Source organism: Acromyrmex echinatior, chromosome 5, assembly GCF_024713525.1.
Source record: "Acromyrmex echinatior isolate Ae372 chromosome 5, ASM2471352v2, whole genome shotgun sequence".
Taxonomy (NCBI): domain Eukaryota; kingdom Metazoa; phylum Arthropoda; class Insecta; order Hymenoptera; family Formicidae; genus Acromyrmex; species Acromyrmex echinatior.
This window is the reverse complement of record NC_141856.1, coordinates 12,093,304-12,237,482: the sequence shown is the minus strand read 5'-3', so window position 1 is coordinate 12,237,482 and position 144,179 is coordinate 12,093,304. Positions and strand designations below refer to the sequence as shown.

Below are 144,179 nucleotides of genomic sequence, written 5' to 3'. Positions count from 1 at the left end.
CATACGCACACACTCCGGATATCGCTTAGGAAACCCATAACAATTCCTTCCGCGAAGAGACCCTCGCGCGAGGAGACGTATGGAGATAATGACTAGCGATAATTACGGGAAAATAAAAATTAATTAATCTTGTGTAACCGAAACTGATGAATCAACGTCAGAGTATCCGCGCGTATAGCTGGATACAGATAATTAATATTGTCTAGACGTGACTCTGGAATGTTTTCTGATAGCATTCTAATTCTTGTTGAGAATTCATTATCAAAACGCGTCGATATAACATTCGTATTTCAAAAATATTTATTGTCTTTACTCAATATGTTCATTACTTATACATGCATATAGATAAAAATAGTTCGATTTCATTCAGATTTCGCTGTATTTTATGTATATATATATATATAAAATATAAAAATCCCAGTTGTATTAAATTAAGCTCTTGTTCTCTCTCTCTCTCTCTCTCTCTCTCTCTCTCTCTCTCTCTTTGTGCGGTTAATGTCAGCTCTCTTATACTGCTAATTTTTTATTATTGCCTTTTATTATTGTTCCTGACTGATATTTCGGATAAACTAAATTTGCAAAGAATACTCAATGCCTGCATTCGCTTTATCTTTATCAGGCCAAATGATGAGCATATTTTATCGTATTTCAATAAGTTCTATTGGCTGAAGATAAATATATTCTGGGCGGAATTATTTTATATACTGAAAAAAAAAATTGTTCAACGAACTAAACACATTTAGTCGTTTGCAGATTTGTTTAATACAACAAATTTTATTCAATTGAATTAATCGCAGTCTGCTCAACAAACTGTTTAATGTTGTTAACGGAAATGATTCAACTATTTTATTTGGTTAACGAGACTATTATTATTTAGTAGTAAAAATTATTTTTTTTGTTAAAGTATAATGATTTAATCAAATAAATTCGTTAATTTTCGACAAGACTTTTTATGTTACATTAACTATAATGACTTTCAAGTGAAACAAAGTTGTCAAACTAAGGCGTCTTCATACTCAGTATACTTGAACCAGCAAGAAAGATTTATTCAACTTAAATTGTTACGAGATAATTAAAATATTTTACTTTATCAAAAAAGTGTCATTTATTTGATGTGACACAATATTCTTTTTTTTTTATCAAAAAAAGAATATTGTGTCACATCAAATAAATACAAAGTTTGATCTACTATTTACTTTGTCACAAGGACTATTATGTTTAGTCAAATAAAACATACATGAATTTCACGATAATATTGTGTATACAAATTTCAAAGAAGTTGAACGTATAAACGATATGTGATTACTTTAAACATAAATTTGATTGTTTTATTAAATTTTTTTGTTTGACACACACATCCTTTTGTTGTCTCAATTAATGCTATTTAATGGATCATCAAAATGAATTCCTATTCAATTAAATATTGTATATTCTAAAATCAAATAAACATTTTGTCCGCAATAACGGTCAAGTCAATTTAGTTGACTCAAATTTAAAATCATCATAGTAATTGAACAAAATATTTTGCTCTTATTATATTGATATTTATTTGCACGTATTCGATCGAAGTATTTTGTTGAATCAAATAACTTTTTTTTCGTTGAACAAATTTTTTTTTTAGTGTAGATAATCTTACCTTTGTCTCGAGTTTTCCGCAATAAATTCGAGTTTAAATAATTTATACATTATAGAGAGTTCAAAAAGAATTCAATTGTTCATATCAATTAAAATTCATTTTCAGACACAAAAAGAATGTTTTTTTTCATCTGAAAATGGACTCAGAATTGATCACATACTATTGTATTCTTTTCATCCATAGAGACTTCTTACTCAGCGGGAGATTATTATAGAGTTGAGTGAGATTTCCTTTTTTATTTTTGTATTGTATAGAATTTTACAAACGATCTTTTAGGTAGTCATATGGTAAGTAGCTGTTGAAATTGCTTTTTTAATTTGCGAAATTCAAAATCGTCACGTATTTTTAAAGAAAGGTTGTATAATCCAATCGCTAACTGTTAGCTCCAAAATTATGTCGACTTTAATGTTAAATAGTGACTACATTTATATATTATTTATATATTATTATACGCATATGTTCAACTTGGACTTGTGCACGCGTTTGTCGTGCTGCTTATTACATTTCACAGCTTCAATATCAAGTTACAACTTTTTTTAATATCTTTAAAAATTTTTCTTTTTCTTTATATCATTTCAGCTTATAATTTTTTGTACATTTTTATAATTTGTATGTCTAGTTTTGGTACTTTAGAGGATTCAACCTTGAAGCGCGTAAATAGCGATTTCTCTTTCTTTCTCTCTCTCTCTTACACACACACACACACACACACACAAAACTATTATGATGTCACGAGTGAGAAAATACGCAACAAAAATTCTTGTGAATTATTGTATATTTAAAAATTGCAATTTTAAATAAAAATATTAAAAAATATTTGCATTCAATAGAATAGATTTGTAAAATACAAAATATAAAATATAAAATATTTAAAAACCTATATTTTTGAAAAGAGAAATAGCATATTCATTTCTACGTAGGTATCAATTTAAATATTTCTCACGTAGCTTATTTTTCTTTTATTTTTAATTATGTTATTATGTATAATTCATTTCCAGATATATGATTATTTACATAGATATAGAATAGAATAGAATAAAATAGTCACAGAATAGAAAAGACATTGAATATTCTATGATTATTTATTAACGAACAAAAAGAGATTTTTCGATATATTTTATAAGTTCTATTGATTATAAGGTTTTGTTTTTTGGAAACATATGCCCATATTAATACAGTTTACAAGACATTTTGTGTATTTTTTCGCTTCTGACATCACAATCTGAGATAGTAGTAGTGAGTGAACAGGAGCCTTAAATTGTGCCACGAGCGTTACGTCCAGGCGTTGCATTTTTATTACGCTCGTCGTGCATTCACGGGAGTGTATAAATATGGTGAACTTGATCAACGTAATGAAGAATCTCCGCGTCCTTGGAGAACGTGTCGATGCGTCATCATGCATTTACGCACCGCTTGAATTCTGCGTATGCCGAAACTGCATCTTGTTCTTGTGCACGTCAGACGATAGGGAGGCGTGACGGTACTTGCATCATCGTAGCAAAAAGAATCACATGAGAGTGCATTCTTCGTCTGCTCCAATCTCGTAAGTAGCGGACAAACACGTTAAAAAAATAAATTGACCTACGTCTTTCGTGTAACATCGTAGAAAATTTTATTCATAAATAATGCTATTATCAGAAAGTGCAGAAAATGCATCTTTTTTAAAAAGAAGAGGAGAATATAATAATCTTAAATTATAAAACATGTACCGTAAAATTCTAATGATTTTAATGAAGTTAACAAGATTATTTTTAATAAAAATAATGCTGTTAAAACAATATAATTTTTTTTCAGTGTATGCATTTACAATTTAAATAAATAGTTCAAATAAATGATTAAATTTTATATTTGATTAATTCCTTTATTTCTCTTCATTTCTTTTCTTTTAAATTATGCTTTTCAAAATAAAAGTAATTTTTATTTGAAAGGATATGAAAATATTATGTTCTCTATAAATATTTAGTAAAGAGTTTCAAGGATGCATATAGATAATAAAAGCTTTTCTTTATTTAATTAGAAGCATATTTTGCAAAAAAATTTGAAGATTAATTACATAATATTGATTAAGAAGCTTAATGAAGTTTCTGTTACAAAGCATTGACTAAAGAATCCTTCGTTTCTGAAAAAAAGTGACAGTAGTCGAGCATTACTATATGTTAATAGAAAATTATAAGTGTTTGCAAAAAAAAAAATTGATATAAATCGATACTCCGGTTTCTCGTTATGCTTTTTTTCAATCCTTGACATGTTCTGCATCATCAACCAGTCATCGTTGGAATCTTCCGACAATTCTTGCTCACGTAAACAAGCCGCAGTTTTGTTGCGTCATTTCTCGAGGAAGAGAGGGGAAACCAGTCTATTACAACTCCTAGTGTTCTCTAAAAATTCGCGACAATTTAGACACCGTCTGGAACTGAATGAAGGACCGTCGCGTCGGCGCCTGTGAAATACGCAAATGATTCGACCACGTGTCGTAAAGAAATTGCGTCTTTTGCCAAGGTGTCCTTCAGATCGTGATCGATTTGTCAGACATGAATATCATATGACCTTAACCCTTGTTACGTATCGTCAGTTCGTTGAATTCCCATACCTTCTCTCACTTTTCGTAAGCGCGTGTGTGGCATGTTGCACACTACTAATATGATGTAAAAAAATGTAATTAAGGGGGTATAACACCTTTGCGGCTTCAAAAAATAAAAAAAATTTTTTATTGGCTTAAATGATACTTTAAGATGTCTAGAATATGATCCCATTAATGCCTAAGCGATCTTGAATTTATTTCACGTCGAAAACAGCTATGCTTGTGTGTTACCTCTAGCTCGGGGAGAGGGCCTCGGGGCGCTCACCGAGCTCGCTGCCTTTCTCTTGTGTTTGTCAAGTATTTCAGGATGAAGTTTTCAAAGCAGTCAAGCCTATCTACGAAGAATTAAGTTCTGACGATTTATTATCACGCTGTCTTGACGGGTATATTCAAAATAACAACGAGAGCTTCAACTCTGTGCTGTGGTCTATAGCGCCGAAAGGGGTCCACAGCAGCAAGGCGATCGTTGATATTGCTGCAAATATTGCTGTTTGCAATTTCAACGATGGCCTAAAAAGTGTATTGGAAATTATGCAAGTTCTTAACTTAACGATCGGTACCACCTGCTACAACTTTTGCATAAAAACCGATGAACGGCGGATCCGCGCAGCCGAGCGCGCCATGACTGCGGAAGCTAAAGCAGCTCGGAGACTTGACATGTCCAATAAAAAGGCCAAAGATGATGAGGACCTTAATTTGGAAGGACAATTGTACGGGCCAGGCATTGCCGATTAAGGTAATAAGCTAATAATTGCAAGATTTCTCGTACCAAAACTTAAAAACGCGTTTTCTGAAAAACACTATTTTTCAAGCTGATGTACATCACAACGCCCAACAATTTTTATCCGATCGACAAAAATCAAATATCTTTATACTCAGCATGGGTGCCTTTATGGTACTACCTAGCCTTTTTTAAAAAGAATCACTAGATTTTTTTTGGCAATCGATTTTATGTCAGATTTTTAGGCGAAAATTCGATTTTTTTTTTCAAAGTCGCGCCATTTCTCAAAAATTGATATTTTTTAAAATCCACCGGTACTACCTTAGCCAAACTATCACAGATTAAGAACCAATTTGTATTTTTGCTTTAGGTCACTCCAGTCAGCCACAATCGTGTACACCAGCAAGACATACGCGACGCTAGCGGCCTCTTTTGACGGCGTTTATTTTATAAACCATGATGATTTTTCAAAAACAAAAAATATGTTCAGTGTCTTTAATATGTAAATAAAAAAGCCCAAAGACCCGATTTTGAATTGCGCATTTCTTTGTATGTAAAAAAAAAATCTTGAAAATGAGGTCGATTTTGGCCGTAAAAGGTATTATACCCCCTTAAGATGATGATCGTAAGGCGTCATACTTCTTTTTTATATTCTTATATTCTTAAGCGTTTAATAATAATATAGGTATAATATAATAATAGCTATTTAGTAATAAGTTGTAAAAGTTTTGATTTGTCGCTTCTAAATGAAAAATCAATTTCAGATTTATCAATTTTAGATTTATTAAAAAATTCATATAAAATGTATGCATTGATAAAAAAGACATTTGTCATAATCGATAAGTGCTAATAAAAACGAAAGTTTCATATAAAATGATTAAATTATTTATATAATGATTAAAATATGTTTCATTTTTTCTATAATCAAGTTGTTTCCTGTTATCGTCGTTTGTATCCATTGATTGCACAATCCGTTTATGAGTCGTTCATTATCTGGATTTTGTAATTTTTATTGGTTTATAAGGAAATGTCAATTGATACGGACAGTTGACAAAACAATTACATATCCGATAAGATTGTAAGCATACTGAAATTACAAATAAATCGAACACTTGAGTTTTCATAAATTATTTGTTTTAATGTTGATCGTAATAAAATTTTAATCAAATATTGAAATAGAACTAGTGTAAAATACGGTGTACGAATAAATTAAATTAAAGTAATTAAAGTAATTACAGATTAGTAAAATAATTTATTATTCGTATATTTTTGCAGAATTAATTAGTTCTGCACAATTTTAATTTTATTTCAAGTATATATGTTTCAAAGAAAAAACATTTAATATCTGCCATTTCTACAAACTTACATATTAGAGTATATAATCATTTATAGAAGAGAGTTAAACGCAGAAGAAAGTTAAACAAAATTATGAAATATTCAACATTCTAATTCTTATTTGCTTTCTTATTTACTCATTGACTTGTCTTGGTTTAACTTAGCAATCATTATAATTCCGACTTAAAAATTCTAAATTCTGTTTCCTGTCTCTTTCTCTTTCAATTTAAGGAAATAGATATACATACATTCCATTTACTATAAATTATTTTAAACCCAATACATATGAGAGCTGAAACATTCACTACGTCGCCCTCGTCAGCTCCGTGAATGCAACGTGAGTTTTGGCATTTCTAATTCTTGTTTTCTTTCCACACGATAGATCTGATCGCATTCAATCGTTTCTCACAATCAGCCGAATTGCTTATGGTAGCTCGCGGCTGCGGCTTAGGCGCGCGTTACTTACGTATTTCGCGCTACGTTTTCCGCGTTCACTGCCCTCGAAACACACGCGAGTTAACGTCCCGCAACAGAAAACGTGAGCGCTCGCGCGCGTAGAGATCAGATCAAAGATCGGCACGTAAAATATATTTTATTTGCGAACGCGGGATCGCGGTCCATTCCAATTGCCGCGGCCACCGCCGCCGCCCACGTGGCGCAAACGTGCCGACGCGATCGATTGCACGGGTAAGTCCTCGTGACTACCTGCATTCGAAAACATTACCTGATCAGCTGGCCTATTCTGTAACTCTTAACGACAGTGTCGATATTGTTACAGTGTCGTTGCGCAGATATTTTATGTGGTAAAAAAACGCAATGACCCGAAAGGTCGCATTTAAAACGTATATTCACTACCTGTATTTCTATTTATTTCAAACTTCTGATGCATTTGTAAGAAGAAGGACCATTGTAGGATTCGATCCGCTTATAGTATTTATTATCCGTGTCAAAAAATTTAGAATAGAATTCTGTTTAATAAATTTACTGAATTGTACAGGATAAAAACAATATATGTGACAAAATATAATTTAAATAATATATATATGTATATTATAAATTAATATAAACAATATATAATTAAAAAAATATATGTATAAAACATAAGGACGATAATCAGAAAGTTACTGAAATTATTGTAAATATTTTAGACTTGTCGTATTTTGTATAATGAAATGAATTTAATGTTATTCTGCAAAAGAAATTATTTTTTAGTACATAGTTTAGAAAATATTTATATGAATTTGTAAAAATATTATAAAAAAGGGCCAATAATTCGATTAGTTGGATGGCGCAGTGATGTATGCTCAGAAGATTTCGACACGAGCAATCATTTCCATGAAAGGAATCTACTTGAAATGCCTCGAAGGTATAGTTATATTTATTAATGTTAGAAAGTGTATTTAATAGTCTTTAAAGGCACCTTATTATGCAAGTTTAGATAGTCATCATTTCGAAAACTTATATCATTGAGTAATGCAATCAACCAAGTCGTTGACTTTTTATATAAAATTCATTATTCTTATTTAAAAATGCACATATATATGTATATAATATATTATTTGCATATACATGTATATATATATATATATATATATATATATATATATATATATATTACAGACGTACGAACTATTCGAATACGAATAGACTCAAATAAGATTTTATTCGGATTAAAATCTCTATAATCGATATGTACAAATTACATATATTGACAATTTAATATATTATATATACATGTATATATATATATATATACATGTATACATATTATATATATATATATATACACATATACACATATATACACATATACACATACGATAACTCATTCTAATCTTAAACAAATATTTCGAAAAATACAGAAAATACGGAAAAATTTCAGATAATAAAAGTGGAAGACATATTTTGATCTTGATCTTGATACTTTTTTTTTCTACGTGATGGCGTCAAAAAAATATGAAGATTACTTCTATTTTTTAAATGGAATTATATGATTTTTTTACATAATATAATTTCTTTAATTACTCTGCATAAAAGTATTAAGACAGAGATGTCAAAAAGTCAATAGTTTACGAGATTATTATATTTTATTCTGACACATATTGACATGTGCAATATTAAATATTTCGTAAACTATTAATTTTTTGATAATCATATCTTAACATTTTTATAAACAAAATAATGAGATAAATTAATTGATGTAAAGAAAACACGTAGTTGCTTTAAAAAAATACGTAGATAAAATTAATGGATAATTTTTGTATTAAATATTAAAGTTTCATGTTACATATTTAAATACATGTATTTAAATAATTTTACATTATAATCACTATTTTTCTTACATAGAAATCTTTTTTTATGATTTCTATATATCAAAATTTAACTTAACATTAATTATTTTATTAATTAAAAGTCATTTCGACGACTCGATTTGATTCGGATTCAATTACACTTTTCATGTTTATGATATTCATTACATTTTTTTCTTAATAATAATGAATTTATAGTTTTATAAAAATCACAATATATGTCATAAGCAAAATTCTAAATCTCAATTACATCAAGCGCATACTATTTAAAGTTTAAACGGAAAATTATCGAAAATTAATTTGATAAAGAACGTATTACAATATTATATCTCTAAAAAGTATATACTCGTTTTTTTCTAATCCATCATAATTCTGTTATTTAGAAAAAAACTAGTTAGATTTACTTAGAAAATAACATTTGTAAACATTATTTTGCAACTTAACCGCATTACTCCTAGTATTCATACTCTGTCAATTCCAATCTATTATGACATACGCAGCATTATCATCTACAAAAGAAATGGTAAGGCAAGTCAACGTGTCCCTGGGATTATACAACGCTACGGACAATTTTCCATTCTTTTCCATTCGTTTCATTGGCTTCATTCCGAGAGCCGTGCGTATAAACGTATGCGAAAATCAATCGCGCAACGATCGGAAAAAAATCGCGCATATAAATATGTAGTGTCCCAGCACTCTTGTACATTTCTGTATGTACGTAGAAACAAAAAAAAGAATTCTCCGCTCACTTTGCCGCTCTCGTCATATTAATGATCACTAATCTTCATGATCGCACTGTCCGCCGCGCATACTTTATCTATACAGAACGAAGTATTACATGTCCTTATTGTCGCGTTACATAGTTACGACGAATCATGCGGGCTCGCGAATATTTCATGCTGGATTTTTTGCCCGATCAATCGCTTTGCACACGAACGCGAATTTTTCGCTCTACGCAGAATTAATATCGCAACTGTAATTGTTATTGCTGATAGATTAAATCCAATAGTATCTAATTGTAGCAAAAATTACGCAGATTAATGCACATAAAATTGATATTGTAATTTTACGTTATATATTAAATCATACAATGCATAGCAAGGCAGCGTCTTTTATTATAAGTGAGCAGTCATAATCATAAAATCAGAACATAAGATAGAAATATGAATAAAATTAGTATAATTTATTTAAAGAAATATATAATTATTTATTTATTGAAAAATAGGAACATATTTATAACATATATTTTATTGTTGAATGTAGAATGAATTATATCATATTTGTATCACATCATGATATAAGTATGTACAATGTAAATATGAGAGACAAAAAAATTTTTTATATTTATCAATTCGTAGTAGTTATTTAAGCGGTTAAACAATGTCCATAATAACGATGACCGTAGCGATGAAGAAAGAGCGCTGATGCACGATGTCGATCTTATTTTAACCTTGCTTTCTCGAAAGATCAAATCAGAAAAATTAACTTCATTTTCTCACGGGAAAATAATCTGCGAATTAACGAGCGTGATTTTCGTACATTGTTTCTCGATAATACATCAGTTTCCTCAGTTTCATCAGTGCATATGAGTCGCAACTTTCGTTATTTTTACTTATATACGTTGCATTTTTTTCTGAAAATACTTACTCGTGCAAAAATTCATCAATGTCGTCTGTAATGTATGGCGCAGCAATAAATTTAGATTCATTCAAAAATCCTCGTATGTGACTTAATTGTTACGTGAGAATCGCTGCGGTTCCTGGAAGCTGATAAAATGCCGTAATGGACTTTGTTGTTCAGTTCCTGCCAATGAAAGTAATCTCGGACGGTGAGGCGAGAGAAACGGAGAGAGATGGAAGGAAAGAGTGGGAGAGGTGTTAAAAGAGAGGAAGAGGGCTACGACCTGTGTTTACTACCGTTTACACCGAGAGTGACAGTGATTCTATATCTGTTAACTGGTGACGCAACTAGAATCGCCTCATATTTCGTATAGACGGAACTTAATGACGAATTACGCAGAGCATCCGATGCTTCGTCAAGTTTCAACATGCGCAATTACATGCGTCAAAGGATGATATGATTAATAAATCATTAATGAATCATTGCAAAAGCTGCTGTTCTTTCACAAATTACGACGCAATCGTTTAGTCCGGGATTTTAATTTATGATGCTAATAAAAATATATCATTATAATGCATTAGATATTTCATAACTTTATTATACAGATTTGTAACATCAATTTTACGATATTTTATATTTCATCTAATAATCATATATTATACTTTAGTGTTATTAGCGTTTGAATCTTTGTTATGTGCATATAAATGCGCTCAATCTTTGAATTGTATTTCACATTTTCGAAAAATTTTTAAAGTTTTCTGATTCTTCTATACGATATTATTTTTTATAATAAATTAAAATATATGTAATTAATAAGTACAATAAATAACATATATATTTTTATATTGTAGCTTTTCAAGATGATGCAAATGTTTCTGATACAAAAAAAAATGAAAGTTAGAAGGTCACAAAACTTGTCTAATATTTAAAGATTATAATTAAAGTAATCATTAAAGTGACATTAATAAAGTAACATTTAAGTTAATTTTGGTAAAACTTCTTGTTGAATCCTTATCGGTCATTCATCGAGTTCACGGTCGAATTGTTTATAGTACGCAGGTAATTCGAAACAAAAAAAAAAACAGATAAAGAAACCCGATGAAAAGATAAAATTTTTAAAAATAAAGGCAAAAGAATGCGCGATAAGAAAAAAGCCTGAATCGGTCTTTTCAGATGCTTCGTATGACGACGAAACGTTAATTTTGTATTCGTACAGACGGCGCGCGTATTAAGGCGATAAAGATTAAGTGTAGTAGCTTTTTATTTCATTGAAAATCATGGGCCTGGAATCTCGGCAAAATCTGTTTCGCGCGCGCGCGTTAGATCGAGTTCTGACATTTAAAGCAGCTGACGCGCACGCGACGTCTCTTTTTCACATGGAAACGCGCGTCGATGCCGATTCCGAATTCAGCGAATCCGTGCGAATCGAAGCTCGTGTTAAGCTGAGCGCATGTAGAAACGCAACTGCCCAAATGTAATGCGTTTTGCTTTACTTCCTATTCGTCTCATGTTTCCGCGATAGTGATCCTTTTCGCGTATTAGCGCGCTGTCATACGATCGTCGGCGCAATCGAAAGGTGAGCGGAAGAATCGTGGCGGGCGAGGAACGAATCGTTTTATTATGCGAATGAGCAGACAGAAGACGATGACGGTGAAGTCAGCCGACGAGGGAGATGACCTGTGTTTTGCGCCAATACGCGAGAACTGCGTAAAATGATCGAGGTCGGAGACCTCATCGATGTTCTATAAGCGTCGTCCATTATTAACATATCATCTAATCGCGATCGCATTTCTCAAGTCAATCACCGTTGACACTGGGAACGAATTAACGACGCACATTGCAACGATAAATATTCAACAGGTGTAATTATATGACGAGTGTAAAAACGGCAATTCTCATTGAACCGTATCGAAGATCAAATGTAAATCGGTTTTTCTTTGAATCTTTTCAAGAAATACTTTTATTGCCTGAGAAAATATCTGCCGTACGTTTGTAATTATAGTCCGGTTCTCAGTCAATACATCGATGTTATAATTTCGCATTTTTTTCAATAATGTAAATATAATTTAACATATGGTACATATGGTTACATTAACAGTTACACATGATACGTTATTGAATGTGAAATTACAAAAATAATACCTTCAAATCCGTTATATTGTGTCCCTTTTACAAGTCCTGACGATTCTATATTTTATTTATTAATTTAGATTTAAACACGCTTATTTATCCTTCTTACAAGTTCATTATAATTTGTATTATATATACTTTTTATATTGTATTTTGCATTATATTCTGTCATAATTATTTTATTACTAATATAAGCTTTTAATTATTTCGTATCGTAGACTACGATAGTTTTATAATGATTTAATTTCAATTTTTTTCGACTCACAATTAAATTATTCTGCCAAATATTAAAGACGTTCAAGTTTTTACTTACAGACATTATATTCACGATATTCTTGTCTTAATAATGCATCAATTTTATCTTTTTCGACAGCTTTACCATGTTCATTAACACTCAACAGTTTTTATTACTGAAAAGGACTTAAATCAAAAGTCAAAACGTCTATTGTATTGCATCTAATTTTTATTAATATGTATTTTTTTACGCATGTTCATCTAGTATTAACTTATTTGAAGTTATGATTTATAATATTGAGGTTGTGTTACTTTTAATTGATGTTGACTGGATAATGTAATAATTAATAATAAGTGTCAAAAGAGAGAAAAGGAGATCAATTCTCGGTGGATCTTATAATCAGATAGCTAAATATTACGCTGGTAATTTGTAAGATAATTGCAACGTTATTAATTAGTTTGATACCTGTCTCTCTTCTGCGTCACCAGCTCACGCACAATGCATACGTGTGCATACAACACTTGGTACACAGTACCTGCGGGTCAATGTCCTTTCGAAGGTTCGGATCGTGCGATCGTAAGAGCCAGTGCGCAGTACGTCGCATACCGATCGATCGGTGTAACAACTGGTCACAGGAGCGGATCGATTCTCTAATCAAAGACCACCGATCTCTTTGATTTGGCCAGAAAAATTCCGCTTTTTCTACTGTCAACGTACCAAGAAATTTCGATTTTACTCAACGTAAAAAAAACTGTACTTACAGTTTTTCCTTTACGTTCGATGATTACTAAGTCGTTATAACAAAATTAATTGAGCTATTATTATAACGACTCTTTAAATATCCAGCAAACATCAACTAATAATAACATAACATATAATTTCACACTCAACACATAAATGTAATATTTCACATGTTCATAACGTACCTACATACATTGAGTGTGAAATTATACCATTGATGTTATGTAACTGCTGGTTGTTTACTGAGTAACATATAGAATGTAGAATTTATATCTGGCTATAAATTTTAGAATCAGGTTGTACACATAGGGTGCAAAATACATGGAGTGTTCTCTCAGAAGACGTATTTGAGACCAGACCGACTTCTCTTTTGCAGCTTGTCCACATTCTCTCGCTTTATAAAACGAAATACAAGTGAAGGACAGCAATTGAGAGCTATGAAAACTCGATTCGACTCGCGAGAGGGTGGATGCGCCCCTGACGAAAGAGACACGAGCATTTCCTCGTGAGATATGTACGAGGTTTCCTGTTCGCGAGACTCTCGTTGACATTTCGATCTCGTTGCAGCGCCAATCTCTGCCAATCACCCCGCCAATCATCAATTCTCAAGTCCGCTGTCCCCTTATAGTCGCACCGCGCTCGTCCTGTCGCTCTTACGACAATTTTCCACGTCGGGTTTTCCTGTTCTAGTTTTGCAACACGGCCTCGTCGTTATGGCGCGCGTTTCTTCTACTGGTTGAATATTTATTTTCTCAGAGAGACCATTCGTTGGATACAACTGCGGTTATATTTTCCAGTTTCTAGTTCTCGCGCAAAAATGCGAAATAACGTGACAGTTCGTGTATTAAGCGACAGAACGCGTATTACAGAAGCTTTCAAATTTGAGATAACTGATTTTTGCATATTCAGTATTTCCATATATTGTATTTTGCATATTTCATTATTTAGGGACAATTTTATTAAATGATTATTTTTGTTAACATTAATACCAATTTACTATATAATATATTATAAAATTTATTAATTAATAAAATCTGATATTTTTCTGACTATATAAACTGCCAAAAATTAAACCATCTGTTCTGTCCTTTAAAATAGACAATTAATAAAAGTTACGTAAAAAATGATTATAAGCATTGTAAAGTTTAAAAAGAAAAATTAAAGATAAAGATTCACTTTTTTTTTTCGAAAGCTTTAACTGCGTTTGTGTACGATTTTTAATTCACGTTACTTTTACAAAGTTCGTAAGAAATTTCAAGATTTGACGAATCTCCATTTGTATTCATGTATTAGCTTTGTAAAAAATCAGTTATATTGTCTAAATTATTGCTCTGAAAAGTAAAGACTTCATGCTTTAAAATACTTTTTAAATCATCCCATTATGATCATTTTTAAAGAAGTTACATTTTTTTAAAAATTGCCGTTTTTTGGAGAATGAAAATCAGATAATTTCTTATTTCTTTTTTAGTGTAAGTATTACCTATAGAACGCGATCCCCTTTTTTCTCTTTGGCCCACTTATTCTTCTATTGCCAAATCTTTAAGATTAATTGTTAATATAAATTGTTAATTATTGTTTGGATAAATTGATTCAGCAAGTGCACTAAAGTTGAGAAACAAAATGAATGAAAACTCGTAAAGCGGTGCATCGAGTGCCGTTCGGTGTGTAGACGAGAATAAGCGGAGAGAATGGAATCCAAGAATTGAGTTCTTGGCTGGCTTCGACGAACGGACCACGTTTGTCACTTTTACTGTTGTTGAGGTCAGTCGAGCATTGACCGCTCGTCGATTTAATTCGCCTTACTAAGGCGGAATATGCACAAGAGATCCTTTTTTTCTTCTCATTTATCACGCCTACATAAAAAAGAAATTTACGAGTGTGTTGAAGAGAAAATTAACAATAAAGCGAAATTTTAATTTGATATTTTCTGTCATTCATTGCTTTCATAATGTTTTATCGACTTATAATTTAAAAGTTGTAATGAACTTTTAAATGAATGAAATTTTAAATAAATTTTATTTATAAAAATTTTAGTAATATCGTAATGTAATTACGATGTAATTACGATATATAAATTATAAATAGTTTCATAGCAATAGCTAATATTTATCCCAAGTAAGTTAATAGTTGAAAGCAGATATAAATGCCGTATTTTATTGTGTAATTTTGTTAATATAAAATATCTATTGCTGAAATGCTTCTTTTTTTTTTCAATTATTTTACTTTGTTTATCGGTTTATGAATGGCACACTTTAAATTGAAGTTCAACACAATTGTGTGTTTACAAATGTTCTTCGCTTATGATTGGTTCCAAATTGTTCCCCCGGCGATTACGGGGAATGTCAAGAGTCGATGCATTGCTGTGTATAACGGATATTACGGTACTCTCGATCATTACATGTGGTAACGAGTACGTGCTGTCCATAGAAAGAAATATAATACGAGCGCGCTAACTTTAACATTCGCTAATAAAGCATAAACCGATGTTTATACCAGTCATTTACACCCGTTAACCTACTCCATATTAGATGCAGAGAGACTAGATTCACGATTATGTGATTAGCTAATTTGTTAATAATGAAAGATTGCCGCAAAGCGTAACTAAGAATACTAAAGAGAGAACAAAAGATTTCGCGTATCTGACAAAATTACAATGTAAGTCTCAATTACTCATTGTATTAGTTATAATTATTGACATTCCATAAGAAAAATTTCTTTCAATATAAAACAACGTTACATACGCATTATGTAATATTTAATAGGGTTGCAGCACAATGGATGACAAAAATAAGCAGTCACTTTGGAAGTGGCTTATCCCCTTCATTCCTTTTGCAACAGTGTGCGTCATTATTCGCGCGGCACAAAAATTAGGAATTTCCCAGATTAGGAATCCGGCGCGAAAGGCTCAGGAGGCTTTATGTTGGAGAAAAGAGGAAGGAAGGCGCGTAAGGATCGAACGATCACGGTCTGAATGGCATGAACGATCGTGGCGCGAGCGGTTTGTCACGCCCCCCTTATACTTGCCACGTTGTGTTGTTATTGTCGCAGGTGCATTGCCCTCTGTCTAGTTCAGCCGTACCGACGCCAGTCTTTCTCGGTGCTGGCCTTTCGCTGCCACCGCGCCGTATTTTACGTGTGAGCGCGACATTTTATGTGTGAGTACGCGCCCCTAAAGTCCTCGCACGCCTCTCGCGAGGGACACGTGACTCGTGCGCGTGCCCCGATCCTCGGGCCCTTCCACAATAGGAGCATTGTACTGAGTCCCTGTTTCCGGGCCCATATTTTTTCAACGTCCAACCTACCACCGTCAATTTACGATCTGTAAATTCTGAACTATTTACCTAATTAAGGCTATTCTATCGTTTCTTGTAATTTTTATCTGCTGCAATTTTACGAGACAATTTTACGGTACAAATATCCGCGGTTTCGGTTAGAGAAGAAACAGTTGCGTTTATTCAAATAAAAATTCATCAAAAATGAAATGCGTAATTGTTATAACGAAATGAAACTTAAGAGAGAATATTCAAAAAGATGTCTATTTTTATGAATTTTTTTTGCGAAAAACTATTAACTTTTTCTAGAAGAATAAGATTCTGATCAACCTTATCAATCTTATCTTGTGAGTGTTACATAAAATTTTTAATTGAAGATATTAATAAATAGTGCCGGCACAACTGTTAATAACAATAGTGACAATAGTAACAATGTTTTATGGTAACCAATTTATTATCTGAAAAAAGAAACTCAAAAATTCTTGAAAAATATGTCAATAAATCTGATGTTTCTCATAATAATTAATTTTTTAGAACTACAATTTTTCTTTATAATTAAAAAAATAATTAAAAGAAACGAATAGTTTTTCGATGAAAAATTGTGCATCTTTTAAATTCAAAAGTTTATGTTATTTCGTCAAAATTATGAATGTCTAAAATCGGATACAAATAGAGATTAGATTTAGTAAAATATCTTAAGAATTTGTTAAGTTTTTCTTTCAAATAAATTATGAGTGAAGTATGAAAATTAAGACAGTGCTATTTGTTTATTTTAACCAAATTTTAAATCAAATCATTAATTACAAATTTTATGTAACATTCGCTCTATGTACTTGTAGGATATTGATCCCAGTTTGAGTAAAATTTTAATTAATATAATTTTTACAAAAGTTCATAAAAATTGACAATTTTTTTATCCTTTAAGAGTATATCTTGAGATATATTGAAATTGAGGGGTGAATTACTCATTTATATTTTAATAAACCGTCCCCAAAATTATATATTCAACTAAAAGAATTATGCAATGTTTATATAAAGCTGTCGATATTCATTTCAAATAGATTTAATAATTAAATCGTGCCATACCGATTTTTTTTACGTAACAGCGCACAAACATATTGCTTCATCGAGTGCCACTGATCTCTTCAAACGAGTATGAACTGCGTAGTACAACAGAGATATATCGAGATCAAATTCCTTCGCTTTAGAAGAACTACGAAAGTAGAGGGAAGGATACAATTGTAAGGCGTTTTTCAGCAAGGACGCGCATTCAACACATTAATAGACATTAAGGATGTAATAAATCTTTCGGTCTGTTTTTCTGTCCATGCATTAGACTGCACTACTTTCTTTCTCGGTTTCGATAAATATCAAATATACTTATCTTATTTAAGTTTCAAAAGTATACTATTTCAGTCACAAAAAAAATCCTATAGGTAGTTACACTGGATCCTTGCTGGAACACACCTATTATGTGATGCGCCCTTTTGACTAATGTCTCTCTTGAATCATAGCCTGCAGAATCGTTTTTATCTTTTCAACTGATCATTGTTCTTTAAATCTTATATGAAAAAGAGAAAATATAAAAAATCGTGGAAAATGTCGAATACTAAAACATAAAATTATTCGCATATATTATTTTACTTAGCAGTTGTTCCTAAATCCTGTCAAATCGATATAAGTATTACTTAATCGATATAAGTATACAAATATTATATTATTCTAATTTTTGAATCTTTCCTTATGATTTACGTAAAAATTATTTATATATTCGCGTTTATTCGCAGAGCTTTCTAAATTAACATTCATATTTTTTATACATTTTTTATGCATTGTATGAACAAAATTCAAATATAATATTACAATTTTTTAAATGAGATAAAACATATTTTGGTCTCATGATAATATTACATGAAAATAACAACTATGCGTTTTGAGATATTTGTAAATAACTTGTTTTCAACAACAAGCAATAATAAAGCAATTACAATATAACGTTAATGAATTAATTTATGCATAAATTGAAAAATCTAGAAATATTGTTCTTAAAATAAGGCGAATCATTTTTATCCTGTTGAAATTGATTCAATCAATCATCACTATTGATTTTTCACTTTATTAACTTGTCGCTCATTGATATCTTCGTTTAAGGTAAGTTCACACTTGTGTCATATTATTGTATCGTACCGTATGATCGCGTATCGTGATCGGCCAAGTGGACGAGGCGCTACGGCACGTGTCTGTGTATCGTATTTATACATATAATTTTGATACACAAATACGATCATGATTCACTTGAAATTGATATTTCGCCGAAACATCAAAAAATGATACGTGATACGGATCACGTCAGGACGCGATCAGAACGGTGTGGACGCAGAAAACAAGAACCAATCTTATTGAAGAATTTTATAACAATTGCAGAGAAAGGTGCTTTGCAACAATTGCAACTGTTGTAAAATTCTTCAATACGATTAATTCTTGCTTTCGGATCTTTATAGTTCTCTAAACATATAAATCAATCATATTAAAGAATTTTACAACAGTTGCGAAGCTGCTTTTTCGCAACCATTGTCTTTATAGCAGGCAACGTCGAACTGATACAAACATATTAACATAAGTGAAAAATAAAAGAAAAGATACAACTATAGGATGTAGATATGAAAAACAAGGCCTTAGCGTATCATCATATAAAATCGCGTATCTATATCATGATATGTGAGCATGATACTCTATGGTGATACGACGCAAGTGTGGACATATTTTTATATATTTGAATTGGCAATTATCATTTCGTGAACGTCCTTTGAACTCAATTGACAATGTTAATCAATTAGTCGATATCACAGCTGTGATCCTCTCGATCTCTTTCTTTTCTCCTTTCTCTCTCTCTCTCTCTCTCTTTCTCACACTATTTCTTTCTCTCTCTCTTTAATTCATTTCACCCAATTCAGGTCGTTCACCTCGTCTGTAAACTTGCCGCTGCAAGAACAGGATGAAAGTAGTGTTGTAGAGATAAAAACTAGTCTAAATTATCCCCATCAAAATTCTATTTATATATAAGATAGATCGATAAGATGCCTGGATGCCGGTTGGTCGTGGATGACATCCTACAAATTCCGCATGTCAAACCTCCAAGAGGTTCTTGAACCCAAATTGCGAATTCGATTGATCATTGACATCGATAAACTGGACTTACTTCTGTACGCGCCGCCCGATGTAAATCTTCATTTCTCGTCTTTCATTCTTTATCAATTTCTTGACCAAGTAAACGGGTCTGCATTGATGATGGGTTGGAAATATTATCATGGTACCCCCCGAAGTAACGAATGTCAAGCCATATGTACTTTTCATCGTGCAGCTCGTTTTTTGACATTTCTCAAGCTTGATTTCCTCCGCTGTTGATTCCGGAGGCAGTCGGCCAGCGAACGATCTGTAGCCGTAGCGGGATTCGAATCGGGAGTAATACGGCGAGAGCGTGTTCTCCGGGGCGTTAAAGTGTACCGAAAAACGTTGTGCGATGCACCTCGAGACGGATCTGAAGCGGACGCCCTAAGGTGGCCTTTGCAAGAAGCGAGTTCGTCGACCTCGCTGAATTAAGTGCGCGAGGCGCATCTTCTCGTCGTTGTCGACAGCGACCGGCCAGCCGAATTCGGAGCTTTCGGTCAGTCGGCTACGAGACTTGTCGCTCATAAATGAAGGACGAAGCCCCGTCAGTGACTCCTAGCCGATCCGCGTGCGGCATTTATGCCACTTTGCCGGTCGTTCACCTCACGATAATCAACCATGCGTGTATGAAAGCACCGTCGTTATTCACCACGTATCATTTTGCGACTTCTCGCAAAACTCTTCGATATATCTTGTTCAGAATTATTGACAAAGTTTGCGAAAATGTGTCGAAATTGTTTGTTCTCAAACAGTAATACATCTCCGATGTGAGGAAGACAGGATAGCAGGTTCGGTAGCAAAATGAAATACGGATACTTATTGATGATTTGCGAATTATCAGCAATGATATATTATAGAATTATTTATTAATACATATTTACGTATAGGTCCTTGAGCAAACAAAGGAATTCAGACAATATAAAATTGTCTTAAAGATATCTTTCATTCTAATTAGTATTATCTGGATCTCTGCTGATTTTACTTATTCAAGACTCAACACGTGAACAAATACTGATAAATGATTCTATATAATCTATATTACTGAGAACAAAGAAACATTTTTGCGTGTCGATTTTCGGACTATGAGAGATTTGCCATTTCTCTACTGAAAGGATAGTTTTACTGAAGCATATCTAAAAATTTAGCTAGCTACAAAATTCAAGTAGATATAGATCTGAGAATAATTTTATTAGAACATCGAAATAATTATGTAGGACACTTAAATTGATTGTTAGAATGTCAAAACTTTTTGCAACATGCTTGGGATTTCTGTGTAATTATTTTGATGGTTTAACAAAATTATTTTCAGATCTATCTACTTGAATTTTTAGATATTTCAACAAAATTGTTCTCTTCGTGTTTTTATCGCTCGTAATTTATAATTCTGCACAATATCGACAATATCGGAAAAGGCCGAGAATAGTATATGCAAATATAGTATTCACAATAGCATAAATATATATATATATATATATATATATATATATATATATATATATATTATAAGAGTGCAAAGACATATATGATATATCACCGAGAAGTTCGTTTACGAGCCAGATCGTTGCGATGCCGTTATTTTACCTAAATATCGTGTTCAATGATTACTGGTTTTCGACATTACTTAGCGGATCAGTGAGTTTTTGATTCGGAATATCTCGGTTTCTCTATCCTATTATCTCACAATTTGTGCACAATTAAACGTGATCATTTTAGGATATTGGTAATCGATATTATCGCATAATGATGCAATCACTCATGTAATATTGAATTTCAGTGATTGTAAAAGTTTAAAATGAGAATGAAGAATCATTTGATATTTATATGTATAATTATCGAACATCTTAACTATCGAGTAAACGACTATTCCTTTGGAAACACAGAATATGTCTATTCAAAAGTTTTTTGAAAATCCGTCTATATTCCGTTCAAATCCGGTAAATTTTTAATGCATCATGATCGGCATTACAATCATTTCGCCATGTTTTGTTGCATGATTGTTGCAACAATTTGATCGTTGCGACAATTTCATGTTTCGTTGAGAGAGGATTATAGGAATGCAGTTAATGCGATTCGGGTATATATATTGCTGGTCGATGCGATTTTGATACGCAACGTCAGCGATCGACCGTAAGTTTGACAATTCGCAATAACCATCGATAATGCGAATCGAAACACATGTCTTACATAATTTGACCCATTATTGACAGGTGTAATGCGCTACGTGCGAAGAACAAAGAAATGATTGTCGACGTAAGCATATTTTCTTGCATAAATATAGCGCAACAGCTGTTTAACAATTTGAATTGAAACAAAAACATCTATGCATCTTTATTTTTTGAATTTTTGAGAATGCTAAATTTATTACCGCGAAACTTGTGCCTATTGAATATTATGGTATAGGCGCAGAAAGAGAGAAAGCTTACAATTAAGAATTTTATACAATGTTATTCCAAAAAAGAATATATCATCATAATGGAAATTTAAAAAGTATATCAGAAAGATTTATCTCAATATTATTAAAAAAACATTGCACAACCATACCGCAAAAGATTATATCTGCCGATAATCATAAAAAGGACTAGAAATATCTTGTGAAGATAAAAGGAATCAGTAGATAACAATTCTTACACAACCGACATTCTAAAAGAAATATGCGCTGAGAATTTCAAAAGATAAAAAACTTTCGTAATTTGTAGAAATACTATTAATATTAAACGTAAATTTTCTTTTATAACAAACATTTCCTCCAGGAATTCCTATCAGTTGATTAATTTTATCATAGAACGTTATTTGAACGGCTTTCAATTAATGAGAAAAATTTTATTATTGACTTTAAACATATAATAATATATAATATATTATAATAATTTCGAGTGACTTTATTATTCTACCTTGAATCCTATCTAAATATTTCGAAAGTTTTCATTCATTCATCGGCATCGCAAAGAATTCCATTCATCCCTGAATAACGAATCCCTGAATGAATCAAAGAGAAGAGAAAAAGAGCAGTCCCTAAACGTAGACCCGATGTGAGGGCCCACTGCGGCTCAATCATTTTGAACAGTTCACTGACCCGTTGGTAATGGTCAGTGACAGATGACCGACAAAGTAGTCTATCCAACGTCTTGTCCGGTTCTTCACCCGCCATTATCTCGACTGTTACGTATGCTCACGTAGTACACGTGCTCGTAATATATCATCTCCTTCATGAACTTTGTTTGAACGAGCCATAAAGAAAATATATCTCGTTTGCGAAAGAAAAATCGCTCGAAAGGCGCGATCGTATATATTATCACAGAAGCGTTCCTTTGGACCACATTGCGATTGACAGCCAAAAGAAAGAAATAAAGGGATCTTCATTTCTTTCTTTTGGCCGCTGTGAATGGTATGGTCAATCGCAACGTTTCACCCACACATACGAATTGCAACCATATTTCGTAGTGAAAAAAACGAAGCTCGTTCAACGAATTTGCATATTACCACGGGCAATATTCTTTTGCATTATTTGGTATCTTTAATTTTTAAATTTCCGTTTCGGCCAAATCTTCTTGTTTCATTTTTCTAAAATTTTATACTAAGAAAAAAATTTAATGCCAGTATTTAAATAAATATTCAGTGAAATAAATATTTACAGGGTGTCCTAGAATAATCCAGATATTTCGTATGCTGTAAAGCAAACTAAACTGAGTCGAAAAGTTCTCTATCATTTTGCAATTTTTGCAATAGTTAACCGAGATAAATAATTATTAAATATTGCCGAATATTGGTTTTCAATAATTTTTTATTTAAGTACTATCAATTTCACAGAAAAATAGCAAGAGATAAAAATTGTTAATTTTTTTTTTCATAGAACTGTAAAGGCCAGTATTCATAGTTAGTTCTATTCAATTTATATTATGACCTGTATCCCTTTTCCTTCTTTTTGTCATTAGATTTCTGGTCTCAAGAGACCTCCGTCTAAGTTTAGAAAATCTAATTGGAGGAAGAAGAAAGGTTTCATAACATAAAACGCCGCCGTACCTGAATTGGAAAATTCTGCTATACCTGCAATACAGAGCAGGGTTGCCAGATTAGATTAAGAATTTACAATAAAAAATGGCCGAGAGCAACATATCCGAAGGGAAAAAGAAAATCACCTAATTTGCGACATGTCGCTCTCGGCTATTTTTTTATCGCCTAAATTCTTATTCTAAGCCTAAAAGGCGACATGTCGCTTAATCTGACAACCCTGAATTACAGAGGCCAATTGTTGCCGTCATTCATATACAGGGTGATCCACTTAAATCAATCATCTGAAATATTTCTTATTTTTGATACTATAAAAAAATGATTTAAAAATAAATGGGTTTCGAAGAGAACGTATTTTGGTCATGTTGTTTTTTTTCTAGATTCAATGCAATTGAATACAAATCGTTGAATATAAATTTACATATTTTCAGTTAATAAATAATTTAATCCTTTTAATATTATGAAGTTATCATGAATAAAGAATATATAATTAAAAGAGTTAAGTTATTTATTTATTAATACTGAAAATATATAATATATAAATTGATTTACATTTAATTGTGTGCACTCGTATTGCAATAATTTTTCCAATGGAAACGCTATAAGAAACTCCTAGGTAGGTTATCAGAATTATGAATAAAATACTCTTCAATATATAATCGAACGCAGTCCTTCAAATTTTGAAACATGTTTTAATGATAAAAACTAGGATATTTTCTTCAAAAGAATTGATAATTTTTTTCAAAATCTTTATATAATTATTTTTAAAAAATTTTTAAGAGAACTATACATCTTAATTTTTAAACAAGATTTCTAAACAAAATTAAATTCAGAAAATAACTTAAAGAAAAACTCTTTCAATAAATTATTTAATTATTTAATTTGACAGTCTACATTTTGTATTTATCATTAAACAGCTAATTTTATTAATTTATCACCAATCAGAGTTATTCAAAAGTAATAAAATGTCTGAACGATTCGTAATTAATGTTGTAATTTTGAATCTGTAATTTTGATTTAATTAAATCCATGGACACGATTTTTTTTAGTTTATAAGTAGGTAGTACGGTAGTGATGTTAGAACGCATAAAACACAATACAGTGCTGTGAACGCGCTCGTGAATATGTGAATCATCTAATTTCGTATTTTTAATTAAATATTTTATAAGTGTCGATGATTTTGCGATCATAAGAAGTGGCCTGAAAATATAAAATGAATTTGGATTTTGTTAAAATTGTGCACTTTCGGGACAAAAAATTTCAATTACTGCATACGCGACCTGAGTTGTGATTCTATAACTCGTTCACTCTAAATTTTTGGAAATGAAATTTCACTCCAAAAAAAGTGATAGTTGCGCAAAGAATCTGGCAAAGAGTGAACTTCACTCCTTTAGAAGTGAATTTCTTAACTTAAAAAGTCAACTTTAATGATTAATATCTCACTTCGCGAAACAGAGCGACGTTTTTTCTGTCATATTCGTTCGTTTTGTGCAAAAACACGTCGAAAGAGCCTAATTTTTAGATTAGGGAGGCTAAACTTAACATTTATCAGAGTGAAATTTCAGTCTTTCTCTTCGAAAAATAAAATTATTTACTCTCCACATAGATTGAAAATTGACTCACATTTGAAATTTGGATTCTTCACTCTAAGAATGAAAATTTCATTTCCAAACTTTAGAGTGTTGATGACGGTAACGATATCATTATGTTGTCTCGCTCAACTTTGTTACTATGTACAAAGTACTTGTGCGAGACAATATAACAATGTCGTTAGTAAGTCTGTTCTTTTTATTAACGTTGCTTGCACTGTTGTTCATCTTTCTTTCTTTTATCTCCACTTTGGAGAAAAAAAGAGAAAAAAATGAACCGTTTAAAAAGTTCAGGTAAAAAGAACAGGCTTATTGTCATAATGATTTACAAAGTAAGGATCCGAATTTCGGAATTCTTCCGGAAATTTCGGACATCTGACAATCCTCTACTCGAGATAAGAATTTTGTAAATCTATGTATAACTCTAGTTTTATTGTTCAATTCACAGCTGCAATTTCTGTCTTTAGAACACGTGTCAAGCATCCGTAACTGTATGTTTTATCTGAACAATTTCATCTATCTTATCCTCTGCCTGATTTATAACATATGCTTGATGGTATGTGAGACGAAACACAACAAGAAAAAGGAAAAATAATTTTATTCATACTCTAGAAATCTTTTCCCGCACGCGATTATTATTTTTCAATATAATTTATACCTATTCTCTATTGTCGATTATAGAATCAATGCTTTCCGAATAATTGCTATATAAAGAAAAAAATAGATATTCTATCGCTACAGTGTTACAGAAACTATTATAAGAAACATCTTATTGTGTAAAAGACATTTTATAAATCTAAGTCATCTTTGGGAGTTGGACTGTTATTTCTTTTTCCTCTTTTTATCAATCACAGATTGTAGCAAAAATGGAAGGAGTATCGAGTTTCATCATTTGATTATTATAAAAAATATAACTGCAATTTTTTAAAACCAGCTTTTTCTTCTTTAGGTTTTATTTTGTACAAGCGTATTATAAATGAATATTAAATAGATTAGCAGACAGACGATAAGATAGACGAAATTGTTAGCTAGAACATGAGGTCATGGATGGTCAACACGTGTATTAAAACACGTAAAGACAGACGCTGTAATTGATGATGAGTCGATGATCGAGACATTTGCTAATTCATTTCGCTGAAAGATCATTGATCGCAATAGCCTTGATCACAACAGCTTTACGCGTGCGTCTGATTTATTTGAATACTTTTCCCACGAGCCGAAATCGATTAAATTTCACAACTTACTCGTATAATAGAATCTATTATTTTGCATGTGTTTACAACTTTGATAGAAAGTATAAGATGTTTTTTATTACTTGTTTTTTAGTTCTAATTTTTAAAACGCTTTAATAATTGATTAAAAATGAAAGTGATACAATAAATTATCTCTAACACTTTTTTGCTAATAGCAATTTTTTATCTGCATTATAATGAGTACTCTAGTTGTTAAAATTCATTCATCAGTATTTCAATGCCTTATTTTGCATGTAAGTATAAATCATTGAAATGTCATTGACAGATTAATAAGCAGCAACTTGTTTGTATGGTTTTAGATAATTCATATTTGATCAGTCAAATGTCAACACACTTCTAATTCGAGTGAACTTTATGTTTCTCAATCGTGACTGATGTATCGATTATACATGGAAAATTGTTTGAGTTTTTTTCTAAGAAATTGTATCAAAAAGTTCAATCATTTCTTCGAAATGAAATATCATTTAACTTGGTAAAATTTTGAGGCTAGTCGGGTTATCGTTCATTATTCTTCATGTCAAAAAGAACGTTGCACCGGGCCAATCTCACGCGGGCGCGACAATAATTGTTTTACCAAAATTTTAATGAACATCAGCTTGATAAAGTATATGCTAACGCCCCTTTGCACCTACACTTTGCACTTTGATTTGCCGGTAAAGTAACGTAGTATTTGTAAACGGCATTGTATTTCGATCCTACGCAATTCACCTCGTTCGATTGTAACAATCAGTCACGTTTATCGAGTTGTTTCAAGAGCATGACCTTTCAGTAACGAATTTTGAACATATCAATACCATTTTGATCGAATCTATTGCAATACTGTTTATTAACGGCGCAATTCACGTACTTGTTGTTTCGTTTATCAAATATTGCTTTTATGTATACGTAAGCTTTACCATCCAATTATCGTATTTAACAATTATCATGCAATCAACGTCTCTTTTCATGACAAATGCAATATATATATTATAACTTAAACATCTTTATAATAACTAAAATTTTAAATAGATTTCGTTATCCGTTTTGTAAGGAAAATAAAATAGTAGTAGTAGTAGCAATAATTGGGAGAGCGGACAGATCCTTTAAGGGTCTTTTCAAGAAGGGATCCGTTCGTCATCTATAGTGAGTGTAAAAAGTATTCGTATAAAGAAAATATTTTAAAAAAAAAACTTTATTTTTAAAAAGTAAATATTATTCATCATATTTAATTGACGATCATTTCTTGTTGATTAATAATTTATTCCTAAAGAATAAAATAGACACTGTATGTTTCTTATTAAAATTATCTCTATAAAATTATATATATCCAAAAGAAGTATTAATTATATACGATAATACGATACATGATAAAATATATCATTTGAAAAATAAGTGAAAATTAAAAATTGTATTGTTAAATGCTCAAAAAATATTCGTACAAATAAGAAGTTTTAGTTTCTAAAATCAGGAATACATGCGAAGTTTGTTTATTTATAGTTTATTGTTAGAACAGAATGTATTCATTGTATAAAATTGCTAATTAATGTTTATTTTCTACAAATAAGACTTTTTTTATAACAAATTTCCTTGTACGAATACTTGCTCTCACTGTAGATCAAAAGAGCCTCGCGATTCTACCCCAGATGTTAGAGTTGTGTTAGTAGTTCCAAGCTGAAACTTTCGGTATTATACTTTCGGTGTATTCGTCACTAAGGATCTTATTCTCGAAAAGTATCACATACAAGTACGAAATACTATAGTATGCGTTATATATACTATAGCATTTTCTTAGTTTTTCATATGCGATATTTTTTAAGACTAGGGAGTTTTAACAATTCACCCTCTTACTCAATAGATCTTTGGGAAACATATGGCTTCATATCTATGTGTCTAGGACTTATATCTCAGGAGAGAGCAAAGCAATGACGCAAAATGTGATAATTGTCCTCAATTTCCTTCCCGTACAAGCGGCAATCTTTTTGTTCGAAGGAAAATAAAACTTATATATATATAATGATTTTTTTATATTTAATTCAATTAACTAACATCTTTAAAGCATTACGTCATCCTCTATTTATAGAGCAGTCTCGAATTCATTTATTTGTTGTAAAGATTTGTTGAAAGATTAAGATTTGCTGTCTGTTACATATGGCCTTTTTATTTTTAATCTCAAATATCTTAACGATTAATATTCTTTAAGATAAAATTGAACAAAGTTAAAGTTCAGAAGATTTTGTACGTATAGATATATTATTAAAAAAATTATCATATACATATATATATATAATATATATATATATATATATATATATATATATATATATATAATATATATATATACTTTTATTAAAAGATAAATGTTATATTAACAAATAATCATGCTTGCTTTTTTACAGTTTAAATTTTAAAGGTTATCTTCTTTATTTTATCGATAAGTGTCAAATTGTGTAATATAACAATTTATATCTTTGAACCTTACATCTTTGAACGATTGATAAATCATTATTGCCTTACAGAAAGCATCGAAAATGATGTCGGTCAACGGATTATCGTATAATGCGCTTTCAATTGGAAACGGTTGCTGATCGAAGAGGTAAATACGATAACCTCGCAAAATTTGTCCGACAAAGCAGGCCAATATTCTTGAATACTTTTCGGGTTTAAGAATGTGAATCTTAAAATATATTTTGCCCACAACTCCCGATACTTCAATATAAATATTATCAAGATTGATAAATGTAGCTGATGAATGTAACTGATAATACTTTTACATCATTAAATGATGACCGATAAGTATTCTGATAAATTGAATTTTTTTTCAAAGAGTTATCGTAAAAGGTGTCATTCACCTTTTATGTCAAAATTGATGGATTGTTTCATATTATCGCACATTAAATGAATGATTATACTCTTTATAAATTATAGTATCAATATCTCCTTAAATGCTTTTTTAGAATGACATATCCGACTTTTTTCCAATATTTTTCAATGCTTTTTCTATTATAACGTTTTTATTAATAATGATACACTTACTATTGTTGACATACTAGATATGCCATAACAACCATTTATTGTGTTATTTCCGTCGTAGTGAGGCGTTTAAGAATTAATCTTGGAAAATAAATATAAAATGTGTGATATCTACTTTGATATACATATAATCCATTTTTATACATTTGTGCAAAGATTTTTAAATAAACTATATTTTATATGCAATGATGTTTTCGACAAAAGATATCCATATTTCAATCCGATTTTTCAATGATTTTTAACGGTTGAATAACGATATAAATAGCTATCTCACAATAATGTGAGATTTGACTCAATTTCTAAAAATGAACCTTCAATCGTGTGAAGAAATAGTGATCAACAAATTTTTGTCTACCTGAGCGTCCTAAGTCTGTTTTTTTGGCCATTAGAACTTACCACTATGATGCATTCAATATACAATGGAACTTTCTTAACTTCAGTACTCTATAATTTTTTAATTTTCCCTTCCATGTACATGACAAAAATTTTCAGTGTTAAAATAGATTATATTGCATTGGCATCTGTGCAAACGTTCTCACTCTATATATAATACAATTATTTCTTTTTAATGCTCCGCCTCTAATGTAAGAATGGGGAATAATCTCGCTAACTTCTCACAGCCTCACGTAGTATGGAAATTCCACTGTACTTTCCAGAAACTCCACTGCACGCACACACATCTGAGCTTGCAACTTACGTGAGATGCAATAAAAGGGATTAAAATGAAATAATCGCGTTATCTCTCAACTTGACATAACTTAAAAAGCAAATTCAAAATTATAGCTAAAAAAACCAAATATGATTTTATGATTTTTTAAAAAATAATGTAACAAATTAACAATTTTGACAAAAAATTAGATATAAATACAATTGGATATAAATACAATTATTTCAAAGTTGAAAAATTTTATTATTACGTTACACTTTTTTAATCATGAATTTTATTAGATTCTACGCTTTTAAGCTTCCTCAGTACATTTTCCATTAAAATCTACTATTTGTAAATTTTATTCCACGTACCAATAAAGGAATTATAAATATGTGTACATAGTTATAAATGTATAACGTAAGAACTACAATTGTTAAGATACAAGAACATTAAGAACTACATTGTTAACTTTCCATTAGTAAGTGTTGTCCACAGAAATCGTTGACCCGCCTAATATCTGAGATCGATTACTGCCATCCAAAATTGTTACTAAAGTGCTGTTTTAAAGAAAATCTTATCATATCTGCTTTCCTCCTGCTAGACCATTATTTTTGGAACCGAAAAAGAATCGATAAGTGCACTAAAAAAAAAGATTAAGAGCAATTAGTCGGAATTTTGTTTGCCACAATTGGAAATTTGAAATTCCTTTTTCGGCCGGAAATTGGAAAAACATATACGATTAGGATATTTGAAAATTAATCTCTAGATTATTGGAGATTTCGACGAATTGTTAACAGATAGTTCAGAAATCTTTACTGCAGCAGTAGTTTTTATATTAAAGTAATCAGCTTTATTTTTCCAATTTTTAATAGTTATTATAATTGTTTATTATAAGGAAACGAAATCACTATTTTATTTCAATGCACCTAATGATTCTGATTATATCTAGTTTTAAAATATTTCACACGTTTGCTGACAGTGTAATGAGACGCGCGCGATATACGATATGCTTTTTCATTTATCGTCAATCAAGCGTTTGAGTTCGACGACCGAAAGTCCTTAAGTCGCGATATCACATCTGAATAATCGGAATATACAATATTTTTTAGATATGATTAGATAAAATTGCATTATAAATTATATTAAGTGTTATTATAATGTAACGCAAAAACCGAATCTCAAGATTCATCTGTTAAATTATATCACATATCAAAACTCCTCAAGTTCCTTAGCAGAAATAGGGGGTCTTAGTATGCGAGAAATAGAGTTCCTGCAAGTGAGAGGTAGTAAATCTTTCGGCTCTAGGTTAAATAGATCTAAGCATAAATACGTTTAGCATACAAGCATCGTTATTTTTTTGTGATAATTTCTCTCCTTTTGTGATTTTTTTCTCTTCTTTTCCGAGTTAATGCGCACTATTAGTAAGCTTGTTGCAGATATTCTACTACACACCGATATATGCTCTTTTATAAGATTTTTCCCCCTTCCTTTCTCTCTCTTTCTCTCTCTCTCTCTCTCTCCCTCCCAATACAATATAATTTTTAATTAAAATAATATATTAGTAGTATCATTATATTTCAACGTTGTTATATTACAATCCTGTTGTATTTACGAAATTTTTATTATTATATTATTTGTATATGTATATGTATTATTTGTATATTGTATATGTATTATTTGCGAAAAATTTGTTCCTCAGTTCATTTAGGATTTTCGGTTATGAAGGCAGGCATCTGTTCATCAGATGCGAGGATCAGTAATAAGTATTTGTACTTATAACTTTTCAAATGCTAATTATACAAAATCAATCAACAATTCATTATTGTGTCATTAACACAAAATAATAATCTGTTTATGATTGTACGTTTAAACTCAATATAACAGATTCTTTTTTTTTATAATATAAAGATACTAAATATTAATATTATACATATAGTCCCAGACGCAACGTGGGAGGGAAGGAATAGCGACAGCGATAGAAATAATGTGATTTTAATCTACCGGAAACTTTGTATTCCGGTGTATCCAATTTCTGATGTGTTTGGTGCTTACAGACTGCTGATAAATGATGTTTATGATGTTATATATAATATTTTTTTATTCTCAGGAGAGTTCCAGGCAAAGATACATAACATAAGGCTCTTAGGCTCTAATAGTTAGTAATAGTACGTTCCTTCTACTCTTCCTTCAACTATTCAAACTAACAAGACAAAATCAAGCAATACTAATAGGACTTCTTTATAGCGAAAAGTATTGAGCTATTTTGCTCTAATTACACATTATCGCGCCACAGTGAAAAAGATCGCAGCGATCTCACCTCAAGTTTCTCTAACGTCAGGATTACCGCTAAGCTATCGCGGAAGCGGGCGCAGATACAAACGCGGTGTGTTTTCCCAGGAATAGCGAGAAGGGGGGGAGGGGGGGATTAGGAAAAAGGTATCGGCGCCGTCCACCTCTCAGTAATTGTTCGCCGTGCGCGAAACCCTCCAATTAGAAGCTCGCGTGATCGAGCAACAGTACACGGGCCGAGATATCGGGCTAGCGCAACGCAGCGCGATAAATGAACGGCGGTCTGGTATGCGCTCACGAGTCGTACGAGTCGTACACACGCGAGTCGTACACACGCGAGTCGTACACGCGCGAGTCGTACACACGCGCACGCATATGCACGGCACTCGTATACGGAGACGGCCAATATAACCGGCCCGATCGATCGACCGTATAAACATAAATGCGACACACGTGAGCGGTGTGCCCACTTACTCGCTGAAACCGGGGCTGCAATTTCTGATTGTTTACATGCGAGGGCATTGCCCGGATGCCGCTTACCTTACACACATTCCAGATATATCCCACCACCAACCATCTCCTCCTCCTCTTCCTACAGCTGCACCACCTTCTATTACAGCACGCCGTGGATCGTACGGAACGTGCACGGTAGTAAATACTACGCTCTAATCGGTCTCTTATTTTTGTTAGGCGCTCTATCAGTGGCCTGTGCTCTACTAGTCGGCCGACGTTGTCGCGAGCTGAAGGAAATCAGGAAATGTCACAAGTCCAATAAAAATTTTGGAATTCAAACTGAATCTATATATGGGAAACCGATCGGGCGTTTTTTTTTTACATTTTATTTAGTTATCAAATATTTCATTTTATCTTTTAAAATTTGAAGAATCTTTATCTTAATCTCAAGTAAAAATTCTGGTAATTTGTTATCGTTCAAATTTCATTGATCGTAATCAATTTTCTGTAAATATATTAGGTGTTGGAATTAATTCGTAGCGTTTTACAAGTGATGGGAAGTACTTTCATTAATGTATTTTTTAATGCTCATGTGAAATAAATAACATTCTTTCATTAAAAACGCTACGAATTAATTCCAACACCTAATATATTTATTAATTATAGTTTTTTAAGGAAAAGTACTATAATACAAAATACACTTTTTAAGATTTTGAAAATCTAATATGATCAAGCAGCTTCTCGTAATCGAACAAAAAAAAAAGAATAAAGTTTGACTTGCAGATTCTATGACTTACCCTACTTATATTTGTCTAATCTTTTATCTAAACGCCCGTTATCCGCTATCTTTTATCTGTAATTAAATGTGTTTTAATATTGCAACAATGAATTTCTCTTTTTTATCTAATCGTGATGTTACGTGAATATCTCTATCCAAGGTCTATTCAAGTGCGCGTACTCTTTATGTCGATATCAATTAACTGATTAAATCAATCGGTCAATGACCTATGTATCGTCATAAGGTGAAGTGTACGTGATCAGAAAGCACTGGCTAGTGCTACGTGCATTTCAACCAATTCTATTAATATAGAGTGCCGATTAAGCCAACCGCCACGAATTCGTTAAGGAAGAAGAATGTTGGATGCACTTATTGATACGTGCGAGGAATTATGGACCTGCACAGCGTGCATCTAATGCTCGGAGTTCGCAAGGAGGACATGCAATAGAATGTTATTGTTGCGACTAACACGGCTATGTAAATCCTCATTAGTGGATTAGCATTTATTAGCGCCGCCTGAGGAAGGTATTCTGAACAGGAAGATTAACCTACTCGCCTCCTATCTCCTTTTTTTTTTCCATATGTAATAAAGCCGCGCGGGACAATTGCAGTCGACGACCCAACGTCTTCCTGTTCGATGCGCCCCACTTCGAATTTTAGCCCCGCAGCCAAATTACACGTAAATAATAATTACATGCAATATAGACGCTTGATCCCCGGCGTAATTAGGATCAATCGTAACCCACAAACGTAATTTTCATCAATTGTTGCAATTTGAATGCCGTCTGCTTCATGCGGAGGGCAACGACCGAGCACGGAGCTTCCACGAGCTGCGATGCTGCGACCTACTTCAAATTTAAAATACATACGAGAATACGTGAAATAGAAATTTCGTATATCTATTTCTAGTAAAATCAAAATTCGAGCAATAGTAGGTCCAGTTTGTTTTACGCGTAATTCCTTGCGAGATTCTGCGTACAGAGTCTCGATTTCGAATCTCGAATTTGACGTTTTCGGGCTTCGTTAGAGATCCTCAAATAAAAAATTAAATATCATATGTTTGTTCCATCATATTTTTTAGGACTTGTTTGAGATGTAATGAGATAGATTGGTTTATTATAGTTTTTATATTTAAGATCATCTTAAATATAGTCTTGAGATGTTATAAACTAACTATAGTACGTCTTTATTAAAAAACCGTTTTGAAATGTCTTAAGACGGGTTTGTGATCGGTATTCACAGTCGAATCTTGTATTTAAGACCGTCTTACATTTGAAACAGTCTTAAGTACAATTTTAAGATGTGTCAATCAGAGGGTTATATTATTAACATCTTAAAACGGTCTTAAAACGAAAACGAACCATGAATGTACTGGCATAGATATTCATGCCTCTTATTCTATCTGAAGTACCGTCCTAAATGTAGCGGACCAAAAAAAAGTCAGTTGTCTAACGGTTTCGAATCTTTTACTTGAGAATCTGTAGGGCCGATATATTCATAGTTGGTCTTTTTAAGTACGTTTATGGTTTTCTTAAGGCTGTCATAAACCAATCACACACAGCCGTATTAATATTAATATTTTAAGACATTACTTAAGACTGTCTTGAAATAAGAACAGACTACGAATATCGACCTGGGTCTTGCGACTCGTCGTTCCCGTGCCGCGAGAAATCCGAGAAAACTCAGGTGTGCGCTTTGCGCCGCGCCGCGTCGCCCAACTCTCCGATTTCCATCGCACGAAATCCCCGGCCGCATACCATACGTCCGGCCAGCCGTATGTCCGATTTAGCATGCCGCGAATCACGTCTGCGACGTGATCGTGCTTCTCGCGCGCAGTAGCGCCCCGTGCTCGTCCTTCTGCGGTGTTTCTTGGACGGGAAGGGAGCAGTCAACACGTCCTCCACATGGACGGTCGTTCACCCTCGCTACTGGATCACAGACAGAGCGTAGACCGCGTTTCTCCGTTCGTCCTGTTCCTCGTTGTCGTTACCGTCGACTCATCTCCGCGCCTCTCCATTCGCTTCCTCCTCTTTATCGAAACAAATCATTTCCGTCGCTTTCGTTCCCTTTCTTTCTTTTTCCGGTGCTGCGTTGCGCCATGCGCTACATATGTGAACAAGTTTCTAATTTTCGACCATGTTCCAGTGTTTTCGAGTACCTACTCGCGTTCATTCCGAGTAAATAAAAGAGAGGGGGCACGACAATTTTCTCCGGAGAAGTCTGTATTGCGGTCATTCACCTTTTATGAATGATATAAGGGATACGACGTGGTGTGTTGTCTTTTTATTTTTTTCTTTCTTTTCCTCATTGTTATCGACAAGGAGAGATTAGATACGATTGATTTTCTAATCTCTTCTCGCTCCACTTATCCGCATCGATCGTAATTACGTTAAGATTGAATCATATCATTGTTCAATTAATTGATACTAGAGTTCTTTCGTTGATAATTAATTTCACCAATCTTTCTAACTAATATAATAAAAAAATAAGATATCAATAATATTTTGAAATTTTTATAATCATGTTGAACTCTTGTAGATATTATATTTAAAAAAATATCTTCATTTTTATAAAATAGAAAACTTCAACTCCAAAAGTGAGTTTTTTCAAAAGTGAGAAAGAAGTATATTTCATATTTAGTGTACAATGGAAAAATTATGATATATTCAGACCGGTAAAAGCAGTCCAACAGCGCGTAGAAGATCGCTGAGTCAGGTTCGTCGAATGATCGATATGATTGACGCGAATCAAAGTGCTTACTAGGACTCACATCTTGATTGAACGAAATAATAAACTGCCGTGCATCACTGCACCACCTAATTTTTCTATGCTTGCACAAATGTGTCAAAACTTGTTGGTTATTGCTAATCGAAATAAGTAACTTCTTGATTATTCAAGTTGTACGCAGTATGAAGTGTGATAATGAGAAAATCGTCGAATTTTTATAGCATATTGTATGAAAAAAATTTATACAATAAGATTCTTTGTCATCAAGTATTGATCGCGTTTATCAGAATATTTATTTTATTACTCTGTTGGAAGTTTCTTTTCCTGATTGTATTATACTTTTACATTTAAAAGAATAGTCCTATAAACTTTTAACATTTGCAAAATAAGTGAATTCTGAATAAGTAAACGAATCTAACAACGCAATATGCGTTGTTGATTTGTCTACTCAAAAAAGTAGAAAAGCAGCTTTTGTCAAAGTCCGAACCATCATTGTCAAGTTTTCAATTTTTCTTTTAAGACTGCAGTTTTAAAGAAACCAATTTCTGGTGTTTCTTGATGGGAAAAACCGGTTTTTTGCTCGAGTGAGGTATTCACTAATTCATTTCACTACTCAGAGTGTCTGCACAGTCTGCTCGCGTCTGTGTTAATAATATGTATCGCATAATATCTGTATTAATCTCGAAATACCGGATAACTTGCGGAAAGAAACCGTTTCGAACGTAATTTTAGAATTATTTTGTATACTCAACGCCATCGAATCTATGGCGAATAATTTGTAATCGCGATCGTACATAAGTTGTACATCGAGTTTTACACACGATAATGATCTTTTCAATTTAATTAAGATAACAAGACTGTATTAAAGTATCGAATCCGCGTTATCGATCTTCAAATATATATTGACACATTGATCTTGAATTAAATCTTTCTTTAATCCTTCAGCCACGTGTTCACATAATTTCCGTTACGATCGAAATCGGATTTTGAATTCCAGAACAATATTCGGGACCTGACAACTGTGGAAAGGACAATAGCGTTGAAAAATTCTAAATCCACCCCCTTACATTACTTACATGAGTATCCAGGGGGAGGGGATTTGGGGATTCAAATCTCCCTCCGAAAATTTATATTAATTATTTTATTTTGAGAGGGAAAATTTATATTAATTATTTTATTTTTCCCGTTACCGTTCATCTTGATATATTCACATCGGTCGGGGTGTCTAATATAATAATTTTTGCTTTACTAATGAGAATATTTTTGAATTATCCAATTAGCGATGTACTCTTACGAATTCCTTTCTTTCATTTTTAATTGTAAAAAATATACAACTTTATCTTTGACTTTGTGTGAGTTTTTTGCAGTTACATAAAATATTTTTTTCTCGTTATAAGGCAATAACACGTTATAAGGCAGTAACTTTGCCCAGACAGGGCTTTGTATAGCTATTGGACTGGGAATATAAATAATAATATAATAAACTAAACTAAACTCTGTGAACGCGGGACAATATGTTTCAAAGTTCCTGCAGTGTTATATACGATTTGCAGCTAATATCTCTCTAAACTCGATTATTTTATGTTTCCGCGCGCTGTGGTCAAAGTCTCGCTACAATAATGAATATTTAACTTTAAAACTTGACAATTACATTCATTAAAATGTTGTCGAATCAATTCTGGATTCAAAATTACGAACTATTTATTACTTATTAAGGTTCTATTAATAAAAATGTGGCAACAATGTATAATGGCGAATCGAAGAGAAACATGGATAATAATGTGGCCTCCCATAAAAATATTCTTAAAAAGTTAGTTCTTTTAGGAAACACTAATTTGGTTATAAAATTAACAAAAAAGTAGAGTGTATTGCAGAATATATACATGTATACAAATGTATTTACATACACATGTATACCTACAACTTTATGTATAAGGGTATTTGGAAAATAATGATAAATCTTTTACATAGGGACAGAATGGACTAAACTAAGAAAAAAATCCTCCATCATTTTCGCAATAACAAGATATTAATTGCTAAAAATTGTCGAAAATTGATCTTTAATAATTTTTTACTCAAATACTATCAACTTCACAAAAAAAACTGCAAGAGACAACAATTAATTTTCTTTTCATAGAACTCTAAAAATTTTTTTATAATTTTTTCAGAATTTTTTAATACCGTATTTTCTTATATTGGTAAAAATGAGAAAATACAGTACTAAAAAGTGGATAAAAAAATTTTGAAAAATCATATACAGTATTATTTTCAAACTTTGAAGCGTTTGATGGATGAATGAGAAGAAAGAATTTTACAAATTGACCAATTAAAAAAGCATTTCAACTTCAAAGCATTTGCAACATTGCATTGACCATACCCTAAATGCTAAAGAAAAGAAATAGAGATGAGCAAAACCGATCGAAATGTAACCTGACTCCAGACCTATTTTACAAGAGAACTGTCTCTACAAAGGAACCCTAATTATTGGCGGGAAAATCCATAGTTCCACATTGGCGTATTCTACATGATTACATATATTATATATATAAAATATTTATACCATATAAAATATATTAGGTGTAGTAAAAAGAAATCCATTATTTTTCCAATAGATGGCTTTAGTAATTTGTATTACGCGTAGACGAGATACAGATTACTAAAGCCAGCTATTGAAAAAATAATGGATTTATTTTTACTACACCTAATATATTTTATATAGTATAAATATTTTATATATATAATATTATATAATAGTGTATTCCTTTTAAAAAAAAATCAAATTTTTTAATTTACTTCCCCACTCCCATTCATCAGGGCTGCAAAATTAAAACAATTTTTCAGACAAAAATTAAAGAGCATCGAATGCCGAATTTATCCATGTATAATAATGTTATGTCCAATTCAATTCTTCAGAAAATGATTGTATTACAGATGCCACGCATGTTATCATCTCGTTTATTGAAAAATTGGATCATGGACCCTTAACAAGATGATTTATCCAAGGCATCAGAGGCTGCAAAGGCGAACATATCCGGACATAGCCGATTAGGAACCATTTTGAAAATGGTAGTGCCGTATAAATGGCTAGCGATCTTAGTTCAGTGTTGCTGCGACAAAAATTTAAAACATTTTGACACCTATAGCAAAATGTAACATCTACATTAGGGTCATAAATATACTAAAAAATGTACTAAAAAAAAAGAAATAAAACGCATGAAATAAAATAGGTACAGATATAAATATATATTTATTATTGATTTAAATATATCTATATATGTATATACATATTTCAATTTGTATATAAATATGTATTTTATTTATAATTTGATTTACATTTTAATACGTATAGTTAATAATATTGTTTTATTATAATTTCGGTGAAATAAAATTTAAATATTTATTTAGCTTATAAAAAGAGCTTTTTATTACACACACAAACACACACATACAAACACACACACACAAACACACACACACAAACACACACACACAAACACACACACACACAAACATACACACACAAACACACACACACAAACACACACACACACATGTACAGGTCTTTTAAAGTGGGTCGGGGCCATATTGAGGATGGAGAATGGATCAAAGGGAACAAAAAATTCTTATGCCATTTTGAGATACTCGCTGTAGTTTTCGAATTAAAAAAGGAAACATCTAAGCCAATGTGCGTAGAACGGTCCACACTGGAGTGGCGACGACGGCAGTGAGCAAGGAAGGGGAAAGAGCGCTTCGTCGCCGCTCGAATGTGGGCCATCCTATGAATTCGCACGGCGCGGCTTAACCGCATATTGGCTTAGACATTTTCTTTTTTAATTCGAAAATTACAGCGAGTATCTCAAAATGGTATAAGAATTTTTTGTTCCCATTCTCTGTTCCCAATGTGACCCCGACCCATCTTAAGAGACACCTTGTATATATATATATATATATATATATATATATATATATTAGGTGTTGGAATTAATTCGTAGCGTTTTACAAGAGATGGGAAGTACTTTCATTAATGTATTTTTTAATGCTCATGTGAAATAAATAACATTCTTTCATTAAAAAACGCTACGAATTAATTCCAACACCTAATATATATATACGTACCCATATATATTATTGGGAGTACAAATTAATTCGGTTAATTTTCCAAAAGCTGGTTCCGGCTGTTGTGAATGGTTCATAGCGACAACTGATTTTGAGAGAGGTTTCAGAGAGGTTAGACATCTACTAATAATATTCAGTTTATATCGCTTTGAGTTTCATACAAAAATGATTTTTATTGTGTTTGAAATGTCGAATTTTGTGTTAACCAAACAGCACTTGCGGGAGGTTCTAATTTTTTTCTTTAATTGGAAGAAAAGTGTAGCTGAAGCCCATCGAATGCTTGTCGAAGTTTATGGTGACACTGCTCCAACTGATAAATCATGTAGGGAATGGTTTCGACGTTTCAAAGATGGAGATTTCAGCGTTGAAGACAAGCCTCGCTCTGGACAGCCAAAAAAATTCGAAGACAAAGAATTAGAGGCATTACTCGAAGAAGATCAGAGTCAAACGCAAGAGGAGCTTGCAGAATCATTGGGAGTAATTCAACAAGCCGTTTCTACACGATTGAGAGCCATGGGAATAATTGAAAAACAAGGAAATTGGGTGCCTTATGAACTGAAACCGAGAGACGTTGAAAGGCGATTTTTCACTTGCGAACAGCTGATTCAAAGACAACAAAGAAAAGGTTTTTTGCATCGGATTGTGACTGGAGATGAGAAGTGGATATTCTACGACAACCCCAAGAAGAAAAAATACTACGCTAAGCCCGGTCAATCGTTGCCATCGACCTCAACATCAACACCAAAGCCGAACATTCGGTTCGAAGATCATGCTCTGTATCTGCTAGGACCAAAAGGGTGTTGTTTACTATGAGCTGCTGAAACCTGGCGATTCCATTACGGGCGATCGGTATCGGCTACAATTGATTCGTTTGAGCCGTGCATTGCGAGAAAAACGGCCGGAATACGAGTAAAGACATGATAAAGTTATTTTTCTTCATGATAACGCTTGGCCTCATGTCGCTAAAGTCGTAAAAAAATATTTGGAAACGCTCAAATGGGATGTTTTACCGTACCCGCCATATTCTCCGGACATTGCTCCTTCTGATTACTGGTTGTTCCGAAGGATGCAGCACGATTTGGCAAGTCATCACTTCTTCACTTCTTTCGCAAAAATCGAAAATTGGCTCCAAAATTGGATCGCCTCCAAAGACGAGTCATTTTTTCGAGATGGAATTCGAAAATTGCCTGAGAGATGGGGAAAAGTAGTAGCCAGCGCTGGACAATACTTTAATTAATCTGTTCATTCATTTTGTTTTGAAATAAATGCATTTTTGAACACAAAAAAATGAACCGAACTAATTTGTACTCCTAATAATACTCGCTCTTATTAAATTTATCATGATATAATATTAATATATTGCAAAAGGTAACCTTTTAAAATAAAATAAAAACAAATATTAATATATTGCAACAGACGGCAGTTTCTTAAAATAAAATAAAGACTTCGATCACATATTGTCTGTTATTATGTATACAAACAAAACTATTTTAATGTCTCATCATAATCATTTTCATTGTTATTTGAGAAAGTATGCCTTGAAAATTGTTTTAATAATTCTTGTGAAAGTTTCCATGTACAACACTCTGTATTATTTAAGATTTCTTTGGCATGAAAAAGAATCCTACATGATTGTATATGTCTATTTCTGAATTTAGTTTTTATCAGATTAAGATTAGAGAAAATACGTTCTGTTGTTGCACTACTATGAGGTAGAGATAATATTGCTGTAGCAAATTTGAATAATTTTAGGAAAACCATTTCATTTTCTATTTTTATTGAACCTATCCAAAATTGTTTAGATTCTTTAAGATGTGACAATTTTTTTAAATATAAATTTATATAATTTTTTTCTGGTAATAATCTCCACTCTAAATTAAGAGCTTTCAAATTAATGTAACGCAATTAGGAAATTGCTTAACGATTGCTCAAAGCGTTTATTGGATCAAGTTCTGAAAATGTAATAGATTTAAGGCATTTTGTAATGACGTACTGAAATAGATGAAAATGTAATAAAAAAATATATTTGTGCTAAAAACTCAGCTGCATACACGTACAGTTTAGTGACTAACTGTTCCAAATAAAGAGAAATAGTTTTAAGTTTTAATTCTTTATCCCACTTTACAACGCATCCTAAATTTTGTCTTAGTTAATTAAGAACATGAATTATCTCTCTTTTAAGTGTAACAATAATAAATATGAAATAATAATTGAAAAAATAATAAGTGTGAATATAGTTTTCAATTAATATGTGGAAAATGTTATGATTTTTTTTATAGAACCCAGATATTATTAGGTGTTGGAATTAATTCGTAGCGTTTTTAATGAAAGAATGTTATTTATTTCACATGAGCATTAAAAAATACATTAATGAAAGTACTTCCCATCACTTGTAAAACGCTACGAATTAATTCCAACACCTAATATTATAAATACATTTAGTAGAAAAATACACACAATTTAAAAGAATAAAATGTGCAAATCTCGTAATTTGACGTAATTTTTATTGTGATCTCATGTGATATTACACTTCAAGCTATTAATTATTTACAAATATAATATAATATTGTTTATTAATAATATTGTTAATTATTAACATGATATGATCATTAATATATGTTTCACAATTATTAAAAAAAATGTTTATTAAAATTTAATTACAATTAATATTAAATTTTTTAAAATATTCTTCTTAAGGAGTTGCTCATATTAACAGAAAAATTTACAGAAAAGAATAAAGCTAATTGAAACAATAAGCAATATATGTAACAGGTCACCCAATAAAACCTTCATTCTATTTAAAAAAAAAAAAAAAAAAAATTAAATCCCATCTTACTTTAAATTCTAACTTTATTTGAGAGCGGGGTTTTCCAGAGAAATGAGTCAATGCAATATCGGGTAATAATGCATTAGCATACATGTCGGCACGATTAATTCGCATTCTGCATTCCGCTAAGTACTATAATTAAGAGACAACATGAACTCATCCATGTTTCAAACGATAAATTTTGCGAAGATTGCGAAGGTTATCTGGATGCGCACGTGGAGTCCTTCATCGACATGAAGAAGTTACAAGGATAATCAAGACACGCGTGGCTGTCGCGATATCGGCATTCCCCTTTCATTGACCTGCGCTGAATCGAGCAAATGAAGAGAGAAACGTTACGTTCTCCATGTTCTGGATCAATGACCGAAGAAGTGCAATCTCCGACTCGCACGAATACGCATTTCGAGTGCATCAGCGTGACGTTGCGCCGCGAGAAACTCTTATCGAAGTGCGAAAAATTGAGATAGTCGTGCCTGCGTCGCGATTACGACGTCGGATAAATTCAGTGCGAGTTAATTACACAATCGACTAATCGACAAAGCGGAAAATTTTAAAAGAACTATGAGCACGTTTCAATTTTTTTCATTTGCAAAATAATTTATATAAAGACGACAAAATTTCCAGAACACAGTAAACGTTTAATTAATATATTAGGTGTTGGAATTAATTCGTAGCGTTTTTTAATGAAAGAATGTTATTTATTTCACATGAGCATTAAAAAATACATTAATGAAAGTACTTCCCATCGCTTGTAAAACGCTACGAATTAATTCCAACACCTAATATATTATAGATGTATATGGTGTGCCTTCCAACAAGCGACACAAATGACACAACGGATCATTACATCCTTGTTGTTTGCCAATGTTAAACAAAAATGATGTGATTATTGCGTCGCACTACTTTGAAAGGACACATACATATCTCATACATGACTCATGGATATCCGAAAAAATGACCTGAATTTTTCGAATGGGCATTCATTTCAGATGGTCCAAATAGGATTCCTTCTTAAGTAAGTCTTAAGTAAGGGCAACGGATTGGATGCATCAATAACTGCTCATTTCATTGCTCGCTCATTATTTTGAAGACAAAATTTTATTATTTTTTTTAATTAAAATTGTTTCACATAAGAGATTTGTGTAGTATGTATAATATATGAGTTTACCTGAAATTAGATATTTCAATTGATTTTGAAAAACATACTACTGGTATTGAATAAAGATTGTAATGATGTTCAAGAATAGATTCCTGAGAAAAAAATTCTAATATCAAAATGTTGAAGTCACAATAGTTTTTAAATTATAAGCATTTAAATTTAACGAATCATATCGCGTAAAGTTTGCGCGTAAAGATATAATTGGCATTTTGTGTTATATCACACCTGAACGCGCAAACTTTAGGCGGTATGATTCACTCATTTTAAATTTAAATACTTATAAGTCAAAAACTATTACAGTCTCGACATTTTGATATTAGGATTTTTGTTTAAAAATGATTTTATGAATGTACCCTTAAGCATTGGTATGGTTTTTACCTGACATTCTGTGTATGTATATGTATATGTGTGTATATGTATGTGTGTATGTGTAAAATATAATGTGTTGGATATGACTGAATATTTTACAAAAAGATTTTATTATACGAAGATGTTTCCAAAGAAGAGATAAATAATAGAATAGTAAAAAGAATAGATGTAATTTACGGAAATTTATGGGAAATGTTTGACGTGTTTTTACAGAAAGAGAAAAGGGTAGATATCATTTTCGCGCATTGAAATACGAGTTTGACTCTACCGTTTTTGTAAGACTAACGCTGACATCGCTTTAGCGCAAAGTGCTAATTCCGAGGAAATTCCACGTTTGTAGACAACGACTCGAGTTTTGGCGACTCTAAGCGACTTATCACCCGCTGGAGACGGACAGAGTCGTAAACTGAAACGAACACGTTACATTCGTTCAAAACGCGTAATGAAAACGATTCCGTCTGCTGTTGCATAAAGTGATCTGACTGGAAGAGCTATCACAAATCAATTTTAGTTAGATAATCGGATTCCTAAAACTGTTTTTCTGTCCACCCGTGTTCACGTGTCCTATTACTCTGCAACACGTGAGGAACACATAAACACGTCTTAGCTATTTATATAATCGACATGATATTCTGATATTTCATGTTATTTCATAAAAAAATTTACGAAATTAAAAAAAAACAAGATGATCTGTTTTCCAATCGCTGTCTCTGAAATGCTCAGATTAATTATTTAACTGCTTTCTTTATCTTTTTTGTTGCACTATTTCCTTCTCGTGAACCCTCGTTTTAATGAAAGATTTCTGGTACTTATTCTTATTTAAGAATTTTAAGACTCTCTTCAGTTTATAGTTTTGAAGATGTCATAAACCAATCAGAGAATTATATTAGCAATTAAGATATTACTTAAAACCGTTTTAAAATAAGAACGGACTATAAAAACCGCCCACAGAATCATATTAGCAAACTAAAATTTAATTTTTGTGATAAAATTTTTTTTTATTCATTTTTATAATTAGGGATTAGTCAATCATCGAGTACAAGTTTCGAAAATTCGAATCATTTAGACCTGCCATTTTATCTACAATTTTAAATTTGGTAATTTGTTAGATTTTGTTTTCAAAATAAAAAAAAACAGCGAAAATTGTCACTCTTTTTCAAGAAATGAGATATTTCTCCGATGGTGGAGGAAAATAAAGGAGCTGAAACCCGAAGGATGCGTGTGTGTGTGAAACTGAACTATGATTTCTCACGCAGTAGCTTAACCTGTCAGCACCAGAAACTATACATGTTACAAATACTAAAACAACTTATAAATAAAACAGAACCGACGTATCTGACTTGAAAAAATACAATTCCCTTTTCCTAAACTTAATATAGAGAAGACTGTTTCAATGATACGTTGTTTTAAATACATCTCTTGTACATTTGTAAAACATAAAATATGTTTAGGAAATGTATATACGATATATGAAACATCCCATGTGGAGATTTGCCAGTTATTGTGCACGTTGTTGCGAAGTTAGCCCCGGCCTAACAATTCATCCCCTCAAACAAGACAAGGTTAGGTCAAGTAAACCGCATCTTCAAAAAGAATAGACTTCAGGTTAAGTTTGTTTTTTGAGAGACTGTAGATTTATCTTTTTAATCCTTATCTGTCTTCCGACTAAATCTCAGTGAGCACTGAGTGTCGCATCACAAATTTATTATTTAGGAGTTATATAATAATTGGATAAATAATTGAACATTTTGAACCGCCTTGAGTAAACCATTTTAAAGTTTAAAATATTTTTTGATCTTTCTAATTACTAATTTTAACATTTTTATTTGAGATTCAGATTCAGATTCATTTATAATATTACTAAATATGAATAATTACAAAAAAATCGGAAGGAATATAATACTTTCATTTTTTAGTAGGTGTTACATAAATATAACATCGTGCTTCAAAGGGTTATTTTAAAACGATTTTAAAATAAGAATCAATTATGAATACTGGCGATTAAATAAACTTCGAATTATATTATTTTTTGCATGGCAACTTTTTTCGCTTAATAAATTATCCTCATGAAATTCCTAAGGAATTACAGAGAGAAAAGGAACCGCTATTTTTTATCAGACTAAAAACACGTGCAAATTCTATACCGATCATATGAGTTCAGATATCATTTATGCGAATATGGATTCCGTTATTTAGATAGGCTACTAAAGAATAAATATGTTCATATAGGGATCAAAATACGTTTTACCGTTTGGTATATGCATAAAAATTTATCCTCAACTCACCAATGCGATAAACATTACATCGAATCATTAAAAAATTCGGTATTATGTATCCGTCAAATTAAAATTTCAAATCTTATTAATTGTATATTAATTGTATATTTATATTAATTGTATATTAATTGTATATTTATCTGCTATTAATTGTAATTATCAGAATATTGTATTCGCACTGCAATTTATAATACCTGCAACGAGTGCACGTGTCTATACAGTACGTTCTACCGATACGTTAAATAAATCCTTGTGACAGATTAATTAGACTTTGAACTTTAAGTACTAGTGAACACACACGAACGAGTGCCGCTATCAGTAACAGGTATAGAAGCAGGTCGATGATCTGAAATGCAGGTTTATCATATAACAGCTCACGCCCGAATCGGAGTACTGTTGAGGAAAAACTCATATTGGGAAACATCAATGCAAGCATCAATCGTATCGATTACTTTTCAGACTAAAAAAAAATAAATGTCTTCTTCTATCCTCCTTATAGGAATAATACGTAGATACGGTTGAATTATATATAGAGAAAAAATTTAGAAATTTGAACAATATATAAATTCAGTATTAAATGATTAATTCGATTAAATAATTAATTTATTGAAATATCCTACAGATATATAAATATTAAAAAATTGTTAATTATACCATGAAACGTTGACAAATTATTTCAATAATTCATGAATTAAATATATATTTATGTTATATATAAATATTACCTTAATATATGCTATGGTTTTACTTTGTTCAAAAAATTGTATAGCACATTTTTTATATTATAAATTAAAATCAAAATATGTTATAACTAAAAAAAATCCTAATAAGCTTGAGCACTTTATATACTTATTTTAATGGTTCACAACAAAATTATTTTTAGATCTAGATCCAACTAAATTTAGATACTTCAGCAAAATCGTTCTTTCCTTGTAATTAGTAACTAATTACTGTGAAATATTAATTGTTAATAGTTTTATAATACTTCGTTAGCGATAACAAATTATTGGCTGTTTAAGAAAGCTGTGAGATCTCGCCGCCACGAATGGTTTGCGTAATTACGGACTTCATTAAGTTTACGAATATAGACGCGCAGAATGAGTGCGTTTGCGATTGAGTTGAGATTAATTAAGTTTACACGTACCGGCCGTTGTGAATTACGATTGTCCGAAATCTCGACTGCGACGCATCTGACCAAATGACCCCGAAGATTTGATAAGAGCGCAACGTGTCGATGCAAAGTCATCGATCGACACAATTCGCGAATTATGATGCAAGCGGTCGATTATGAGACTGCCCGTTATTTCTTCGCGGGGCACGCATTGCGAAGTGTGATCTGCGCATGCTGGTCAGTCAAAATATATTCACGTCAGCGTATCCATGAGCGAAGTAATATTTTCAATCGCAATAAATTGCTTGTGATGACGCCTGTCACTTATTTACCATCATTGTTGAATATGCGTTTTATCGTGAGCCGATTCTTCACTTTCGCTTCTAACTCGATTCAAATATAGCAAATATTAAGGTAATATTTATATGTAATGTATTTAATATATATATTTAATTCATCGATTACGGTAATAATTTGTCAACATTTCACGGTATAATTAACAATATATTAACATAATTTTAAATAATGTTCCATGCAAAACAAATAGTTATATTAATTGGTATTGCTTCAGATTATTTAAATTGTTGGCTACACTAATAAAATAAGATAAATCAATAATTTACTACTAAACTTGTAATTGAAAAATTTCTTTTATCTTTGTTCCAAAAATTGCGTATCTATCGATATTTTCTAAATTAAATATATACTTTATATAAACTAATTTTTTAAATTAAATTAAGAACAAACTGTGTTATAGGTTAAATGATTATTATTTACGTATTTAATATAAAGATTTATGTATAGGATAGTAAAATATTTTTTAATTTCTAAGTCAGTTTTCTTTATTTTAGTTTACTTATATAAAACAAGATAAAGTATCACAATGTCTTTAATTGCAATGCTATCTATAAAAAAATAGAGATTTTATAAAAATATCTGTATCTACTTATCATTATGTGGTGATGTTTAAATTATCTATATTTTATAAAAAATTTATATGTTTATCATTATTCAACAAAAGTTTAATAATAACGCACGTTATATATTTTATAATTATTATTATTAGTTATTTTATGCAGCTACTATCTTGCATGCGATTTGAATAAATTATTAAATAAATTTTAACTTAATTATTAAATGTTCAAGTAGTATTGTGTATTAACAATGTGTTTCTATTCAATACATGCGATACTAATACATCTGACCATGCTTAAATAAATGATTTTTATATACCTACGATGTTCTTCAAATGAAACGATGCATCGTTGAGACGCAACATGTTACGTTGTGTTGAACGTCTACGGTGAATGAAGTCGCCACCGGCTCGTTGGTTGAGCCGGTATCTCCCACCAACCAGTAGTATTTGCGGGGGGGCCGCTTTTGCGGTCCCCACCATTGCTTAAGTCCTCCGATTCTTTAGCCTACGGACGAGGCCCAAGTTTCTCGGGGTCCGCCTTCAAAACCCCAGACGGAAATGCTCATCACTCCGTAAATGTAGGCGCCCCACCTGATTCGACCCCACCGCCGACAGTATTCTTCTCTCTCTTTCTTTCTCTCTCTCTCTCTCTCTCTGTCTCTCTCTCTCTCTCTCTCTCTCTGTCATTTGGTTACCCCTCCAAGGGACTTGTAGAGTTGTACAGTTGGGGGGCCGCAGCACACATGAGTCACTATATAAACAGGCAAGGACAAGAAGTGAGTATGAGTTCAATCCTTCCGTAGCTCGTTCGACGTTGTGAGCAACGAATTCGGCTGGGGCGGTGACCGACTTTTTTCCCTCTCTTTTTTCTTCTCCTTCTCTTCTAAGTTCCTTCCTCTTATTTTCCTTTTTTCCCTTCCTTTTGCCTTGAAACTATTCATTGTCATCAATTTTGAAACCCCCACTTTCCTAGGATTGCATGGGGAGGAGTTCCTCTCATAGTTTATCCTTCTTTTCTTGCCGAGACATCGCTTATTTATTTACGACTGCAGTAGTCGCGACTTATTAGACATAAAGACGCAGAGTCGAATGGACATAATATATTCGAGCAAACGGAACTCTGTTCTTTTTTTTGTATCAAGAAGCTAAGAAAGCGAAAGAGAAAAGTTAACAAATATAAAGACTTCGTATATATATATATATATATATATATATACACACATACATATATATATATCAGTGATAACCACGACGACAGACATTCGAAGATATTAACAAGCGTTTCGATATTACGGATCTTTAATCAATCGGTGATTCGTGATCCGTACAAGATGCTGGTACAACAATTCGGACGATGGCTTTGGCATATAATGGGCGGCAGTGCGACTCAAATCTTTTGCTCTTTTCTGATATTCGTCAGTGTTGCACTGGTGACCTATTTGCTATATGACTATTTCATGAGATATACGTTACCTCCTGGTCCATGGGGACTGCCGTTTTGTGGCTACATACCCTTCATCAAAGGACATGTATATCTGCATTTCAATGAGCTAGCCAAGAAATACGGTAAAATATTCAGCATTAACATCGGCTCCGAGTTGACCGTCATCATCAGCGATTATCTCATCATACGCGATGCATTCCGACGTGAGGAGTTCACCGACAGACCACATAACGACTTCATGAACATCATCGATGGATACGGTAAGTGTCAGGCACAGCAAATTTTGATAATACATTTTATCTCACGACTTTAGCTCTCGTATCATCGAGACGGGTTAAAGCACTCTGCCGACTTGCTCGTCTTTCGCGCGATTTCAAACGTTTCATTGGTTTTATCGGGAGTTCTTCTCTCGTACCGCGCGTTCGATTATTCTCAATGCCGACTGACATTGAAACTTTCTTTTTTCAGTACGTCTGTTGCGCGAAATAATTAGCGAAAATAATTAAGATACAATTTTGGAGAAAACTTCACGAGTGATTTCTTTTCCGCGATTGTTTCCGTGATCACGCGAATACATACATAAGTGATGGCACATGAAGGATGCGCAGTAGTCAATTTGTTTAACTAATTGAATGCTAGCATTTGATTGGCTGACCATGATTGTTTCTATATTTTCTGAATTATCGTTTACGATCGATCAGGATTGCGGATTTCCATAGTTGCTCCCCGGTTAATGCTAATTTCTGTTTCGACGTGTTACAATCAATCGTTTGTGGCAGATTAATACCGTGAAAAGGAAACGATTCCGCGAAAAACACGCCGCATATATGAGTTCTCGCGTTTCAGTATCGCTTTCATTGATGTTGCAGGTATCGCTAATACGGATGGTCCTCTGTGGAAAGATCAGAGGAGATTTCTTCATGATAATCTTAAAAAGTTCGGTATGAATTCCCATAACACCAAAAATATGGAATCGAAGATCATGGTGAGTATTAAAATCAGATTAATAAGTTTATAATCTTATTGATTTATCTTATATACATAAGGAATATTATAAAATTTTAAAATAAATATTGAAGCGTCTCACGATATTTTTAAAATATATCATTTATAATTTAACAACATAATATAAATATATAAAATTATAAATAAATACGTAAATATATAAATATATTAAAATATACATTTTTCTGTAATTCTCCATTCAAATAAATATATATAAACAACAAATATTCTACATCAAAGAAAATATATAAAAATATTTTGCTCCCAAAATTTTTCAAAAAATTTAATACAAATTTTTGTAAAATAAACAATCATATTTTAATACAAACAATAATATTTTAATCTAGTACGAAGTCGAGATATTGCTTAAGAGATTGATAATGAGACGTGGAGCGCCCACAAACCTAACGTCCTCTCTCGCTGTATCGATCAGTAATGTAATCTGCTCGATTGCAATGGGAATACGTTTCTCCCATGGCGACCCGAAATTCGAGAGATTTATGGACCTAATTAACGAAGGATTCAGACTGTTTGGTAAAGTGACGTTAGCGAATCATATACCAATATTGCGTCACTGTCCATGGATTAATAGCATCAAACATAAAATCGAAAAAAATCGAGCGGAAATGGCTGAATACTTTCAAGAAGTTATTAATAAGCGTAAAACAACGTATGACAAGAATAACATTAATGATATTCTCGATACCTATCTGTTCGAAATTCAGAAAGCTAAGGAAGAAAATCGAGAAGATCAGCTTTTTGAGGGAAAAGATAACTGTGAGTAGAAATCAATTTTTTTCAAATATTATGCTAGTTTTCTCTCTGTACAAACAATATTAATAACGTTATATTTGTATAATTTAACGATTTATATATAACGCAAAAACTTTTTTGAATGATTGAGCTCTTTTCTTTACAACAGTTCGTCAAATGCAACAAATTCTGGGTGATCTCTTCTCCGCGGGTATGGAAACGGTGAAGAATTCTTTGGAATGGTCGATGATTTTCATGTTGCATTATCCAGAAGCAGCAAAGGCAGTACAGAATGAATTGGATCAAGTCGTAGGAAGATCAAGATTACCCTCATTAGAGGATCGTCCATTTCTTCCGATCACTGAGGCGACCATTCTAGAAGTTCTTCGCAGAGCCAATCTTGTACCACTTGGCACTACGCACGCTACTACACGGTAAATTAATTTTTGATTTATTGCTCTCATATTGCTCTTATATTGCTCTTGCATCCTCTTCATCCATTTCTTCGCGTCATATGACCGGCCCTTTCCCTTTCTTTCTGAGCTAAGAGCGGGTTTCACAACCGTCCTCGCCTTCTTCCTCGGCGCCTTTCCGTGTCGGGCATATCAGAACCTCGCGCGCGTGCACAGTCGTTTTGGACGATAATATTCGGCGAGCAAAAGTGAAAGCAAAAGGTGCCTGGCCCCTCGTCTGCTTTTCGGTCGGACAGCCCCGCCTTTGATTCGAGGCGTTTAAGGTCAATGATCTTAAAACTGTTTCTCTTACAAAGAGCCTATTGGAGCCGGAGCAGGTGAATCGGACTCGATACATGAAGAATACTTATTGGCAATGATCGTTCACGAAAGCAATGGTCGCCATTAGAAACAGCGGGGGCGACACGGTTTCACTTCTTCGCGAAGAACGTGGTCAGAAAGAGCGTGACGAACGCATGTGTGTGCGTGTAAAAAGCCAAGTTGATTTCATCAGTTGGTTAATATCTCGTGTAGTTGATGACTGTTAAAATATATGATTATCAAGTATTAAATACAACAATTAAATTTTGCGTAAAATATGTTATGCTTCCTCTTTTAGAAAATTACTAATAAAGTTGAAAATTATTATCGATTATTTTTAATCAATTAATTTTCACCATTAGTTGAAATCTTCTAAAAATATTATTACAGTTGGAAAAAATGCATTGAATTTAAAAGAAAATTGAAATTTTTAATAAAATATTAATGTAACTTTTATATTAAGGCTGCTTTCTTTTGCACGTATAACATATCATCGCATTTTGCCGCGCGTTTCCACATCTAGTATGTAGAAGCCATAACACGTTATCATGCCGAAACGTGTAGTTCATTCTCACTCTTGTTATAGAAAATCAGCACTTTTATTTTGTAACTCTTATTTTAATACATTTCATAAATATGTGCAAATTATGTTGCCTTAATATATTTTTAAATCATTTTAATAATTTACATTTTATATTTACTAAGCTCGTTTAATATAAGAGATATATTTTAAATTGACATGTATATGTGTTCATTACTTTACACCAAAAATTTTAACCCATAGATTTTTTCACAAAAATACATAAATTTATCAACAGTGTAATTATTGTTGCAGGGATGTGATGTTAAATGACTATATGATACCAGCTGGTACCAGCGTGATACCGTTGTTGTATGCAGTGCATATGGATCCTGAGCTCTGGGACGAACCAGAAGTCTTCCGGCCCAGCCGTTTTCTCTCTGCTGACGGTAAATTGTCACAGCCGCATTTCTTTATGCCCTTTGGAGTTGGTAGACGAAGGTGCCTGGGTGAGGTGTTGGCCCGCATGGAAGTCTTCCTATTCTTCAGTTCGCTAATGCACATGTTTAACTTGAGCCTACCTGAAGGTGCCTCATTACCCAGCCTGGAAGGCAACGTTGGTGTAACAGTATCACCGAAATACTTTGAAGTTTGCTTGCTGCAGAGAGATTTGCTTTTACCAGACTGCGAGAACAACGAGGTCTTTGTCAATGGACCCTTGCGTAACGTTGGCAGCCACTAAGTCCTCGACGAACTTTAAAGCACGGTACTTGTTCCTATTGCCACAGGAGAGGCAAATAGGCAGAGAAGAATCTGCAAGTCGCATGCTGACGCTATGGGGTCCATCCACTACACAAGCTGGAGATCCGTAAGATTATTTAATTGTACATTAAGTATAAGAAAATGATAAATGGTTGCGTTTCGTCAAAATCTTTATGTAAAATGAAATATTTGCGAAAAATTTTGACATCATCCTACTTTAAAAAATTTGTAGATTTTTTCGTGAATTTAAAAATGAGCGACTTTTAGTTTTTAGAGATTTTAAGTTTACAAAAAAAAGCTTGTTTTAATTCTTAGAAATTAGAAATTCTTTCAAGACATAATCGATCGTTTTCTGTCATCTAAAATACAATTTAATGAATATAATTTGATATTAATGATTCATCAAAAAAAAAAAAAAAAATTGATAGTTTGATATTACCCTACTATAAAAAATTTGATTTTTTCGTAAATTTAAAAATGAGCGATTTTTAATTTAGAGATTTTAAGTTTAGAAAAAAAGTTTGTTCTAATCCTTAGAAATTAGAAATTCTTTCAAGACGTAATCGATCGTTTTCTGTCATCTAAAATACAATTTAATGAATATAATTTGAAATTGATAATTCTTCAAAAAAAAAAAAAATTAATAATTTGATATCATCCTACTTTAAAAAATTTGTAGATTTTTTCGTAAATTTAAAAATGAGCGGTTTTTAGTTTAGAGATTTTAAGTTTAGAAAAAAAATTTGTTCTAAAATCCTTAGAAATTAGAAATTCTTTCAAGACGTAATCGATCGTTTTCTATCATCTAAAATACAATTTAATGAATATAATTTGATATTAATGATTCATCAAAAAAAAAAAAAAATTGATAGTTTGATCCTACTTTAAAAAATTTGTAGATTTTTTCATAAATTTAAAAATGAGCGGTTTTTAGTTTAGAGATTTTAAGTTTAGAAAAAAAGTTTGTTCTAATCCTTAGAAATTAGAAATTCTTTCAAGACGTAATCGATCGTTTTCTGTCATCTAAAATACAATTTAATGAATATAATTTGAAATTGATAATTCTTCAAAAAAAAAAAAAATTGATAATTTGATATCATCCTACTTTAAAAAATTTGTAGATTTTTTCGTAAATTTAAAAATGAGCGGTTTTTAGTTTAGAGATTTTAAGTTTAGAAAAAAAGTTTGTTCTAATCCTTAGAAATTAGAAATTCTTTCAAGACGTAATCGATCGTTTTCTGTCATCTAAAATACAATTTAATGAATATAATTTGAAATTGATAATTCTTCAAAAAAAAAAAAAATTGATAATTTGATATCATCCTACTTTAAAAAATTTGTAGATTTTTTCGTAAATTTAAAAATGAGCGGTTTTTAGTTTAGAGATTTTAAGTTTAGAAAAAAAGTTTGTTCTAATCCTTAGAAATTAGAAATTCTTTCAAGACGTAATCGATCGTTTTCTGTCATCTAAAATACAATTTAATGAATATAATTTGAAATTGATAATTCTTCAAAAAAAAAAAAAAATTAATAATTTGATATCATCCTACTTTAAAAAATTTGTAGATTTTTTCGTAAATTTAAAAATGAGCGGTTTTTAGTTTAGAGATTTTAAGTTTAGAAAAAAAGTTTGTTTTAATCCTTAGAAATTAGAAATTCTTTCAAAACGTAATCGATCGTTTTCTGCCATCTAAAATACAATTTAATGAATATAATTTGAAATTAATAATTCTTCAAAAAAAAAAAAATTGATAATTTGATATCATCTTACTTTAAAAAATTTGTAGATTTTTTCGTAAATTTAAAAATGAGCGATTTTTAGTTTAGAGATTTTAAGTTTAGAAAAAAAGTTTGTTTTAATCCTTAGAAATTAGAAATTCTTTCAAAACGTAATCGATCGTTTTCTGCCATCTAAAATACATTTAAAATACATCTAAATTTAATGAATATAATTTGAAATCAATGATTTAAAAAAAAAAAAGAATTGATAGTTTGTAAAAGTTATTGAATAATTCTACTAATGTAGAAGAATTATGTAAGTTAGGTATAAGCTAGGTTCTTGAGTGTGTATTCAATACTCGACATGCCTAATTAATCCGTTTAAGTCACTTTGGCATGGCGAGATTTCATGTAATTTTATTTTTTTTTTTTAGTACTATATCCATCATTTTATTATTAACAAAATATTATTAACAAACTTTTTACAGTTTCATTTTTTTATCTTCGATGACATCCAGATTTTAATAAATTTACAATCTTTTTTTATATTCCGAATTAATTCACAGGTATATGGAACTAAAAAATGAATTTGCAAAAATTTATATAAATATATAAATATTATTAAGTACCAAGATCCGCTTTGACTGAAAATAGGGGTCTTATATAATTTATTATTATTATTGGTCCAATTTCTATTTTTATAATTTTTTTTGTTTTTTATATATTTTTTAATTCGTGATGTTTCGCCATACCAAAATTTTTTTTACCACGCATGCGAGATTAAATAATGTCAGGCTGATCAAAAATTTGATCAAGAAAATAGTCAATCGTGTAGAAACGCGAGTATCATCGAACTGCTAATTGTGATACCGTTATCACAATCCCGTTAAAAATTTTAAGTAGTCATCTTATATTAGCGCCGAGACCATAATAGTAGATTAGTTTTTTGATGTAGAAGAAATTTTTTTAAAGATTAGTTAATTTACTTAATTTGTTAGAGTACAAAGGAGCTTATTTTACAACATTTTTCGCTACTTCCTCCTCCCCCTTACTCTCTCATTTCATACCAAATCATCATTTCACTCCAATTCTTCGATGATTCATAAGTATTTATTGCTCTGCAAATATTATTTTGTTCTTGTTCATCCTTACTCATCGCCTCGTATTTATTCGCGCTTAATCTAGATCGGCGAGATTGACAGACGAGATTTGTCCGATATATCTCGGACAAAATTTCGAAAATGATTTCGAACCTTATCGTTAATTCTAATTATTTTTTATACTAAATCGTGGCTCTCGACGGGATGTCTTACACACATGTTGAAAATTACATTCGCGATATTAACGATTTCAAATGCAATCGATTTCGTGCTTACGCCAATATGAATAACGCCAATCTTACTGTACTATACTAAATCGTGACTCTCACCAGAGTGTCTCGTCGAGAGCTTAACAACGTTAACGACATCAAACGCGATCAAATGGCACCGGTCGCTCTTCCGAACGCCGTTGATTCGTCATAGATCTCCGTGAACGAACGAGGATAGCAACTTATTATCCAAGGCTCCTCTTTCGTTCACAATAATAATAGTAATCCATTATCCATTAAGGAAGATAGTAAGCGAGAGAAAGAGAAAGAGAAAAAAATCAGTATATTTTTGTAAATAAATATGATAATTTTGATGATCGCTGAATGATTTTAATGTTAAATACAAAGCTGATTGACGAATCACGTGCCAATATCGCGTTGACTTTTCTAACGACTTTTCTAACAGTGCAACATAAGCCGCTTCGGTTTGATAAGTCAGTTGATCCACAAATCGTCCGGGCAGACCTAAGCCCGTGAGCAATTTTCGTGAAAGTTGTGAGATTCGTTTTGAGATTTTGTTGCGACATCTGCCATTCGACGATCGCGCAGCGCTGCGCAGTGCGGTGAACGTTTGGAAATGCTAGAATGAATATCGATCAGACCGATTAGATTTATTGCCACATAGCTCGGGTGCGCGGACTGAGGCTGTGAATCTAAGAGACCCGGGATGTACGGTCGATGAATCATTGTGACGTCGTCCAATCCGATTTCCCAAAGATATCTCAGGCTGTGCATCCTAAAATCGGCGAGGAGCCGCGTAACGGTTCCGATCTCGCTCCTAAGATTAGAAGTTCGAGTCCAAAATGTGTACCCTTATTCTTAAATTTAAGCGTACTCGACGACTGATGGACCCGCTTCCACGGGGTCGAATGCCGCGCGCGCAAAGCTCCCTCGCTTAAGTATCCGATAGAGCGTTAATTAGTCTTACGTTAGCATGCATGAATTACAGAATGCCGTATTGTGTTCACCTATCGACAGCGAAGAACGTTTGATGTTCTTTCTTCTTTCTTTTGTATACAATAAAAATGTTGTATAAGTGAAATGACCGTCTGATTTATTCATCCCTATCACAACAATATTTATCACTATTATCCCTATCGCTAAAAATATTGTTATTCTTATTTTTTTTTAATAAGTATTCATTTTAAAAAATTCAATCAGAATTGACATCCATTTCGAAAATTTTGAAAAGATTTCATAAGCAAATCTTGAAAAATTACAGCACAAGATAATAATCCTTTGAGTATATTCAAACTATTTCATTATTTGGCAACAAAATAACAGTATTTAAAATGCATAGAAATATCACTAAAGATTTCGGCTAGATATGTCAAGGAAACACACATTATCATTTATAACGACGAATCGAATGTTCATCAGCCAAATATTCCAAGAAATCGAATTCTTTATCGATCGCGAAAAACTTTATTGGAAACTGCAGTCTTGGAAACCGGATTCTTAAGGATGAGTAAAAAAAACTTGTGGTTCTTCAACTTGCATGCATCATCGGCCTTCGACTCTGATCGCGCGCTCATCCCTTCTTGCCACTATTCAATTTTTCGAGGACTTCTGCTTGGAGCCTACGAAAGAATATTGAGCTGGACCTAGCTTTCTCTTCCACTGATCCGTTCAGCCTCGCATTTGGTAAGACATTTTTCAATTCGTACAGTCATTCACGAATAGCTCCAATCTCTCTAATTACTTTACTTTAACTGGGTGCAGATTGAAAAGAAAGTCGTAAAAATTAATGGTTTATTATAGCTTAAGCGCAATTGTCAACTAGAATAATTAAATTGATATTTTCACATTTAAAATTTCAATAATTATTGGAATTTTTGAAAAAAATATTGTAATTTGAAGAATAAGAAAAATTTGGAAGTCTGTTAGATATATATATTAGATATATATAATAATCATTTACTGCTTCTCTCTGTCAATAATTCCGTGTATTGTCTCGTACGGTATGTAAGATTCATGTGGCATCGCAGAACGAGGGACGAACAGTTGGCGCGCGCTTACATAAGAGAAACTCGCGCGTTCTGGGTTTCTAACGAAATATCATTGCTGAGTACATTACGCCGGTAAGGTTAATGACACGAGAGTCAAGTGGCCCCAAACCGCGCACAAGTTACGTAAGGTCAGCTTACACCAGTACGTCCCAGGGACGGTGCATTGATAATAGCACATTTCCTGCAATATCGTACTATACGAAAATACATTGGTGTTCCAGGTGTGCAACCGCGATACGTGGCGCTTGCTGCCCCAGTAAGGGCCCTTTTACTTCGCGCTTCGGCATATAACTTCGTGGCCTTTTCTCGCCGAAGAGTCGGTCGAGTGCCAACTGGCCTGCCACAGTAAAGACAGAAAGTTTGTGAAGAACCGTTGCTTCAAGGCTTGGCTCAATGAAGCAGGAAGAGGCGTTTTGTGGTTTATTTTCTTTTTTTTTTTATTATGCTCAGCACAAAGTTGAAAGTATGTTAGAGCAGGATCTTTTTGTGACCCAGATCGTTTGGATTTTTTCATCTTTTTCCCAATAGAAATTTGACTATCGCAATATATCAAAAAGTTCCATGTAAGAATTGATTGATGTTTTGTTTCGTTCATCAGTTTTATGTACATGTTGTAAGTTATATTTATACATTTACATTTATTCCAAATTTTTATTGTATTAATTATTTACTATATTACTACAAGCGCCAAAAAAACTTTAAAACACCTACAATATTTCTTAGTAAAAATTATTAATTTATTCCCATGTGTATCTCGTCATTGATATGAAAAATGTCGTTTAACTTATTGTACGATAAAGATGTAATCTAAATTAGATTAATAAATTTGACAAGGTAGTTAAATAAAATTAATTAATTCCTTTACAATTTATTAATTCCTTTAGTGCTGTTTTATATGTATTGTAATCTTATGTTTACTGGGCGATTCGTGTTCACTGCAATTCCACAATAATATTAATAATAAATGCATGGAATATATTATCGAGAAATAGGAAGAAGCAATACATTAACATTGATTTCGATTTCGGAATCTTGACCTTTTCTCACTTCCTTTTAGAGAAAATGTTAAAACTCTTAAAGTTAGAATAGTACACTGTAGCACAGCTAATATAAGACCAGAACTAATGCATGTTATGTAAGTCAATATGGCATTTTATGCTGGATAGTCATTAGTCTAATGCTATGCTATATTATGCTTATTTTGCGTTGCCCTTAAGACTTTCGTTTTCTTTATTTTCTACAATATTCTTGTGCGTCAAGGGAATAGCAGAAAACATAACCAACATGTCGACATCTAGAAAATAATATAAGAAAATTCCAATCAATTTCGATAACCAAGGAATAATAGAAGAAAACGCAGCCAATTTCGGCAGTAGGTGAATGGTGCGCTTGTAGTTCACCCAAGGCCGCTATATTGTGAGATAAAAATGTATGTTGCATAACGCTGACGGAATTTCATGAATCCGATGAGAGAAAAAGAAGAGTGAAAGAGAGAGACACGGAGAAAGAACGAATTAAGCAAAGGGGCGGCGCGGTTTATGTAAAATCATCTCCCAAAGCCCGTGGTTGACATTTTAACGGGTTTGTGTCTTCATATTGAGAACATAGTGGTAAAAATGCGCCAATGCGTAAAATACGAACGAGGTGCGTGCAAATAAGTGCCGCTCCATTTCCATAGGGTAGACATTTTCTCGCGACTCGCCTTACTTCGTGCGTTTTTAATAAAAAGCGTTCCTTTTTAATATCGACGGTCTGATATTTGTCGATGTCGAAATTTAACTGCTGTGGTTCGCAATCACGCTATAAACCGGCACGCGGACACACATCTGACATCCTGCAACGTTCGCTACCGATCTCATTAATATTGCTTGAGAGACATGTGTAAAATCGAAGCACGTTTTGTTTCTTAACTTCGTTCAGCGTACAATTATTTGACAACTTAATTTGTGATATTACTACCCCACTGTAGAGTTACTACAGTTTCAGATTGTGTTTAAGGGGATCCTAAAGTAAAGAGTTCGAACTCCGACGAGATCGCTATTTTACTGATAAAATGTGACACATTAACACATCTTTATGTATTACTACATCAATATTTCACGCACACGTATATATAAATTTTCGTAGAATAACATTTTAATTAGACATTTAATTCTAAGAATTCTACGTTGTTCGTTCATGTAAACTTCTAATTTGTGGATCACAATTTCATAAAATATTACAGTTTGCAATGCTTTTAAATCAAACAAATGACGCCATATTGCAATAAGAAATGGTAAAGATCTCAATTTAAACTATTTTTTTTTCATTCTTGGCATAAACTCTACCTCACAGACACGTATTAATACGTATACTTTAATCCTGAAAAAGAATTTTCTAATCTGTAAAAGAAAAAAAGTCATCATTATAAAAAATCATTATAAAAAAGTGTTAAAACAATAATAAAATAAACGGGCAATGAGAGCATTAATACAGCGTGATAATTTGAGCGCAATTCATATAATATATTACCAAATTTTACATTGAGTATTGATAAAAATTTACTGAACGTTTCGGTTTCCTTCAAACCATCATCAACAATACTGTAGATAATTTACCATCAATGTCTTACAAGATTTATAGTTCGCGGATGTTGGAAATAATTTCTATATTAGACAGAGGATGAGTATTTTCCTACTTTTTGGTTGAGAATTGACAAAATGCCTCTTCGCTGTTTAATCATGTGACTAACTTCCACTTCCATAGATCACAATCAATAATTCAAAGTGTAACACGTCATATTACAATAAATATAATTTTAATTTTACATTGGATATAAAGAAATAATTACAAGTACTATTCATATGGAAGTCAGACATGTAGTGTACATAAAAGATGATAGATAGGTATAATTAACACTAAAATATTATTTAAGCATTAAAAAATAACAATTAATATTTAAAACAGGAATTAATAAAGGGTATTATTAATTATTTTTATTGTTAATTATGCATATTATTCATATACAAAAAATAAAGCATACGTATAATATTTCCATGAAATTCAAATGTATTTTGTTGTATATAATGATGTAATACATATAAAAACAATATCGTTATACATATATGTAAACTTATTCTCTTATTCTCTTATTCGTGGTGTAAAAATTAAGCGGTGTGATTTCGGAACCAGGGTAATTCCGCACTCGCCTTCCAGATCGAGGCGCATGCCGGATGGAACGGAGAGAACGAATGAATGAAGAATTCTTGCGCCGAATAAAAATAATGTCATCCTCGACAATTCATCACCAACGCACATACGTTTACCTATTATTGTGTAAAACAGCAATGTACGTTCAGTATCGTGTGAGATCAGACCGTTTCTGATTTTGTTTCCCACTTAAATTTACCTGCTTGATACGGTAGAAAGGCTTTCGGCTTGATGAGACTTCCGTCTTCAGCAATAAATCTCTCGGATTTAAACGAGAGCGGGTCGTGCCAGTACGAAGGATCTGTATGAATAGCCCATTGCAATGGAACAATCATGGTACCTTTCGGTATGTCGTAATCGCCTATTTGTGTATCCTGGATGCAAATCGTTTTGAGTTTATTTCAATTTTTATTTTAAAGAAATTGACTGATCACAGTCAATTATTTTTCTCACATTCGATTGTGATTGGTCAATTTCTTACTCTAATTTCTAATAATATAATATAATAATTATACTAAGCTTATTTTGCATATTGTAGACGATGCATAAGACAGTAACTTATTGCGATTAAAATATACGAGGGTCATTTGAAAAGTTTTGAGCATAACATAGAAACAAGTATCTTTCGGTCATCCCATCCCTTTAATCCATTCAAATAATAGTTGGCGTCTTGCTCTGCAAGATAGGCTTCTACGGATGCGATGACTTTCTCATTCGATGAAAATCTTTGTCCTCCAACTTTGAGTTTGGGAAATAGAAAAAATGGGTGCTGGGGACCAGATGGTAAATACGATAGATGGTCAACCAATTCGAATCACAATTCGTGAAATTTGTCATGATGATTTGTTTGATGACTATCGAAGTATGAAACAATGCGTTATTTTGATGGAACAGTGCTTTCTTTTTATTCGAATGCGACCGCAATTTCTGCCTTCAGTTTGTCAATTAATGCGTGCTGCATTCTCGTTGTTGTTTTAATTTTATTTTTTAAGATAGTTGATGAACACAATTTCATGACTATTCCAAAAAACAGTCGCCATCATCTTCCCAGCCGACGAAATACCCTTCGCAATCCACTGTTTTGACTGTTCCTTCATCTCAGGAGTGAAGTAGTGGATTCAAGTTTCGTACAACAGTTATTAATTAACGCAAAAAATCTGACTCATTTCGCTTAAATCGCTTTAAGAGAGCCTTGGAAATATTCATTCGAATGCGTTTTTGATCTACAGTGAGCAAGTGCAGTCCAACGCGCTTAATTCGATCTTCAGTCAATATATGATAAACACGATTCTTTCGATATGCCCACGCTATTAATCTAATAACGCTATCAATCTAATCTTGATTCGGTCCAGTACCATCTATTTGGAGATCGATTCAATTAAAATTTGTTTAGTAACATTCCAGTAAGATATGACAATGGAATAGATGTCGATCGACATCAATTTGATGATTTCGGTGTCGAATCGATATTGATTCCATTGACACTTCTCACTGATTGTGAGATCGTTTAAATTCAACAAAAACAATTAAAACACGATTTTGATTTGCCTCCGAGTAAAATAATTTTAATTTAAAAATCTAGATTTAAATTAACATCTGTAATTCTAATGAAAATCAACTACTAACGTAAAATCGGTGAAATATCATATATAAACGCGTTAAATTCGGTTTTATAATAACTGTCAATTGGTGTTATAAATTAGAATTTAACATTTATTTATACATTTTGTCAGTAATAATTATTAGTTGTAACTACAGATATTATTAAACCCGAAACGTAAGTAATGTAGGCACAGTAATGATATTATAACTTTGGATTCTTTGTAATACGATATATAGGATTAATTTTCAATAATATGATAAAGATCTAAACGAAAATATTAAATCTTTTTTATTGTATATATTATAAAAAACGTATTTGTTGAATAGTGCAATAAAAATACAAGAATAATTATTACGTAAAAACATACGATTTTTAAAAATATTTGTACGTGTCAGAATCAAATCTGACAACGATGTTAGTACGATGCAGAATTTATGATAGTTAAAGGATTCTAGATATCATTTTATCCTTGTTTAATATTCGGTGAGCAACAGAAATGAAATGATATATGATCAAAATCTTGAATTTTCGAATCCACCCTTACGCTTCGAAGATTGATCTCTTATTAGATGAATCGATCTACCTTAAAATCGGATCCTGGCGAATCGATTAAAAAATCGATCTTTTTTTTATGTAAAAAGATCAATTTTTTAGAAGATCGAATCGAGATTACACATCCCTAGGATAGAGGCCTCATAAACAGTATCCAATTCGGCTTTTTAATTTGCGCAGACGTATTGCCTTTCAAATGCAAGAATTTAATCACGGCACGATATTTGATTTTTTTCATTTTTACGAAAACAATGACTGGCACAAATGCCTGTCAAACAACAACTGAGCATCTAAAATGGCTACAATTTTTACAGCGCAATTTTTATCTTTCAAAGCGTGTACAATTGTAGTACCGGAATGGTTTGGATGAATAATGTCATCTTCGTGTTGAGACTCAAAACTTTTCAAACGATCTATGTATATAAGTATTAGCACAGATCCAACTTATAACTTTGCGATTTTAAGGGCCATGGCACAAAAAAATTTAAGCACAAAAAAATTTAAGCAGTAAAACATAAGCGAATTGACCAATCACTGTAAAGTTATAACGCCAATCCAACATGTTGATTTCCTTACTTCTACTAATCTAAGTTTTTTGTGTACAGTCCTAATATTGCGATTTAACTGCGACATTATGGATTACATTTTAAAGACATCATTAAGACAATATGATGTCTTTCAGACATCATACATAAAATATCTTAAAAATATCTTAAAGACATTCCAATTTTGGATATTCGCGCATGCTGAGTTATTAAATCATAACTAGACATGTTCGACTTCATGAAATAAAATGACACGGAGAAGCATCGCATAATTTGTTAATTTTTTTCAGAAAAAATCGTCCGCTGTAGGTGCTCACGCGCTCTAAGCATTCTATTTTTTTTCCGCATGTAATAAGTAATAAAGATAGAATAAAGCTTACAGTGCGTGAATGAAAACAGCGGACGCGGTTTCAGTCTGTTGTTACTTGCTATTGTTTTTTTATTACGTTATTTGTTATTACCTCTGTTGTCCCATGAGGAATGCCGATCGGTGTTATGCTCCGCAATCTTTGCGTTTCCGCAATGGCTGCCTGTAGTCGAATTAAGATTAACTTGTCCTCCAGAGTGGGTACCTTTTGTCCCAACAGCTCGTCCATTTCATCCTGAATTTTTTTCTGCACAAAGACAAAGACACATAGAATTCGAAGAGATTGTACGATAGGTCGATAACTTTCCATCGAGAAAAATATTCATTTAAAAAGATATCTCTTATATGAAAAGAAACAAATTTATGGATAAAGGTATACTTGTTCGTCCGGATATGCTGCCATGAACAGGAGGAACCAACGAAAGGTTGCGAAAGTAGTATCAACGCCTGCACCATAAAGGTCGGCTAGTAGATGATAAAATTGCTGTTGTGTGAAGTGTTCATTATTCGCATCGGTATTCATTGCATCGTCGAATGCCGCAAGGAAGTTATCCGTTTTCTCTGGTCGAGCACGATGCTCGTCGATGATTGTTTGATAATGTTGATGTGTTTTTAGTTTACCATCGATAAGTAACTCCATTACTTTGCCATATCGTGGCAAAAATCTAAACAGTCAACAAATCCAACAAAAGAATTTTCTTTTAGTACTCAAATCAGTAAAAGGGGAGCAACCGCCGACAACCTTGGCCTTGTTAAGATCATGAGCCTGAGCAACCTCTAACAAGTTTTAGTCGTCGCTTATTATTCGTTAAAAAGTTATCAATAAAAAAAATTTGAAAAAATAATGTTTTTCTGCTATATTTATATATAATATTAAAAACTATCTTTCTTTGTTTATGTAACGACTTTCCAAAAGCAACTCTCACCTCACCTTCCAGTCTGCTTGGGTGCGCCCCCAAGTAAGGGGGGAGGGAGGTGGGATCCCAAGTACAAGAAATCATTATGATATCAAAATGACTCCAAAATGATCACTAAAAGTCATTTTTTAATCATTTCCGATTCATTTTAATGTCATTTTGGCGTTATTGTGACTTGTTGTTCTGTTTGGGGTGAGAGTCGCTTCGCGTGGAAGTCGTGCGCTCCTAAGCAGAAATAAAACGTTATTTTTTCAAACTTTTTTTGTTAATAACTTTTTAATGAATAACGAATGATGGCTAAAACTTGTTATTATTCAGGGTCATGATCTTAACAACATATGTCAAGGTTAAGATCGTCAGCGATTGCTCCCCTTTTTTACTCCCAAATAATGTGAATTGAAATTAATCTCTTAACTTTTAAATGCACGTTTTGTTATTATTAACTTGAGTATAGTTAATTTACAACAATAAGTGATATTAGACCAATATGTGAATAACATAACTAACAAGGGAAGTGCATGAAGGGATAATCACAAATGAGTACGAATTATCAAGGAATGGAACAATTCTTTTTTACAGTTACAGTTACTTTTACAGTTTTTATAATAACAAATTTTTTATAATAAAAATTTGATATAATGATGTTGCAATTTTTTATGACTGTAATAACAACTAACTAAACGCTAAGATAAGAACTAACTAAGCTAAAAAAGTAAATTATTACCATTACATGTTACTTATTGAAAAACAAGTAGTAAATAACGAATAACGTTTACTAACGCCATAAAGTTATACGTCATAAAGAAATATTTTTATTTAGAACACAATTTCTGTAATACAAGCATATTTTGTATTTTATATTTCAACCAAGCACATAAAAGTATGACGTATTTTGCATTTAAAATCAAAAGATTGAGAGTTTTGTGTATTTTATAATTAAAATAATAAGATTGATTGTCAATCTCAATATTTGAAATACAAAATACAAAATACCAGGATTGGCAACATTATCTCATAAAAATAACTCTCGTGCGCACGCATACACACATGCATGCTGCTATGCTTGCTTTGATGCATACAATCTGACGTTTGACAAATAATTGTGAAATTAATAATTATTTCTTTTGATTGGTGCTATGATGGAAGCATATAAGATATGCTCTTACATATTTTGAACATAAGAAGAGCGGTATCCAGAAGTCGCCAAGAAGTTGCTGCGGTTATTTGAAGTTGGCGTTATGTCATTATGTCATTATGATATTATATATTGAGTTTTTTCTTTTAGAAATCGAAAAAAATGTAAATCCTTTCTGCATTCTTTTTTTCGGAAATTATTTGTATTTTTATTTGCTACGTACTCATATCCGCAATACGTCACTTCAAAGTTATTGCGATGTAAATGTTTAAAATAGCCGCATCTGATTGCGCAGAACAGTACAAAATTCGTTTTAAAAACGAACATCTAATATATTTCCACCATGAATGATGCAAGGAAATAAGCTATAAAATAATCCATAATAAATATAAAAATCATTAGGCTCGAATTCATATTCGTTCTTCAGATTTCAAATCCAATCAGAACTCGAATTTCAATCTCGACTTATGCAATTTAGGAAAAAGGAAAATGCCTATAATATGTATATAAAAGTAAAATAGAAATTCGAAATATATTTATATATTTATATATATGTCAACAATTACAATTTATTCATATTAATGGTGTAATTACATTATCTTATATTATCCGCTTTACCATTGTTAGAATAAGCTAATTTGATTTTATAATTATAACCTTTATCAAGTGCCTTCCAGTCTAATTTACATACAAATTTAACATAATGATTTAGCATGAATAAAATTGTCCTTCGCGTTATTTTTTTAAACAAAGATTTGTATTTACTGTTTGTTATCTAGTTTCAATTTATTATGTCACTTGCGTATAAAAGACAAGTACAAAAAGGCAGCTTATCTTTCCACGTTTATCAAAAGACATCGCCTTCGAGGAAAAACACAGCATTTGCATGGTAGACGTTGAATGGATCACTGTCGCATCATCAGCATATTAATTAGTAGTGCAAATTAATTTACTCAGCTTTTTCACAGTAATGCGGTTTACTTTTTGTTAGCCAAGTATAAAATATATCATACGCTATCCAAATCGACGGGAAGGATCGTGGGAATCAGGAATATTGTCATACCTGAAGAATGGCAAAAAGTTGAGTGGCCCTGCAATTCCAATGTGCTTGAGTCCTTCTTCTTGCACATGTCTCAGCCATTTCCATATCGCATCATCTTCTTTGTAAACTTTACCAAACACGATGTCGTTCATTATGTTACCCATGTAATGATGAAACGTCTCGCATGGATCAATATGTTCCATAGTTAGTTCTTTCAGTTTCTAAGATACCAATAAAGGATTCAAATAGTATGCATGTTCAAAATCGAGACATAAAATATTTTAAAAGCGTCTTTAAGAGCAGTATTCATAGTCAGTTCTTATATTTAAGACCGTCTTAAGTATAATCTTGTTATATAAGTTATTAAAGCCGTATTAGCATCATAAGATATTATCTAAGACAGTCTTAAGAAAAGAATGAATTAAGATATAGACTATGGTCCACTTGATGATACAAATGCTTTAAAGCGAAAAAAAATAGTTTCGCCAAGTATAAAAATTTAGCTACAGATCTAAAAATAATTTTGTTGGACTATTAAAATAATTATATAGGACAAGCTGGTTGCTAAAATGTCAACACTTTTTTCATCATTGTTCATCTAGTTTTCTGCATAATTATTTTGATGGTTTAATAAAATTATTTTCAGATCTGTATCTAACTAAATTTTTAGATATTTTAGTTACTTATTTTTTTCGTGTAGCATTAAACGGACTGCATAATGTCTAAAAGACATCTTTAAGACGTTTTATGTCCACATTTTGATTGTCTAGGAAGATATCACATAATTATTCTCAACTGCTTCATTGTCCACGTACTTTTAGTTAACGCGGAATGATTTTGAAAAACATTTGTAATACTTCAAATTCATGTTCTTATGTTTGTTCCTACTAATCAATTAAAATTTTTCTTTCGATAACGTATATGAGTGCTTGTTTTCATGCGAAAACGATGGCATCAAAATGTCACAAAAATTAATAGCTTCATTAAATGCGATGACATTTCCAGATAAATAAATGTTAACTTGCAGTTGAATATTTCTTCTGGAATGAAATGTTCGGTCATCGACATACTCGTTTAGGGACAAATTTAGTGACATGATGGCCTTGTGTTAAATACCCTAGACATTTAATTTACCGATATGCACTCGTTCACGCTCACAAGGATTCTTTCCTCCAGTCTGTCCCTCTTGGTGCCGGGTAACTTCGTCATACCGAAATTCTTTAGACATCCGGCTACAAATCTTCTTTGGTCTTTCCAAAGGTTACCCTCGGCACAAATAAGACCTGCAAAGAACATAAAGAAATAAGAAGCGACAAGAATCTCGTTCAAATTTCCTCTTTCCTCTCTCATTTTATTTCTTTGTTCTTCCTTTGCACGAAGGTGATCCTCGTCGCACCTTAATCGCGCGACCATAAATAAACCGCCACCCAAACGTGCCTCCGTCGCGTTCCCTCTTGTTGTGTGGAAGTGAGCCATGCTTGGGAGGGTGTAAAAAAATAGCGAGAGGATTACTGTCATTCCGTAAGTAGGCGCAGCCACTGAACTCGCCGAAGGATAATCCTCGAATGAATAAACAATAATCTCTCACCGCACCCACATCTCTCACCATCGTTCCCTTCGGTGTGTGCGTGTTCACAACATAAACTAGACACGGCAGTCGTCGATTAATAGCGATCGCGATCGTTGATTAGATATGACGGCGATAGTCTTCATCTTTAGATTCAAGCCAATATTCTTAGTCGGATCTTATACTTAAGATCGTTTTAAGTATAATCTTAAGATGTCATAAGTCAATCACAAGGACTGTATTAGCATTTTGAAACATTTTAAGTAACATTACATAAGACGATTTTAAAATAAGAATGGACTATGAATACTGGTCATTATATGGTAAAAAATAGATTATGTCTATATTCGGTATTCATAATTCGTTTTTACTTTAAAATTGTCTTAAAAGTAATACCTTAAAATGCTAATATGGCTCTGTTCATTGCCACTGACATTAAAAAATTGCTCGTTTTTTTTTATTTTCCAACTGTCATCGTTTATCTCCTTTAATTGCATTTTTTTCCAAACTTCCTTTTTTCGATATGTACATACATGCATGCATGTATTCCCTTTCCTCATTATATTTATCGTGTATTTATTTTTTTAAGTAAAGAACATAAAAACTATGATAATAACAACTGTGTATAAAGAGATTTCAGTATGAATTTATGGATCCTGTTCATTTATGACAAAAGCGAGAAAACGCACAATAAAATCTTGCAGATTATATTAAATAGAAATATTTTTCATTAAAATAACATTTTTAATCGATAGAATTTTTAAAATATATTATTCTTTTTGAAAAAAATTGATCATATTTATTTCTACGTATATATTATTAATTTGATAATACAATTAATTTGTCATAGCTGTGAATATCAATATTCAGATCAGTATTCATAGTCGGTTCTTATTTTAAGACCGTCTTAAGTAAGGTCTTAAGAGAGATGCTAATATAATTCTCTGGACAGTATTCATAATCTATTCTTATTTTAATAACTCGGATAATACTGGATAATGAAAGTATTATTAATATCAAGAGATAAGACTTTGCGCCGAAGTTTGCATCTGCACTACAACGATGAAGATATGTGTACGATCGCGCTTATGTAGGTACATTTGCTGCATCAACTTTGTAGCCAGATCACGCGAGTGTTGCTGGCGCGAGAATGATCTCGGAATCTTGATCATCGGTCAATGAGATTATCAAGGTTTACGGTCGACGTGCCACAGGAATACAGATAGAGATCTATGGCGCGCAATTTGTCAGATAGTATCTCATTGAATTCTACTCTCTTTCTTTACATTATGCGCGAATTGATAGCCTTATCAATTATATAAAGAAAAAAAAGACGAACGAGAGTAAGTACATGTACTGTGTAATGTGATTTTCGGTCATATTTCCGAGGAACGAAAGCGAATCGGAAGAGACGAGTACTTCTGCGAATTTAGAATTCGTCATGTTTGCACGTTCGAGAGCGACGAGCATCGAGAGAAGAAATAATGAAAGTCTGTTGGAATATAAACAGGTCACCGCGCGATGCGTATTTGCGATACTATTTATCATTCGCAGCTTGTTCTAAGAGGCAGCTTTGTCGATAGGTCAGTGTCGTATTTAAATGAACGCCAAGAAAACTTTCCGGGATCACAGGTGCGCCACGTGCATTAATATGTGCATTAATCTCTCTTCGCTGCTTGATCGAAATAATCACGTGTTCGCACGAAGAAATAAAATTTACAGTATATATCTAACTGAACTTTCCATCGAATGAATTTTCTTTGCGCTGTATATATATATATATATATATATATATATATCTTATTTAAAAGATAAATATTACATCGTATGTTACAGTTTTCATACATTGTTCGTTTGTGTTGTATTAATTAACTTTTTTAATTATTTGATTATTTGTCACAGTACTTAGATCTCTTGTTTCTACTGATGTAGATTAATTTTAATTTTAGTTTAACTTATATTTTTTTATTTTATATAAATTTTTACTAAAAATATTATTTAAGCATTAAGATCGATATTATTTAAGCTTAAACCATTGAGACTTTTGTTTAGTTGTATATTCGCCTCTTAAGTTACTGTTTACTTTTTATCTTTTTCTAGTTCTGAGAATTACAAAAAAATAAAGAATAAGTTAAACCTAATTTAATCTACTTTTATAGAAATAAGTATCAATATACATATAAATGTTAAATCGAAGTAATTTCAAGATTACTTATTGCCTTTATTTTAAAGTTTTGAAACAAAAGAAATAAATATCTAAGTGACAAAATATATTGCGTTTCCTTTATTTTTAAGAATTGATTGTTCCAGTAATATATTGCTAGATGCTAAATATTATGAATTTTTTGCAAAAATGAGAAATGTTTAAGAAGAAAAAGGTATGAAAGAAAATTACGTGGCTTTGAAGAAAAAAAATTACTAAATGAAAAAGGTTATATGTAGACAAATCTAACTTTGTAGTACGCACGCTTGTTTTTCATCCTCGCATCTGCAGCAGACGGAGGGGGGGGAAAAGAGGGAGACCACGGACAATGAGCTCTCCTTGCCGGTCGATTCTTACGCAACTAAACACCCCGCCGCGGTGATTTCAGGGGATGACATCACTCGGATACAGGTACGGCGTGGAGAGGAGACGCTCACCACGAATTCGCGAACCGCTAGAAATAAACCGGAGACGGATAATGCATATACACGCTCGAACGTTTCAGGGCCGGTCATTCCACCTCGATCGGCAAAAAGTCGGCGAGTGTGAGATGAAGGCGACGCGCGATAGTCGTCCTATCCAAATACAATCGACCGATCGATCGTGCTTTTTATGGCGCGCCATTAAAATGCCATGATAGCTTTGTCGGCCAGTTGAAAAGAGTGACTATTCGGTAATGATCCTTCGCGAGTGTCTACGACCGAACTATGCACGAGATTCCTGAGATTGGCTGCGCGATCAGCATGGAAGATATAAGATTTCTTATATTAAATATAAATAAATATATATCTTAAATAAAATTCAATAAATATCATAAATAAATAACAAACATAACAAATAAATAAATACAATAAATAAACAATTAAATATAATACAAATAAATGTATGTACCTTTCTTAGATTTCTCTTAAATCGTGTATCTCGACAATCATATTAACTTTTCTGCCTAGTAAATAATTCAATATCCTTATCACACTGATTGCAAGCAATTTTCTGATTGCAAGAGTCGATAGATGAGTCAGAATAATTGTCGAAGGAATAATAACTAGTAAGCAAGGAATACTAAACAGCAAAGATTTAAGAATTGCTCCTTAAAGATCAGAATGAATGAAATTTACTATTATTATCTATTATTTAATGATCTGACATCGTGAATTGTTACCACTGCTCAAAACTCTGTAAATAATTATTTATTATCTCTTTACTGTTGAAGTAGTTTCAAAATCGAAGAATTTGTTCTTCAGATTAATGTACTTGACACTGACTACTTTCCTCATTACTGCAAATATAGAATTCGAAGAAAAAATCATGAAACTAATTTTTTTAACGCATTTATCAAGTTCTTATTAAACAAGTAATTATATTAAATATTGCTCCGTTTAACTTATGTTTCTCATTGAAACTTTTGCTTTCTAAATGATGTTATTATATAATAAATGGTATGTTTTAAATATATTATCTCATTATTCACGCATTGTACGACTACTTTATTGATTTGCTCATTAATCGAAATACATCAGTAAATGGAATTAAAAAAAAATTACGAGGTCTTGATTTTATCGTATTTTAATTTTTATATCAACCGACATTAAATACTATTTTTTTCTGATATCGTGGAAACCGTTGACACGATCTTTTTTACGAGATGTGAGATATATGCATAATAAATCTCGACTAATTGCACCAGCTCGAGAAAGCTGGGGGACTTTAGATGATTATCCACAACCTTCGGGCGTGCAGGTCGTGACAGGTCGTCGACGATGTGAACGCCGGTCGTCCATGCAACGTTCTGTCGCTCTTAACGGGAGAGGCCGTCGGCCCGTCCTTGCGGAGTTAACTGTAATTCCCCGCGGATGCAGAGCAGAACTGTCGACGACCGGGAGAACTTCCTTCAAGGAGACCAATAAAAGTGAAAGTCCTTCGCATCGGCGCGGCCAGTCCCGGGTTTGTTCGGACGTGCCTAACCTACCCAATTGCGGATAAGCTCGTTACGAAAACGGAAAAAGATTAATGGGTTCCGAACAACAGTCCATCAAATACTCGGTCCGACACGTAATCGTTGGTTGAAAGAGCATAAATTGCAAGGACGAGAGATGGTCATTTATTTTAATTATAAATGTATAGTCGTTTGTTGATATAAATTGTATTTTCTTTAATAAGAAATTTAGGAAATACTCTAGTTTAAAATAATTTATTTTTATAAAAGTTGAACAAGTATAAATTGCAAATGCAAGAGATGGCCATTTATTTTAATTACAAATAGTCATTAATTAATATAAATTGCGTTTTTTTAATAATTGAAAAATACCAATTTAAGAAAACACTAATTTGCTTTTATAACTAAGTTCGTCCGCTATAAACAAGTTTTTAGAACTGGAAGTTGAAACACGGTGTGCATTACGAATGCTTTACAATGGCAACACAATGAAAGCTGTACAAAAATAGTAGATGCGTCAATAATTATGTAGAATGAAAAAAGAGACACAAGGATACTGCGTAGGGGAGTAGAATCGTCGTGAGAGAAAAAATGAAATTCCACCCACACCCAGTCCGTCATTTATAAAGGAGGAAAACAAGCGGGAAAATCGCGGACGTCTTACGTCAGTATTACACGCGCGTGTAATAAGCCAGGCGCGGGAATAGTCTCATGGAAGCTCGCTTGTAATGTTTATTTTGCACGCGCACCACTTCACCGTTGAGTCAGTGCTGTGGTATTTCAAGTCCGATTGGAATTGCGACGTTTCTATCACGATTTAGATCATCGCGTTACGTGAATGTTTGCCTCTGCTCGTTACCTTCTTCTTGAGCCTGTATAAGAAGAAGCTTACGTGGAGTGCAATCAAATTAAAAGTCTGCCGATTTATCTTGCGTGTACTCAATTCAATTGAGAATTTAGGAAAAAAAAGTCTAACGTGTGTGACCAATATTTCCCTACAGCACGAAATATTGCAAAATATATTCTAATTTTAATATTTTGTAGAAAATATTGCAATATATTGTTGCAGTATTACAATTCGGTAAATAAATACGTGGCTTCGTCACGAGAGAGATACGCCTCGTAAGGAGAAAATGTCCAGGAATCCTGTAAGAAGAAGTAAATCGAGTCTCCTAGAGATTCCCAATCTTTTTTGTAGACTCCCGTATATTTTTTGGTCATAACTTTACCATATGTATTTTGGAATATGATGCTGAACACACAATACGTTAACAATTAATGAAACTAGAATAATTATTGAAATATTGTTTAATGTTATATATGCAATTTTCTTTAAATATTGCAGCAATGTTTTATAAAATATTGCAATCTTTCAAAATAATATTGCTGCAATATTTCATGCTGTAGGAGTTCTTTCTTAAGAGATTAATTAATATACTGAGAGATAAATTTATTGTTAAAAAATAAACAGAAAAGCGAAATAAATAAAAAAATAAAGAATCGTACGTACTTCAATGTTATTAGCAATATTATCTTAACAATAATAGCAATGTAATATGATTTGTATATATTTAATATACATTCGACATCAGAAGAGGCAATTAAGTCAACGAAAAATATTCCTAGTTACGTTTTTTTTTTCGATAAAAATTTGACCGTTGAAGAAAGGAAAGGACGACGACGTTACCTGAGCAATTTTGGTATAAGTGGCCAAAAGTCGGTCGTCCTCGTCGAAGGATCCTATTAAGCGAATCGCGATGTTATAAAAGTGAATCGTGACAGAGCAATCTTTTTTTTATCGGCCAAAATTAGCCATCGTGTTGCAGTTTGTGTGGCAGCGGCAGCGCCAAGGACGTCGAGAATTTCAGGTTTCGTCGACCCGCTTAAAGGCCAACGCCGTCGCATCAGACACTTTTGACGATCACCGCGATGCAGGTCGATGCACCGCGGTAACGAGAGTGGCGGCGACGATCTATCATTTTCCAAGATCAAGTCCCCCCCCTTCTTTCCTCTTCCCACCGTCCATCGGCGCACCTTACCCTCACTGTACAAGGTGTAATGTAATGTAATGTGACAATCTGGGATCCCCACATTGCACTTAGTCGCTCTCTAACTGACGTTGTAATTATGATGAATGCCGTCATGTAATTAGCTTCAACGATGATATCTTCTTTTTTTTCTACACTTGTTATCGAGATTAACGGCAAATTGTTCACATTACAAAATCCATGTCTACATTGACACTCTTTTTTAAATTAAAATTCATATTTTTTATTTTTATATATAATATATTATTTTATAAAAATAAAATTTACTTACAATGGCATACATTTTATTTTTATTTTGCAACTGTATTCCAATATTTTTATTACAAAATTATGATATATCGCATGGATATTGCAAAAAACGTCTTAAAATTTATTGTCGATATTAAGTGGGATATCATAAAATAAAATTGTTTCCACCAAAGAATATTTTATGCAACGTGCAGTTTTGCAAGTATTATTCTAAAACTTCATCTAAATGCGAGAAACAGTCAATTATTTCTGGATAGACGTGTCTTATAAGGATTAACATCACTCTTACTTTCGGTCCGTTTCTCAGAAGTCTATTAATACTTTGGTTCGCACCGCCAGTGTTTTTTTACTGGTCGTTCTCCGTTATCTGGATTGCCAACGGATCCACGGCATTTCCGACCTTTTATCGCATTTGCTCATTATAATGGGTTCAGTTAAAATAACTTCCTAGAACAAGCCTATTCGTAGAAATACGGCTATTGTAAAAAATTTTAGACTTCATATTCTTATTGTTTTTTTTGTGCGAGTTTTAATAAAGGGACCGCAGTAGTATATATACTGGGATGTTTGATAAATAACGATAAAACTCTTACATAGGAGTAGAGAGATTAAACTGATTGTGAATCAAAAAGTTCTCTACCATTTTGTAATTTTCGCAATAGTTAACAAGATATTAATTACTAAAAATTGCCAAACATTTGTCTTCAATAATTTTTTTCTCAAATACTGTCAACTTTTCAGAAAAACTGCAAGAGACAAAAATTGTTTATTTTCTTCTCATAAAACTATGAACTTGTTCAGAATTTTTTATCACCTTTTTAGTATTTTCTGAAAACAATAAACAATTTTTGTCTTTTGCAGTTTTTCCGTAAAATTAATAGTACTTGAGTAAAAAATTATTGAAAACCAATCTTCGCCAATTTTTAGCAATTGATATCTTGTTAACTATTATGAAAATTGTAAAATGGTAGAGGACTTTTTTTCTCAGTTTAGTCCATTCCTCCCCCTGTGCGACAGATTTATCGTTACTTTTCAAACACTCTATATGTTTTTAAAAATCTCCAATTTATCATTATAATTTAATAATTATACAAAAATATATATGTATAAATAAGTAAAATAATATGCTTGTTTATAAGATTATATATATTAATCCATTACACATATTAATACATTATAATTACGTATATTATTTCTGATTAGTTTAAAAACCGATAGAAATGATTTAGATATATTGTTAGAATATATTTATGATAACGAATTAAATCGAATTAAATAATAAATTAAATAATGACGTGTTTGTTGAAGTCCAAGCAGAATAGATTACAGATAAATAAGCTAGCAGTAAAATGAAGAAATTAAATACAAAAAACAATCAGAAATAAAATAATACTGTAATATTTATAAATTAGGATAATTCGCGTCTTAATTCATGTATCTTTTTTTTTTTATTTCCAATGTACGATTAACATAATTCTGAGACTCGAATTAGTTGATCGATTCGGCAATGCGATACCTACGCGCAAGTAGAAACTTGCGTAATATGTTTACGGACGGCGCGTTACCGCCACCTCGGCGCACTCTATAATAAATTAACGCTATTACGCACGGTATTATCCGTGGCGGGGCAACCAGTTTGCCGACCGCATAAGAAATGTGAGCGCGCCCATAAAGAGGCGCGTGTAAACGCGCTGTCGGATAATCACTGGTTGCGCCGTCAGAAGGCACGCGTCAGTATCCTTCCCTATGTCCATCTGTCAGACATTGCCATCGTCGATTTATGTACGGTATTTCTCTCGTAAAATTTTATCGAGCTGAAGTACAGGGTACTCTTTAAATTTAACCGCGATTAAGTCAGAGGAGAAGCCGTAAATAACCGAAAAATATGCATATATGCATAATTTCCAAAATACTTTGTACTTTAAGAGAAACTGAAATAAAGATTTATTTACGCAAACAAACTTAAAAGAGTTAATACTTCACTATTTTTAATAAAAAGAAAGTAAAATATTAATAAAAAGAAAGTAAAATTTCGAAAATTTGGTAATTAATGTTTAGCAGTGCAAATAGAATAGAATTTATTTCTTACTCTATTGCAAGTAGTTTTCACACAAGAAACTTTTTCGAAATGCATTTAGCATTAGAAATGTTACATTAAATACTAGGTATTTAAATACATAAAAATCTATTGCTGAAGAGATCAATTTTACGAAATATATAATTAATTTGAAATGCAACATTTCTGATATTTTGAATAATTGTTTGAATATAAATATTTCACAAATTATGGAGTTTATTTTATATTATATACATATATATAATTACAATATTATTATTATTTCATTGTTGTCTACAAACGCAAATACAATAAACATATTTTTCTTCATCTTTTACAGATTATTTGATTATGAAAATTATAAAATTTAAATATTAAGAAATATAAACGAAAAGTTATTGTATTTGTCAAGCTTTGTCGGAAAGTGCGGGAAAGTGACAATGAATTTTCATTGATACTTTGATTTCGTGATTTCTACACGTGATGATTCTTCTTGTCAGTAGTAACGGTTGGCAATGTTCGGTCACTTGTCTGACTAATCCCGACTCTCACTACTTCAACGAGCGTTAGGTATTTCAGAGTCTCCCTTTCCTGTCGAGTCGAATATTCGTCATCTAAGTTTAGCGAAAGTTCATGTATCACGAAATATGTACTTGTCGACAGTACGTGTTGATAGAGGCGTGGCTTATCTCCCCACCGAGCGTTAATCCGATGAAGAGAAAGAAAGGAAACCTGGCGGGAGGATCTTTCTTGGATGCCTTGGAGGGGTATTCACGAAGAGTGGAGGAAGACTCTCCGAACGCAGGAGGCTCTTGTGAAAGGTAAGCAGAAGCGTTTCAATGTCGCGAGGATGCACGTGCAAAGGATGTAGCTGCACGGAATTTAAACGTGCATTATAAATTCGATTCATCGTATAGGTCTAAACTGAGATAGTTTTGTTGCAACCGCTTTCGTTTTGGATTCTAAATCTTTATCTTTAACTTGGCTTTTTCTGCAATTTTTTTCACAGTTTATTTTACTTTATTTTACAAAAGTGGCAAAATTTTCAATAAGAGATATACAATAGGTATACATAATAATAATTTTTCAGTCGGATTTGCTTTTTTATCCATAAAACTAAATTCACATTATTAAAACTTTAGACACAAAACTATTATATAAATAAATCAAACTATAATATATGAGACAGCCAATTATGGTCAAAGTTGGATATTTCAAATATTACATTATTATGTATTTATTAAATAAATTTATTTCAGACATGACTGCGCGCCGATAACTTTCGGACAATCAATTTGAAATAATCACTAATAAAATTCCCCTTAAATTAAATTAAATTAGAAAAATCTGTAAAATGAATTTACATGTAATTTCACATTATTATTCATTATTATTATTTATTCTATATACAAAACTGCATGCAAATAATATGTCTTTCAAACCCTTATCTCCTTTGTCATTTATCAATTTATTGTTATGATTGTTAAATAAATTTTTCACGTAACTTTTAAACTATTAAATCTAAACTTACTTAATGATTATATAAATATGATATTAAATACTGCATGCAAAAAGCAGATTTTATTAAAATTATCGAGTCGTTTATGTAGAAGTAGTAGCACAAATTTCGAATACATAATGGAATCCAAAGCCGGAATTAGAGAGTGCTTGTTTCATGTAAAAAAATTTTAAAGAGTACAAAAATGGCAATATAAATTTCTACATATTTAATTCATTTGCTACAACGATGGCTACAATCATCCGCTCGTTGTATATTAAATGAAAATAAAATATGTAAGAATGTAAATGTTGATAAAATAATTCATAATTTTTCAGACAAATATCCAAACATGAAAAGTATTACTTTGAATAAAAAAGTAAATTTTCTACGAATTTTTACAATTAATATTATATATATTAATATTATGTATATAAATTAACATGTATATGTATTATACATGTACATTTTGATTTTATTATGATTTCAATAACTGTTCAGTCATTTGTAACATATTGCATATATAATACAAACATTGTAAGTTGTAACGTATATGTGATTATATATTCTTATTATATACATTAATATTAATACATTAAATACCAATAATTAATATTACTTTTTATTATATTTTACATGCTGTAAAAGAAACTTTTTTGTTATTAAGAGGATTTTTTTCTTTTAAGCTTCGAAATGTCTAATACGAATTTTTAAATTCAAATTCTCTTAATCGTTTTAAACTAATCCTAAAAATCCCAAGATGGCGCTCAATTTGTGATGCGCTCGAGTATTTATCGACACGCCGCTAGATTGGCGCACATGTAAAAGATCAGAAGCGATAGCGGCGAAAGAAATGAATGGAGAAATCACGGGGCCGTTGACTTGAAGGCATGGCGCCTCGTAAACATCGCTCACGTACACGTGCGTGTATGCACTGGGCGCTTGATCGTAAATCGAGAAAAATAAAGAAAGAAAGAAATGAAGAAGAAATAAGACAAGGAGGCATAGGGAGCAGAAAAGGAGAGAGGGAAGCGCGCTGAAGACGGCGGAGGATCGCGAACGGGAGAATGGGAGCTTTCGAAACGAGGTGTAAAGGTATCACCGGGTCCGTGGTACACTTTGCCGTGAAATTATCGTCCCGCTCGACTCGGCATGGCACGGCATAGTATCACCCGACTCTGCTCAGCTCGGCTCGCTGCCGCCGTCGCTGACGGAATTTGTGGCCTTGTCGGTGAATTTTCAGCTGGCGAAACTTATGACCGTTCGAGTAACCCTGTTTTCGTCTGGAAACAAAGGCCGTGTAGCACAAATCAGGGACTAGTGATAGCTTTGCGGCGAGCGATATTAATTGTGATTTCTGAGATCCCATGAACATCGGATGGAACGCGCTAAACTGCGTTTCGATTTCTATATGGAATATAGAATAATAAAAAATCCAGCGAGGCGAGATACTCTGTGATATTCTTTCATCTATCATGTATTATTTCCGCGAATCCATATATCTCAAGTAACGGAGTGACTCGAAGCCTCGTATACGAGAACTCGCTATCAAATGTCATGTCACGATCAGTAACGTTCGATCGTAAATCGAAAATTGTAACGGCACTTACGTTTATAGAGGTCTTGTTATCACAAAGAACGGAACATCTAGATAAACTCTGAACAGTTCTATTCTCTTTGATACTCCACATCTTGGCGAAACATGCGGTTTTCTATGCAGCATAATGTATTGTAATACGTCCCAATTGCAGCAATTGCGTAAACATAATTGTAACATTAATTCTTATCATCGCATGCTAGGCAATATTAACTCTTCGGAACGTAGATCTATTGGATCTACTCAATTATTGTATATCTCTCTGGAGTTGACGGTGAATCTATTAGAGCTATTCAATTTTATTTGATCGCCATCTCTCGGAAGGTAATGGTAAACCACCGAACATCTTTGCCACCGCCGTTCGGAGCCGACATTTTCCAATGCAACAGAAAATAAGCAGTCAAAAGCATGGAGAGATATAATGATACGTTCGATGTTGATGTACAATAACTAATATGATTTTCGGTCTAAAAATATTTATTATAAAAATATTTATACTAATAGGTGGTGTCTTTAAATTAAAATAACAAATTAAAATATCAGGTTAGTCAAAAAATATCTTTTTATGAAAATATATATTGAAAAAATTTTCAATCTAATACAAAATTCTTCGCGTATTTATATCTATTTCAAGTATTTCGTGCGGTAGATATTAAAAGATCCACAACCACATGCAAGAAACAAAAATTCAACAAAGTGGAGTTGAAGTATAGACTTTAGGATGAGAATCATGCGTTACTTTCAAGCGTATTTTAATTCTTTACGGGAATGTTTCAAATACTGTTAAACGACGTTGCAAACAAATACTATACGTCGCTGAAAGAAATTCATTTCTTGTTTACATCCGAGCGAGGGTCTTCACAAAGTTACTTTCACTATGCGTACATGTCAGGTTAACACAGAAGAATATTTGTAGGTCGACAATTTTAACGATTGCAGACACAACGGTAGAGATGGACGTCATCCGAAAATAATTCCGAAATTTCCTGCAAGAACCGACATCGACTTCATTCTCTTTTCACAATTTTAAGGTATTTTAGCTTCTTTTGTTGTAAATCCTAAAACATTGAATCGCGGCTATGTTAGATGATGCTTAGATGCTTAATTAATAGGTTAGTTGATCCATCTAACGAAATCATCATTCATTAGAAGAACCATGATTACGTTTACACGACTCGATTTACGCTAAAGTTTAAATCGAGCCATAAACGTAGTCTGTAATGTCCAATCATGGACAACGGACCTTTCATTATGGTCGCTCCATTGTTATTTTCTTCTGTTGCCGAGTGTTCATCATATGCTTGCAATATGATGTTGTACGTTTCGAAAGTTAATTAAGACGATATTTAAACTGCAGATCGAATGCGATTAAAATTTTTTAGAGAATATTTTAATTCACATTATAAGTACTTAAAATTTGACTAACTCTCTCGCTTATTTGGAATAGGGCGTGAAGAAAAGAAAAGGAACGTAGAATAGGAAAATCAAAGAGAAAAAGAGAAGAAGGCGAAGCGCAGGCAATACAATAACGAGAATAAACAAAATGCACAGAATAATGGGAAAGATGGAGGAAAATAGTATTATCAGAAAATGAGAGAGTGACAAGAGTTGAAAAGAGAGGAGAATAAGAAGTAAGAGTTAGAGGCTATCTGATGGGTACCCTTTAAAGAAGAGATGGCAGTATTGATCTGGAATGTTTGCTACTACTTGCGCTTTTTTACTGACATCCAGTATACCTGATGTAAATTGCCACTATGCTACTACTCAATTATATCGTTATTTTATATTAAAATAATGGTTATATTTGACACTATATGTAGTGTCAAATTGACACGATATAATGTCAAATTTAATTATCGTTTTAGTAGAAAATAACGACATATTTGATAGAAGCAGTGGCGACTTAATTAATTAAAAAATTAAATTAAATTAGACACTATAGATTTAACAGATGTACCCTTTCTCTCTCTTTCCGCACTTTCATCTCTTCCCGCTTCCTCTTTTGATTCAAATACATTACATTCGATTAATAGCAATCGAGTGTAAAAACGCGTCTCTCTGTTGTGCCAGCAATTCAGCAGTTCACAGCAATTGAATAAAAATCCGTAGTTCGTGAGATATGCCTATTCGTGGGTCTTTCTGATATTCTAGGACTGCCGCTATGGTCATGTATGTAAAATTTAGGACAAGCAAACAGGTCAAAAGACGCCGCCCCGTTCACATGGACCACTTTGTAGTGCAACAGAAAAACATTCATATCCGTTTTCATAAAGTTGTGACAGAGAAGTGACACATTGTTTCCAACAATGTTTCATTTAGTCTTTCTATGCGAAACCTTTTCATCACGGACTGCGAAACGACTTAATGATCATTAGCTAAAATTACAGTTATAATTCTTCCAACATGAACCGCTTGATCGGAAATGTCGCTATTAAACATTAGTAAGCTCAGATTTTTAATTATCAATTTTGCACTTTCTGACATTCATTTTGTTATCCGTATTTTGTTATTTGTCACTGAATTGTGCTCCTCCATGCTCCATTCTTAAAGTGGTCATTTGAAGCTTCATTTTACAAAGATATTTTTATCTTTATTATTTACCGAGGTAGTGATCATTTGAAATTTGATAAATTTTTCTTAAATTTTTAGTGTACCACTTTTTTGAGAGTAAGCAACATTCTCCAAATATGTAACGATATATGAATAAAATATTTAACGATTATTTGAATGCATTGCTTTTCAGTTATTGTTTTTTTTTTGAAAAGGGAAATAAATGTATATCTCGCAAAATGACAACTTGCTCTTATTTTGTAAATATTTCGGAATATTCTTGAAATGTTATTTTGGAATTTTTTAAGAAACATTTTACAATTTTCATTTTTATTTCAGAAATATTTAGCTGAGATGGATAGACATCATTAGGACTTTATAGAATTTTAGAATGGGTGTACATATAGAAAATATAAATGAGACGCTTATTTAATAGTCTACAGAATGTCCTTAACAAGTTTCTGGACTATAACGGGCACAATCCTCATGATGTTTCATTCAGTTAATACGACATTCGACATACGACATTAGGACATTTATAGAATATGTCTATGCAGTTAGAAAGAGAGGGTCAATAAAATTTCAAAGTTATCTTATCCTATATTATTATCTCCTTATACTATACTATTTCATCTACTACATCAATAAAATTCAAAAGAAAAATTTTCATCTTCTCTTATATTGTAATTAAACATTTAAATTTTTTACTTCCAAATGATAGCTCTCTGCTTTTTTTATTCTCAATCATTTGTTTTATTTAATTTTTTATAATTTGTCCCGCGATTTTTATGTTTATTACGCTTTTCTTTTATTTTCTTTTATTTTTGCGAGCAATATTTTTATTTATATATAATAACAGAAAAAATAGATTTTACTCACCATATCCCTGCATAATTCCATGCGTCAAGTATAATGGAGCCCGGCCGGCAAACGCATCCTTGGCGAAGGTCTGCCTTACCAGCTGCGGATCCGATAACAATACTGTGTATACAGAACCCATTTGTAGCCCACAAATCGGACCATATTTCCTCGCCAGTTCCGTGAACGACATATGAGGACGTTCCGAATTTATCCATGGTAAATAACCAAACAACGGGATGCCGGATGGTCCCGGTGGTAGTCGACGCGTTTTGCGATTTTTACGAAAGATGTAGACAAGAAATATGAGAAATACGCCGAGGAAAATTAAAAAGGCTACCATCGTGATGTAGAGGGAGCAACAGAAACGAATTGCTACTGCGCCTGCACACAAATTAAAAATCATATTTTCGAGCGCAACGATGACACTTTTTATTTCTGGCAAAAAAGAAATGTTACAATATCCATATATTTCTTTCGTTACGTAATTTTTACGCGGATCTATAGCCGTATGTGAAACGACGCGACGGTGAGGACCTTTTCTTAACGATTAACGATTTTATAATCGAGTCATTTAAATTGTTACCGCATTCCGTGAAAAATCCTCTCGCGCGAGATACACGCGCAGTCACGCGAATATAATAAATTACGTGAATGTGCCTGCCGACAATTCCTCGGTGATCGTGAACATTCTTAATCGAGGGAACGCGATTCCAGCTTCCAGGAATGTCACAACAGCAGAGGCGAATGATAAACACAACCTTTCTCTGCGCTCGCGCCGCGCCGGTGCAATGTACGCACTTGTGTAAAGTTATCTCATTAGCGAGGCACGCGATTGTGTATACGCGCACACGTATACACAATCACGGAGAGGATAAGGAACGATTCCGTGCTGCGACTACGCGATATAGGCCGACACGTGGCCAGACACGTGCCAATGAGCCGGCGATGAATCAAAGAAGCTTACTTTCGATGGCGCGCTAATGGCTTGATTTTTATAGTCCTCACCATCGATTCGATTCGCAAATGCTTAGCAGTTACAGCATTTCATATTTTTTATTTGCTTATCATGTTGACCCCTTCACGTCTCTAATAAATAATAAATATTTCGAGTTTTCAGATAACAGTAGAAATGTTCCAACAACTATAATTAGGTCTATTTTTGTTGCTTATTTTACTCTGTATCTTCTTTTTCTTCAACTTCAAATATGTATTTATCTCGCTTTAAATGCAAAAATTTTTCGGAATTTCCAATAACGCGAACAGATCTAATATAACGCTTTGTTTATGATTGATATAAATTATCGATCAATTATTAAACACATTCCGTGCTGCTTGGATCGCAGGTGATCTATGTGAAAAATGTTATGTATATAACTTAAATAATGAAATGGATTATTTTTGAAAGATATTTTGTGAGCACAAGATTTAATAAATCATAAATCAAGAATCCATTATGTGAGCTATGTGTATACAATATTTTTTATTACTACATGATAAGCTACAATATATTTGAAAATTAACTCATTTCACCGGAACTCAATTTTCCCATATAAGTAGTGTAAGGTTCTTTGGAGGTTAATGTATTTTATATGTTACAATTTATGCTTTCTAGGTAAGTTATAATTTAAAAACGTAGATACCTCCTTAATGTATGTAACAATTATACATATAATATATTAGTTTGCGTAAAAACTCAAAGTTGCGGGAAACTCAGTTGTGAGAAACAAATATAAGTTGGATAAAACTCACCGAATCTGCCAACACCGGATTGTTGCCACAGAAACTATAGCAGCCACCGGTCCACGCCCGTCTTGAATAATATTATAACTGGTTGAGCGGGAATTATGAAACTCGAATCTGCAGCAAGGAAAAGAAGATATGTCCGATCTTATATAAAGAAATATATAAATAATTATTATTTACGAAATAAATGCCGATTAGGATAAATTCCGAAATGTAAATGTACGTACAACTATCGTCTTTCGAAAGAAATATCGTGGGAAAGAATACACGATGTAACATCGACCACAGTATCGGACTAAATGTCGCCATCAAACTGTTGACGAAAGTGATAACCGAGGATCGTTTGACTACCAAATGACAACTTCTCCGTGCTGCGACAGCAAAGATTTGTTCCACGATATTCGACGACGCACGAGAACTGTCGACTTCATGTATCCGTACGAGTGTTAAAAATCAAGATTTAAAAACTCAGTCACAAAAATTTTAATCCTAGTTGAGAATTAAATAATATTTAATATTTTAAATGCAATAAATGCATTGCATTAAGTATGTACATTATATTATAACACTTATAATATATATAAAAGATTCTAATTATTAATCATTACTTACTTATTATTTATTATTTACTTATTTATTACTACAGATATATGTATTTATCATTCTTATTCCTTAATAAAACTTTGTAAACATATTTTATAAGTTATTGTGTCATTTTACGTCTTATTTAGACAGGGTGTTTCAAAATTCACGCCCGCGAAGTACAAGACGTGATACTTTATGCGTCCAATAAATAATTCTTGCAGGAGAGCAGGTTAAAGTCAACAAATAAGCGCAAAATTATTTATCGGAGGCAATTTTGTAAAGGAAAAAGTTATTTTTTTGTGCTAAAATAAATAATTTTTTCTTGTAGTAATATTACATTCGATAAATAATTTTTGCGTTTACTTGTACAACTTCAACCTGCTCTCCTACAAAAATTACTTGTCAGACACAATTTTGCAAAAGGAATAAGTTATTTCTTTTAGTGTAAAGTATGACGTCTTGTACTTCACGGGCGCGAATTTAAAACCTATAATACAAAAAGTAAGTATTTTGGATCTCTAATATTTTTTTCATATTATATTAATAGACAGTACAAAGTTTTTACTGGTGTAGTTTATTTATTTTAAACATAAATAATACTTAATAAATTAAGTTTTTGTTAGGTATGGTGTATATGAATTATTTTAATTCCTAACGGAATTATTCTAGTTCCTAGAGTCTAACAGAAAAGTTTTCTACTTCAGAAAATTTACCTGAATCACAAAGTCGCATCAAAAGAGCTGTCGACGGATAATATAATAAATTTTCTTAAATTTTCTGATGAAACTAACCAACGTTTGCAACCACATCTTAAAGAATATTTTATAATTACGCATCATTTTATGTATTTAAATTAATTTCCGATTATATTGATTATCACTGGCTGAATCAGGAACGGACGATCGAGTGCTTTTTTTCAAGGAAGCAAAAATCTACCTGACTTCTATTCTAACAGATCCTTCAGCATGACGAACCAAATTATCTGCTCTATCGTGCGTGCAATTTACAATTATTTGAAAAACAACCTCGGGATTAATTGAAAATATAGCCAGAATAAAAATCAAATTTTGATATAGAATAGTCTTTACATTTCTGCATTCAGCGCCTAGATTTTTTTCCTTTTTACAAAAGAATCCTTTTCAATATTCAGGTAAAAAATTAAATGTCCGACTTTAAGTTTAAATATCCGAAACAGGTCCTTTGACTTGACCTTTTTTCCTGCGCATATTTTGCAATTATTTGAAAAAGAAATATATAATAAATTAATTGGAAGAACATCTAAAGATTAATACACGTGCGCACGTCTACATTTCTACGTAAGTTAACTTTAATCTGTCTAACTTATTTTTTATTCTTTTTTAGTTCTAAGAATTAAAAAAAGTAAAAAGTAAGTTATATCTAAATCGACATTAAAATTAATCTATAGAAACAGTCATAAAAGTATAATTTTAAATTCCGTTAAATATCAAATAAGAAAAAAATTCTATTATTAGTCGAAGCGGATCTTGACGTTTAATAATATTTGTACATAAATTTGCAAATATATTTTTCAGTCATATAAATTGTATACCGATTCTTTCTGTTTGTCTAACTTGAAACTCAATCATAAATTGAAGCTGGAAATAATATCATAAATTATAGATATTAATTATAAATTAAATAATGCTAATAAATATCTTAAAACACTACAAAAAATTTATTAACATATTTTTATATTTAATATATTTTTATATATTAATATATTTATTAATATATTTTCCTTAATAATTCTTTACAGTGTTTTAAGATGCTTATTGTTATTAAATTGATGATCAATGCAATTTGAGATGTCTGGCTTCAATTTATGATTGCGTTTCAACTATTTTATTTGAAAAACTAAATCGGCGAGCGGTTTATATATCTGAAAAATATAGTTGCAAAATTTGCATATAAATATTATTAAGTCTGTTTCTATTAAAAATAACATTCTTTTTCTTATTTGATTTATTCTTATCGATCTAATTTCCACTTGTAATCAATTAAATATTGCGTTTTTCCATACATATATATATTCATATTTGCCATGAGTAAAAATATTTCACGTAATCAACCAGTTTCTCTGAAGGTCAGAAGGTCAGTTGCGTTTATAAGAGAACGTTAAATGTATTTTTAATATTACTATGCACACACGTAGACGCATACAAAAGTATCAACGACATGTTGCTCTTACATACATACGACTAGCCTTCTCGGCTCACCTTACGATTATTCAGTAAGTACGTGCATTTATCTTCGCTCACGTGAGAGCTATCGCTCGCCTTCACCAATCACGTGCGAGTTTGTCTCTACGGACCGAATTTAATTTATTTGATACGTTCCGATCATACGAGTTAACGAGAGGAAAAAAAAAAGAAGATGAAGAGCTCAATTTCCTATCGACCTACTGACCGCTAGAAGAAGTTTGGGCAGACGTTTCAAAATTTCAGCTGTACCCATGCGCCTTAATCTCTTAGAAAGCTAGATTGAAAAGACTCGATAATAAGAAATAGTTGAATCTTTTGATATTAACATTTAAGTATACTATTTTATTTGTCGTATGATACATTTTTTAAATATGCTAATTGACTGTAGGATAGAGAATTTCTTAGCAGATCAAAGTACCACTATTTAGTTGGGCCAAAAATCATGCAAATTGCTTCTGTATGAATAAAAGAAACATCATCTCATATTTTTCAATGTTCTCTCGGAAATACTAAAATAAAAGAAACTGGAACTTGTTGGTACAAGAGACAAGTGATATTATATTCTTTTTATGTAGAGTAAGACCGCTCGAGAGTACGCACCACTTAGGATTACCTCACTTTCCGTAAAACGGCGTCTATAATAAGATTTTTAAGACATAAATCTTAAGTTTTAAGCCGTAAGAAATTGAAATCAATCACAATCGAATGTAAGGCGAATACTTGATTATAATTGGTCAATTTCTTGCGGCTTAGTGCTTAAAGCTTAAGTTTTACGCTTTAAAATCTTATTGCACACAGACGCCGCTTAATAATAACTGTAAGAACCTATCAGAAACTATGTATTCCACAATACATGATTTCTGATCAGTTGAAATTTCCTGTTCCCTATTTCTTTAATTGTGCGTTATAACTTCTAATACGTATCCCAGTGCAATCAATATGGGCCTATAAGAGTCAGCAATTTTGATACTAAATCCAATTTTCATTGAATTTAGAATATAAATACAAACCGTTACGAAATATTGGCATTATCATCATCTACATTCTACAACGTTTCTTCATCTTCTTTCCGATCATGTTGATTTCATTTCTAGAATCACCAATTTGTCACACATCAAGAATACTTTGATCGTCCTCGACGCAAGCAGAATCCAGAATTTTGCACGCAGAAAATCACATAAAAATCATAACGAGATACGCTATATATGCGACGGGATTGCTATGCTCAAGAATTCACAGCCATCATATGATAACATATATGACGAACACGCTACTTTCCCTCTGTCGTAAAACAAACTGGATTGTGCGGAGGAAGAGGCGCAAGAAGAGTCATGGAAGATGACGAAGAAGAGACACGTGAGTAAAGAGAAGGCTGAAACGTGATCGGCTGTACACGTTGCACAGTAATCGAAATACACTCTTGGGACTCACCTACAACAACGAATTATACGCACTCGTGAGGCACGCAAACATGAGGCACGTTGATGATAATTGCGCTGCAATTATCTACAGCAATGGCATCGCTGATGATACCTGACCTCTCGCCATCGAACTTCCTCGAATGCATGCGCTTATCCGTTGACAATGATCCAATCCTCGTGTGACCGTGCAACTTTATTTCTACCCGATAACACGTGAATTTCAAAAACACTGTACTAACCCAAGGTTCTCTTTCATCAATTTCTTGTTAAATATATATTAACCGACGATTAATTCATAGTGCTAAGAGTTATAAAAGGGAAAGAGAGAAGAGATGATGCTATATACTGCTTTGGGTTGATCCTTAGGATTGTCGCAGACAAAATTCCGCAACAATAACCATAAGATTGGTTTATGCTTCGGTCTTAACCCTAAAATCCTAAAATTCAACCAATAGACTAAACTTAAGCCAATAAATCAATTTACCAATCAGGATATTGCTTTAGTTCTAATAATAATCTAATAAAAACAGAAATAGCAGTAAACTTATCTATAAAACGAATTTCAACCAGTTGAAATTTCTACGTTACGCGCAAATAAATTTGTATATAGATGTTAGGCACCGTATCTATACTACAGCATGATAGCGCGATTACGGAGAGGAAGAGAGGAAAAGAACGAAGGGCGGACATCGACTCCTTAATCGGCTCTTGCTCGGGTCTCGATGAATAAAGCGAACGACCGCTAATGAGAGATCGGTCCCCGCAATGGACCTCCATTGCGACTCCCTCTCCTTCTTCCGCGAGACCTCCTTGTACCTTGTACTGCGCCTGGTTCTGGTATGCACCGTCGCGGAATAGAGTACACGTGCATTCGACGCTATATCTGACAGAACGTGCAATGACCGACAAAGGTCACTCACAACGTTAAATCTGCATATCGTTTCTCGTACCTCTCCGCTTCGCTCCTGCCTCGTTCATTTTCCTTCGGTGTGTTGAATCGAGCAGGTAAGGAACGCTAAAATTATCGAATGGCGAGCATCAGGCAGATGAGCAAGGTGGATGCGACCGATTCGATATCGAAACGCGAGAGATTTCTATAAGACGAGACGCCAGGAAGACGGTTCCATGATTGACGATTTTCGTGCGATACCGTAAGATCGAGCGAAAGTAACACGAGTATTCTCAATTGCCTTGTAAAAAAAAAAACCGGTTCGACTTTTTTGGTATACGTTGGAAACCAATTTAAATTTTATTAGTCTGAAAACAGTAAAATTTGTAGAATTAACTTTATTAAAGGATCACACAGTTTATCAAACGTTATCTCATGAAAAAATTTGTTCAAACTTTGAGATATTATAGGACATAGAACACCAATCACATAAATCTCAATAAATATAACTGTAGAAACTATAGTTGAATTTTCAAAAGACGTTGATAGTTAATTATTTTTAGAATTTAATGTAGAAAGATTATTATATTTGCAGCTTTTTACTTCAGTTTCAATAAGTAAGACATTTCATAAATCATCACGAAAAAAATGTCTGTAATTTGATCAAATGAAGACAAGTCCAACTTTGTTGTTGGAATATCAATTTTTCTTCTCATTGATTTTAAAATAGGTAGATTGAAACCTATTTCGAGATAAATGCAAACAATGCATTTGTCTTAGGCTTTTTGAGAGCCTGAAGTGGACAATGAAAATGGACAATGAATAAGTACGAGTCCAAAATTCGCAAGATTCAAAATTAAAAAAAAATAGAATGCTGTATATATATATATATATCCCATTAAAAAGAAGATTTTTTGATGAGATTTTTAAATAGCCAACAATTAAACTTAAAGACGTTAAATCAGACAGATTAAATCAAATGATCTTTGCAACAGTAATTATATCTTTCAAGTTTGTTATTCCTTTTGTTTCTCTTTCTTTTACAGAGTTTTACATTTATAGTTTTATAAATGCATTTCTTATACTCTTTCTTACCCGTGGAAATTTGGGATACATAATCGATTTATGAATATTTTTTTTAATGATTGGTTGTCGAGGACGAGAAAATAAGTACAGTAGAAAAGAGGAAGAAGAGGAGCATGAGAGTTCGTCGTCTCGTCTAATGCGGCTGATAACCTCTCCTAAACCCGGTCGTCGTACCGGGTAGAGACAGAAGAGAGGGATGACGAGTAAAAGAAAGAGAATGGTACAGAGTGAAATAGAGGAGAGAACGGACAGAGAGAAGGCAACCTATCGTTTCGAAATTCCGACGCAGATCATCACACCACCGCTCACGGTAGATAAATTGTAGAGCTCCACATAGAATTAATCGTGGTGATCGATGGCTCCAGATAATGACTGCTCGCGTTAAGCATCGTTAAGCCGCGCCTCTAAGTCGTTAAACCACTTTAAGTAATCAACGGTTTCATTTTCGGACGAATCCAGTCTGGATTTTGCAAATCCAAAAAATAAGGTGCTGTAAATTTACGTTTATTCTTTTATCTATGTGATTCAGTCATTTCAAAAACTAAGTAAAAAGAATTGAAGAAACATACTAATTTTTATAACTGTAATATTAAAATAATTAAAAATATGTAAAAAATACCTTATTAAAAATATCTTATGTATTAACTGAGTACAAATGTATCACTTTTAAAACTTATTTTCAAAAAGTAATTTTGAAAACATTTATAACTTATATTGCTTCTAAAAAAATAAACACGTTAAAGTACGTGTGCATAGAATTTTTTAATTAAAAAATTAATAAGATAATTCTGTAAATGTAATGATAGACTTCTAAAAATATTGTATTATAAAATAGCAGTTATAAAAAAATATTTTTAACTTTATTGTTAAAAAATATACATAGTTTATTTAAAAAAAAAATAACTCATAACATTGAATTCTAGTATACTAAAATGATCCATTATTGAATGTATTTTCGAAGAGTATAATATAAGAAAAATATAAATCATACTACTGTTCCTCATAAAGATAATAGTTTTGTAAATTTAGGAGAGAAATGCTTGTAATATTGATGTGATTTTTGAAAAAAACTGTGTAGCTATTAGGTGTTGGAATTAATTCGTAGCGTTTTACAAGTGATGGGAAGTACTTTCATTAATGTATTTTTTAATGCTCATGTGAAATAAATAACATTCTTTCATTAAAAACGCTACGAATTAATTCCAACACCTAATATTTTCTCTGATCCTAAATCTCTGATCTGTGGAACGTTTTGAAATGACCCATGTAGTGTTAGAAAATTCGTTAGAAAATAGATATTTGAGATTTTACAAATAGATATTTGAGATTTTAGCAAAGTTGTGTATTCAAAGTCTAGTATTCTTTACAATTTTGTGCGTGAGTGCGCGCGCGTGTATATGTGTTAAAGCAAAATGCTCGCAAATCGCAAATGCGTTAATTTATACTTTTTTTAAATAAAAGAATTTCACAATTAATCCACAAAAACTTCTGTTTCATTAATCTCTTGATTTTCTTTAATCCTTCTCATTGTTCTCCTTATGCTAATCTTTCAGATTTCCTTTTTTCTCGAGTTTTTCTTTCTAAGAAGAAGAAAAAGAAGAAAAAGAAAAAGAAATTAAGAAACTTTCTTAGCCGTTGAATGGCTTATGTGAACCGAATTGTCGGTTCATTTCTTCCTGAAAAGAAAACATTAATCACATAGTAGTCATCTAAACTGTCTGAAAATAATTCCATCGAACATTTTTGCAAAAGGCTCGTATAAGACGCCACACATAACTTTTCAGTGAAAAAGTCCGACCCTACCCCTTTAGAAACTATAGACCGTTATTTACGGCCCGCACCTCCTCTTAGTCTTCTGGCCTCCGACTCCCCCGAAGCACCGACGTATAACTACCATCACCTACCGTATAAGCATAAGCCGGATTCTTCTTTCTGAGGCGGCGGCGACTGCTGCGGCGGCGACAGCAGACATCAGGCAGCCATCTAGATATCGTCTGCAGCGTACATTGAACGCAGGGGGAATGCACTGAATGCAGAATGCAAGAGCGAGGGTACCAACCCCGGTGTTCTCTCGGGGGGCCCCAGGGCTGCAATCGCCACGGTGATCGATTGTACGTGACCCCGGTGTATCGTTCTCAGTAAGAAAGCCCTTTACATCTCACGGATCATGATTCACGGATTTAAGTGTGAGAGTCTTTCACAATATTAATCAGATCTAAAGACGATTCGAATAGGCAGACGATCATAATATAGATCGTAATACGGATCATAATATGGTTGTCTCGGAGCAGCGTGAAGAATATTCGCTAAATCCGTGCCTGTCAGACAGTACAAGCACCCGGGGTATGAAACAATTTTTCTTTCGACTTAAGGACGACTACTCCGGGTTCAATGAAACGAATTTTTCCATGAGAACTGCAAAACTACCTGCGCATGAGGCAGCGGGCGGTGGCAGAGGAAGTGGTACTGATGACTATGGTGTTCATAGGTTTTTGTCTTGCTCGTGCCTGTCTTATTCAAAAGAATTGTGGGGTGCGTCGATTTCAAAGAACAGCATGACTGACGACTCCGACCACAGTCGCAATATTGTTCTCCTTTCTCCTTTCCATCCCCCTCTTTTGTCTTCGACGACCTCATAATCAAATGCGTTCCATTTTTGTTCTTTCCTTTATTTCTTAAGCACCGAATGTATACCAGATCGAATAATCTAAAATCTGTTAAAATTTTCTATTTAACGTTTTAAGCGAACCTTTTTCAATCCAATTATATTTTAAATATATAAGAATAGACAACATATTACTGTTCTTCAAAGTTACGTACACCCTTTGACTATTAAAATATTACGTATCATAAGTAATTGATCGAAATTAGTCACGCAAACTGATTTTTATATATTTAATAACGAAATTATCGGAAGAAAATTATTTATATAATTAAATTTAATTTTAATACTATAGCAATTTTAATACTAAATAAGAAATTAGACTAGTATTATTTTAGTAAAGTATTTTTCAAATAGATAGAATATAATTTTCGTTGATATCAATTTTTTATTAATAACTATATTTATGCAAAATGCTTTATAGTACGACAAAAGCAACAGTAGCATTTATCCCTGAATAAGTGCACGTGCACCTAACGTCACGTTTTTGCAACGAAGAAAGTACCGGCTGCAGGCAATTTACGAGGAAGATTCAATTACCTTGTCATTGTTCCTCCTTTTGCTTGGCTTAGAGGCGCGAGAGTATCTATTTATATCTTGGGGAGATTCTGTAGCTTTTTTTACGAGACTCCAAGGTAGATACTCGAGATAACTAAGGATCCCGGCAGCGGGTACAAAGATTGTGCATATCTACCAACGTTCCTTCTAAACCCTGCACAGGTATCGACCTAGGGGCAACGAACGACCGGGGGTCATTGGCTGGATCCAGTTATCAAGGTTGGGGTCCTTTTCCTTCAGTAACGAGAGATCGCCGTTTCTCCTCGGTACGGATCGATGAACTTTCCAAGCTCATCTGTGCACCACCACATTTACGCTCTACAGCAACCTCCCTCGAAATTGCACTGTCGCCTCCAGCCAATTAATCTTTCAGGATTGGGAAACGCTGAATCGTATGCATAGTAACAGACATATCGCGTATTATGTTACTATGTAGCAGTGAAAATTTTGTACAGAAGACTTTCTGGTTTCGTTGCGGTCTATTGGATGTATTTTCTCGAATCCAAATAATCGTTAAAATAATTTGGTAATTATGATTTTAGTTTTATATTCTAGTTGTATAATTTTGCCATTATTAAAAATGTAATTATCGTTAAAAGAGACAGGTAAATTACAGAGTCTTTTGAGAATGCTGTATTCGTGATATATAATATATATATGCACGCAATCATAATTTCAGCGTCCTTCAAAAATGCATTCTTTAGCCATTGAATGGCCGACTGCCCCACAGCTCAAGGATCATACAAGTTCGAGACTGCGTTATTCGTCCTTCTTGGAAATCCGGAGAACGACATAAAAATGATACTTTTCGCCAGATATATCCGAGTTGTAAGGCGAGATCACTTCATGTCCTATTCATTTCCAGACGCAGAAAGAATGTCGACACCGCCGGGGTTCAAGGACCCCGTCTTTATCTCGCTAAAACTTTCTTCAGTGTCTTTTTGGAACAAGGATCTCATGTCCTTGCAAGATGGGGGAGATGGAGGTGATGCAGCCAGAGGGCAATGAATCCAGTTAAGTGCATGCGCACTTTGAAAACCGACAGTTATAATACTGCAGAGTAATAAAACAAAGATATCTATTAATACAAAATTAATAAATTATTTTTTTTATCAAAATTGCTCAATATGATATATAATAAGCTATCTTATTATATCTATAAATATATAGATATAAATATATATAGATAATAATTAATTAATTAAATCAAGTAAATTGATTTTTATCTAAAAACATTATTATTATAAATCTAATTTAGATAATACTCAACAATCTAATTAATGGATATCGTAAATCGAATAATTTGATTCTAAATCGAGGTAACTTTAGTCCATATTTTGATAATTCCAGTACATAAGTCAACATTACAAGATATCTTATAAAATATCTTAAATACGTTTTAAGACTATATTCTAATTTTGAATATGCTAGACATTTTTTTTACATTCGAATCAAATTTACCTCAATTAAATCAAAGATATCATATTTCATTTTACAAGAGATCAAATTGTATTAAATCCTATTTTTCATTATTTAATTGAATCTATGGTTTTTAATTTCATTTAATTTGATGATATTGCAAAAGTTGTGTTTTTCTAGTTATGATTAATCACTAAATTAATTATTTTGTTATAGTAACTACTTACTATAAAAATTACTTACTGCAAAACTATCAGTTTAACATAATTGGAAAAATATAATTTTTATATTATCATTAGTTTAAGTCTAACTACAAGTTAATTAAAAAATTAAAAACTGGGTTTTGATGATATATTCTCTACAACAAATAAAAGTACATTTCCTTATAGTAACAATCGCAATAGTTACTTCAAAATTTAACATGAACATATATCATTAAATTTATATATCAAATGCTCAAAATATAACCATTTTCAAAATTGTACAATTTCTTTGCTATCGAAATTAGACTAAATACCGTTAGAGCATTTCTAATCGGACGAAAATACGAAATCTCTTTAGAGATGAGTGGGCGTAGAAGCTAACGAAGATAGAAGATGAGAAAAAGCAGGAGAGAAGTAGGAAGAGGATCAAGCATAACCGGTCCAAGGAGAGCTGCGTTCTGATAACCCAGTTTTATGTGCTATCGGTCACCTCCCCCGCCTTTGTCGAAGCGGAACGATCCTAGCTCTACCACCTCTGTGCGACCGGCTCATTCAGCCACGGATAGTCAGTGACTAGTTTAGCGGACTAGCTCGAGCTCGACGCTCGCTCTTATCGTTCATCTCGCACGGTCATTATCTCCATTCAAGAGAATATCCGCGATTCATCCTGTCGGCACGGCGAAATAGACGGATCTGTCTGTGATTTTATCTTCTTTAGTACCTCTCTGGTTAGAAAGCACTGCGCGAGTACCGATATAGTCATGATTTTCGCGTAATCTCCGCGTGCCAACGTAATTTATGCACAGATCATATTTTCAGATACTTTCACAGAGGGACGAACTTGGAGATTTATCCACTTATCAATTATTTTATCACAAACGTGCTTATGTTTGTATGTAATACCCAGCAAATGAGAATGGAATGAATTGAAATGGATTCAGATTTTCAGAAATATTGATTAACGAATGTTAAAATAAATGCTTTTCAATTCTGAATGCATTTTTATTCATTTATAGGAATTCCATGGAGCATATCTCTATGCCTTTCAATCTAAAAATAATATTGGCTTTTTCTGTGCATTGCGAATACTGTTCAATTCAAAATTTTGAATAGGAAATGCAGTTTTTCAATCCAATTGCGTCCAATTGAATCCAATTGAATCCAGTTAAATCCAAAAAAAGTATTCGCTATTTATATATATACGCATTCGGATACAAAAAAATTTCAATCCATTTTAATCCATCTTGCTGGGTACATATTAAACTAAACAAACAAAAAAATACTATATACTTTTTTTACATTCAAGAATAATGCAATTCATGTTTTGTCATAAAATCCGTCAAATATTGAATATTGATATATATTGAATTTTAAAACATGAATTTTGAAAACGTTATTGATTATACAGAATTTTAATTTTTTTTTATTTTTTAAAATTCATATTATTTAAAATGCATAATATTCGATATTGATTTTAGAAAAAAGAAATGAAGATTTTCAATATCTCTTAATAGCAGTTATTAGCACAGTATCGAATGGCTCAATATTGATTTAATATAGCCTCCTTGGTTTAATCAATATATCGCCAATAAATTGCTACTAAAAATACAATAAATCAAACTTAATCCCATTTCTGTACAGACCATATTTTTCAAACAACACTTTTCAAACTTTTCATAACTGCGATCATTAACGTAGAAAACTGTAAAATTATTTGAAATAAAACAAGTAAAATCGAACAACAATACAGATGTTACAGATAATATGATTGTCATAAAGATAAACAGAATCGTTAATGTCAATAGAATTTCTCGATATTTGTGCGCACTGGAAAAAAGTTTGATTGCATTAATTGGAAATTAAAATTCTGATTGAAAATAGACAAATTATAATTTTCTGATTGAATCTATTATAATTCTAGTTTAGATAGCTAGAATTTTGACTTATATATTATAATTAGAATCTTCTGGTTCGTTTCATTTTCAATCAGAAATTTTTCTTAGTGTAGCAATTTAGTTGTCGGATTCTCGTCTACTTGGGGTACACTTTGTTTATGTTCGCATTGTTCTCTCGTAACGAGGTGACAGATATGATTCTCTCAGCGTAATTGGCATCGACGTACTCGTGACGAAATATGCGGTGCAGCGTACATGGGGAAGCGTAAGGAAAAATTAGCGAGTCGCCATCCATGTAGATGACTGTAATGCAAGTGCGTGATTTGAAAGTGCGATAGGCTCACCCCTGCCCCGTGACCGTCCTGTCACCAATCTGTCCATCTCCCCCTGCGTGACAGTCAGGAAATTGGGTCGACGAAAACCATCGATCTTCGCGATGTGTGTAGCCGGCGACCAGCTGATCGACGCTCCCCTCTCGGGTTCAACGACCTACCCTGTTCGCTAACTAGATATTTGTGCCTACTTAAAGTGTTTGCACGACGGTGGACACCTCGCTGCAAAATAAACGCGACATCTCTGCCGCTGCACTTGTGCAAGTGCGTCTTTGCACATCACTTCATCGCGATGTTACGTTTCAACCAAGCTCACGTCAATGACTCCTAAGTGAACAAAAACGTCGCCTTAATTTGAGTACACAAATATTTTGCCGCGACAGCGTTTTCACGTCCTTTCACGTGGATGCGAGATCTGGATGTGCGATTGATGAATCGTTATTTTTCACGAAGAGATTGTTATTCGATAGTATAACACATGACTCTGTTTATACACAGGCTTTCCCAAACATACCATCATCGATGATTTCTTGGCCAGTAATACTTATTGTTAGATGATGATTGGAGAATAGGACGCGATATCTAATTAATTCTTCGGAGCTGACGAATTGGATCCACTCAATTATGAATTTCTTTATCAAAAATTCAAATATTTTAATTTTCTTTAAGTAACATCTGCATTAATCTTAATAAAATATACTTATTAAAAATAAAAACTTATTAAAATGTATTTATTTCTTTTAATATGAGTTATCTTTTAGTTCCTTGAATTAGTCCCTTTTAATTAACAGAAAATTAAATGTAAAGATTTTATAAATCCAGCTTCAGTAACTGTGTGTTACAGATTTCAGAGTCAGCTCCGAAAGGTTAATAACGGCTTTTAATTGGAATATAAAAAACATGCCAGGTGATTTACACAAAGAAAAACTTTTAAAATGTTTATTCCCAAATTAATAGAAAGGTTGTCTAAAATAGGTTGTCGCGAGGTTGTCTAAGATAGTATTATTCCTATTATAGAAACTCTAGTCTAAAGGTTCTATTAATAAATTTTTCGTAAATATTTTTCGTAAAAGAAGAAAATAAACCAAATTGACTTCTTCGACAGGTGTCAAAGGGACGATGGCGAGTACGAATTTGCTCGCGCGCGCCAGTCGGGGATTTCACACGAGTTATGCACGTACTTTTTATCTCTCCTTCGAGAGTCGTTCGCATGGGAATTCGCAGATTCGGCACTCGTGCAAATGTGGTTGTGCGGCCGATGACCGCGACTTTCTCTTCTTATGCTAATTTTGTTAATATGCTATTTTCACGATTCTTGTATCCCGACCCACGCCATAGTGCTGGTGTTCGGCGTACGACAGAGAAGAAAAATGTTTCTCAAAAAACGGTGATAATTAAAGATAACCAGCTGGCGACTTATTATGTAAAATTATATCGGCTACCGTACCACCGGGACAAGTTTGAAAAATTTAAAAATTTATTTCCGGTTTACTTTAATTACGCTTAAAAGATGGGAATGATCGAAAGTTATTGCTCGTTGTTGGTTGTGTATTATCAAATCAAGTACCGGTTTAAAATTAGAGGCATTTATTTTTTCTGATGATGACATAACAGCATTTCATCTTATTAAAAAAAATGGATAATTACATAAGTAACATAAGTATGGTATTTTATCGATGCAGAAGAATATCATATTAGATGAGTATGTTGCTAATTAATCGAACAACTGTTTATGGATTACATTTAATTGTTAACAAATTCAGTTGTTTCTGTCAGGTCAGAAGAAATTAGTTTCTTTGTTATAAATATGCAATCCGATGATTCTTTGACATTTATGCTTGTTTCTTTATATTACTTACAAACTGACTATAATCAATTCAAAATACTTTAAAAATATTTATTACATCAAACCAGAGATACTTTCTGATTAACTGTACTTAAACATTAAGTTTTATTATTAATATTAATATACTTAAATAATAAAATTAAATCATTTTGACTTTTTGTTGTTAACTTTTATATTGTTGATTTTTATGTGTTTCTTTGATATAAACGCCACTTATATAATTACTATCTCTTTTTCTTTTTGAGTAATTTTTCTTTCTACCTAAATTTAATAAAGTAATCAAAATCTGAATTTGAGCGAAAGTTAACAAAACAACGGATCAATAAAAAATTTATCAAGTCACATCATGATCAGACTCTAGAATTTTTAATTTAGAATAATAAGATTATCAACTAAAATTTAAAATCTACTCTCAACATACATAAATAAAGATTTTGGTAAATGTAAAAAATTTTGTAAATAATTTAAGATTTATTTATCCTGAATTTCTTAGATGAAAGATCGCAACGTGTAAAAGTTCCAACCACACAGAGTCGTGTCTTATCAGCAGTATTAAAACGTTTATCTACGTAGAACTCTTGTCTATCGGATAGGATGAGCGTGATATCCCTTCTTGCAGTATGGAATGTGCAGGCTAATATTTTTTAAGGAGTATACTCCTTGACAAACAATTGTCATCGGGTTACATGTTGCTTTGTGGAACGTTGACATCAAAACAAGTTGCATCAGTTACGCAAAAAGATTTTTAATAAATCTCGATAGCAAATTATCTTCTACAATAACAGATTTTACTTTGAAATATTGTTTCTTATCTACCCTTTCAATTGTCTATGATAAAAGTAGACTTTGATTCTTAGGTAATATTTATCTGTCGAATTTTTTAGAATGTTACAACGGAAGTCAAGTTGTCAAATTAAAAAAAAATTCGTATAGTTTCGTGAATAATTTTAAGATGAATTAATCTTTAGGAAAATTAATCAAATTCTCATTCACTTAATTGATTAATAGCAGTATGGTTTATCTCGCGATGAGATGGATCGCGACAATTGCCGATTATGATCACGGCTTCAAAAGGAATCGCAGAAACGCGTGTCCTCCCGACTTGTTCGAAGAAAAAAAATGGATCGGACCTCGATCGATCGGTTTCTCCGAGTGGTTCGGCCAGTGTCGTAGCAAATGACATCCGCGGTGTCGATGCGAGAACGGAGTTCGTTGCCCCGTGAAAGAAGAAGGCGCACTGTGTTTCTGGGTTTACTGTTTTTGCCCGTTCGCAAGTGTATGCCAGCATCGCGCCTCGTGCACGCGTTTCGTAAGTTGCACGCGAGAACTCGTCTGGTACCATATCGTACCGAAACACGAAGCCTCGTAAAAGTGCGGCGCAGACAAACGCAAAGAGGATCGGCGAAAATTAGTTTCGGCGCGACGGCTCAACAGGGAGTTACGAAACACGTCTGTGATTGATTAAACACGAAAATATAATATAACGTTTGGGTAGGTTGTTCTGTGTTGATACACACTCAATCACTAAAATTTAATTTGTATAATAAAATAATGAGTGGACATGTAGGATGTTTGTCTATAATGCAGAGGTTAAAAAATATAACTCTTTAAATTTTTAGGGATTAAATTTAAGATTAATATTATTTTATTCACTATTAAAATATTTTTATTGTAATCGATATATTATACAGAGAAAGATAAAGAGAAAAAGATATTAATAATTATTTGAATTAATGATGACATATGTAAGTGACAAATACTACTAATTCGTGCGAAAAAAACATTGGAAGATAAAAAAAAAATAAAAATTCCAGTCTGTTATTTTTCGAACAGAATTGAAAGTCTTTATAGAGAACCACTGGACAAAATTCAGGACAAAATTGTATAAATTGAAAATCTTATAGATTCAATTAGTATGATGTCTATTAGGAAATGAATCAATCAAAATTCTTTTAGAAATTACTAAATAAGCATGATTAATTTTTTCCTGTTAAATATACCAGAATTTGTTAATAATAATAAATGTATTCAGTTAGATCAGCATATATATATAACTCTTTAATAAAAAAAAAACCGTCTAGAGAGTGAACATAATTAGAAAATCCAACAAAAAATTCTTATAGTTAAATCTATCAAATGTTTTAACTATAAAATGTAGAATCCAATCATGATAACTAAAAAAAATTTTATTTGATTTCGTCAAATTGCATTTTATCATATACTATCCCATTGATATAATCAAAATATTTTTCTCGATATTTTTGCAAGAATAACGAGTAAACCGATTATGGAACCTTATTAACTTTTCCAATGGCTATTGTACATTATTATTTGTGCTTAGAGTATGCAAAATGCGTATTAACAAAGTTATAAATAATATAAAACCTATTGCATTTATGATGATATACGAGATAATATGTCAGGCTAACGATGCGTTGCACGCGTGTGACCTACAATATACGACGTCGTAAGTAAAATCGCAAACAGAAACTCGTATGATAGCACCTCGAAATCAGTAAAAAAAAAGATTTATGCACAAATATATATATTGTGTATATATATATATATATATATATATATATATATATATACTTGTGCATAAATCTTTTTTTTTTTTACTGATTTATATATACTTTTTTTTTACTGATTTGTATTACTGATATATATATATATATATATATATATATATATATATATATATATATATATATACTACCATGATCACGCTTGAACAGCAATCGGAACGATTGTCACGCCTCATAAATAACGAAACTAGAGATATTTTAAGGGTCTCTAAACGAAACATAGGTCTATTTTTTTATGGCTGAACTAATATACAATTTTGAAACTTAAAGTGAGATAAGTATATGTTTGATGTTTGTTGAAAGCGAGAAAGATTTCTCTAGTATTGCAGTCTAATGCAAAAAACAGCGAAGCTGCTCGAATGCACTTTCCTCGCGCCATAAATGAAAACGATTGAGTTTCTATATGTCAACGCCTTCCCTCAAGGTCGTCCTTTTGTTTGATTTCCGTTATTTAAGGGACGCAATTGCGATAATATTATAAATTCAGATTACATCGCATTATAAATTGCGTCGCTGTGAGAATTAGAATAAGACCGCGAATCGACATAATAACGACGACGCATAATTAACGTCTGATGAAGCATTTGAGCGTAAGTCACGATGTATATAAAATTGAAAAGGCTGTGAGTCACGCTTTATCAATATCTTTGGAGCATAATCGAGGGCGAAATTAAGAAAGAATCAGTATTATTACTTAATTAGAATGATAAGAAGTTGCGTAAGATGTTATTTGAAATTTTATTAAAAGATTAGCTGTTATTAATCTTAAAGTAATATATTAAACTTTATTAAATTTTATTAAATAATTATACGTATATATTATTATTTTATATAATATCAATAGATATTCTTATTATATTATGAATTTAATAAATCATTTTATTAGTATTTTTTTTAACGGATAGAAATATTTGCTGCATTGTTTTATTTGAAATAAAGTATTGATTTAAATTATAAATCTTTTTTAATTTCATTAAGATTTCACATTTTCAATACATACGAAACAAAGGAAAGCTTAATATCAAAGCAACCCTTGTAAAAAAGACAATATCGCCAATGCAGGTTCCTAATGTTAATTGATTTTGTCATTTATAACTCTGGACAAGAATGGAGCATGCCTTATTAATTGTCCCAAAAAATTGTCTCAAAAACACGACGTTCAAATTTTAGTTTATTGGATGTTTTGAACATCCAATAAATGTTATATGCTGTTTGGGATAATGCAAAGCCTGCTATGATACATTTCAATTAATATTAAAAAAGTTGATATATGTATATTAGGAAAACACTAGAAAACACTGTGCTTAACTGTTGGAATTTTCTACTTATATAAAATTATTTACGTTGCTTAAAATTTCTAAAAACGTTTGCACTTAAAACGAGATAAATATATATATTCGAATGTTGAAGAAAAAGAAAATCTAGATTGTGAATGCAAAAAATGCAAATAACGTGAACAGACTTACACTGAAAAAAGAGTTTGGTAATATAAGTTATCACAAATGCTGTAAAATAATTAAATACTGTTTTAAGCCAATCACAGAGCCGTGCAGCATTTTAAGGCATTACTTAAGTTTTAAGACAAGAACAAATTATGAATTGCAGCCAATATCTAGTTAAAATGAAATTTTAATTGTAATAAATAATTACTGTTTTTTATTGTTTCATATAGAATTCAGAATCATATATCAAAAAAATTAAGGAATTTTACAAAAAATTAAAAGAAAAATTAAAAAGTGTTTTTATAAAATATAATAATATAACTTAACGTTTGGTAATAATTATTAAATGACGTTATAGAAACTAGTATGTTTTTCTTATTAACAATGCAAAATCGATTGGTGGCTTTTCGATGATAACAAGATGTCACCTGTTAGTAAATTGTCAAGTAATAAAATGCTAGCAATTTACTGGCACATTAGCAGCACATTTGATCAGATTTTATAGCCATTTATGTTCGCATTAACTTCGGAATTTGTCGACAAAGTCTGTTGAGATGCTATGCCAGCAGATTAGCAGCAGAAATCGAGGAAGAGCTGGAAATTCTGTTCGGTTTCTGCTGCCAATCTAATAGTATATCAGCATAGTATATCAGCAAGCTTTGTTGTATTTCTAGTGGCAGTCAGAAATGACGGTTTGCTGACATCGTCAGATATTACAGACTATATAAAATTTGTTGCTTTTCTGCCAGCAGAAATTAATAGCATGATCTGCTTAAAATCGTCTCTACAGGCTTAAGCCAGTGGCACACGATGTATGTCTTCGTGCTTAATTGTTTGCATTTTAGAACATTATTAGATGCGTTCTATGTGGTTCAATTCTAGTAATTTGTAACTGTACCATTGGTTTTAGCTATTTGGATTCTCTGTCAAAAGTTAGTATTCGCCAATTATTTGTTGCTTCTATTCAAATAAAGAGTTACATTAAATCTAGAAATCAATCAACAAGATTAAAGTAACTTTTTTTTAATAAGTTGATACGCACAGGTAATCATTTAGCATTCAGAAGTGCCGATACAGAATGAACATACTGTTCTCATTTAAGGTCGGAACAGAGATCTTTGCAATACGCATAATGCATTAAACATAAAAAAAATCAACCAATTGCGCAAAGTCTTTTATTTTGTGGAAAGAAAAGAAATAAAGAAAATTTATTGATTTATTTTCTTATGCATTATACATTACGCGTGCATTCTGTGCTTCCGTTCTTATATTATAGCAGGCTGTCAAACAACCTGCCATATTTCTATATTTATTATCTTAAGGTCCGATACCCTGCTACAATATAAAAATTCAGAATGTACCGTAACAGAAAATCGTATATAAAGAATGCCGAACATAATAGAGCCTGAAAGGTCCTGCAAAAAATATTCAATTTGTTTTTCTGGGTCACTATTTTGACATGTCTATCTTTTCCATTTCTAGGGATGATCGTTTTTATTTCCTTTTTTTCCTTGGTCGGTTTTAATTTTAGAGAGAGGAACCAGGGCCTATCCCATCAAACCATGTTTGTCCATTTTATTATGGAGGGACATTAGTGCACGCTCCGAAGCATATTCGTTATTGCGTTCACGCTCTCGTCGCGCGATCGAGAGAGTTGGCCGAGTAGAGAGACGCGATCGGTCGATCATACGTACATACGTACATACGTACATACATACATACTCGGCCGACCGGTCATATTACGACCGCGTTTGTACCCCGTTTGGAATCCATGGCTGCTCGGTCGTCGACCTGGCCCCGCGGTAGGCAAAGTAGCGTGGCGGAATTATAAAATTGTGTTACGACACCCAAAACGCACGACGCGCTGCAACTCCTTCTTCGCGAAGAGACGCAACGCTGTACCAGCTGTTATGGCTGCAACTGTTTGCGTGCACCCCATTTACATGCCGTTTTCTTGAAACTTTGTGAAAACATTACACAAATTTTAGACTTACTTCCACAGAATTACTCGCATTTTAGAAATATCAGTTAGGTACTTTTTTTAAATTTTATATCTTATTCATCAATATTATAATATGTTAATTAGTTTAAAAGCAAAATTTCATTCCACGAAATCAAGAAAGTTTACGAATAGTTTTACAGCTCGTATACAGATGTAAGTTTTTAATCAAATAAAATTTTATTTAAAATTGCTCAAATTGTTCATTTTATGAATAAAAGAAACGATTTTTGTGATAATTAAAGAATTTAAGTGTTTAAGCTAGGTGTTATATACTTATGTAAGAAATGGAATTATTCATAAAAAAATAATACATAAGAGAAAGATGTAGAATATTCATATTTAGTAATAGCCTATAAAAGACGTTTCAGTAATTCAAAAATATTTTTACACGTTGCACGGCTGACCACAGAAAGAAAGTTCCTCCATTGTGGCATCTGGAATCTTGATTCTCGAATCGAGAGGTGCGACGAACGCGTGAAATCGACCGTGAAAGAATACCGGATCGTCGAAAGCAGCGATGCTCAAAATTGCAGATTGGGCGCTATCTTGAGTGTGGCCAAAAAGAGTGGAATAATAAAATAAGGAAAAATAAATTTTTTAGAAAAAAAAAAGTTGATAGAAAACATAATTTAAATGTACGTTGCATCATATAAAATGCATTAAAAGGTTTTCAACACGCGATTCAAAAAATCTTTTCGAGATGTTTAAAGAAAGACTTTGAATTTATCTAATATTATTTATACTCCTGTTTGACAAAGAGCGTTTTTTAAAATAATATATGCATTTAATATTCAATTTATGGTACATTTTACAGATTTTTGTTGTTGCTTGTTTCAGAAATAAATTCTGGTATTAATTTAGTTTGCAGAACGTAAATTATAGTTAATATTGTTTGCTATGTATTTACATTTGTACAGTAATTCAGTTTAGAATTCGAAAATTTCTAAAAGGTAACAATTTTGCACAATTTTGTAAAATCACGATTCGGATCTCACAATCAGTAGAAAGGATGAACGAGACGTTTGGCCGATTGCTTCGGGTCATCAGGGGTCGACGTACTCGAAAGTTGAAGCTTTCCCGAGTCATCGGCATGCGGGTCTCGCGATATTGTCTATTAACGAAATTTCTAATGTAATTTATGATAATGAATCGGCTATCGAAGATTATAGCCATTCGATCTTGTGGGGCAGAGGTTCTTTGCATCCAAAATGTTTCTCTCGCACTGCAACATCTTTCTTATCTTCTCCTATTTCTTCATAAATTCATATTTATATTGTCTTGCTGTAAGATTAATTTTATATATAAAGAGCAAATTCTTTATTAATGCGGCTCCAGATATGACCAGACGATATGACCAACGTCAATTTTAAACACATTCACTAAATATTGGCCTATATTCGTATGAATAATTATACATATCGTGTGTGTGTGTGTGTGTGTGTGTGTGTGTGTGTGTGTGTAATATTTGTTAATTTTGACATACATTGGCCGTGTTGTCTGGAACCTTTACGTGAATCTCCAACGTAAGAAACAATATTTATTAAAAAATATTTTTATTAACTTTCTTGTCAAAACGATATAATATCATTTCAATGTTTTTAATTTTTCAATGTTCTTAATTTTTTCTACATATTGGCATATATTTTATAGCTGCTTCTCTTTGTATTGATTAGTTTAATATTGGATGGAAAGTTAAAAATATGTTTCAAAATTCTAATGTCTTGTGCTAGGCAACGATTATATCCTTGGAAAGATCAAAATTTATGCGAAGGCAATACTTAATTATATTCTCTGGTACACACAACCCGTTAGCGAACGATTTTGCTATCGCAAAAAATAAAAAGAAAAATTTGAAAAAGATCTCGAGGCAAACTTTACAGTTACTGGAGATGGAAGAACTGTTCCTTCTTCCAAAATGTACCTGTTGAAAGGTTGCCTGTGAAATTGCTTCTCAAACGACGTGAGTCTAAGAAAAAAAAAGTCACGTTGCGCCGCAAGAAACGGGAGTTACGCAGTTCATCATTTTCTTGCGATCTCTTTGTGGTAAAGAATAAACTTCAGCTTTCTAATTAACGCATCACTAATGATTTGACATTTATGATCGCAAATTTACTGCACGCTTGTATTCCTTTAGGAAACCTAATGACATTTGCTGTATAAATTAATTTTATATATTTGTTATATGAGTTAATATATGAGTTAATTTTTAAATTTAATTTTTAGCGATGTCAATATTAATTATACGAATTCATTATTCGCATTTGTTTGTCTCTAATATGCGTAAACCAACATCTATGATAATAGAATAATATATACAAAAAATACAATTCTGACGAATATATTGAATATATTCTGTTCATAGTGCAGGACTGATAGATTGGATAAAAAAACACAGTAGTAATAAAAAATGCATAAAATACATATAATTATAAAAACAAGCTTCTTTCAGCACAATTCTCTTTTTTCATTTAAAATTATATGTCTAATATATTACTATGTATTATTATAAAATAATGCGTTATGCATAGAGATCTAAAATTAGTAAGTCTTTTATAAAAAAAAAACAGTACTAGAAATATTAATGCAATTCCGGATAAGACTTGAATCACAGACACATTAATAGCTTAACATACATTCTAAATATTTTTAAATAGATTATAATAAGGTATAATTAGAAATTATAAATATGCGAGACTCAGAAAGAAATCGTCTCGCTGCACGGAAAGGCTGTCGCTGACGCGACAGGACGGGATGAGTCGTTGGTCAAAAAGCTTGGTGATCGTGTATGATGGAGGATGGGCAGCGTGTGCCGTCAGAGGTGTCGCGGAAGGTGGTGATCACCGAAGGTGGTGGTTTGATGAGTGCGGGGGGAGGAACGTGCGGCGCGCAAGACCAGCAAGACGGAGGACACTTTCACTCTTACAGGTGCATGACCGACTCGAGAACGCGAAGCTTGCTGCTCGAAAGAGCGAGAGAGGACGAGGATAGGTGAAGAGGATGAAAATGGAAGAGAAAAAGAGAGAGAGAGAGAGAGAGAGAGAACCAGCGAGAAGAAGACACAAGTAGAATGACAGAGAGAAAGAGAATGAAGGCGGGAAGGAAAGAAGATTTAATATCGCAGTGATCTCGGACTGTTCCACAAAGTAGAGGGTTTCACGCGGTCCGCTAGATAACGGCCCACCAACCACGTGCTCGCGCGTATTAACATCTACCTTCATCGCTACGCTAATACGAAATGTCTTGTACCTATTCGTCCTTAATATCTGTCGTTAGGCAACTTTCCTGCTGCGTCAGTTGATTAGATTCTCAGTTAAAAATCCAATCAGACGGAAGATGTAGTAAAATTATTGGAGATTTTGTTATATGTATATATACAAAAGTTCAAGTAAAGCTCGATGCATTAAAATTTTGATTATTCAATTATTATCAGAGAATGGAGTTACGTAATTTTATAGCATCATGTGATCTGATTAAGTCAATCATAACGAAGATTAACATTTTTTAATTCTGATATTTGTTCTGAAACTTTAACCACAAAATGCGTTTGGATAAAAAAGACCTATATATCTCATAATTAAGGAATAAATTAATAAAGATTGAATATGGCAGATTATACATATTTACAGCGTAATCTTCAAAGAATCTTTAAAGAATAGTGTCCTTGATTCGTGTTCTTGATTGTTATTCAATATTCACGATAAAATTAGTTAAAATTAATTTTGTATCAGAATTTAAAAAAAAACGTATTTTGATATTAAAACATGTTGAAAATATTAAAAATATATTTAAAAAGAAAACACAACATTATATTAAAAAAACATTTGTCTTTTATCAACCCTGGCTTGTGTAAATCAACTTGGCCGACTAGCCTGGCATTCTTCAACGATGCCGGAGCGAGTGCACGTAGCGAAATGGTGAATACGATGGTCCATCGCAATAATGGATATGATCGCATTAAAAGCCGTGGGCGCCATTGGCGAGGACGAGAGGAGGGATAGAGAGGACTCAGCAGGAGGACGAAAGAAAAAAAAAGAGAAAGAGGGAGATAAAGAGCGAACGGGGGCGAAACGGAGGGGGAGAACGACAGAAAGAAAGAGGGGAAGAGAGTAAGATAAAGAGAAAGAGAAGAATGGCGATCAGGGTCGATGAACCGTGGACGTTCGCGCTGTTCGCCGGGTTTACTCACTACCGAAATACATTGTTGGTCCCGATGGTCCGGAGTGGTTCCAGTGGGTCAGTGGTTCACGGGGAATCCAGAACCGAGCCCACTGGAGATACGCGGCGCCAAAACATCCTTTATGACTTCGGCTTTCATGTCGGGAGATCAGGGAGAAGATCAATAAGGCGGTGCTACTTGCCGAAATCGACGCGAACAATGATTATAGGAAACGCGAAATTATAGGCATCGTTCCCGCTTGCATTCGCATTCGCGACCCATCGTGAAAGTAGACAGTTGAGATATTAATGTCAGGATATATCAGGAATGTTCATTGTATTTTTATATAAGACCCTAATTCATATTACGGTAATGTTAATTTAGAAATTGGGTTAAGGTTATATATTATTAACTTATCAATTGATAAATAAATGTACGTTACTTAGATTTAATAGATGTAAGTTATTAAATGTATTCTAAATGTATTTGCGCTTATATCAATCAATAAATCGGTTTATTTAGAGACTATAATAGAGAATGATTATATTGAGAAAAATTTATTCAACGAACTAAACACATTTAGTCATTTGCAGATTTCATTAATTCAACAAATTATATTTAATCGAATTTAACCATAGTTTGCTTAACAAACTGTTCAATAAACAGATTAGGGTTAAATTCAATTAAAAAAAATTTGTTGAATGAACTAAATCTGCAAACAACTAAATGTGTTTAGTTAGGTGAACAAATTTTTTTTCTCAGTGTACTAGTAATTTTGTCAAAGTCCTACGAAAGAGAAAGGTGTATACATATATTGGTCTCTATGTATATGTATTATCTCTAATTTATACTAGATTAAATGAAATAGACCAAGAAGTGTTTAAACACAAAGAGAAAGGAAAGCTATTTTTGATCAAAGTAGGTCTCTAATATTCATATTTGAATATACAAATGCATTGCAATTATATCAGTTCTACAGACTATGCACCGATACGATTTATCAGACTACTTAATTGAAATACATTCATAAATAATCTCACTGAAATACCCTCACAATTAAATTAATAGATCGATTTACTAATAATGCTACTTAAGCATTAAAAACTTATAAATAATTTATTATGAAAAATATCGCTTTAATTGGGATATTGTTCCAACTTATACTATATACTCTAAAATCTTAATTATTAGAGGAAAGGCTCTTATTATGAGATACCGGTCATTTTAGGTAAATGTTAGAAGTTTATGAATAGAATTAAAAAAAAAATAATAGGTCATTTTGAAGGGAATTTAATAAGCTTTAAGATAATATTATATAAAATTATTATATTATATAAAATTTAATTAAAATTCCATTTTTTTTTTAAATTAAAGAAATGTAAAAAGTGAGCAAATCGCAAAATCAAAAAAGTGCTCCTAATATGAGATCCCGAAAAATCGATAATAAAATGCAAAGTATATCAGTATTGTAACTAAAAAAAACTTTAATTAATGTTTCTTAAATACAAACACAGAATTCGCGAAAAATGAGTATGCGATACATTATATCTAGAACTCGTCTTCTGATAAATTGAAATCAAGCAGAAATAGGCATTCGACGTTTATTTCGATTATTCTTTTTATTATTGTACAATAACATTTATACTTTAGCAACGATTTTTACATGGAAGCATGGATTATTTCATATAAATATCCTGAGTATCTCATTACGATTTCCATGCCTTACGGTTTTACGATCATCAAATCTAACTTCTGTAATCAAGCAATTCATATCCCGTATTTTTCTACTAGTACGACCTTACTCTATCACTACATGAAGAATTTATTGCCAAATATTTATTTTTATTAAATAATAAACAATGTTTAAAGGCTCATCTCAATGAAATTTGAAGACATCCAAATTCTAAAATCTTTTTTTATAATGACTAGAGGCATGATCTAATAATGAATTTTCTACTAAATAGTTTTCAATCCAAGAGCAATAAATTCATAGTGGAATCAATAGATAGTGTGTATTAGTTTAACAGAAACGCCGTTATCTCATATTAGACGCCTATCTCATAATAGAGAGCTTTCCTCTATATATACATAATATATATAATTTTATATATATATATATATATAGAGAGAGAGAGAGAGAGAGAGAGAGAAAGACAATATAAGTTGGGGATAACTATATCTTTCTCTCTCTCGTAAAATTTTGAGAAAATCATAATCAAACTCTATTATAGGATCTCTGTCTACTGAAACCGTTAAATAATAAATAACTTATTTGTTAAACAACCTAAAAATATCTTCATTTTGTCTTTACGTCAGGCTTCATCTCTCATATTCGTCAATTTGGTAATCATCGTTTGAATCAGCATGAAGACAGTTGTTACAATAATAGCTGATATTATTCCGATATTTCTTCATATAACACATATTGTAATTTGTACAAAATATAACATCTTGTTAATCAAGATATATCACAGATAAAAATGATTTGAAATATATCTTCAAGGTTTGCTATATTATAAACAATGTATTTAAAAAATGTGAATTTCAGGCAGTGTAAACCACAAATTATCGGTAAATAAAAGATAATAACATTAAAATAAAAAATACATGTTGACATAAATTAATTATCGTATTGTTACGTATTTCTGCTATCTCTATTGTTTCTTTTTTTTTTTTTTTTAAAGAAAGAGTTGCTTTTACATCGGCACAAAGACGAAACATGTACTTATGTTATTAAACCGACATAATTCGAGCAAGCCGAAACTTTCGCAAAAAAAGAAGGAAAACGAAAGAGAAGAACTAAATGAACGTTGTACAAGTGAAATTTCACAGGAAGAACTTCCCCACGGTGAAGACCGGTTACGTACATACACAGTATTGAGCGATTTCAATGAACGGACAACGAGATTACAGAGAGAAGTCGAATACGAGATCTTTGAGATACTACACAACCATCATACGGAATCACATTCAAATTATTTTATTGCGATGCTAATAATCATTAGAGCTTTCGTGGCGTTCTGCAAAGGACTTATTTGCACTAAGAAAAATATTTTAATTAAATTAACATAAAGGCCCAGCAAGAATGATATTTTTTAAATTTAATCAGAACATTTTTCTCAATGTGACATTACAAAAAAAATGTGATGAATAATAGGCCGAGTGAATATTTATAGTCGATTGTTTCTATTTTAAGATCATACGATCCTTAGAATCAATTCGATTATTAAAGTTCATTATTATTGCGCATTAATTATCCCGCGACAACCTCCTATTTCCCCTAACTTTCTTTAATTTATTTCAAGACCATTTTAAATATAATGTCTTAAGATATAAATCTGTTCATTATGATATCTTAAGGCTGTAAGATATTTTTCTTACTAAACTTACTTAAATATAAGAATATGACTATGCATATCAGTCACTCCTGTTTTTTTGAAGAATTACTTTCAAATGCTTTCAATCGAGGTATAGATAAAAGTAAAATTGCCCCAAAACTTCCTGATCAATTAATTACACACTGAGAAAAATTTGTAATTGAAAGTGGACGAATTAGAAAATTCTGATCATATCAATTAGAATTTTGATTATCTCAAGTAGAATCATATATAATAGATTCAACAGACAAATTTTGATTTATCTATTTTCAACCAGAATTTCAATTAACGCAAACTCTTCTTCAGTGCAGTTTATTCGCAATGTTTGACGTGCGATTTTCAAGGAGTCCTTATTCGTTAGCGTCGTTGCGCTCATCTCTGCAGAAAACTATGTCTCGTGTCGCGCATTTACATTCTCGAGCATATTAGAAATGGCATGGGGTAAAAGCACGGAATGCTCCCACGTCGGGAAAGAGAGACCGCGGTTCATTGACCTGCGACCACGTGGAATAGCACGTGCATTCGCGAGAGATTTCGCGCGCAGCGAACGATCGTTAAATGACTATCGTCTGGCTTGACTCGCGCGTTGGGAGCAAAGAACTATTAATGCGACCGATGAACGTTAGAAATTTTTCAAGTTTCTTGCGCCACCAGGCATTCGCCTGGCCTAATCGCGCTCGTTAGACAAGTCACGTGCTGCATACGCCACACTAAATTCACCCTGTATAATGATTCCGACGATAGTACGACAATGATGACGTGCTGCGTAGTATCCTTGAGCCAATACACTCATTTGCGTTGTTATCTGTGCGAATATTTCGATCTTTGTTTTCTCATGATTCTTTCGTGGTTATACACCTCCGCTCTCGTTTCGCAGCATTCGACGGAAAATAGATCTATAATATTGACGTAAGTATGATGAATTTCAGTAATCATCGAAAATATGAAATGTTTATTAATAGAGGAATCTTTAGATATTTTGAAATTTGAAATGAATCTTAATAAGGAAATAAATACCTATCTATTATATAATTATCTATTATATAAAGGAAACAAAATTTTAATATTTTATCTTTTATCTTCCATTACCATTGAAATTTTATTTGGCAAACTGCGAAAGAAAAATAAATGATTCTTAAAGAAATAAGTTATTTTAATTTTAAAATATATTGTAATATATTACGTGTAATTAATGTATAAAAAAAAATTTTTTTCTTTTAAATATAAAAGAAATCTGACTGCTAAACGTAAATACATCGAATGTCATCAAGAAGATACTCGTTTTAAAAAAATCGGAAAAATGCGATATTTAAAAAATTTTTTTCTGTAAAAGACACACATTTTATATTTTAAGGATTCTTGTACGTTTTATTTTTACCAAATTGTAAATTAGGACGTCTTCAAAATCAATATCAAAAAAAGAGATTAGAAGCTCATGAAGCAGGTAGAATTCGGTGCTACGGTCGCACATGGTTGTCGTGTTGGAAAGAGTCTGATTATATTAATTGGAATTCTAATTGAAAATCAGAATTTTTTGGACAAGTTAGAATTTTCTGTTTAATCTACTATAATTCTAGTTGAGATTAGAATTTTGATATGATCTAATTGAGATCTAATTAAGAATTAATAGAATCTTCTAGTTTCGTCTTTCAAATAGTGCCACACAGTGCCTTATACAAAGCGTTAACAAAGCGCTAAATAAATATGTAGACGCTGCTGTGCTACTTGACTTCATTTTTAACCCGAAATTTTTCTCAGATGTACAAATTTTTTTCTCTTCACATTATCTACACATTTTTCTTTCTACTTTTCTGTAAAAGATTAGGTTTTTGTAGAAAACAATTTTCTGGTCAAACTAAGAAAACAACCTCCGGAAATAGAATATGAGATATATATACCCAATAGACATTTCCAAAAAAGAATGATTTAGAAAAACAAGTTGAAAAGAAACCGGGGACCGAAATAATCGATCATAGAATGAGAGTTTCCCATAACAACCATGAAAGTCATTCTGTTCTTGCGGTTTCAAAAAGTCCGGTTAGAATTTGGGCTACGGAGGAGCTCGAATCTGGAACGCTTCGGTCATTGGCCTTGTCTTCGATTTTCTACCTGCGAGATTTTCGGGTACGACTCTGCATACATGGCATTTTGTATATCCGCATATTAAAACGGAGCTTTTATCTAATGAACGTCTAGACCGGTTCGCGAGTCGATTCTGCAGACGCTCGCGAATCACGCGACAATTTTGTCTAAAGACGAGTCTCGGACCCGTAGAATGTGTGTGGAAAGAAAAGACGTAAAAACGGCGTTCGCTTTAGAAATGTACGAGCCCAAGTACATTGAAAAAATGTATTAAATTTTAATAATTTATTTATTTATTATAAATAACACTAAACTAAAAATGAAGATATATATATATATTAGGTGTTGGAATTAATTCGTAGCGTTTTTAATGAAAGAATGTTATTTATTTCACATGAGCATTAAAAAATACATTAATGAAAGTACTTCCCATCACTTGTAAAACGCTACGAATTAATTCCAACACCTAATATATATATATATATATGTTACGAGAAACATTACTTTGATTTAACTATCATTTTCTTATTGAGTAAATATTTATTTACTGTAAATAAATATTTAGTTAATATTGTAGTATTTAAATAAAAATTTCGTATACTTTTTCTCAATATTTCATTTGAAATTTTCGGTTACTGTAGTTCTTTTGTAGATATTTAGCATCATTTCTTGTTTATTTTCTTAAGTGAAGATAAATAAAATCTACATGAATTTTGTTAGAAGATGGTAACTAGTAAATTTGTCAATGTATAAACAAGTTATATTAAATAATATTGAAATGTTGAAAAAATTCAGAATTGTGTGAAAATTAGAAATAAGAGATTTAATAGATATCTGTACCTCGTATTCAGCTTTGTTTCCAATTCTAAATTATCTACTTTAATAGTATTCAACATCGTATTGTTAAATAAAAATCAGGTAAATTCCTTGAATTAAATGTACAGCATGTAGTATAAATGTATACTATAATAAATATTATTATAGTTCAAAAATTGATAAAGAAAATTGATATTATTTTGACAGTATCCTTCTTCAAACATAAAGTAATTTTTTTAATTAACGCTAACGATTGATCTGAATCAAAACTATTTACAGATATCATTGATTCATACAAATTTACATTTGTTCTTGTCAATTTACATTTTCGAATATTTATTTTCGCATAATTATCTACAAATGATTAGCACCATTTTGAGTATTGTTTCTTTTCACGTTAAAATAATGTTGTAATTCCCGTATTCTCTGTTTTTAATTCATAATATATCAGCTGTTATTAGCAATGTACATCTATGTATCATTATTATTACTAATTTTTGCCGTTTTCGCCATTAACGCGTGCGGCCACAAAGTGCGGCCACTATCGTTAATTTCGTGCTGTTATAATTGCACGCCTTTTTTTCTCGCCTCGAATGTGCCCGGGCCCGAGTGAAGACGGAGACTGCAGACGGGCCTCGGATACACGGTGAAGACGGAGGTGTCCGGAGGGAAAGGCACGGAATGATTCGGAGATAATATACCGATGTACTGAATTACGCGGCAGGCTACCGAATCATTTTGACCCACATCCATAGATCGTCGTCGCCTTGGGGCCGGAGATTCGATCAGGCGCCTTCTTCTCGACATTACTTTGTAGAATCTACCGTGTTGTTCGTTTTCAGAACGGTGATAAATCTGCCAAGCGAATTAAAGAAGAAAAATCATGCCATATTTTTTCATATAACTGATCGAAAATGGAGATATTTTATGTTTATATTTTATAACGGATGCATTATGTAAAGAACAAAGAATTAAAATTATAACTGAAGATTTTTGGATGTAAAACATAATTGAAAATAAGTATTTGCTTTTCTACATACTCTTGCAGATATTTTTTTTCTTTATAAATTATTGTAAAAGAATAGAGATGATTTATTAATAGTTTTATCTAATATTCAACTTATTACAGAATAATACACGTACATTGCTTATAATGTGTATTTATTAAATCAACATACAGTAATGTTTTCTCTTGAAATATTAAGCTATCAAATTCTTGAATATATTTAATATTTTTAACTATAAATTAAATATATATTTAATTATATGTTTAAGAAATTTAATCATTAATAAGAGATTGAAAAGTTATGTTAATCAAACTTCTTGGAAATAAAAGTTTATTATCTATTCTTAAGTTTATTCTTTAAAAAAATTTTTAAATCAAAGTTTAATCATTAAATTATTTAATTAAAGAATGTGTAAACAAAAATTAAAATATATACATACATACATATATATATACATATGTGTGTGTGTGTGTGTGTGTGTGTGTGTGTGTATGCACATACAAAAAAAGGTATTTTAAATTTCTTCCGTATATATCGAAATAATTTGGCAAGACTTAATTGTACTGGACTTGGTGGTAAGACTTACTTTGTATCTATTTTGTGTATCTAAGTAGCTTCCTTCCTTTATGTAAATATATTGTCTCAATGTACACCATAATAACATGTGATAATTCTACCGGAGCTTGAGACCCATTTTCTGATACTATTAGGTCGCAACAGTCAGTGGGAAGATAAGCTGCGCAATTTATATTCAGACTATGTTCGTGATTATAATTTGTATTTTCGACCTAAATAATTCTTAAAGTAACAAGTAACAAAATATGACGATGATTATTAATGTCGCTGATCAGACATCAAAACTAACTACACTAATATTATAATAAAGAAATCAAATTAAAGAAAAGCCGAGATAAAACATCCTCATCCGTAATTGCACGCTTTTTACTTCACAAATCCCCCGAGATAAACTTTATTTTGTATTTGCATATCTAAAAAATTCCGCAAGTATGAGCGTGGTGGATAAGAATTTCGTATATAAATAAAGAAACGGCACCTTGTTGTGTCAGACTTTCAGTATTCTAATTCAAGACAAAAGCAGGCAATGGCTCCAATACGAATAATCTTATTGTTCGCAGTAATCAGCGTCAGTTCGGGACTACCAGCCAAAAGTCATCGTGGATCCCATGGCCATTCTATACCGCCTGACCCACGATTCAATGGAGTTTTCGATCATGATCACAATCATGAGAAAATTGGTAATTAATTTGACAGATTCGCAGCTATTCAAGATTTGAAATAAAAATTGATTTTATTTGAGACCGTTTTATTTTTAATAAGCATAATGATTGAAAAGCGCTTCGTTAAATCTTATTTTATATTTTTTCTCTTCCAGCTAATAACATAAAATCTTGGAGTCCGAATAATATACAAAATGTTTGGGAATTGAGCGGTTTATATGAAGGTGATATAATGATTCATCCAGATAGTCCAATGGATAGTCCATGGAAAAATGGTCTTTTAGACGCTACAGCACGATGGCCCGGCGGTGTCGTGCCTTATTTTATACAAGAAGATGATTTTGGTAATTCTTCGTCTTTCTCTGTATAATTGCGATAACAAAATAATATTGCTTTAAATATTTCTAATTAATATTATATCATCCATTACATTTAGATTCACGAGCGATTTTGCTAACGTTAATTAATTTTTACCTTAGATTATTTGCATCGTTATCTCTTTTCAAAAGTAGAACTAAAAAGAGTCAAAGAAATTCGTTTAAACTCAGATTAATGTTACTATGTTATTTGTGTTGTTATGTGTGTGTATCATTAATGACTTGTTATACTCTTAAAAATTTAGTTTTGATTCAGAAAATTTAATAGTTTCTAAAAATTCATTAACATTTATAGATCGCGATCAAATTAAATTGATAAAAGAAGCCATGCAGGAGTATCATGAAAGAACTTGCTTGCGTTTTCGACCTTACAAAGATACTGATGACGATTACGTGACAATACAAGCGAAAGATTCAGGATGCTGGTCCCTGGTGGGTCGTCACGGTCACGGACAAGTATTGAATCTACAGAATCCAGGATGCATTCATCATGGTGTTGTCGTGCACGAGCTCATGCATGCCTTAGGCTTTTACCATCAGCAGAGCGCCGCGAATCGAGACGAGTGGGTCACCATACATTGGGAGAACATCAAATTGGGTACGCACAATTAATAATGTTGACAATGTGTTTGTATTGTAATCAATTTATATTGATTTCTTATTTCTTCAATTATAAGATCATATATTTCTTAATAACTTCGATAATTTTTCATGTTTAAAATGGTCTTTGAAACTATTTATTGAACAATACTTGAACACTTCATATCAGAGTCAAAACGGTGTCAACTGAGATATTCTTAGGATGGATTGTATAACGCATGACTCTTATAACGCATAAATAAAATTTTAATGAACTTTTGCAGGTAAAGAGCATAACTTCAACAAATATGACAATCGCACTGTCACCGATTATGGTATCGGCTATGATTACAAGAGTATCATGCACTACAGCTCCCACGCATTCTCCAAGAATGGAGAACCTACTATTACGCCGAAGGTAATAATCGTGTGGCACTCGCAATATTCCTATTGATTTCAGTTTGCTCTCAACGTTTATGTTTATGCTTTTTCATAGAAAGAAAAGGTGCAACTTGGTCAGCGAGACGGACTCAGTAAAAAGGATGTGGCCAAAGTGCAAGCAATGTATAAAGAACAATGTGACGGTCGAAACAGTAGCCATTCTTCCGAATCTTCTGAAGAGATTTCTATAGAATGGCTATTTGATTAAATTCATATTTTTAAATAATCGGATTCTAGTATAATAAAGTATGGATATATATGCATATATATATATATAAAATACATTTTCATATTTTTAGATTAAAATACATTTATTATTTTATCAATGAATTTATAAAAATATCACACATATTTTATTTCTTAAATACAATTAAATGTAATTATCAGTCTGTTAAAAAATAAAGTATTTAATTTTGCGGCATTATAAGATTTTTATCAAACAACAATAGCAAAATTGGTCCCTAACAATCTGCTTATTCCATCTTAAGGCACTAAATCGACAAGGTTTTTTCTAATTATAATACGTTAATTGTTTCAATTCATTTACAGCTTCCTCCGCTGCCTAAAAATATATAAATAATATTTATTACGCATTATACAAAATATTGCGTAAAAATATATACTGTATTTGTGGTTGACTTACATGACGGACGTGTTCATCTTCATCCTCGATTAAGCCTTCCATGGCATCTCTTAATGACTTGTTCCAAGTCTGTTGTAACGCTCTACAGCAAAATCTACCCAGCAATCTGATCATAGTACACGTTCTTGCTCGTAAAACAGTTTGTCGATGATTGAGAAGCTTGTTGAGCTGCTCCACCGAAGCTCCTTCAAGAAACTTCAATGTAAATTCGTAATAAAAATTATGACGTAACATAGTTCACAAAATAATTTACTCACCGGGTGTTTTTGTACGCAGCACAACTTGTTCCACAAGCTCGGCATTTTCAGGTTGAGATCGTAGAACGTTATTTAAAATAGCAACAAGATCTGCAACGACTCTTGCTTTTCTTTTTTCTAAAGTTAATAATTGCTGTAAAAGTGGCATTCCACTCACGATGTAAATAGCGTCGCAAAATTGCATGAGAAATTGATTCTCGATATAAACCAATCTACAAAGAATTAGTATCGCACATTCGAGTGCTTGAAGTTCATCGGCGGATAAAGAAGATGCTGACCTCGTTCCCATGATCACTGTATTTGTCGCATTCAATTCATTATCGGACCGTTCCGACATTAATAGTTTTATGGCATAAACGAGATTTGGTACTACTCTCACATCTAAATAAACTTGTTCAATCTTCTTGAGATTCTCTTTACTAACTGACACGGTAAACGGCAATGATAATAAACAAGTTACATATTCGACAACTCTACAACCAGCCGCTGGATTTCTTAAAGGAGAAACGAACACCGAGACGCAATTTTGTTGCAATAATGAGTCAATCTCACCCTCCATAACTTCTTCCATTGATCTTTGTAAAAATGCAATCCATTCTTCGTTTTCAATTGGTCTTTCTACTGCCCTTGGGTCCCAATCTGGCAATCTCGTGTGTTTTTCAGTCAATTTTCTCTCACCAAATTCTTGTTCATAATCAATGCTCAAGCAGCTTTTGCAATCACCATCGCCATGTACAATTTGATCTATGTGTGAAGATTTTTCGATTTGTTGACCTACATTGATTCCATCACCTTGAGCATTGGAGTGATACGTTTCCTTATTCAACTGTCGTACAGAATAATTATAATCCATTTGTGTTTGAACAGGTTTTGAGTAATCATCTTGTATTGAAAAATTGTGCTGCATGTCTACATTATGTGAATAGTCACTCTGACATAAAGCGTGATCTGCAGCTAAAAGATCACTTTTCAGAGACGCCCTAAGACTGAGATTTCCTAAGAGTACATCAATACTAGCGCTGGAATCAGTGCCACTTGGTTCACTGCGACGCAATGCTTGACAGTGATTTATCATATGATGACAATAAGCAGGAGGCATCAGATAACCCGGTTGTGAAATACATGTTCGTTGTCGATACTCATAATGTCTTCTCTCTTGCTCTTGTAATTTTTTCATTGCTTTCTTCACAACTCTACATGAAAAATGTTAGTTAGTTTGTGTGTGTGTGTGTGTGTGTGTGTGTGTGTGTGTGTGTGTGTGTGTGTGTGTGTGTGTGTGTGTGTGTGTGTGTGTGTACATTAAGGTGGCATTCTATTGTAACGGATAAATCGAATATTCTTTTTGCATTTTTTGCAAGTATATGTTATAAAAAATGTGTGCAAAAGGATTTACTCAACAAAACTTACAAAGTTACTGCGGCAGGAAGGGATAGATTAACGAGTGGGAAAAACGACGCACAATAGTCTCAGTAGATATATTTCGACAAAGATTCGTGTGACGTTATTTTAGAAAGAATAGGATCTTTCAAAATATAAAGAATCTTGACCTTAAGATATTTAGAAGCAGAATAATAATAAATCTTTAAATTCATCAATCTGGACTTTGTTCCAAAGCATATTCATTTAAGACCAAAACTTGTAGAATTTACCACTTTCTTAGTAGTAATAATATTTAATAAAGGCCTTTTGCTACTCTCCTAATGAGTATTATGGAAGCAATTATTAGACAGCAAGCAAAGATATACGTCCATTCACAAAACGATATTCGTAGCAGCTATTCGGAGCGACGCTCGAATGAGTTCGCTAAGCAAGAGTCAATCATAGGAAGGAAATAATAGTTTGAGCAAGAAGAGAGTCCCGTCTATGATCCTGGATTAATTGATTAATAGTGAGTGAAAATTTTCTCAGTGTAAACTGCATGCAAAATTCTGAACACGTGCAAATTTTTCTCAATATTGTATTTTTCAAACTGGCTTCCATGATATCTCAAAATCGATTTGACTAAGTGAGCCCATGAGAATGAACTTGTTATTTTCAACGCCTGTATTGCTATCGTCTCTGATTACATTACCATGATTACATTAAAATATCGTTTTTTTCTTTTATTTTTACTTTTTACAACCTTTCAAAGATATAAAAAATTTGTAAAATTTCATATCGAAACTTAATTTTTAAAGTGACGTCGTTTTTTTAGTTTTCAATATTTTTCTTTCATTCTGGTACTTATTATAGATAAAAAGACATATTAATTAACAATCATTTTGAATTTTTTGTTTCAGCCGAGCACAACTGGTTCAATCACGGATGCCATGAGCAAAGGTTTTTTTTTCATCGATCATTTTAAAGTAGTCTGATGATAATTTTCACTTCTTATATAAAAAATTCTTACATATTGTTTAGAGAAAAACCTGATATCAATGAATTTTATAGGTTCTTCATAAAAAATTCCGCAAAAAAAATTAATATCTATGTGTATTATAGTAGAGTATCCCTTTCAAAGAATAATTAAAATTAACACTATACTTGGATTGATTTGCAGCACGCATCGCTAAACTTTGTAATTGTTGCTGCTTTGCTCTTGCCTGACTCGCAGATAGCGGATTTGTGAATGGAGTAGGTACGGTGCCATCTACTATTACAATTCGATCCTTGACAAATGGATGTTGGAGAAGAGCGGGCCAAGTTAATCGTTGAGAAGGATCTTTCTGAAGTAAACCCTAAAATTGAAATAGTAACGACTTATTTAAAATTATAATAACAAACTATTGTATGATATTCACAATGTCTTTTCGCAAATTAATAAATATCTCTATGTGATAAATGTATAGATAAATGTATATATGCAATAATATATACAACAAATACCACAATAAATATTTTTACCTGTAAAAAGCTTTTGCAAATTGAAGAAATGAAATCTGGCCACTTTATTTCTTCAAACCTAATTAATTTAATCAAATGCAAAATCGAGTAAGTTTGAAATGGAGGAGAACCTACCACCAATTCGTAAACTATACAACCTAAAGACCTGAAAGTAAACAATTAATTATAAGACTAATTAATTATACTTTCTACATAAATCATAAATAATAAACATTTAAAATATTTATGTGGCTTTATGTACACTTACCATAAATCAGCATTATGATCATAAGGGTATTCTTCTACAAGCTCTGGGGCCATGTATAATGGTGTGCCTTTTATTGAAGTAAGCACATGAGTACCAGTGCTCATACTACGAGCAAATCCAAAGTCACATAGTTTAGTTATACCATTTGCTTCCAGCAGAACATTTTGTGGTTTCAGATCTCTAATAATATCAATTATTATAATTCAATATTATAAGCCTTATTCTTTGTCTGTAATTAGAGATACAAACCTGTGCATTACTCGATTTGAATGTAAATAATAAAGCGCAGATACTAAATCACAAGCTATTACTTGTGCTCTTTCCTCAGACAATCTAACTTCCTTGGCCAGTATGTCATTCAATACTTTATCTACATATTCTGTTACAACCACAATCTAAATCAGATATTTTACAAACTCTCTAAAATATATTTTACTTATAAACATAATTTTTTTCAGATTCGACATACTTCATTTTCTGTTTCAAATGAATCTAACATTTGCACGATATTTGGATGTTGCAGATAACGTTGAATCTCGCACTCTTGACGCAAACTCTTGAGTTCCGAAGGTGATCTGCCACACTGCAAAATATATCAAGGTATTAGTCATGAAGCAGGACAAGTTATTTATAAATCTTACTTGTTTCATATAGCAAGTCAATGTACCTTCCTTATCATTTTAACAGCCACAAATTCACCATCTACACGCTTTCTAGCTTTATACACTTGTCCAAAAGATCCCTCACCAATGGGCTTCAAAATCTCATACCTTTTCATTTTGGAACTTTCATATTTCGTCATTTTGTGATGTAATAATGTAAAAAAAAGTTTGTTTTTTATTCTTATGCTATACTGTTAACTGTACTGCATTAGAACTTTCTTTCTCGCTTTGGCCAAATATCAAGCATACATTTATCTTACTTTAAGTTCCAAAAGTATACACTAGTTTAGCCACAGAAACAAATCTAAAAATATCAAAAAATGCGCTTTTTATCTTGATATTATGTGCGCATGCGATAAAACGGAAACTTCACGACACATTGACATGTGTCAAATATAAATGACCGAAACGTTAATTATATTATACGCATATAATGAAAGTGAGAATCAAAGAGAATTGGTGAGAACAAAATGAAACGAAAACGAGTTGTTTAGTTTGCAAAATGCAATAGTATAAAATGTAATGTAGCTCGTATCTTGAAAATATTTTCTGTATATATATATATAAAAAAAGAGAAACCTGAGAGCGGCCACATCCAACATTCAGGCCTTTCTTGTGATACACAGTGACACAGGACGGTGACTCTTGAAAGCTTTCGTCACTAACGGCACCAACATCATTTTTATAAAACAATGTGAACTACTATCACATTATCGATACTGTTGATAAAGTCGTAGTGTTGAAAAATTGATGCGAATCCGTGCTAAATTGAAAATTGATATGAAACGAATCCTGCTACATTTAAAAATTGCTACTGTAAAAGATAATATGCATATATAGCCAGAAAGCACAAAGTCGTCTAAAAAATGACTAAATTATTATAAAGAAAATTTTAAAATTATAAAAAAAATTATAAAAAAATTATATCTTTGAAAGAATATAAGCTGGTATTCACAGTCGATTCTTATAATTACGAAGTAGTGTTGATAATTTTTTTCTTCCAATAATTTCGAAAAATTATAGAAATCCTAGTTTTAAAAAGTAGCTCCTTACAGATTATATATTTTTAATTGGTGCATTTATACAATTTTATAATGTTACATCTAATTTGTTATTTAAACCTCTATTTATAGATTTTTGTAATATTTTCATGCAATACTCTAAGTTTTTCAATTTTTTAAAATCCAATGCCATACCTACAACCAAAAAACATTATTGAATGTGAGAAGGATAATATGTGAAAACTATAGTTATTTAATACTTGCATTCCATTTTTCTCCTCTGTTAATGTAGAGCCTTCTTGAGACTTTAACGTATTGTAATCAGCAGCATTGCTATGTCGCTTGATAAAAAGAATGAAACTTTTTATAAAGAAAACTGAATTAAAAATACATTATACACGAATATAATATATATTATAAATCCCTCATACTTATATATGATTTATTTTATGGTAAAAAAATATTTTCCAATAAGACACTTCTTTATAATCATCCCACAATCCCTATCGCCGCGTAACAAATTAATTATATGCTGTACAGTGTTAATTTAACGAGAATAAAAAATAGAATCGTCATGGAATATAATTTACACACACCATAATTTTTATAATTTTTTCTTACGATAAAACGTACTTGTTTCTAAACAAACTAAATTACCATGATATGACGAAGATAACATCAATTAATATAATTTTAATAATAAATGAAAATTTAAGATAAAAATATTACTTTCTGATGTATATATAGGATTGTCTTTTACAAGGATATTTCTCATAATGTTAATACGCAATATAAAATACTATTTAAATTTAATTCCATGAGAGACAAAACTTGTTGCAATAAAAGTTACACCAGCGATATGACTAATCGATCTAGGTTTCTCACTGGCAATTGCTATATTTATTCTTTTTTAAACAACGGTACCCTAATTCAATCTACTTACAAAGATGTCTCGAACGTGTTATTCACCATTGGATCTGTGAAAAGAATTCTAATACAACTGCGATACACGCTGGGTCAGTTTTAATGTAATTATTGTAGTTTACGCTGACGATAAAACATCAGTTCACGCTTGTAATTCGCTCGAGAAAGATGCAGCTGAAAGCTCAATGTCTTCGTGGCTTGTTCTCTCTAACATTGGTGCTTTTATTGCATAGTTGGTTTGTTACGAACGTTAATGCATATTCAGTGTAGCTTATTAATCCTTGGATAATAGGACCGCTACAAATGTTACGAAAATGATGTAGTTAAGAAGCTGCTAAAATTCGTTATGCTGGAGATTGCATTACAAATGATAATATCGAAGACATGCATTAAATTCGTTCGTATTGATGATATACAGAACTTTCAACAAAAAGTAGTTGGGTCAATATCACAGGTCATGATGTGGGTTACTTTGATATAGGATGTAACGTTTATGGGCCAAGTTTTCTAAATTTAAACGTGAAGGAATGCTTTCACACAGTGGACACTCAATATATGAAATATTACATACTTTAGGTGTATATCATGAACATATGAGACCAGATCGCGACGAGTACATCAACATAATATGGGAAAACAGATACACATAATATGAGAAAGGGTAATCAATACAGTATGTAAATTAATACTAAAAAAAGGGGATTAATAAATGATTCTTACAGAAGATGAATTCAACTTCGAGCTATTAAATAATAGTATCGTGACTAATTATGGATTACTATATGATTACGACAGTATAATGCACTATTCTATGACAGCGTTTTCTACTAATCGGTCACTTCCTACAATAATACCTAAGATAATATCAATTTTTGAATACAATATAAAAAATATTGTAAAAATTAAATAAAATTTTTAATACTTATATTTGATTCATTGTATTAATTGAATCAATAATAAAATTCTTTTTCTTACAGAATTTTTATGTGGAGATTGGTCAAAGAAATCATATTATGATGTACGAAAATTGCAAATTGCTTAACTGCATAACTGCAACTCTGTCAGTACTAATAAATTAAAAGAGGAACCTTTGAACAAATCTAGAAACAAAAGAAACTTCCTAAGCGAAAGAAATTTCAAGATACAACAGTCATTAAAACAAAAATAAATCACAAATGCAAGCATTATAAATAATTCAAACAAATTACATGACAAAAATCTAGAAAAGTCAATGGATAGATTTAACCAAATAGAGAGTTTTCTCTATTACTAAACTATTAATATATACTCTATTCAGTCCAATTATTATCCTATGTCCCTTACTCTAATATATCTATATATAAATTTTCACTTGTATTTGCACAAGAATCGAATACAATCTATGATAGAATAAATAAAATTTTTAAGTTAAAAAATGAGTTTCATTCAAGCTAATAAAATATATATATATACAACATTTCACAAAGCAAATTCTAATAGTGTAAGATTCGTATCATATTAATTATGATTATGAATACATGAATCATTAAATAAATTTCATTTTTCTCGTGATTTTCATAATTAGTTCACAGCTAGTATTCTTTATTTTTGTCTTTTCGCGCACGTTTATGATCACTATGCTTTGAATGTCTCTCTGATGATTTATCGCGATCTCCAGATTTATGTTTCTTTTCATGATATTTATTTTTGTGTTTGTCTTTGCTTTGATATTTGTCTTTTTTGTGCGACTTCTGTTCTCTCGAATGCGATGAAATTTCTGTATTTCTATGTTCATGCTTGTGCTTTCTGTCTGTTTCATCCGAATATCTTTTTTGTCTATCTCGTTCTCTTGATCGATGATAATTTCTTTCTTCTGAATGCTCTCTTTTTTTCTTGTGGTGATGACCATTTTTTTCTCTAGAATTATATTCATCATTGTTACGGGAAGAATGAAATACTTTGTATAAGCGTTCAGTTCTATCTTGTTCATAATTTAAATCATCTGTTTCGGTGTTGCGAACATCTGTTACATGTCCAGAATTACTTTGTTCAGAGACATAATCTACAAATATTTCCATTTGTTGATTAATCACTTCTCTGAGAATTTCAATATAAGATCTTTTGTTTGTATGAACGCCTTTATGCTTTACTCGACGCCTTTTCAAGTTTCGCTCTTGTATTAACAATTCCAAAAATGATAACTTTTTATCTTCTTTTTCTTGTGGCTCCCTAGAAAAACAATTTACGATATCCATAAATAATTAATATAAGAGTACATCATATATATTTACACATTAGCATAGACATCACATATATTAATTATAAATATTAGTTTAAATTTTAAAAACTCACAAATTATTAATATTTGTAATGTCTTCTCCAATGTCTGGCTTTGCGGTATTAGCGATGACGTAGTCATATAGTGCTTTTCTTTCATCGCTGGTGAAATCTATGACAATCCTATCAGATGTACGCGGTACTAACCGCTCACCCATACCTATTATCAGTGTTAAGAATTTATTTTTTTCATATAGTTGTAACAATACAATCATAAAAGATAAAACAATAAAAGTTTCTTGCTATTTTGAAGTAACAGTTGTACAGTTATTTTTCAATTATACTAAATAGAAAAATTATATGAACAATTATTAGATTACAAATGTCTTTGCAATATTGTGATTATAAAATATTAAATAAAGGATATGTAAAAGGATATATTGATTCTGCGCCACAAGTATAACAATCATAACTTGCTGGAAAAAATTTCATTGTCATTTAAAAAATACAAATGCATACAATCGCTATGATTTTACTAACCAGTTTGCATCGCTGAATTTTGTTCTTTGGCATTCCTGAGAACTTGTTCTTGCAGTTGCTCATCTACAACAAACATTTCAGGGAGGTATAAGAAATTAATATAATTCTAATAGATTTAAAGTTCTCATCCTAGAGAAGTTTCTTACCAAACTTTATACAGAATGGTGAATCCTCTGGTAGAGTTGGTTCTGATAATGGGACATCTAGCTTTCCGTAACCTTCAGCTTTCCATTGACAAGAGACAAGATGATCATTGAGAGAGGCTTCTGTTAACCGGTGGGATGGATCATACGGACATATGAAATATTCCTTGTCCTACATAAATGCAATAGTTAAAAGTAATATAGCCAAGAAAAAGATATCCAGGTTACTTACCACGTCCATTATGCTCTCCATTGTCCAACCTAACATTCCAACGATATTGGTAATTTCTTCGTTAATTGTATCAGTAAAGTTCTTCAGTTTCTCTAATTGTTGCTCACGAGAGTCGTTTATATTCTTTAACATATTCATTTCAATTCTGTCTCCCATGGGAAAATTTAAATAAACAATCAAATCATCATATAAAGTTAGAACTGTCGGAAGATAATTATTTTCTTGATAATTATTTAGTTTAATATTTTCTTGATAATTATTTAGTTTAATATTTTCTTGATAATTATTTAATTTAATATTTTTTTTGCTTCCCTAAGTAATAAACTTTCATGTACCTTCAATCCGTCCTTTCAAATTATATGGCACAAAGGTAAATTTTGATAATAATGTTGTATGTCGAATTAAGGTTAGAATACGCTTAACTAATCTCGTACGCTATGAAGAAAGATACATTTGTTGTTCATTATCGAACGGATAGAGACATCTATTGATGACTACATGAACTAACATGCTCTAAGTTTTGATTGGTCGCACCGTGATTTTAGAAGTGGCTGCATTCAGCAGAACACAACAGCTTTGCAACCGTTTTATGATTCTCTGCTGAGATAGGACCATTCCTCTTGATCTAAAAGCATGACCCAATCAGCGCGAAGAAAACTTCCAGTTACAAAATAAACGTTTTGCTAAACGCAGCCAATGACTAAGCCTTAGACTGCATTTTCATACCGACGCTCGACGCTCGATTCGAGCATCAAAACGGGTCACGTGATTAAAATTGACAAATACCAAGCATCAATTTTGATCACGTGATCTGTTTTGACGCTGAAAATGAGCGTCAAGTGTTAGCATGAAAAAGCAGTCTAGAGTGAGTGTGATCATTGAAGTGAACTGCACGCGCCAATTTGACATTTCAAAATATCCCGCTTCTCTTATGTCTTATAAATTATATACGTAATTTTTCACGTCATCAATCAGAATCTATGTAGAAAACATCGAATAAGATGCAGTTGATCACCGTTTGCTAAGAAACACGTAGGAACCATGTTCGATTGTTACTTATATTTCAAAGTATTCTTAATTTCGAGATTGCGCGCGCAGATTGGCCGAACGGTCGCCATAACAGTTTCATCTTTGATCAAAGTTGTATCGATTCTGGATCGTTGCATAAGTAATCGCGAATTTCGTCCGTCGAGAATGCACGACGTGCGCGAATTTCTATCGCGAATGTTGGGGAATGTCGACCAAACCAACGGGTTATCGCCAGAAGTTATTGGTTAATTCGCGTTAACACGGATTCTTGTGATCAGAGTTTTGTCGATCGTTTGATGTTACGCTGTGCTTTGTAAGAATTGTGATCAACGTATAATTTCAGTAAGCATGATTCCGTAAGGATTCCGACGGTATTTTAGATTGCGAAAATCCCTTATGTTCTATTCTTCCGAGAGATTTGAAGCGAAATATGATTTTTTTTTAATGTAACTTGTTGAACAATTAAGTCGTAGTAATATCACGTACGCCTGTTGCACCTAACGGAAAATTTACTGTTGAATATATAATATCATAGAATAATGTTCATTAATGTATTGTATGATATAACTATCAGTAGTATAAATGTGCAACAGTTCCGTCCAATGAATTTTGTGCGATTGTAGTATCATTGCACTGAAACAGATTTACTGAATTTTATTGAAAAATTGTTTGAATAATACTAACGAAATATTTACTATTAATGTAAACACATATTTATTTAATTTAAGTATAATTTTTTATTTTAAATATATATTTATTTATTGTAAAAGTAAATATTTCATTAGTAGTATTTAAATAAATATTTAATAAAATTTAGTAAATTTTTTTTGCTATGGATACAATACATTATATCATTGGAGATTTGTTTAGAAATACCATTCAAGTGCTTGTATCATTTTATAAATATTTAACATTTGGTGAGGATAAAAGGATAAAATAATAGGGCCACTCAAGTAGTGTTTCTGAATATACCTTAGATCGGTATTTATAATTCGTTTTTACTCCTAGACTGTCTTAAGTAATTTCATAATATGCTAATATATGCTATATGCTTTGTACTGGTTTTCATAGAGTTTATTTCATAAAGTTGGCTCATAGAGTTGGCTCTTACATTTTAGAATCATCTTAAGTACGGTCTTCAGATGTTATGAATCTATCAGAGAATCATTAGCATCTTAAGACATTATTTAAAACATGGTCTTAAAACAAGAACTATGCATATTGCTCATATCGTTCTTGTATTTAAGATCATCTTAAGTACAGTCTTAAGATGTCATAAGCTAATCCAGAGCTATATTAGCATCTTAAGACATTACTAAGATGATTTTGCATGATCTTAACATAAGAACCGATTATGAATATCAGTCTGTGATTGGCTTATGACATCTTAAGACTGTACTTAAGACAGTTTTAAATATAAGAATTGACTTTAAATACCGGCCTAGTGCAACAGTTCTGTCAAGAAACACTCGTGCAATCGTAGTATCATTGAACAATATTACTAGTAAACAAATAACAATTCCATCATGAAATTATCATGACTACAATATTATTTTCATAGGTTTTTATATAATAGATAGATTAAATACTTATATAAATTAAAGTATGTAGAATTTATATATCTCAAATATAAGCAATAATTTATATGTATGTAATTGATAGTATTTATGCCTACAGTAATTGATACTATTTGTGTATATAGTAATTAGCAGATCATTTAATACAATCATTTTGATTCACAGTTATCAGTTAGTTGCTTTATAGAAACGCAAAATCACTGTAGTTAATTGTTAATGCTGCCATTTTTATTTCTAAATTATATACATAAATTGAAATTTATGGTATTTTAAATATATATTTATAGCAATGTGGTTGCCATTACTTGTGCGATTATTACTGGTAGTTATTCACTAAATTAAAAGCGAAATTGTAGTTAATGTAGTATGATTTCATACCTAAATATATAAACTTTTCTTTTTATATTTTTAATATACTTAAAAACTTTTTTGCATTTTTTGAATATTTTTAAAGTTAAAAATTTTTATTTGCATTAAAAATGTGAAAAGAGAAAAACTTTTGAAATAAAATGGAATATATGACAGTTGGTTATAAATAGATCATTGTAGTTAATGCCAAAACAATACCAATAGTCAAAACAATTAGAAGTTATTTATTTTATCGCATTTGAATTAAGTTTTTTGTTAATGGAAGTAACTGTAGCGTTAAAATAAATACGTAATATCAAGAAAATTATTGAATGATAGGCTATCTATTGGATGAATATAGACGCAGCTAGCAGAGGTAAATTTTGAAGTTAGAAGTGCAATTTGGAGGCATTTACAATATTGAGATCTTATGTCCATATTCATAGTCAGGCCTTATATTTAAAGCTTCCTTAAATTTTTATCTTCAGATACTCTACGAATTATTTCATTGGCTACTGAGCATCTAAAGATAAATTTATTAAGGAAGCCTTAAGTACAAGGTCTGACTGAATGAATACAGGCAATAGACTCTTGTCTACTGTGTTGAATGGAATATCTTGCATCAGGTGGTTTGTGATAATAATATTAATTATAATTTGTGCACGGGCACGTGTCGCAGAATATAGAGAGAATTTTATTTTGCATTTCGCATATCACGTGGCAATATCATGATAGTGATTTTGATATTTTTTTCGAAAGTGAAGTGAATCAAGTTTTGGAGTTCGTTTAATGATAATTAAGTGCTCGTTTCTGGACTTGATTGTTTCCTCGATGGAGCTGTGCGGATCATTCCTGAGGTGGAATTTGCAATGGATGGAATAAATTGCGGTACCACTGCTAGTGAGTAAGATTAGTTATTTATTATATGTTTTATTATTTATTTTATATATATATATTGTACATAACTATAATTACATACATACATAATTGATATTATATATTGAATATTTAAAAAAATATTTTAGTATGTCTATTAAAAAAGATTGTTATATTCTATACGTAACATTTTTATTGAACATTTATTAAAATATTTAATCGCTGCAATATGTATTGAATTAGAGTTAAAAGGATTTTAATTGCATAATTAATTAAATTTCAAAAATTAACATCTAAAAATTTTTTAAATTACTATACATATATTTCTACTTTATTTTCTGAATTTCAAATGTCAATTTCTAATTCAAAATTTTTTAAAATTATATTTGAAAAAATTTTTCAATGAAGCATCAATAAACTTGTAAACGAAAAAATATTGAGATATGAATGACTAAACTGAAAAGTATTAAAATAAAAGATTTAATTAAAATTAACAAATAATAAATATATCATTTTTCAAATAATCTTATAAATTTTTGTATACATTGCATTGTATGTCATAGTCAATGTTAACTTTAATAAATATACATTGACTGCAGCAAACTATAGTAAGTGTATGTTATTTACTGGGTCAATACTGTGACATACATACACACACGCACGCACGCGCGCGCGCGCGCGCGCGCGCGCGCACACACACACACACACACACACACACACACACACACACACACACATACATTTTAGTTCAAATGATATTAATTAATTATATGATGATAAACATATTACATAAAATTGATTAATGCAAATTATAATAATTATAATGTATTCTTTTATTTGAGGATGTAGTATATAATTGATACTATTTGTACCAATATTAATATAGTATACTTAAGAATATGACTATAATCATTAGTGAGTGCTTATTTATTATATCAGCATATTATACGATACCATTAACATCTATCTTTTTAATGAAAAATTATTGTTGCTGTTATTGACTATATTATTAAAGATCGCTTTTGCGTTTAATTAAACTTTGACGATTACATTTTCCTTTACGACTTGCATTTCTACGTATAAATATCTAATAAAATAATCAGTCAATGTTAACTTGATTAAAAAACTCCAACAATGTGGAAGTTCTAGGCGCTCGTCTATTACATTTAATGGAAAATCCACTGTATTTGCTATTTCTTTCACCTGTATAACGGTCTCCGAAATGTTCAGAGAGGTTGTTTGCATTTCAACAAATGGCATAGCAAAAGAATCAACGCAAAAGCAGGATAACATCGAGTGAATAGCGTGCAAACGTTGCAATCCCGATGAATTCATGAAACGCTGCTTCGAGTCAACAGTGTGTTTCAACGACTGCTTTAATTAAAGTCAAATTATGCAAGGAAACGTACGTGCTACGAACACTCAAATGTGCATTCGAAAGAATATCAGATTCAGTTCATGTAACTTTCCGATGATCAGAAAAGTGCTTATTAGAAGCCGCTATTATCAGCATATAATCTTCTTTTGATTTATCTTTTGTTGAATATAGCTTAATAACTTCAATCGACATTGTAGCAACGAATATCGGATTAAAATCATTTTGATATGTTGAAGAGAGGATATTTATATTAAAATAATATTTTTTTTATGAAATAATTACGGCTGTGCACAAAAAATATTTCTGATTGAAAATGATTGAATAGATTATATGAATCAAAATTCCATATGAACCAAAATTATATTTGGCATAACATGCAGTTACTTCGATTAGAATTCTGATCAATATGATCAGAATCTACTGATTCTTCCATTTTTAACTAAAAATTTTTCTCAATATACGAAACATACAAAAAGAACAATTTTCCTGAAATATCTGAAAATGTAGCTATCTGTAAATACAGATTTGAAAATAATTTTATCACACTAGCGAGATAATTACATAAGACACTCAAACATCTCATAATGGACAAAAAGTTTTGACATTCTAGCATCTAACTTGTGTGTTCTACATAATTATTTTAATGGTTTACAAAATTATCAAATCTGTATCTAGCTAAATTTGTGAATACTTTAGCAAAATTGTTCTCTTCGTAAATATCTTATATCATGATCAATTGAAGAATTTCCTGCAATAGTTATTTTATATTTTATAAAAATATGAGTTAGCCCATTGCTCTCCATCATTTTAATTTTTACAATTCATTTTCTCCAGTTTGACAAAATGTGAGTTTTAGTTTACTGTTGCAATTATTTGACAATACATGCGTCTTCCTCACTAAAAATGATCAGTTCTTGGTTGCTAGCTACGTTAATTAGAAACAGTTGGGTACAGTCACGACAATTTTCGTGTCAATAAATCCATCGCGGCTGCGAGTATTTCCGACTTCGGCCAGGAAGAAAAGAAGAATCACTAGCTGCCGTGAATCAAAACGACAGCTACAAAAGGCAAGACAAAGTGCCTTCTCGCCGTGAGAGAACCGAATTCGCGTGCGAATCGCGCGGATGTTTCCGTCGACGTCTCCGATGAGAAAGCAGGGTAGAGAAGAGTACGAGTTGAGTAGACAAGAGAGAGAAAGAGTGAGATAAAGAGAACCGCGAAAGAGAACCGCGGGGAAACGGGAGGGAGAGAGGTGAGAGGCGAGAGAGCGAAATGGCTCTCGACTGCCGCTACCAGACAAAGAAGCCCGTCAAGCACGATGATGGACGCCTTCATGAACGACCCTACGGAGCCCCGTACATCACTTTTATTACCGCCGTCCTCATTTTCATATTTCATATTTACATTTCTAGACCGCCGTAAATCAGCGAATTTATGGGTAATTAGGCCTTTGTGCCGTGTGGAAGCCCACACCAAATCTACCAAGGGCTCGGAGCTTATCGAACGATACGGAGAGCTGCTGGCTCATACTATGTAGAGAGAGGGTGGCCTTTTCCTTTTCGCACCCCTTCGGCATCACCGAAGCTCGGTCCGGCTCGGCTCGTTTCTTACCACCGCGAAGAAACGGCCGGAATGACTTTTCCTGACGAGTTTTCGTACGGGGTACTCGCTCGCGCTCCTTTCCTGCCTCTCCAAAAAGATTTCTGAAGTTCGTGAGGGAGGAGAGAGGTGGAAACTCCAAAGTTTCCGCTAGTAATAAAAATCTAGGGCATATTGGAAGGATTGTTCAATTTTATTTACCGCGATGTCCACCGCGGAACATGTTAAAACTTTTACATTTTCTTCGTTAAGGCGTCTCTTATCATGGTTTTCACGATCTTGCGTGATACACTTTGACGACTCGCTCACAGTGAATTGTTTCGCGAATTGATCATGCGTAAGATTTGTTAGATTTCATTCATCACATTTGTTGAATTATTAAAATAATTACATAGGAATTTCAAGCATAATGAGCGTACTGCAAACAGTTTTGACATTATAGTAACCAGTTTGAGCATAATTATTTTAATGGTGAATATTTGATTCAACAAAGTTATTTTCAAATCTGTACCTAGTTAAATTTTTAGATATTTTAGTAAAGCTGTCTTTTCCCTGTAGATATTGATCTGAAAATAATTTTGTTGGATCATCAAAAGATGCTCAAAACATATAAGATGCTTAAGTTGATTGCTCGCAACTTTTTGCAATGTTGATTGAGTTTTTTACATAATTATTTTGATGGTCCAATAAAATTATTTTCAAATCTGTATCTAATTAAATTTTTAGATACTTCAATAAAACCGTTTTTTCCATATACTCTTAAATAGGTACGAACCATCATTAGTTCCATAATAGAGTATTATTTCTTATGACTGTCTTTTCTGTAATAAAAAAGAAAATTTATTAATTATTTTACAAAAGTGTTCTCGATTTTTGGGAAGTTATATTTTAGATAACATTTTGCTTTAAATAATCGACGCGACTGAAACATTAATTTTTCATAGGTCGTACTTATCTTACATATTTACAACAACGGACCGGATCCTATGACAGTTTCAAGGAAGGTGTCGGAAGTTCATGTCGATGAACGGGAGCTATTTCGAGTTCCTCAGCGTTGTTCGAGGAGAAGGCACTGACGTTAGCAGCGAGCTACGAGCCGTTGAGCGTATTACGGCCTCATAAAGGTCTCCGTTAATATTTAATAGTGCGTTTTAATGGTGCACGCAGGTGCGAGTACATCGTGTCGTCTACTTTCCGCCCTTCTCGTACATCCTAAGTATCTGTTAATGACTGGCTTACAACGAAATGGCGAAGTTCTCTTCCTTCGGCTGTTCTTCCTAGCCATATCCGGTGCGCTACATTGATGCGAACTTGCCATCACACGATTGTGCAGTATTACGATGCTTCTTAAATTATAATTTTATGATGTTAACAAGAATTGCTGTTGGGATGACAACTTTCACTTTTAAAATCTTCTTACGTTCTTTCTATTTTTATAATATCCTATTTATTATTTTATTATTTTTATATAAATAACTTAATATCATGCTCAATCTAAATTATAGGATAACTTCGGCAAATACGCCGTGCTGGGATTTATACCGCAGAAGTTAGAAAAAATAAAAGGAGGGATAATTTTCCCGCAATTTGTTACATGCCTTTATGTTATATTAATATTGTGTTATGATTTCCGTTTCTTACTGAAATTATTGTGAGTTGAATCGATTTGTCACTGTGTTGAGTAGCGCCATCATAAATTATAATCTACATAAAATGATTACTGTAGGACGTGCAAAAGACTTAGTGGTTATTTCGTGATATATGAGTGTAGAGGAATAGTAAAGCATGTTGTATAACAAAATACAAGTACTTTGCTCTTGTATTCTTTGTTTAGTTTGTTGTCTTGTATATCCCACCTGTTTGGAATATACGACATTTTTAGCGGGCGGGATTTATGCCCAAAGTATACAAAGTGGGCAGATTGAATTCGGTGCAACTAAATACAATAAACGCATTACATGAAATATGTACCTCGTGTCATAACACTAATACATGTAGGAAGATTGTAATTATTTATTACTTCATTTATCATTTTTATTCCTTAATAAAATTTTATAAACGCAGTTTATAAGTTATTGTATCATTTTACGACTTATTTATATGCATTATTTGTAAATTTTTCATGAGCCGAACATATCCCCCTCCCTCTACGAATAGCCATATATCCCATTCCTATGGGATATACGGCAAAAATAAAAGGATTTAAAAAAGTTCATTTTTTAACATGAAATATAAATATTTCGGATTTCCAAAATTTTTTTCATAATAATAGATAGTACAAAGTTTTTACTGATATAGTTCGTTTATTTTAAACATAACAAATAATATTTAATAAATTAAGTTTTTGATAGATGCGGCATATATACCGGAATTACCCTACTGAATATAATCAAATTTTAAGATTTATTATTGAATGTTTTAAAAATAATTATTGAATGTATTGTATGTCTTATTAATTTTGATTGAATATTTAACGAGAAAGTGAAGTCGGTAAACTATAAAACAAATAAGATTGTTATATTTACATTAATTAATGTATATGTCGAAAGCATTAATCATTAAATGTCTTAAAATATTGCAAATGTTATGTTCATTTGTGCCTTCATTTATGAATCACGCGCGCCGAATCTTCATAACATATTTATTACGAAATGACATATTCAATTGCCAAATATTGATCAATATTGATAACTGTATGTAACAATACATCAGCGTCAGAACATTCGCATTTATCGAATGCAAATTATTTGATTCGTGTTGCAATATTCGGCAAACCGTCTCTAAACATTTGTTGAATGTTTATCTGGTGCATTAGCAGCTTACAGTGCATATCTAAATGCGACCACTCGCCCAATACTTGTCAAGCCGAGATAGGTAATGCATCGTATAGATCACATGACGCGTATGACAATGTAATAATTCATATCAACGTGATAATTCCACAATTGGATATGACAAAGGCAAAATTTGTTAAATAAATATAATATATTTATATTTGTCTCGCGTGTATTTGATAAATAAACGCGCAGTTTAGAAAAAAAAGCCAAATCCCTTATGACATGCAATTTAACGCAAAAAATTTCAGTATGTTTCAAGTTTTATTAATATAAAACTTTATTACCATGCAATGATAATATCTGTGCTACCCATATACTTAATTACCTAGTTTACACGAATAGAACAAAATTGAAAAATAAGATAACAAAATATAAAATTTTTAAATCATACTATTTAAAAATAAGACGAATGTCCTAAGGTCACTGAGTCTGATATGTTTCAGTTAGGAATTAAGTAAAATAGAGCCTGTTATGTTAAATTTGATTATATTATATAAATTACATTATATTAATATTATATTAAGATTATTTAGCTCATAATTCTTGCCAATTAAAGTATTTCAATTCAAGTAAACATAGAGTTTAAATAGATACCGAAAAGATAATCCCGTTGCGTTGACTATGCTACAAGAGATTAAATGCGGATCATTTGTGCTGCTGGTGCAGCATTTGACGAATGGCCGTGTCGTCCGGGGCCGGCTTAAATCAAGTGTATCAACGTCTCGTAGCCGTCAATGCCTTGGATAGGCTATCGGTCGAACAAACGCGTTGTCGCGGTGTAATTCCGCGTCCAGCGCGAGTGAATTATACGCGTGATTGTCGCACGATACAATACGCAACGAATGCGTGATGAACGATCGAAATGGCGACCGCGCTTCAAGCAGCTTCGACGCCTTTGCATTCCGACAGATTTGATACGCGCAGCTCTTTGATTAGTTCGCGGCTACGCTCGTTTTCTCACCTGACGTATTTACCACCCGCGAAGAATAACAATCAATTGTTCCCCCGATGCTTTATCGCCGTCTTGTATTTATATCCCGGCATCTCGACCATGTAAATTTCATTGACATTCGTATATATGGACGTACGTTAAAAAGCCGCCAGTTAATTCAAAATCGCTCGTCCCCGTCGCCCATTTAATTCCCGAGCGAACTAATCTCGTCGTTTCTGCCAATCATTCTTTCGGTAATTTACGACTGATATTCCACAGTGACGAGTACACGTGTTTGTGATGGAGTGAGCTCTAACGATCGATTCGAAACGATCAACACTTCGATTTCTTTTCTTCCTCTATATGATTGTATGCACGTGTGCGTGTGACGAATAAATGTACGACGAATCGTGGAAACCATGTTCGGTCCGTTTCATATCTTAATGAGACCCGTTTGTCGTTTAAAGTTCACCCGTTCCATAGGGTGGCAGAAGCGTGCAAATCAAAACGGCGATTCCCTCTCTAAACCCTTTAATTAGCAGTCATAAATTGTAGCAATACAAGTTGATAATGCCTTGCCTGGTTAATTTATGTCTTCGAATTACGTTCGCTGAACGGATCCCAAAGTTTTGCATAATCGTCCTTATTCCATCGCGATAGTGCCTTTCTATTAAACAACTTTCCGCGCGAAAGACGACTCCTGACTCTTTATGTATGATGGGTCTGACGTAATCAGTGATATATCGCACATTTATATAATTTATGCAATGTGATACGAATCGCAAAATGTTCCAGAGTTACTGCGCTTCCCTCCATTTATCGATTCGGCGATTGTTTTCTCCTAAATCTCCGAACGAGAGTCCTATTTTAATAACTTTTTAATCTTTGCAGTTTTTAATTGTTTAATAATTTAAATTTAAACTCATAAAATTATGTAAAGAATAATTACTTGAAATAAGAATTTGTTATTTATTCGTGAAATTTAATTTGCGAAAAGTTTTTCATTTTCACAATCGTTTATAACTTCAATTATTAATAAATTACCGAGATATTGTTAAGAAGAAATTAATTCCTTAGTTTAGAAAAAAAATATCACAGAAAAACTGCGGGGATTAAATGAATTATTAAAATTCTATTTAAAACATATTAAAATAAAAAAAATTAATGCGAGCAGGGAAATGTATTTAGAAATATTTGTATTCAGATTATGTGATTTTCGAAAATTAAAACAAAAGTAATATCAATAGGGCAAAGATTAAATCTAATGATGTATAAATGCCACTAAATGGGCCAACACAGGATATTGG

The 144,179-nt window shown here is 32.1% G+C and overlaps 5 protein-coding genes, 1 long non-coding RNA gene and 1 pseudogene across 11 annotated transcripts; 4 read left to right on the top strand and 3 right to left on the bottom strand.

Moving 5' to 3' along the window:
- Positions 1–1,634: 1,634 nt before the first annotated feature.
- Positions 1,635–5,466, top strand: LOC147909807 (uncharacterized). Its single transcript, XR_015545239.1, has 2 exons — positions 1,635–4,953; positions 5,309–5,466. It is a non-coding gene; the product is annotated as an uncharacterized LOC147909807 (long non-coding RNA).
- A 44,562-nt stretch (positions 5,467–50,028) lies between these two features.
- On the top strand, positions 50,029–58,664 carry Cyp18a1 (Cytochrome P450 18a1). Its single transcript, XM_011068579.2, has 5 exons — positions 50,029–50,981; positions 51,591–51,706; positions 52,074–52,503; positions 52,649–52,913; positions 54,088–58,664. Exons 1-5 carry the CDS (start codon positions 50,609–50,611, stop codon positions 54,512–54,514), a joined length of 1,611 nt encoding a protein of 536 aa, XP_011066881.2. The 5' UTR covers positions 50,029–50,608; the 3' UTR covers positions 54,515–58,664.
- Positions 58,665–62,661: 3,997 nt separating this feature from the next.
- phtm (cytochrome P450 enzyme phantom) lies at positions 62,662–87,637 on the bottom strand. The gene is made up of 9 exons (XM_087406284.1): positions 87,517–87,637; positions 87,296–87,403; positions 85,565–85,927; positions 70,116–70,264; positions 69,003–69,202; positions 66,267–66,552; positions 65,982–66,134; positions 63,020–63,194; positions 62,662–62,936 (listed from the first exon to the last, which is right to left on the bottom strand). The coding sequence occupies exons 3-9, from the start codon at positions 85,884–85,886 to the stop codon at positions 62,752–62,754; spliced, it is 1,470 nt and encodes a 489-aa protein (XP_087262410.1). The 5' UTR covers positions 85,887–85,927; positions 87,296–87,403; positions 87,517–87,637; the 3' UTR covers positions 62,662–62,751.
- Positions 87,638–118,606: 30,969 nt separating this feature from the next.
- Positions 118,607–122,936, top strand: LOC105153646 (seminal metalloprotease 1). The gene is made up of 5 exons (XM_011068613.2): positions 118,607–121,130; positions 121,268–121,456; positions 121,785–122,087; positions 122,353–122,486; positions 122,565–122,936. Exons 1-5 carry the CDS (start codon positions 120,977–120,979, stop codon positions 122,715–122,717), a joined length of 933 nt encoding a protein of 310 aa, XP_011066915.1. The 5' UTR covers positions 118,607–120,976; the 3' UTR covers positions 122,718–122,936.
- Positions 122,794–127,948, bottom strand: fu (STKc_STK36 domain-containing protein fused). Of its 4 annotated transcripts, XM_011068576.2 has the most exons (10): positions 127,781–127,925; positions 127,207–127,505; positions 127,009–127,122; positions 126,789–126,934; positions 126,540–126,719; positions 126,293–126,437; positions 125,933–126,126; positions 123,410–124,602; positions 123,153–123,337; positions 122,794–123,071 (listed from the first exon to the last, which is right to left on the bottom strand). In XM_011068576.2, exons 2-10 carry the CDS (start codon positions 127,339–127,341, stop codon positions 123,021–123,023), a joined length of 2,343 nt encoding a protein of 780 aa, XP_011066878.2. In that variant the 5' UTR covers positions 127,342–127,505; positions 127,781–127,925; the 3' UTR covers positions 122,794–123,020. The 4 variants fall into 4 exon arrangements, with proteins under 4 accessions (XP_011066878.2, XP_087262408.1, XP_011066879.2 ...); XM_087406282.1 differs by lacking the exon at positions 127,781–127,925 and having other exon boundaries at positions 127,207–127,773; XM_087406283.1 differs by lacking the exon at positions 122,794–123,071 and having other exon boundaries at positions 123,216–123,347; positions 127,781–127,948.
- A 1,424-nt stretch (positions 127,949–129,372) lies between these two features.
- LOC147909806 (zinc metalloproteinase dpy-31-like) lies at positions 129,373–130,861 on the top strand (annotated as a pseudogene).
- On the bottom strand, positions 130,526–132,764 carry LOC105153645 (U11/U12 small nuclear ribonucleoprotein 48 kDa protein). Of its 3 annotated transcripts, none has more exons than XM_087406286.1 (6): positions 132,633–132,764; positions 132,298–132,497; positions 132,069–132,237; positions 131,923–131,985; positions 131,458–131,602; positions 130,526–131,334 (listed from the first exon to the last, which is right to left on the bottom strand). In XM_087406286.1, the coding sequence occupies exons 2-6, from the start codon at positions 132,451–132,453 to the stop codon at positions 130,698–130,700; spliced, it is 1,170 nt and encodes a 389-aa protein (XP_087262412.1). In that variant the 5' UTR covers positions 132,454–132,497; positions 132,633–132,764; the 3' UTR covers positions 130,526–130,697. The 3 variants fall into 3 exon arrangements, with proteins under 3 accessions (XP_087262412.1, XP_087262414.1, XP_087262411.1); XM_087406288.1 differs by having other exon boundaries at positions 132,298–132,442; positions 132,633–132,756; XM_087406285.1 differs by having other exon boundaries at positions 132,298–132,759.
- Between the last annotated feature and the right edge of the window lie 11,415 nt (positions 132,765–144,179).

What these genes read in the sequence shown, in the direction of transcription:
- Cyp18a1 (XM_011068579.2), top strand. Translation starts at nt 50,609, where the DNA reads ATGCTGGTACAACAATTCGGACGATGGCTTTGGCATATAATGGGCGGC. An exon ending in GAACATCATCGATGGATACG is followed by an intron (nt 50,982 to 51,590) that starts GTAAGTGTCAGG and finishes TTGATGTTGCAG; the next exon opens with GTATCGCTAATACGGATGGT. An exon ending in ACTACGCACGCTACTACACG is followed by an intron (nt 52,914 to 54,087) that starts GTAAATTAATTT and finishes TTATTGTTGCAG; the next exon opens with GGATGTGATGTTAAATGACT.
- phtm (XM_087406284.1), bottom strand. Translation starts at nt 85,886, where the DNA reads ATGGTAGCCTTTTTAATTTTCCTCGGCGTATTTCTCATATTTCTTGTC. An exon ending in TGGAATTATGCAGGGATATG is followed by an intron (nt 70,265 to 85,564) that starts GTGAGTAAAATC and finishes TGTTCTTTGCAG; the next exon opens with GTCTTATTTGTGCCGAGGGT. An exon ending in GCGTGAACGAGTGCATATCG is followed by an intron (nt 69,203 to 70,115) that starts GTAAATTAAATG and finishes TTGGTATCTTAG; the next exon opens with AAACTGAAAGAACTAACTAT.
- LOC105153646 (XM_011068613.2), top strand. Translation starts at nt 120,977, where the DNA reads ATGGCTCCAATACGAATAATCTTATTGTTCGCAGTAATCAGCGTCAGT. An exon ending in TCACAATCATGAGAAAATTG is followed by an intron (nt 121,131 to 121,267) that starts GTAATTAATTTG and finishes TTTCTCTTCCAG; the next exon opens with CTAATAACATAAAATCTTGG. An exon ending in TTGGGAGAACATCAAATTGG is followed by an intron (nt 122,088 to 122,352) that starts GTACGCACAATT and finishes GAACTTTTGCAG; the next exon opens with GTAAAGAGCATAACTTCAAC.
- fu (XM_011068576.2), bottom strand. Translation starts at nt 127,341, where the DNA reads ATGACGAAATATGAAAGTTCCAAAATGAAAAGGTATGAGATTTTGAAG. An exon ending in CTGTTAAAATGATAAGGAAG is followed by an intron (nt 127,123 to 127,206) that starts GTACATTGACTT and finishes TATATTTTGCAG; the next exon opens with TGTGGCAGATCACCTTCGGA. An exon ending in CATTTGAAACAGAAAATGAA is followed by an intron (nt 126,935 to 127,008) that starts GTATGTCGAATC and finishes TATCTGATTTAG; the next exon opens with ATTGTGGTTGTAACAGAATA.
- LOC105153645 (XM_087406286.1), bottom strand. Translation starts at nt 132,453, where the DNA reads ATGGGAGACAGAATTGAAATGAATATGTTAAAGAATATAAACGACTCT. An exon ending in TGGAGAGCATAATGGACGTG is followed by an intron (nt 132,238 to 132,297) that starts GTAAGTAACCTG and finishes GCATTTATGTAG; the next exon opens with GACAAGGAATATTTCATATG. An exon ending in ATTACAAATATTAATAATTT is followed by an intron (nt 131,335 to 131,457) that starts GTGAGTTTTTAA and finishes TTGTTTTTCTAG; the next exon opens with GGAGCCACAAGAAAAAGAAG.